Source organism: Populus euphratica, unplaced genomic scaffold, assembly GCF_000495115.2.
Source record: "Populus euphratica unplaced genomic scaffold, PopEup_1.0 scaffold1.1, whole genome shotgun sequence".
NCBI classification, from domain to species: domain Eukaryota; kingdom Viridiplantae; phylum Streptophyta; class Magnoliopsida; order Malpighiales; family Salicaceae; genus Populus; species Populus euphratica.
In genome coordinates this window covers 2738402-2852561 of record NW_011499845.1, presented here as the reverse complement: position 1 = coordinate 2852561, position 114160 = coordinate 2738402, and the positions used below count along the sequence as shown (strand labels likewise).

At 35.4% G+C, this 114160-nt stretch overlaps 12 protein-coding genes and 3 pseudogenes across 33 annotated transcripts; 8 read left to right on the top strand and 7 right to left on the bottom strand.

Annotated features, from left to right (window-relative positions):
- Window positions 1–1870: 1870 nt before the first annotated feature.
- Window positions 1871–10342, bottom strand: LOC105119703 (defective in cullin neddylation protein). Its single transcript, XM_011017906.1, has 11 exons — window positions 10185–10342; window positions 8436–8497; window positions 7797–7933; window positions 6849–6907; window positions 6705–6728; window positions 4341–4423; window positions 4161–4225; window positions 3853–3902; window positions 3217–3318; window positions 2695–2754; window positions 1871–2287 (listed from the first exon to the last, which is right to left on the bottom strand). Exons 1-11 carry the CDS (start codon window positions 10185–10187, stop codon window positions 2153–2155), a joined length of 780 nt encoding a protein of 259 aa, XP_011016208.1. The 5' UTR covers window positions 10188–10342; the 3' UTR covers window positions 1871–2152.
- A 933-nt stretch (window positions 10343–11275) lies between these two features.
- On the top strand, window positions 11276–14062 carry LOC105128034 (metal tolerance protein 9). The gene is made up of 7 exons (XM_011029535.1): window positions 11276–11303; window positions 11435–11782; window positions 11873–11985; window positions 12240–12485; window positions 12886–12966; window positions 13057–13287; window positions 13400–14062. The coding sequence occupies exons 1-7, from the start codon at window positions 11276–11278 to the stop codon at window positions 13745–13747; spliced, it is 1395 nt and encodes a 464-aa protein (XP_011027837.1). The 3' UTR covers window positions 13748–14062.
- A 10833-nt stretch (window positions 14063–24895) lies between these two features.
- LOC105118863 (uncharacterized) lies at window positions 24896–30315 on the top strand. Of its 14 annotated transcripts, none has more exons than XM_011017548.1 (6): window positions 24896–25179; window positions 25548–26501; window positions 26606–26640; window positions 27058–27192; window positions 27271–27348; window positions 27750–30315. In XM_011017548.1, the coding sequence occupies exons 4-6, from the start codon at window positions 27081–27083 to the stop codon at window positions 29840–29842; spliced, it is 2283 nt and encodes a 760-aa protein (XP_011015850.1). In that variant the 5' UTR covers window positions 24896–25179; window positions 25548–26501; window positions 26606–26640; window positions 27058–27080; the 3' UTR covers window positions 29843–30315. The 14 variants fall into 14 exon arrangements, with proteins under 14 accessions (XP_011015850.1, XP_011015592.1, XP_011015717.1 ...); XM_011017290.1 differs by having other exon boundaries at window positions 27054–27192; XM_011017415.1 differs by having other exon boundaries at window positions 26596–26640.
- Window positions 30316–32227: 1912 nt separating this feature from the next.
- Window positions 32228–42439, bottom strand: CYCB3;1 (cyclin b3;1). Of its 7 annotated transcripts, XM_011016626.1 has the most exons (25): window positions 42353–42438; window positions 41869–41982; window positions 41720–41777; window positions 41561–41618; window positions 41441–41473; window positions 41091–41139; window positions 40910–40967; window positions 40733–40826; window positions 40132–40189; window positions 38669–38726; window positions 38503–38590; window positions 38290–38322; window positions 38141–38195; window positions 37922–37970; window positions 37722–37815; window positions 37207–37261; window positions 35962–36255; window positions 35763–35885; window positions 34241–34330; window positions 34003–34107; window positions 33913–33969; window positions 33741–33800; window positions 33262–33360; window positions 32687–32865; window positions 32228–32611 (listed from the first exon to the last, which is right to left on the bottom strand). In XM_011016626.1, exons 2-25 carry the CDS (start codon window positions 41881–41883, stop codon window positions 32476–32478), a joined length of 1998 nt encoding a protein of 665 aa, XP_011014928.1. In that variant the 5' UTR covers window positions 41884–41982; window positions 42353–42438; the 3' UTR covers window positions 32228–32475. The 7 variants fall into 7 exon arrangements, with proteins under 7 accessions (XP_011014928.1, XP_011014734.1, XP_011014858.1 ...); XM_011016432.1 differs by having other exon boundaries at window positions 33913–34107; XM_011016556.1 differs by having other exon boundaries at window positions 33913–34107; window positions 38503–38587.
- A 2862-nt stretch (window positions 42440–45301) lies between these two features.
- LOC105118361 (zinc transporter 1) lies at window positions 45302–47359 on the top strand. The gene is given in 3 exon segments (XM_011016325.1): window positions 45302–46178; window positions 46275–46424; window positions 46896–47359. Coding segments are annotated over 3 exon segments (1080 nt in total). The 5' UTR covers window positions 45302–45554; the 3' UTR covers window positions 47202–47359.
- Window positions 47360–49572: 2213 nt separating this feature from the next.
- LOC105128026 (pentatricopeptide repeat-containing protein At1g79490, mitochondrial-like) lies at window positions 49573–52777 on the bottom strand (annotated as a pseudogene).
- Window positions 52778–53637: 860 nt separating this feature from the next.
- Window positions 53638–55796, top strand: LOC105118268 (extensin-like). The gene is made up of 3 exons (XM_011016219.1): window positions 53638–53824; window positions 54283–55281; window positions 55409–55796. The coding sequence occupies exons 1-3, from the start codon at window positions 53743–53745 to the stop codon at window positions 55438–55440; spliced, it is 1113 nt and encodes a 370-aa protein (XP_011014521.1). The 5' UTR covers window positions 53638–53742; the 3' UTR covers window positions 55441–55796.
- Window positions 55797–58548: 2752 nt separating this feature from the next.
- Window positions 58549–62188, top strand: LOC105118181 (inosine-5'-monophosphate dehydrogenase 2-like). Its single transcript, XM_011016107.1, has 5 exons — window positions 58549–59072; window positions 59178–59764; window positions 60053–60238; window positions 61028–61285; window positions 61784–62188. The coding sequence occupies exons 1-5, from the start codon at window positions 58667–58669 to the stop codon at window positions 61853–61855; spliced, it is 1509 nt and encodes a 502-aa protein (XP_011014409.1). The 5' UTR covers window positions 58549–58666; the 3' UTR covers window positions 61856–62188.
- A 337-nt stretch (window positions 62189–62525) lies between these two features.
- Window positions 62526–67529, bottom strand: GA2 (Terpenoid cyclases/Protein prenyltransferases superfamily protein). The gene is made up of 14 exons (XM_011015997.1): window positions 67245–67529; window positions 66718–66776; window positions 66332–66617; window positions 66041–66221; window positions 65434–65651; window positions 65228–65348; window positions 64946–65043; window positions 64644–64856; window positions 64427–64547; window positions 64242–64340; window positions 63688–63903; window positions 63460–63601; window positions 63014–63259; window positions 62526–62917 (listed from the first exon to the last, which is right to left on the bottom strand). Exons 1-14 carry the CDS (start codon window positions 67285–67287, stop codon window positions 62612–62614), a joined length of 2349 nt encoding a protein of 782 aa, XP_011014299.1. The 5' UTR covers window positions 67288–67529; the 3' UTR covers window positions 62526–62611.
- A 2764-nt stretch (window positions 67530–70293) lies between these two features.
- LOC105128018 (premnaspirodiene oxygenase-like) lies at window positions 70294–77234 on the bottom strand (annotated as a pseudogene).
- Window positions 77235–77635: 401 nt separating this feature from the next.
- Window positions 77636–81063, top strand: LOC105128009 (uncharacterized; annotated as a pseudogene).
- A 283-nt stretch (window positions 81064–81346) lies between these two features.
- Window positions 81347–85778, bottom strand: LOC105118018 (ALA-interacting subunit 3-like). Its single transcript, XM_011015894.1, has 8 exons — window positions 85350–85778; window positions 84345–84403; window positions 84180–84254; window positions 83981–84094; window positions 83561–83631; window positions 82640–82940; window positions 81927–82216; window positions 81347–81652 (listed from the first exon to the last, which is right to left on the bottom strand). Exons 1-8 carry the CDS (start codon window positions 85435–85437, stop codon window positions 81598–81600), a joined length of 1053 nt encoding a protein of 350 aa, XP_011014196.1. The 5' UTR covers window positions 85438–85778; the 3' UTR covers window positions 81347–81597.
- A 6368-nt stretch (window positions 85779–92146) lies between these two features.
- On the top strand, window positions 92147–94794 carry LOC105128001 (succinate-semialdehyde dehydrogenase, mitochondrial). The gene is made up of 6 exons (XM_011029493.1): window positions 92147–92173; window positions 93351–93416; window positions 93543–93620; window positions 94010–94076; window positions 94184–94269; window positions 94729–94794. The coding sequence occupies exons 1-6, from the start codon at window positions 92162–92164 to the stop codon at window positions 94792–94794; spliced, it is 375 nt and encodes a 124-aa protein (XP_011027795.1). The 5' UTR covers window positions 92147–92161.
- Window positions 94795–99482: 4688 nt separating this feature from the next.
- APL (Homeodomain-like superfamily protein) lies at window positions 99483–101835 on the top strand. 3 transcript variants are annotated; one of them, XM_011015791.1, is made up of 7 exons: window positions 99483–99507; window positions 99765–99937; window positions 100093–100169; window positions 100318–100375; window positions 100671–100737; window positions 100930–100972; window positions 101096–101835. In XM_011015791.1, the coding sequence occupies exons 2-7, from the start codon at window positions 99772–99774 to the stop codon at window positions 101753–101755; spliced, it is 1071 nt and encodes a 356-aa protein (XP_011014093.1). In that variant the 5' UTR covers window positions 99483–99507; window positions 99765–99771; the 3' UTR covers window positions 101756–101835. The 3 variants fall into 3 exon arrangements, with proteins under 3 accessions (XP_011014093.1, XP_011014021.1, XP_011013950.1); XM_011015719.1 differs by having other exon boundaries at window positions 99486–99502; window positions 99752–99937; XM_011015648.1 differs by having other exon boundaries at window positions 99487–99506; window positions 99752–99937.
- A 6292-nt stretch (window positions 101836–108127) lies between these two features.
- Window positions 108128–111405, bottom strand: LOC105117756 (uncharacterized). The gene is made up of 3 exons (XM_011015541.1): window positions 110848–111405; window positions 110405–110752; window positions 108128–108870 (listed from the first exon to the last, which is right to left on the bottom strand). The coding sequence occupies exons 1-3, from the start codon at window positions 111154–111156 to the stop codon at window positions 108382–108384; spliced, it is 1146 nt and encodes a 381-aa protein (XP_011013843.1). The 5' UTR covers window positions 111157–111405; the 3' UTR covers window positions 108128–108381.
- Between the last annotated feature and the right edge of the window lie 2755 nt (window positions 111406–114160).

The following is a 114160-nucleotide window of genomic DNA, read 5'->3' as shown; positions in this document are numbered from 1 at the left end:
TCTTTCCCTGGCCACATGCTTCCCTGATATAAATGATAATTTTACTGACTCTTCACCCGATCTGGCTCCTATCTAGATTTTAGCTTTTTTTTCCAAAACAAAAAACCAAAGAAAAAACGTGGCCGATCCTGGGCCTTTGGGCTTAGGTGGGCTGTAGAGAGATGCGGGCTTCAAATTACTAAGGTCATTATACCCTGAACCCAGGAATAGCTTTCTTCGTTCTTAAAACCTTCGTAACTTGCTAGTTTGAGATTTGATTAGGTGATTATCATCACACTTTTCGAGAATATATACTTAGTATTTCCAAATTTGGTTATTCATAATTTGATCCACCACTCAATTTTATCTTCGAACAGTTGAATATATACGGTATTGAGGTGAAAGAGGACATCCCCATCCAGACCATATTCGCAACTTTTACGTGGAAATCGTGGGACTCAATGCCTAACTACCAATCTGCATAAGCTTGATCAAGCAGAAAATTGCCTCCGAAAGTTCCGAAATGTTGTGACCGAAACTTTCTAGCTTTATACCATGCAAAATGCTACTGTTTTCACTGCCTCGACCATAGATTGTCATTGTACATTAGGTTGCTGTTCAAGTTCGTAGTTTCATTTGCAGCTTGGAGTCAGAGAACGTAGCAAAATGTTGACAAATTCACTTGCTAGAATATTAAAATATCACCATTTAAGACTATTTTGGGCACTAACATGATATGATTCCGATGTTGTCATGAAACCTTAACATCAATGACCAAGTACTCAATATGCTCGAAGAATCCACAATTCTAATCTCGCTGTTCTCTTCACAACAATAGAGAGGGGGGAAAAAGTTCTCTCGTATAGCATTCCTATTTTCTGCCAGGAGTTGGTAACGCTTCGACTAGCTGTAGAAACCGAGCTTCTTCGGTCTCAAGCATGTGGAAGAGCCTTTCTTCAATCCAGGCATTGAGACTTCCTGCTGCTGTTGCTTTGTCCTCTTCTCCCTCTCTTTCTCCTTGCTTCCTCTCTCTGTCTCGGCTTGTTCCTCGTATTCTCCACAACCTGTTCCACTGCTGTTTTTTCTTCTTTCTGCTTCCTCCTGGGCTCCTACATTGATCTGATTCTTTCAGAGAGAAAAACATGGGTCCCAACTCCTCATGGGGCTCTACAACAGTGGCGCACTGCATGTACTAAAAAACGCCCTTACCGAGTCCTTAACGGTAGTCAACTTTATTTTTAAAATATTTTTTATTTAAAAATATACTAAAATAAATTTATTTAGATTTTTTATTTTCAATTTTGATATATAACGGGTAATAATTAATAATCTGGCCTGGTCTTAATTTGGGCTACGAAGCCCACGGAGCCCGTGACTTCTGATGAAAATTTTTTCGGCAATTCTCCCCCCCCCCCCCTTTTTACTAGGACAAACGGGGCCTAGAGGCCCAAATTTTGGACACATTAGAATATTCAAATCCACTTGCCATCCTTAACAAAGGCAAACTTGAAAAGTGATTTCATTTGACATGAAATACCTTCACATCACATGGAAATAAATACTCTGATAAAAAATTCATCCTAACATTTTGATAATATATATATATATATATATATATATAAAAGCCTTTCCATGATCAGACCGCATTAAACCACGGGTGAAAGTGAAGACTGGAGTTAGCAGACGCTATTTCGATGCAGTGAGCGTGTTAACATTCTGACTTGTTTTTATGAAGGAGGTTCCAATTCGTATCGAGATTTTTAAAATCTAAAGGAGACCTGCAAGACCTTCAATTCTTTTGAAGCCGCTACTACTTTTGGACACAGAATTTTGCACCTTCAACGACAGGAAGACACAAACATGGAAGCGGCATTATCAAAACAAAAGATAGAGCACAGAAAAGTGAGATATTACACACCAACAAACCTTTCTTTTTTGCGAAATTTCAACAAGATATTCAGCTTTCACAAGAAATGGATCCAATACAGAAAATCCCATTAACTGAAAATCCAAGTGCGGGTTGCCAAATTCAGATATCAGATACCAGTGCATCTTTCCTTTTCCTTTCATTTTGGGTCTTGTGGAAAGAAAAAGAAAAAAGAAAAGTTTTGAGGAAAAAGACAGAATATAAACCAAAAATCCACGACCTGCATCAGAGGATTCCCATGGTCAATCATCGTTTTTGGCTCCAATCAGTTGACCGACCCTTTTGCATTATGCCATTCTCATTCAAATATTCAACAAATTCATCAATCAGATAGGGCCATGCACCTTCAGCATCATAATTTGATAATGTTGGGTCTACTGTCTGCGTTGAAAAGAAAACCATTCTACAAGATTAGTATTCACAATGACAATAGATTCAATCATACGAGACCAGGCCCCCGTGATACAGTCCTACAAATTCTGAACTAAGGCTAGTCAAATAGAGTTCTACATCTCTCAGTGTCACGAGAAATTCAATCAAGTCACAAATTTAAGCAGGTTAGGGCCGTTAATCATCATCCTCGATTCTGCAAACTTATAGGCCAAATTATTTTATACTCAATCTAGTGACTTTGTCAGTACAACATCTAATTACCTACTATAGAATAACTTCTCTTTCCCCTCTCCTTTTAGTAGCTCAATATGGCACAACATACTAGCTATGGGTGTATATGCTTATATTAGTTGAAACAAGCAAATAACTTCAGCAAGCATAATGCTTTATCTTACCCTGGCAAACTCCAGCAGTTGAGACCAAGTGTCCCTCGAGATTGCTTTATTATGCTGAGCCTGAGAGCATTGATAAAATAAAAATAAATAAATAATTCATGAAAATATAAATATCGATAAGAAATAAAACCATAGTTGATACAAACATGAATGGTCAAACCTACTAGAAAGTCATCTCTTACTAGAGAAAAAACAGATAGTACAGGAATGAAATTGGTGACAGATATCTATTAAGGACACTTGCAATTACATATGTCAGTTTGCCATTCATAAATAGGTGTTCAAGACTACTGATTAGCTTATTAAAACACTTCCTGACATAATCACTCTAGAATATAGCCGTTCAAGACTGATAGCTGGTTAGCTTATTACTATTGCATACCCACCACTCAAACCAAGTCAGCTTATCTAGATACCAGATCCACTATTCATAAGCAAAGATTCTGAATTTAGGAATAATCAACCTTGAATGCTTTCAGTAAACATTGAAATGATAGATCATCATATGTAGTTAAAAGCTACCTGTAAGAACTGGCACCAGTGATCCACCAAAGGCCACTGTTTTTCAGCAAACAGCAGTTGCCACATACCAATTGCTGTATCCAATGCCAACGATTTTTGACCCTAATATCAACAAAAAAACACCAGAGTCAGCATAAGATTGGAAAACCTAATGTATTAAAAAATCATCGGAAAGTGCACTCCAATATCAGGTCTGACAACAACCACTAGCAAGCACTAAATATTTTTTGTGCTGTTCCTGAAGCTGGACTTGTGACGCTTTAAATCATGTATGCATATGGTAACCACAGGCTTGTTCTATTCTACACATGGGAACTTACATGCATCAAGACAAATACTCACAAAACCAGGCACTGTGATGAGAAAACAGATTTCTGGAGATATGAAATGAGCATCATTGACAGTTTCATGAATAACAAGTTTTGCTAACATATCAACTCCATTAAAGTGCTTTATTCATTAAATTTGGTACCTGGCTTGGTTTATGCCACAGACAGGCAGTTGTTTAAATTGTTGGACACAAATTTTCAATATCAATGGCAAATTATCTAACATGTCAAGTATGCCAGATGCAAAAAATAATAGTTATCGTCAAGCACAAATCCAGGCACATTCTTTGTGCAAAACAGTGTTTACCTTTTCTTTTGCCCAGCCAAAAGCAAAGTTGTATATTTCACGAAACTTCTCTGGAAAATGAGAGGAAAAGGTCATTTCAGTGATAAAATCCAGATAAAAAAAATCTCTTTAAAACCACATAAAAAAACCTCTTTAAAATTATTTAAACAAATGTATCTTAGGTCTTTGTGCATGTGCGCACGGGCGCCAAGTTTGTGTGCCCAAAGGTTTGTGATCAATAATACAATCTATACAACCCACCCTGGAATGAAATTTTAAAATTATAATTTATCTGAGAAATTCTTCATAGTTTATGAAGTTGCACTTACGTTCATCCATCAGCTCAGATCGCATATATGGTATTTTTTCACGAAACTTATCCAAAGAATCAACCCTGCCAATAATATACAGCTTAAGCTAGATTCCCATAAAAACAATTACATGCTATCAACATATACTTCTTTAGAGTGAAACAAACAACAGGATACACAGAAAATTTGTACACTAACCCCAGTGATTGTAATCCACCAATGAATTCCTGCTTGGAGAATTCACACATGGTGGCAGCCTTCATGTGCCATGAAACAACTAACTGCAATAACAAGTGACATAACATATTACCAATTTACCTTACCCCGATTGACATATGTAGTTGACAATATGCCAAGTTATCAATTAGAAGAAAAAATTAGCTGGTATATCATGGGTTAATGGGTACCTGTTAATGAATACTAGGAGTATAAGTTTTATGCAGAGCTCAGCCTTAAAATGGCCCAATCCTCGCAGGGAAGTTTTCAGGTTGGCATTCCAGGCAGGAACATATGCAGTTTCTTTAATGAAATGAATGTCGCTTATATGTTTGACTTTTACCATGAGCTTCCTTTCTAGATACTTTGAAACTCTTTATTATGAGATGACATTACTGATATGCAAATGGATAAAAATTCCCACTTTTACATTCCCAACTATCCCAAAGTTTGAAAAAGGACACATCTAGTTCTTATAAGATGCATAGATTATCACTTCATATGTTAAGAATCAAAATTGAGAAATTTTCATTAAGCAGAACTTTTAAACAAGGGATGATGGATCCAAGCCTAATCCCAAATCCCATGTAGGACTTTCACTTTTTAGGAAAGCAGCCAAGTTAGCGCTACATTTAAAAATAAATATGTTGGGGTTGATTCACCCGAGCCTTACCCAGGTCGAATCCATGCATATTTAAACACAACCTATCAACAGGTGCAACCTATCAAAGAACCATCTTATCCAAAAGTTTCAACTGTTAGATGAGATCCAAAAGTATGATTTATATTATTTTTTAATATACCCCCTCAAGTAAAAGCCTTTTGAGTTTGAAACTTGCACAAACTCATATTATCTTATATTTAATTTTTATCAAATAGAATATAGGTGGCGAGATTCAAAATCGTGATCGCTTGGTCATTAAGGCTCTGATACCATATCAAAGAACCAATTCAACCCAATAACTTAAGTTGTTAGGTAAGATCCCAAGACATGATTTATACTATTTTCTTACACAACCTACTTACACTAGAAAGTCTTTTTTCATCAATACAAGTTTGAAAAGACTCCTGTAACTTTCCACCTTGAATTAGTTAGATGTTAATTAGAAAAGAATTTTTAAAGTGCCTCTCATGCCATGCATCATGTGAGAGTAAAATTCTCCTACCATACTTTGCCACATTAATGAAAACACCCCACCATTCCAAATACAAATCTACTAGACCACTTTGTATGAACTACACAATTACAATTGATTAATTATCTCTTCCTTCTATGTTTTCCTATCACTAGCTTAAATAAATTATTCCTTGCCGGTATATATGCAAACAGTAACTTCTTCAGAAAAAAACATTAAAATTGCTATACTTCAGATCCCTAGATTCCAAATTGAAAAGCAGTGGAGAGAAACTTTAACTTTTTACATCCATTGAACTAAGAGCTCAAAAACATTTCCCAGGAAAAACTGATTAAAGTTACCAAGCGCTTGAAATTCCAAAGTGCCAAATGAGAGACCAGTCAAATATTTCTTAAACTGTCACCCACTATATTAGAAGCAGGCAGGCAGCAAAACATATACTCTAGACGAGTTTCAAGAAACTACAACTAACACACTTTCTTCAAATCTTTCCAATCATCAAATGCCAGATTACTTCAGATTTAAGGGACAAGCTAAGCCAAGGACCATGAAGGAAGCTGAATAAAAAAAGAGAACTAACCTTGTCCATCTTCTGATAAGATTTTTAAAGTTGCATCAGGATAATTGATCAATTTATTTATGAGGTACATGGCCAATGGCGAAGATGTTTGAACAAGGGTTATTTATAAATGAAACAGTGTTGCAAAGTAATCAATCACATTTCTCTAGATATATTACTTGTAGGGATTGACATGAGTAAATTTTAGTTTTCTTCACTACTTATAGCGGGAACAATAAAGGAGCTGGATGAAACAAAATTGTCAAGTTCAGTTTTGAATTAGAGACATTAAAGTAGATGAATCAACATCAACAATAACCCCTAGTCTTTAAATCTAATGGTGCTGGTTCAATCACCGATACCCACTCGATATCTATAATGTATTTCTATATAAAAAAAGCAGGTCAAATGTAATAACATAAGAACATATAAATTTCTAGACTGATTAAACTATTATTTAATGTATAACATATGCAAAGCAATTGCAATTTTGCAAAATTGTCTACGTGTTCTTTCTTGTTCCATGATCAGGTTACATTTCCTGTTTAAGTAATTCAACAGAATACCAGAATACATATGTGAGTGAATAAAAATATATGCAGATGCATGACCTCAGAAACAAAGCATTGGGACAGATAAATGCATGCATACCATAACAATATCTTGAGGATCCACCTGACAAATGAGAAAGGTTCAGATGTTATTTTCAGAATCTAAGAGAAACAATTTCTAATCTTTGAACTGATTCGATGCAACATTTATAATCAAACAAATAAATAGAAGTCAAAGCAGCACCTGAAGATCATTGCAAAGAATGGTGATACCATCAACCAGTACCATATCAACATAAGGATCTGCAAAACGAATCAGAGCAAAAGTCTATGAGTAAACATAATTTCGCTAAGCTAGTAATATAAAATAGGGTAACTATGTTCTTTAAAGAGTATCTTTGTGAAAAAAGTGAGTTTTGTACTCACACAAAATTTGGTAAGTTGTTGGATGCTATATAGAACCATTAGGGCTTTTCCAATTAAAAAAAGTTGTTCCACTAACTTATGCATTATCCATACATGCACAAAAAACATGAATTATTTATAAGTTTAATATGCTTCAAATGCACCAAGACACATGCAGATAATGGTACTCCAAAAAGAATGATAATCAGAATTGCCATTGAGCAAATAACTGAGATATTCTAACAGTATATTTTTTCTTTTGTGAACACTGTACCCCAAAAAGAATTGGCAATCTGTATATACATTGTAGACATTTATGTCTGCTCTGTCAATTTGGATCCTACATGGTGTGCACAGAGTCTCAAATAAACATGGAGCAAGTTATATTTTTAGATAATTGGAACAGAGAGATTTGGTGTCTCTAGGTTTGAATACTGCATTCTGTAAAAGGAAAAATAGAAAGAAAGAAGAAGAACCAAGATTACCTGGGATAGAACTATCAATTTGGTTGCATCAAAATAGTGGCAAATGAAGCAGGGTTATAAGCAACAACCACTTCCTTAATGATTATCTTAACATCAATACCTCTTTTAATATTAAAGCACAGATGTATAATATAACAACATAGAATTAAAAGTACATCCTCAATAAGCATACAGCAATACATCTAAATGCACATTTTCAATAAGCATGTGGCAATGCATCTAAAATTTATTAATTGCAGCATACTGAAGGTTCTAATTTAAGTGCAACTAGAGAGAGAAGTAGGTAGATTAGTACTGTTCACCTTTATATCTGTTGTAAAGCTCTTCCATATGTCTAGAATCAGTATATGTTCTAGACTGAGGCTGGCTGTAGAACGCATCAAATGCTCCTTCTAGATGCCAATCACTAGCCTTCAAAGCCTGAACAGCAATCTTCTCGCTGCATTTCAAAATAACTATTTAATCACCAAACTGTAAAAGAAAAGGAACGAGGCTACCCTGTGCAGATCATGAACACACATTCAAATAATTATTCCCAAGAACAATAAGATGTCACATTTATGAAAGGTCATTGCCCATATCATGTTCTGAAATCTATTCCTTTCTCTCTTTTTTCCTTTTTACTTGAATAAGTAAAACATGTTGATTAGACAATAAGTTCAATTTTAAATTCTAAAAATTGCTTCGATAAGCAATGAGAAATAGAAATAAAAGAAACAGAAAAGCACCTGGATACAATTCTTACTTTACTCACACATGCACACAAGATCTTTCCAATGAAAGTTAATTCTTGCTACCATTATTTAATTTTAATTTTAAAAAGAGGAGTATCAACAGCAAGGGAAAGGGTCCTCCAGGAACCTCATATTTAATTTAAAGTTTAGTCTCAATAATGATCATTCCAAGTACAGTAGCAACATCAAATTTAATCTTTGGTTTACCTTGTCCCAGTTATACTCATGAACTGCTGGACTTTCTCACGGTTGCCTCTATTTAACTTGTGCTGTAGAAAAAAAATGCATACAAAAGAAGAAGAAGAAAAAACTTAAAGAAAAATAAAGTGAACACACACACATTGAAAATGATTTTTGTTTAAATTCCTACATGACCATAATTAACATAGAACTGCATGATTCAGCACATATTTATAACCCATCAAATGAAAATATGCTTAATAAACACAAAGAAAACAACTTGGAATAATAGAAATTTATAAACCATCAATCAGTAAGATTGCCATTTTTTTCACAGCGAAGACAGACTGTGCATGCACAGGCAACAAAACAAAATAAAATTTTTGCTTGAACACAGGTGAGTGCGCACATACATGATACAAGAAACATTAAAAAGAAAACTGCATTAAATTTACACAAACTAAAATTTTTGCTTGAACACAGGCTGAACGCGCACATAAATATCACATAATCCAAGAAAAATTAAAAAAAAAACTGCATTAAATTTACACAAACTAAGATTTTTTTTCCTAAAAACACTAGTGATGACTTCTTTTTTGCAACAAGAAGAATTTTCTTGAACAAGAAACTGCATTAAATTTACACAAACTAAGATCTTTTTTCCTAAAAAAACTAGTGATGACTTCTTTTTTGCAACAAGAAGAATTTTCTTGAACAAGAAACTGCATTAAATTTACACAAACTAAAATTTTTGCTTGAACACAGGCTGAGTGCGCACATACATATCACATAATCCAAGAAAAAATTAAAAAAGAAGAAGAGAAACTGCATTAAATTTACACAAACTAAGATCTTTTTTCCTAAAAAAACTAGTGATGACTTCTTTTTTGCAACAAGAAGAATTTTCTTGAACAAGAAACTGCATTAAATTTACACAAACTAAGATCTTTTTTCCTAAAAAAACTAGTGATGACTTCTTTTTTGCAACAAGAAGAATTTTCTTGAACAAGAAACTGCATTAAATTTACACAAACTAAAATTTTTGCTTGAACACAGGTTGAGTGCGCACATACATATCACATAATCCAAGAAAAACTGCATAAATTTACACAAACTAAGATTTTTGTTTTCCTAAAAAACCTAGCGATGACTTCTTTTTTGCAACAAGAAGAATTTTCTTGAACAAGAAACTGCATTAAATTTACACAAACTAAAATTTTTCCGTGAAAACAGGCTGAGTGCGCACATACATCACATAGTCCAAGAAACATTAAAAAAAAAAAAAGAAACTGCATTAAATTTACACAAACTAAAATTTTTCCGTGAAAACAGGCTGAGTGCGCACATACATCACATAGTCCAAGAAACATTAAAAAAAAAAAAAGAAACTGCATTAAATTTACACAAACTAAGATTTTTTTCCCTAAAAAAACTAGTGATGACTTCTTTTTTGCAACAAGAAGAATTTTCTTCCTTTTGCTCCTCTTTTGCAAGCAAGACCCTAAACTCACCAATTAACAAAGCCTAACTCAATGTAACTTCAAATTCTCCAAAGAATACATTTAAAGTTTACACCAGTAAATTAAAAAACCTACAATTAACAGTGATTACCACATAATTGTACAAAATAATTCAAAAGAAACAATCAATCCCTCATCGCACACATATGTTGATGAAAACTAGAATAAAGCAAGCAGAAATCAATACAATCAGTTTAGCAAACAGCATACGCATACACCTATACTATATAAGTACACGGATACAAAAGAAACTGACCATCTTCCTAGCTTTGATAAACCCTGATTCACAGTGAGAAGTGCTATTTGTGATGAGAGAGAATCTTAGGGTTTCGACTTCGATAGCTCGCTCTTGTTTTCAGTTAGCTTTTTTTTTCTCTCTTTACTAGGAGCAGTAAGTAAACAAGTGTTTGGTTGATTTCTGTCATTTTCGTTTTTTAAGCTTTACTTTGATTTTCTTTTGAGTCACCCCTCCAACTATAAAGTATTCCGGATTAAGTCCTAAATAACTTTGATTTTTTGTCTCCGAGTATAAAATTCTCAATTGAATCCCTTTATCTATATCTGTTAGTGGATTCTGTCCAAGTTTGCGTTTATGCTTCAAAAACCGAAGCTGTTTTGTAGGAAGAATCTTCGCTGAAAAATGACATTTGAAATTTTATTTGGGGTTAAATTCAAACTTGGATATAGTTTTGGGGTTAAGTTAAAGTTTACCATCTTTATATATCAATGCTTAGAGCCGGCGGATAGCTTTTTCAGAAGGAAAAAAAAAAAAAAAGAGGAGCCCATTGATGGAAATGGGAATCTATGGAATTAATTATTGTGATCGCTGATTTTATTTTAATTTTAATCTTAACATTACTGCAAATTAAGCTGTGACATGAAGGCACCACATAAGTTTGAAGACTCTGTGCTTCTCTTCATGTTTTTCTTTTGGAGCAAGCTTGTTCCAAGTTTCAAGCTCTATCTGTGCAACTCTGTAATGGTTGAATAAAAGTAGTGAAGAAATCGGAGGGAAAAGAAAAGTTTGTATTCCTGAGAGGAAAACCTGTCGAAGCAGATTTTCCCAACTACAGAATTCCTACTTTAAAAGTAAAGTGTGTAATTAGATTGTCCTCCACAGCTCAATAGCCCCAAGGACCTCTAGCTAATGGCCGTGTCGTGATCAGTCAATTACAAATGAATATTACTGCAAAATGCAAATCCCTTTTGGCTGTGGACCAGCTAGAAATGGATCTTGAAAAGCCACTTCACCAAGCAAGAACTGAAATCAATTTTATGGTGTGAAAAGGAACTTATTCGTTGCTTAAGATTCCTTTCATACTTGGAGTACAATCCTGAATTAAATACATGGAGTCAGCTCCAGCCTCCAATGAAGGCATGAGATGATGTTACTTTGAAAATGTCTCCGATTTCCAGGCCCGCCTATCTGCTCGTGTGATGAAATCAACGTTCTCCATGCTTTCTGTGTACATAATCTGGGGGCCCTCTTGTTAACTAGATAAAAAGAAGTGGCTATAGTTCTTGCTCCACTTCAAAGCACATCTTTTCATACTAAAACTTTTCCCTGTTTACAGCAAAGAGAGCTTGGTCTGATTGGAACACACAGCTCAAAAGTTATAAGCCCCGGACAAGTTCGAAGCAATTTCCTGGGCTTAAAAATGGCGAGCAGACAGAGCAGTCCTCGAACAGATTCGTTAGACTATCGAACGGAGCTTCTATCACCTGCTGCGACAGGAGAGAATGTGAGCACGATGACAAGGGAGCCGTCTTGGCAACTTGGTGTGGATAAGTTCCAGTTGCCAGAGAGGCGGATGGATAAACATTTTGGCTTTGGATATTTTCTAAAAACACTAAGTAAGCTAGAAATTGATTTTTCACATCACTAATTACAAACTTAATATAGTTGCTTAGTAAATTTAAGGTTTCTTTTTTCCTCTCCGGCAGGGAGACAAAAGAGAATTTCAGAATACTACAGAAGGCAGGAAAAGCTTGTCGAGGGATTCCATGAGGTAGACTCGTTCATTGAGTTGGGTATTTTGCCTGGAAGTTTAAGCGAGGTTAAGTTCTTTTACCTTCCTTCTCTTCCTTTCTTTTTAATTTTCAGCTCCTCAAATATGAGTGCCTTAGAGGACTGGAACCACTTATCCTGGGTCATAACTATTTTGAGACGATGATCTTATAGAGAGCATCTTGATGATAGCAGTCGGTTCTGTTACACTCATTTTAATTTGTTCCCAATTGGCTCTCGTGAAGATTTCGCTCGATCATGTGATCTTCTTTATGCTTGACATTTTTTTTTTTGTTGGTTCAGGATGAAATGAAACAGCTTGCAAGAAATGAGAGAGGGGCAATATATGCATCAAATGTAGCCAACTTGGTGCTTTTCCTGGCAAAAGTGTATGCTTCTATTGAGAGCAGATCATTGGCAGTGATAGCTTCAACTTTGGACTCCTTCTTGGATTTATTATCAGGGTTTATTTTGTGGTTTACTGCTCATACTATGAGAAAACCAAATCAATTTCAATATCCTATTGGCAAGCAAAGAATGCAACCTGTGGTAGGCCTTGTTCCCTCAGCTGATCGTGAAGTTGTATATATATATGAACTCGTTTCTCGTTGTTTTGCAGTGACTTGAAAGAGGGTGATTATATTACTAAACCAATTAATGTCCCCGGAATTTTGTTTTGTTTCACATACAACACACTTGTATTGGTGCATCGTTAACAGAGACACTCAAAACTAAGCAACGCTTCATTTGCTCACTTTTTTCTCGAGTAGCATTAAGAAGATATGAACTTTAGGTCATTGAAGATGGTGCAAGTGTGATACACGTTGGCAAAAAATCTAATGAGTTTATACTTTATATCGATCACAACTCTGTATTTGGGTTATCAATTGTTCAAGTCGTCTTATATTTTCTGTGCTTTTTCACCGATTCAGTGCTCTTTTTTTGGCAGGGAATAGTTATTTTCGCATCAGTAATGGCAACTCTTGGATTACAGATATTATTCGAGTCAGGAAGAGAACTTATTACAAGGGTATGGCAGTGCAAAACTTATTAGTATATGCTACAACTTCTATATAACCATAAATCAATTAAAGTCATCTTTTCGATTTACTCTATGCAGGCTCAGCCAGAAAGAGATCCTGACAAAGAAAAATGGATGATTGGCATTATGGTCTCTGCCACAGTGGTAAAATTTGTTCTCGCGGTATATTGCCGCAGATTCAGCAATGAGATTGTTAGGGCATATGCTCAAGATCACTTATTCGATGTCATTACAAATTCAATTGGTCTAGGGACAGCAGTGTTAGCTATCAAGTTTTACTGGTGGATTGATCCTATTGGAGCCATCGCTGTAAGTTGACAGTATTAGTTCATGAATCAGAATTATTCAGTAATCTTTGTATATTTTCCCCTTTTTTTCACATTATTATAGCAACAACTGATATGTTGAAACTATAATGCAGATAGCTTTATATACGATGGGCAATTGGGCTAAGACAGTCGTGGAGAATGTCTGGTCATTAATAGGGAGGACAGCTCCTCCAGAGTATTTAGCTAAGCTGACGTATCTAATCTGGAACCATCACAAGGATATTAAGCACATTGAAACTGTTAGAGCATACACATTTGGTTGTCAGTACTTTGTGGAGGTTCATATAGTCTTACCACAGGATATGTCTCTTGATCAAGCACATAATATTGGGGAGACACTAGAAGAGAAGCTGGAACAACTTCCTGAAGTAGAAAGGGCTTTTGTCCATGTCGATTTTGATACCACCCATCATCTGGAGCACAAGTCCAAACGTCCATGAATATTCTGAAAGAAAATCCTTTAATGGAGACTGCCTTATCATGGTTCAAGGCATGATGAGCACTTTCTAGGATCTTCTTGAAAAGATATTCAATTAATGATGGAAAAAACAAGTGAAATCTCACAGAAGAAATTACATGAAGTAAGGTGATCGTATAATAAGAGTGTACCTATAAACTTGGAGATGGAGAAACATGGTAGCTTGGATTTGATATTTATCTGTGGGGGTATAACTTAGAGGGGTGTTAGGGGTGGAAGAGAGCTCTTCTTTTGTTCATTGTAATGTTTATTTTGTAATTTTAAATTGGGATTTTGGAAACTTGTATTTCTTTATCTAAACTTGTTTTATATTCATTTATGGGTTTAATAGTGTTTAGTAATGTGCTATTCTGTGAACTCCCATTCCGTTAGAGAAAAAAAAAAGCAGAAAAAAAGACTAGAACATTGTAGTTGCTGTGAGAAACTCGGAATGCATTAGCCATGAGGTTCAAAGATATTATAGGTATTTAATCTTTTCTCCTTTGAACTAAGATGACTTGATGTGTTTTAATGTTCATAAAATAGATTGTATTATCTGGCAATGCATTTCTCAGGTTCCTTTCCATTCAAGGAGTGGCTTGTCGGGGAATCCGATCAGTGATGTTCTGATAGTTGTCCATTGGAAACTAAGCACATTAATACAATATTTAACGTAATTTGACAAATTGCCTACATACATGGAAAAAATAAATATTATTAAAGATAAATAGAGAAAAGGTTACAACACGAATACATGGAGGAAGAGGCTCACCCTTTCTCAACTCTCATTGCTCTCACACACTACTGCACGCGGCAGCAGGGCTACTACCCTTGGCAGCCACTTCGCTTTCTCTCCTCTTCTCTCTTATTCTTCCACTACACTCTCACTATCTCAACCTTTGCTCTCCAATAATACCTATATTTATAGGCATTAATGATAAGCTTCTCCAGCACATTTGTCAACATGGAGGGGACAAGGAAGCCATAAAATATGACATCAATTATGCTACAAAATGTGCTTTCAATTTATACCAAGTGGGTGATGAGTTGTTCCATTTGTACAAAGTGGAAGTAGGGTATTTGCCACAATAATAACAATATTCTAACAATCATCCCTTTTACCATTTGTATGGGCAATTGTCCTCTTACTTCTTCAGCACAAGCTTGCATCCTGCAGTTTTTTTAAGCTTACCATTTTTAAGAGTGTCCATGACCAAGTTTACAGGTATTGGCGAAACCTTTCAACCACCAGAGTCATCGAAACACCCATTTACTTACTTTAAAAGATCATTTCAACCAGATGGTTTGTCATATCTCATTTGAAGAGTGCCAACATTTATATCTAGAACAACATTCCCCTTCAAGCATATCAACCATGCTTGGTACGAAATGATTTTTCAAGCCTTACACCAAGGCTTACAACACCCCCTCAAATGAAAAGTTCTATTTTAAAGTATAATAGTCATTATCTAAGTATTTGAATGTAATCACAAGCTCAACACTCTTTCAATAGTCTACTCAACCAGAAGTTGTGTCTGCCCTCTGTTCCACCCTGGGAACCACACCTTACTTCTTCATAAGTCTCTCGTTCTTAGTCCTAAAAGTCCAGGTAGCTCTTCACTTTTAACCTTGAGGGCAACCCATCAAAAGTTAATTCATATTTGTCTCCATACTATGAGTATCACAATGTTATTATTAAGGTCACCACTTTGACAAGAGTTAACGTATTCTTGGAACCTACGCATACCCTCTGCTCATTCCTAGCAGTCGCATCTTAATGCTCCATAAGTCATCCACTTATTGTCAAATACAAATATCTTTTAGCTCATTGATCTTTAGTATGGAGGCAATATTCATCAAAATCAATTCGATATTTATCTTTATACTCATTTTAATCACTTTATTAGCTATCCATACATCTGTCTACTCTTATCTAGCTATCACATCAGCTCTAAGGTGTTCTGAACTTGGGACTCATATCATGACCCTCACACCTTCTCCTAAGGTGTCTCTGCCTAGCATAGGACAATCTGAACTTGGGCTTATTTCATGGCCCTCACACTTTTGTCGAAGGTGTCTTCGCCTTTTATAGGTGATCGCATCCTCCTTCAACTGAGATGCTTTAAAATGGCTTCATAATTCTCTACCACCATATGGACTATAGGAGAGATCACAGTCACTGATCACATAGAAGAGAAAGTTGCGATACACTCCTTATAATCCTTCATCTTAGTTTCTATGTTTGGAGCTTATACGACTTTCTGCTTGACAATTCTACTTGCACCAACTCTATTTAATGTCTTCATTTTTTATCATAAGCGGTCAGATTTTATCACAGATGTTTGCACCCTTTTAATTAGGTGTCTCTGCAATAGCTCATCTTTCCATCCTTGCATGCATTAGAAAGGTCTTCACTTGTTATGTTCATCAAAAGCGCAATAAACTTCCTGTTGTACAACTTCTATATAGTCTCTACTTTGAGCTTCATCTAGGAACACTTCTTCTCCTTACACCTGTTGTCTCATTACAGTATCTTATTAGATCTAAGTGTGCTCCTGCATAATTTCTGTATGCCTTCATGCAATTTATGTTCTCTAGATTCTCCATATTCCTTGCTTATATTTGACAATAGCTCATCTTGTCATAACATCTATTCAAGTCAAAATAAGGTGTCAATATATATCCCCTTACTATATTTCTCTTCCATTATCAGGATCTTCATCAATCCTCATTTCACGAAATTACAGTCACCAAATCTAACTTATTTTGAGAAATCACCACTCCATCTAATACTTGATCATATAAAACTCAATTGTTCCTTTGTGCCGTCATCCTGCTAATATTCAATAATTTCATTACAAATTATTACATATATAAAAATAGTACCATATAGATAATCCTTCAACTAAGTAAGTTCCTAAGAAAGATTGGAGGGTCACACTGGTTCCACTTAAAACGTAATCTCCTAGATAGAACATCTTAGGCCATATCTATCCATTATACTGCCTTTCTGTATATGCAACCATTTGCTAGCTTTGTTGTGGCTTTCCTTTATAAGTGATATGGAATATCTTAGTTTTATACTTGATTTCTCAACATCTAGCAAGACTATTAGTGCTTAAATTCATCAAAATTAGTCTTTATTAATTTTCACTCTACACATTTAATTGTCTATATGATCGAGTGTCCAGGGTGTCCCAATTTTACCTTCCCTCAAGGCAATTGAAAAAAATCTCCCCACTTAGCGGTTCAGTATATGTAATTGGACAAACATGTATGATTTCTTCTTTTTCATCTCCATCAATCACTATGATAACCTTCAGATACCTCCTGATTGGGCAATCTCTTTTATTAATTCTCCACCACCACTTTCAATTTAAATTTCAATAATCAAACCGTACCATTGCTTCTGAAATGATCAAATTAGATATAAACAAGTCTAAAATTGTCCAAATCACATTTCAGACTACTAAGATTTGATAAAAACAATTCTGGCCTGATAAGCGATCCAGATTCAATCTCAGATCTGATTTCATGTAGGATCAACCATATAGGATATTATCCTTCAGCTCGCAACTAGGCTCAACTCAGCTCTGTTTGTGATTGATGATGTGGCATGTGGGCCCTTTTGTGCTGACATGTTAGTTGATTAGTCGCTGACATGGCATACCACTGTGCATAACAACATCATCATTACCAGGTCAATCACGTAGGTTAGGTCGTCTGGTATTCGATTCAAGTCAGTCTATTTGGGCGAATAAGACGCGTGGCATACGTGTGGCATCAATGGTAAGCTTCTTCAACACTCAACTTTCTCTTCTATTCTCTTTTGTTCTTCTACTACACTCTCACTATCTCAACCTTTGCTTTCCAATAATGCCTCTTTTTATAGGCATCAATAGTAAGCTTTTCCAGCACATTTGTCAACATGGAGAGAATAAGAAAGCCATAAAATATGGCATCAATTATGCTACAAAATATGTTTCCGCTTTATAACAAGTGGGTGATAAGTTGTTCCACTTATACAAAGTGGAAGTGGGGTATTTACCATAATAATAACAATATCCTAACATGACTATGTTACCTTCTTTTCCAAGCAAACACTCTTCTTAGGGGGGAATGGCGACGAGTCCTCGAATCGATTTATCAGACTATAGAACCAAGCTTTTATTACCGCCCTCGCCTGGTGAAGATGTACCAATCACCAGCGTGCCATCATGGGGTCTCAATAAAAATTGAATATTCAAATTTCATGCTAAGATCATTTCTGTGATGTCATAACAAATTCAACTGGTTTGATAATAGTAGTTTCAGCACTCCGATACTACTGGTAAATTGATCCTACTGGAGCAATGATAGTAAGTTTCTTTTTTCCTTATGGATTCCTGCAATTCTTTATTGAAGCAAGCTGGTTCAGTTACTAGCAAGTTGTTCCTTGCTTTATCCATGTTTGTCTTATCCTTATGATCTATTGAGCCTGCTTTTGTGCGTGTAGATTTCAAGTTTTCTTATCAGCTTGAACACAAGAGCAATGTATACTAGGTGATAGGGGGTGAGTATTGGATAGAGCTCAACCTTTCCTACTGTTTTTTATTTAATGCATATAATTTTATTTACATGAATACAACCTTTTTACACATAACAAACACTATTTCTCACGCCAATGATGTTATTTATAACCAATATTTTTTATCAATAATATGCATGACAGGATCAATGAATCGCCATAGCTTGGCCAATGATAAAATCCTAATTTATCCAATAATGATATTTTTTTCTTCTCCATGAAGAAGTCCCACAGTCTAGGTGTATTAAAACTACTTCGTATCATATCGGGCTAGGCTTTCATTGTCTTAAACAATGTTTTGAGTTTTGAACTCTGATGTTGGGTTGGGCCGAAACATCGCCCGGGTCAGTTAGCTAAATTAAGAGAACACCAAATTAGGGTTTCTGCCCTATTCGAAACCTCTATTTAGTCCCAGCAATAGACATCCTTACCGACTGCGCATGAGCCGCCGCCCCTCCCTTCCTCTCCTTTCCTCCATCTCCAATTCAATCTCTAAATTCTAAACTAAATGTTTTAGTTGTTTTGATATATAGGCCTGTGATGCATCAAAATTGTCCGTACCATCTGAGATATTTCTGTCTGTGATGTTACCAAAACTTATACAGATTCTGAGGCGTTTTGATACACTTTTTTTTATTGTAATTATTCGTTTTCTTTTTTCCATTTTATGATTAACTCATTGGTTAACCAGAGGCTGTGATGATGAAAATTATATACCATCAAACTATGAGAGCTCAAAATGTGAGCTTGTTGATGCCATCTCTTATAATCTGAGCCCTCTGTTTCGATGTTAGGGTTTTCTTTGATTAATAGTTATAATATTATTGTGTTGTTTCGGATCAAAAGGCAACAAATTAGAGTCTCTGAAGTTCTTTATTTTTCAATAGCGATTTCAGTGCTGTACGTTGCCAATACCAATTCTTGGGTGCTGAGATTCTGGTATTTGCTTCCCTTCTAATGAAGCTTATGCATTCAGATATTCCTCCATTCTATTTTTAGGCGATGATAAATTTGTAACTCAGTTACATTATTATTGTTGTTTGCTCTTAGAGTTTCTTTGCATAGTGTTGGATCTGTCGCTAAGTTTCCAAGTAATGTTATGACACCCACGGGTGTTGTTCGCATTTCTCACAAGTAGTTTAATGAGAAATCTTGAGTTTGTTCCGTTCCATGATTCGTTGACCACAGTTCTTGGGTAAGTAATTTCTCATATGGATTTTCCCTCTTGATGATGATTTTGTCTTGATATTTTTGTTTTATAGTCGATTGTAAAAGCCAACATTTGATGCGGTTAATTAAATAGTGAAGCTGGGAATGTCGTTCTATAACTTGTCTTGCGTGCAAGGGCAACAATTTAGAGTCTCTGATTCGCTCTTTTTCTATAGCGTTTTAGTGCTGTACGTTGCCTATATGTAGCTGGGTGCTGAGATTCTGGCATGGATTCCTTATTTTGATAAGTCCTGTGCATTCAGATGCTCCCACATTTAATTTATGCACTTCCACAAAATTCGTTAGACTTGAACTGTTATGGTGGATGCTATGATCTTGATGTTGTAGTGTTTTAATTTTTTTTATAAGAGCTATTGGTGCAAGGTTATCAATGCAATTCGGAATATAATTTTCTTCGAGGTCCTCTCCAGACAAACCTTCTGAATTTTCATTTGTTTGATGAGAACCTGGATAGTGTCTGTGTACATAGTAGAGGATCTTATAACAAAGTTGCGTCTCAGAAAGCCAGTGCTTTTGTCTGCTATCAGCTCTTGGCTCGCTATGATGCCTACATTTTAGCAAAACAAAGTCTGTTTATTTATTGTTTTCCTTCTATAAGATATCTGCTGAAGAATTCGTACTCGAGTTTGGATTCTTATTCTTTAATGATTCTTTTATTTTTTCGAGAAATGTATTTGAAGTAATTGAAAATGTTTTGGTTATTTGCATGTGGTGAGGACTCGTATGGCTGAAGAAATGGAATGAATAATTCACGTAGACTCTGTTGCTCTACCCGTCTTGCGTCTCAGTGCTGGACGTTGCCAACACCTAACTGGGTGCTGAGATTCTGGCAGAACGTCTTATTATACTTGGGCTTCTGCTTCCAGAACTTCCACTTTTTTATTTATGCGTGTATTTCTTTTTCTTTCATTGAACTTTTATTTGTTTTGGATATTTAAACATGCGTTTATTTAAATGCAAAATGTTGGGTGGCTGAAAGCAAGTTGTAAGATTTGTACAATATGTTCATTTTCTAAGAACTTGGACGTCCACAGCTGCTGTTATTGTTCTAGCTTTTCTGATGTAGGAGTTGCGCTCTAATTTCCACCCCATTCCATTTCAGTTGTTGGTTTTTGAGAAATTTAATTTTGGTGTCTCTCTCTGTTTTTCCTTGTTTATTTGGGCCCAGACAAATCTTTTACATTGATTCTGTGGATTTGCTGTTACGCATTCATGACTAATATCTTGGATTGGCAAAAGAAGACAGAGAACGGAGAATAATGAGGGGATATTCCTTTTACAATTCCCTTCAAAGGGATCTACCATCTGTCAACTTTTGCCTTCACTCTTTGAAGCAACTAAACAGTTGAAAAAAAGACTCGACGATGATGGATGTAGTCGCCTTACCCAATAGAAATAGCTATTCCTTCTGTATAAACAATTTGATTTATTTCTAGGACGTCTTTTCTAGGGTTTTATACCCTTGTTGGAATACTCCAGTTATTCTAGTCTCGTAAGAGGTCCCCCCCAAATTGGCTTCGCTCCTCTTTCAGCTGCCTTTTTCGATCTTTTTTTCGGTTGTCTTCCATGAACACCATTGCATGGTGGGAAAGGAAATACAAATACAAACGGAAATTAATAGTATTGTTTTACCTATTTTTTTTGAAGTAGGATCTTGATTAGAATTTTCAAAAAGATTGAATTTCAACCCGTTGGTAATTTGGAATTATTTGACACAACAGGAATCAATTTGGAATCACGTTTAGTGACCCATTGAATACGTTTACGGGAATTGATAACAAGTTGATCTTTTGGGCATCGAGATTTCATGATAAAATGTTGTTTTGGGAGATTTCACTTGAGGTTTATAGGATTTGGCAACCCTAAGAGAATATGATATTGATTAGATGGAACTTAAAGGGTGTTCCCAGGGTCCCATGGGAGGCCAAGGGAGAGTTTCAGGGCACTCTAAGGTATAAATTGGATAGAAATGGGAGAGGTTATGATCATAAAGTGGATAATTTGGCCTTCAGTTTCCCACAACCGCTCAAACCTGCTGCCTGCTTCTGTGTTGGATTTGGTGGCTGCTTGCCCTGCTAGTCCTAATCCAACCTTTTTGTGGGTACCTGTCGACATCTGCTTGTCTTCATGGGTGGAATTTGATCGTGCTGTTAGAGAGACATTGGACCAAGAACAGTGCCAATCGCTTTTGCAAGATGGCATGGTCACTTATTCATAGTCAGTGAGGTACTTATAATATGATCTATATCAAGGATTTTGATTTACCAAATTTGTATTGTTAGCGCGTTATATGATGGATGATATATTGGAAGACAACAAGTAATGGGTTTTGTTGAAGGATAAGGTGTATGTACATAGGCCAGGATGCTGGAGAGTTCAATGTACTTCTGCATCAGTGGTGGTAGAGAAGCTCGGCCATGTTTGATGACTCATACGGATCAGATATGTATGTATACGAAGTGTTCAGTCATTACGCTAAAAACAGAGCTTGTTTTGCAATGGTTATATCACAAATTTGAATTTTATATTATCGTTTGACAAGTGAAAATATGGTTATTTTTTATGCTAGTCATTCTTGGTTTTGAACGTTATTTGGATCTCTCTTTGAAGATGATACAGTGATGTTATTGGCGTTACGAACTTACGATATTGTTCTTTGAGATTGATTTTGCCCTGACATCTCCAAGCCTGTCAGTTTTATAAATTAGAAGGAAATGATTTTCAAAAAGCTAGGAAATGCATGTTATCATTGAAGATCATTGGGAAGAAAAATTTGTGTATTACATTCTACCTCCAAGCAAATGGTGTTATACATGCATTTGTTTAAAGGCTCTGTACATTCAATTGTGTTATTTGCTTGAAGTGGGCTTTCTACATAGTTTACATCATTTGTGTTATTTTCTATTTGTTGAATTACAGCAGTTTGTAATGGCAAGTATACCAATCTTGTAGTATTATGACAAGGATTTCGTGCCTGCAGTCAACTGTTTCTTTTCCTCGCACATTTGTCTCGTAACAAAATGTTAGCTTATGTCCACGGTTCCTCTCTGTGTTTAGTGTGGTGTCATTTAGGCTGTGAATTGCTTTCGTTTTTCCTCGAGCATCTTTTGTTGCTCAGTCGTGCTACTGGATTTTGTTGACTTCTCAGTGCTTCAGTTACCAAAATTTGGTTTTGTACGACTAAAGCTGCCTGTCCTGTAGATGATTTACCCTTGACAGTTTCTCTTCTTTGCTCATGTGGTTGTAGTTAGCTTATAGTGAGAACTGGGTTCATTGGAGGATTGCCACAGCATACTGGAACATCCTTCATTTGATGGGAGGAACTTATCATGTTTTTCCAAGGATGTAAGCTATCTGATTGTTGTGAGAGAGGTGGAAGAGAAACAGGACCGTTCCTAGGAGGTTGCAGAACAGTGTGCAAGTAAGTTCTGTTCTGCTGCTGAACTCAATCTAGTCTAGTCCTTTTTGTCTGCGGAAACTTTGGTTCTGTGTCCATTTAGTGTAGCTTCTCATCACCTCGAGGTTTTCTGTTCTTCGCATTTCCCTCCCAGTGAAGCTACACAGGTAACGAGAGAAAGAGACCCCTGTCCCACGTCAGGATAAGCTTATAACTCTTGTTCAGACATTCTACTCACGAGTTTTCTTGCTTGCTTGGAACCCGTTTGTCTACGTGGCATTGTTCAAAATTAAAAGCATTATTTTGACTAGTATTTAATTTGAACCGCAGTTAAACATGGGGTACGCGTAAGCAGAAGACCTTTACAGGTCAGGTCATGAACATAGAATGTTCATTATTTTCAGTGACGTTACGTTATCTCACGTCATTGTACGTACAGATTACGATTACGAGAAATAAAATATGAACCGCCTGATCTTGATGTCCTTTTTGGGACCCACATCCCTACGACCCAGACCTTTTACAATGATTTTTAAGGGGTGTTTTGAAACGTGGTTAAGATTTTTTTTAATGTTTTTTATTTGAAAAAAATATTAATATAATATAATATTTTTAAATTTTTTTTTATATCAATATATTAAAATAATTTAATAATATAAAAGGTATCAATTTAAAACAAATAAAAAAATTAATTTAAAAAAAAATTAAAATACAAAAATAAACATAATTTTAAAATAATCAGGATGATGGCAACTAAATTATGGCTGACTAGTCAATTTATTTTTATATTTTATAATAAAATAACTGGTTTTTTACATGTTTTTGTTATACGGAGTTAATTTTATTTTTTTTACTCAGCCGGCTTTAACCCAAGTCAAAGCTCAACTCAGTGAGTTTAAAACAGTGCCTTTTGTCTAAATTTTAGGGTTAATAATAATAATAATAATGTGCCTTTGATTGCGGCTTTTTCCTGCATGATCCAACGAACCACCCATGACGAACCACGAAACAGATTTTTGTCATCATTACTGTTCCATGTCACTTTAGTGCTGTGCTTACAAGTGGTGGCAGTATCAATAATTAGAGGGAGAGCTTTAATTAAGGACTGGTTTTGTTCTCCGGACTATATTCCGAGATGATTTTTTATTTTTTATTATTTTCAGCGCATAAAAAGGTACAGGCATTGTTAATGGCTTTTCACCGTCAAGATAGATTGAACTTGCATGCTAAAAACATTTAGTTTATATATGTGTTGAATATTTAAATTGAGAATTACAGGGGTTAATAAATAATAATAAATATGTGGATTCCAACTAGGATTTGAGTTAGAAAATTAAAATAAATATATTATTTATAAAATTAAATATTTGTTTCAATTTCAAATTGAGTCCCTAAAATTTTAATTGATTTGAATTAATAAAATTAAATTTTATTTTATAAAATCAAGTATTAATCCAATATTCGGCACTTAATTAATTTCAAAATTGTGAGAACACTGTGTGGAGGCATCCAAAACAAATTATTAATCTTAATTTCAAGTCAACTTAATGAAATAACTAAATAATGAATAAAAAAAATAAAACATTGTAGATAATTATTGCAACTTATATTCAATTAAGTATTTTTTTCAAGTAATATTTTTATTATATTTTTTACTTTTACTGGCTCATGTATTTATGATTTCAAATATCATTTAATGATTTATTGGATATAAAAATTTTAAAATCAAACTATAATTATTAAATAAAAGCCAAAATGAATCAATAGAAAAACAACACAGGAATGAAAAAAAAATGACAAAAAGAGGTCACAAATAAAAATTAAAAAAAAAAAGTTGAAAAGGGTTCGCCTCTTATAATAAAAAACATCATGCAATGGTTTATGTGAGATATTTTGCGAAATGAAGTACTAAAAAGAAGAAACAAAAAGATAAAATTTCATGTCCCTCACTTAAAAACAGGAGAAAGAAAAAACTCTCTCTTTTCTCCTTTCTTTAAGCAGATGCCGGCAGTGGCCCGCACGAGGCTGGAGGTAGTCACTCGAATATTCATAGGAGGTCAAATTGGGCATTTCAAGATCCCGCTTACTACCGTTTACTGCGAAAGAAAAGAAAAATACGCACCACCATAAATGAAAAATAATGACAGTGTACTAGTGTTGATTAATTAATGGAGTAGCAAATGTAAGGTCCACTTAGTGAGGAGGAGGAGGAGAAGATAAGGTAATTTCTCACATGGGTTTTCTTTCCTGTTTGATATTTTGTTGGTGTTTTGATCACTTTTATCTCTTAATATGTTTTAAAAATGAATGTTTAATTTAAAATTGGTTGATTAGTAAGTTACAGTTATAATCTTACCTGTTAGTGATTTGATCCCTTGCTCTTGTTCTGTTTTTGTCCGCTTTAAGTGAAAAGTTTTTGTCTTTGTCAATTTTCTTTCGTTTTGTCTCACTGGGTTGGTACTTTCGTTTTTCTTGGTTATGTATGTGTTTAGATTTCTGAGATTTGTGTCTTAGGGTTTCATCAAGTGGGTGGTTTCATTTGATTTGATTGTTTTTTCTGTTGGGTTTTTCTTTTCTTTAATGGCATAGCTGGACTCAAGATTTCAACTTTTTATTTTTCTTGGGATATATGAAGGACTTCAACTTTGGCTTTGAATTTTCATTTATGCCTTGTTTCACACTCTACTGCTACGTAATTGGTAAAGTTGCTTAATTTTTGGACGTGGTTGTTTGTCATGGCTATGCTTTCCAAAGTTCATAGCAAAATGAAGGCTACAGAAAACCCTTTTAGGAATCTACAAATTCTGAGAGTTTACCTGCTGTACAAGTGCTGCTCTTTATGACGTTAGAGGCTTTAGAAAGATTGGTTTTTCTCGGGAGATTTAATGGATTTAGAATTTGTAGTGTTAGTACATTAGGGAATCTAGGTGGCTCCATATCTGTGTGAGTGCCTCTGGTTTTGCACATGGAAAGTACATGAATTGCCATTACAGTTTACATCTAAGGTTCAGATGTTGAGTTTTGAGAACCAAGAGGATCCACTACAGGGAGTTTGTGTTACTTTCCAAAACCATGAAGAAACTTTGTGTGTGGATTTAATGGTAGACAATTCTACATTGCAGTTCCAGATGCTTAAAGTGATTGAACTTGGTCTTGTGCGGATCATTTCCTTTTTTGCATCTATGCAAAATGTATCTTCTGCCTAGATTTCTTTGCGGGTTTGATTTAGGGGCATCATATTGTCTGGCTTAGTATGACGATTGATGTATATGTCCTCACTGCTTTCTGTTAAAGGGCAATCACCTATTGAAGGGTCCTATGTCATTGTTATTGTTACTTCTCTAGTTTCTTATCTTCCGGATGCTCTGATATCACATACTTGGCTCTTGGACATATTGCCTATGCCGTGCTATCAAACATGTTTACACTGGTGAACTGTGCAGTTGATGGCAAGGTTCATTCGACTGTCCATTGAAACACTCGACTGAACTGAGTTGTGTTTAATTCTTATCTGGAAGCGATCTGTCATCATGTAATTTGCAGGTCATTATCTATCTTGGTCACTTACTTTACTGTTATGCAGCAAGTTTGAGGGAGATTTATGCACATAATTTGCTGAAATTCTGGTTCTTTTCAGCAAATATCAGTTCTTACAAAGGTCCTGTTCTACACTTTACACATGGTAAATCTATCTAAATCCGCGCAAAACCTTTTTCTGTTTTGCTTATCCAGTAGAAAAAATTATCCCTGTTTCAGGTTATTCAAGGATAACAGAAATGTAATGAGTTACGAGTATTAACTAAGAAACGAATAGCCTTATAAGGTCATGGCCTAGTATTGCCCATGCAAGGATAGCTTTTTACAATCTAAACATGAAGAAAAATGTCTTGCTACTTCAGCAATTGTTTCTTGGTTGCTTGGGAGAGAACTTTAAAACAATTCGTCGAACTTTTTACACTAGTCAATAAATCTTAATTCCTTGGTTAAAGAAGACAGTTATTTGCATTGAGTATATTCACAAAGCATGACAATGGATTCTTTTTGTGGATTGTTACTTCTCTTGTCTTACTATTCTTTATTTTGTGATAATTTAAGGCAGCATATGAAGATCTGCCACTCAGCATGATCAAGAAACTAGCAAAGGAATTGAAGAATCTTGAATCCCCGCCTGAGGGCATTTTAGGGGTAAATGATTATGATTTTTCAGTCTCAGAAGCTGGTATTGAAGTCCCAGGCATGCAACTTTGTCCTAAATTCAATCTCTTTAAGAAGTATTGGGAGATATGTTGAAGTAATACTCTTGGTTTTGCAGCTGTAACTGCATATAAAAATAATGTTTCTCGCATGAAGCAGCTATTGTCTCATGACATTAGACACCCTCCTCCAAAAGGTTTGTATATGGGCATTTTATTACATCTTTACATTGCTATGTTCTGTAGGCTGTAGCTATTTATTTCGTTCCAAGTCTTATGTTCTCATTGATAAGGAAATTTTTGCCATCCTTCATATTTCATTTTACCATCTAGGGTCCAAGTGTTACCTCTTCTATTATCTAACTCCCTATGAATGCACTGAACATGATATGATATGAGGTAACTTCTTAATTGTGTGTGTTTATGAGCATCATCAATAAACAAATTGCAGAGTTTTTCATGGCATGTGATTTGTCTTCTCTACTCGCCATGAGAGTGCTTTGTTGTGTCTCCAAGTTTTTTATTTTTGTAAATACAATGATATGAAATATCATCACTCCAACTAAAAAATAAGATCTGCAAACTTATTATTTGACAGGAGGATCATCAGACCAAGAATCGATTGGGTCTGAGACAAAAAGATCTAGTGTATCATCTGGCAGTAGGTCTCGTATCCACAAAGAGTTTCTTTCAAGGTTTGTGGACAGTCAAACTCTGACAGCCAGACTTGAAGACTGGTTTGAATTGATATCAGAACAGTCTGGAAAAAAAAAGTCTGCATTTGATGTTCCATTTGAGTTGAGAGAACTTCAAAAGTTTGATTATGCATTGGAAGGGGTGTCATTTCAGCAGCTGGTTCGAATGCCCAATGCTGTCTATGCTTCAACGTCTGATGCTGCGGAAGCAACTGCTTATCTTGCCATTGAAGACTTTCTACATGCAAGTGTGAAGGGCTTGTGGGAGGCCTTTTGGAGTCAGGATGATCCCATTCCTTTCTCAGTTGCTTGTCTATACAAGGAAAACTTGAAATTCTACCAGGCTGAGAAAGCAATAGGTAGTGGAAAGCTCAGTGGTCTTTGTGCCTCTGGTGTATTACTTAACAACCCTAGACATCCTTATGGAAAGTGGGACCATATTCTTGAACTGGCCCTTCTAAGGCCTCATATCAGAAGTGTTGCTGCAGGAAGTGACCGGAAACTCTCTTTATCTGTTATGGGTGAGGCTCTCTTCTATGCTTTACGCATGCTGCTATCAAGAAGCTTGAGCAAATTGAATTCTTGTCAGAGTCCTAATTGTGCCTATGTTCTTCTTGTTGATTCTCAATATGGAGGGGTTGTAAAAGTTGAAGGAGATGTAGAAAAATTGGAGTTTGATGTGTATAATGTTTATGACTGTTCTGTGGATTGGATAAAAAAACATTGTAAAGTCTCAGTCTCTCCTATTGATAGGATCTGGAACAAACTTGGAAATGCCAACTGGGGAGACATTGGTGCTCTACAGGTACTTTTTGCTACTTTCCATTGTATCGTGCAGTATTCAGGGATGCCTAAGCACTCGATTGAAGATTTAGCAGCTGATCATGGTCCTCGCCTCCTAACAAGAAGAGTGGCAAGGCAGTTAGGGGATTCCAGAGTTAATGGCCATGGACTATTCCGGTTTCAGCAACAGAGTGTTTCTCCTGAAATCATTGAAGTTCCAGATGAATCCATAAAAATAAAGTCTGAAGAGTTTATAATGAAGCTGGATGTAGGATCTGTACTGTGGTTGGAGGACTCAGACCAGCAAAAAGGTTATCAGATCAATGATGTTGTGCACAATAATGAACTATGGTATTACATTGCATCGCCTGTTAAAGATCCTGGTAAATCTTTGTTTCTTTATGTTGGTTCTCATCCTTCTCAACTGGAACCGGCATGGGAAGATATGAATTTGTGGTTCCAAGTCCAAAGGCAAACTAAAATATTGACAGTTATGAGACAGAAAGGTTTATCTAGTAAATATCTACCACAGTTGAGTTCTTCTGGCAGGATTGTTCACCCTGGACGGTGTCAAAAACCCAGCTCAGGTGGGAATTGTGATCACCCATGGTGTGGTACCCCTATTCTTGTTACCAGTCCTGTTGGTGAGACAGTTGCTGATATGGTAAATGCTGGCAGATTTGCTTTGGATGAGGCTATCAGGTGTTGTCATGATTGTTTATCTGCACTTTCTACTACTTCTTCTGCCGACATTCGGCATGGAGACATTCGGCCAGAGAACATAATTTGTGTGAGGTCTGGTGTGAGGCATCCTTATTTTGTTCTTGTTGGTTGGGGTCATGCAATTCTTGAAGACAGGGATCGTCCTGCGATGAATCTCCATTTTTCATCTACCTTTGCGCTTCAGGAGAGAAAATTGTGCTCAGCTTCAGATGCAGAGAGCCTGGTATATGTGCTCTACTTTGCCTGTGGTGGTGCTTTGCCTGATTTAGATTCGGTTGAGGGGGCATTGCAATGGAGAGAGACCTCATGGTCAAGAAGATTGATTCAGCTGAAGCTTGGTGAGGTATCAACTGTGTTAAAAGCATTTGCTGATTACGTAGACAGTCTTTGTGGGACACCATATCCTATAGATTATGATATATGGCTAAGAAGGTTAAGGAGAAATATTCATGATGATGACCATGGAAAGCAAGTTGACACATCTGGTTAGGAATTTTCCACTACCTCAACTGGCAGAAATGAATCCAGAAATCATCCGGATCATTCACTGCCCGGGAGCAGATGATACAATATGAAGTTTTAAGCATCTGGGGTCGACTGTTAAACTTGGATGATCTGAAGCTTTATAAAGGAAGAAAAAGATGGTTCAAAATTCCGAGATTGGTTTAAATGTGCTCCCACATAGCCTCTCGATTTTGATAATTCTCTTGGCTGTTCCGTCTGTTCTGGAAATCATCGGGACAGGTTTGGTCTCTGCACAGACCAAGCCACATAATATAACATCACCTTTTATTTTGTTGGCGTGTAGTCCCCTTATACTACAGAGGTTTAAAACACGGTTGCCTTTTGCTTTGGTGATGCGTTTCTTATTAATACGTGTAGCACTTGTTGATGGCATTCCTTTGTAAAGATACGATTACCATGAAAGTTCTGTAATTGTTTGAATATGACATTCGTACAGGGAATGTAATTAGATTGCATGACCGTGAACTCATGTCATTCTTTTGGTTCATCATTTTTCTTCTGTTCTTAATAAGCATTTTTAACTGGGATTTTTGTTTGGTGTAAGGCTGAATGTTGAGCGATGTCGATGATGAATTAGTAAAGTACTTAGTTTGCATAATTTTTCATTTAGCAATCTTAAATGTCTGTTATTTTAATGACCTTGATTCATTGCGTCAAACCAACTCGTAAGTTTATGATAGCTAATCCCAGTAAAATCAAACCGAAGTCTATCCTAGCTCGTCACCTTGGGGCCTATCTGTTATATGAATACTCTGTTTATTCAGAATGATTGGGTTATGTTTTTTTAATTAAAATTTATTAAAAAAATAATTTGAATTTTGTTTTATCAAAACAATTTACAACCCCCAAAACAAACAAATAGTTTGAATTTTGTTTTACCAAAACAATTTACAACCCCCAAAACAAACGTGTCTTCATGTAAATTGTAGTGGAAAAGTCTACTAATTTTTTAGCATATTGAGTATTGGGTATCCCAATCTCCAACGCATCCCTTTCCCTTTGTGTATATACATTTCATGGGCATATCAACTGATCTATCATGGCCCGCCGACCCCAGCAAAACCATCCTCCTATAAAATCTTGAATCATATGTTCCTTCAACCAGTTCTCTCGAAACATGGCAAACAACTCCTGTTTGCCAAAAGACATAATCTGAGAACTTCGGTTTAGATTACCGGTGGAATCTTTACTTCGATTCAAGGCTGTATCCAAACAGTGGTTGGCTCTCATTACGACCTCCAACTCTATTACCACTCACCCCAAACATCCTCCCAATAACAAACCGTGTCTTTCTCACATACAGCCGCTGGAAGTCAAAATTTGCCATGTCTTTACTTTGTGATGGAACAATTAAACTCGAGGATCTAAACGTGCCATCGTCCGTTATCAATGCTAACACTGTTCGGGAATATCTTGTGGGTTCTACCAACGGTTTATTATGTCTCAAGAAAATACCGCCGCCTGCCCTGTCTCAGAGGTGATAGTCATATTTTGGGGTTTGGTTTCCATCATGAAATAGACGTCCACAAAGTGCTACGATTTGTGGGCTGCTGCAGAGGTTTCCACGTTGAGTACAGTTTCTTGGAGAGAAGTTAAACCGCATTCCTGTCTGTGGATACAAGGGCTCGTGCTCGGCGGCCGCGGAGGGACATATTCTATGTTTTCTCCAATATGGATGCTTCTCGCTCTACCTTTCAATGGTGGTAGCGTGCTCGCATTGCACTGTGTGGACACCGAACAATGGATCTTATTCAAAGCTTGTCACGCATGGACGCCGTCTCCGTGGATTTGAAGAGGTTCAAGGAATGTGGAACGGCAGGGAAATTATACTACAGGAAAACAATTGGATTTCTTTGTTATGATTTCTCGACCCGAAACTTGAAAATGATTCCGTAAGATCAGTCTCGTGCTTGATGAAACTGACAACTATTTGGAGAGCCTGGTTTCAATCCGCCCCACTGAATATAAACATTAGGCACTCAATTTGCTTTGTAGGAAGAACTAGTATTTTTTTTTTTTTTAAGAAATTCTTTTATACCAATCCGCCCCACTGAATTTGCTTTGTAGGAAGAACTAGTTTTTTTTTTTTTTAAGAAATTCTTTTATTGATTTTACTTGGATAAAGGGAGGCAGGCGCTCTCTCCAAATCCTGTATTGCCTTAGCAAGACGACTCAAAGCGTTATATTTCAGTTGCTATTATATCAAGACAGTTATGCATAACTATGAATTCTATTTTCATGCCTTAATTTATAATCAGTAGGGTTTGTTTTCTTATCGCATTTCGATTTGAGTCGTCCAGCTAAAGCAAGAGCTTATAATCCCTTCAAATATTAGTATATCAAAGAGATAAAGCGACAGGAACAGTACAACAAGAGGTTGTTATAATACTTCTACTACGTTTGAGAAAGTTACAGTGATCTAATTTCTAAGAAGGCAGTATCCTCTGGTATGCAAAGTCACCGGAGATTACAATCACACAAAGCACACAATCTTTCCGTTGTGGTGACGTGATAAAACCAATTTGAAGAAGGGGGGAAGTACAAGCATGTATTTCAAGGGAACCTTCTCATGTACCATAAAAATTTACTTTAACAAAATCAAAGCGGAAGTTCACTCAAGGGTTTTATTGCTGCAACACCACTGAGATCAGGCCTCATGTACTTCTCATATGTGACTCTCAATTGTGATGTTCTTGCAGCCTTTTGAAATCTCAATATCATCTCAGCACAGTCCCTATAATAATCAAGTTAGATTATCAACTGGGAGGAAAAGTACCCACTAATGGAAATTAACCTTAGCGAGTAATACCTGATTTGGGAGACTTGATAATGTGCGTGTCTGGCAAGCAGAGGAGTCCAAGCTGGAGCTATTTGCAAGGTAGCCCGTGCAACATAGATAGCTGACGCACATAGCACTGAAGGTTTGAACTTTAAAGCTTTGTATTCAACCAAGCAGAGCTCAATGAGGTAGAATGCTAAATGCTCAAGCTGGCAGTGAAAGCAAGAACGAATATTAGGTTGATAGATTTAGGATTGCCATTGACAATTGTACACGCAATAATGCAAACCTTTATCAGCTAAGAATCTAAGATCATTGATATTGACTATCCAATATCCAGCCTTATGACCAGACAATCTCTTCTCTACTGAAACACAACTAGGGTGGTTGAGTTTTGCACTCCTGTCATCTTCCTATTTGATATGTCCATGACCATCCAATATCCAGCCTTATGACCAGAGAATCTCTTCTCTACTAAAACACAACTACAGTGGTTGAGGTTCGCACTACCGTCATCTTCCTATTTGATATGTCCATAACAGATAGGATGCAACAAGATATCATAAAAAATATCCAGATTTAGAACCCTTTCGAAAGCCACATACCTTCATGTCTGATTGAGCAGCCTTGAGAAACCTTAACATGAAAACATATGGAGTCGGCTCATTTAGACGAAACTTCAACTTCTTCAGTAAAAGCTTCTCCTGAAAAGCAAAGCAAGCTGCGATTACCATTAGGACCTGGAGAAAACAACATCAAGATGGACTGCAATTTTATGCCATCATCTTTCAGGAAGAGGGCAGAAGATAAGGAGCATGATTCTGTTATAAAAATTTGAAAAGCAAACAAACAACTATGCAATAATTCAGCAAAGGGAAGAAAGTGTAGAGATCAAGTACATCTTGGAAAGATGTTTACATTCCTAACCCTGCAACTAAAGAGGGGAGAATAAAATCCTCAAAAATTCCTCAACGCCAATTTTCTTTCAAGTACATCCAAAATCTCTTTTACAAAGAACTAAGTTTCAGTGAACTAGTATTTGGTAATTTGCAATACCATACATTACAAGCGTTTGGCCTCTTACCATTAGAAGCATTTGGTCTCTTGAGTACGACTCCGCTGAGATGCTAATTAAATCTTTGATCTGTATTGCATGGTTCAGAAAAAGATGTATGAGTGCGTAGTCAAACAAAAAATCAAAACCTCAAATAAGAATTCAATTGAAATCATGTGCATTTGACATGTTATTGTTTTACCCTAGGATGCCAAAAATCTTCATATTTTGATGCCAGAAACAGTGCTGTAAGACCAACCAACTGCAGTTGGAACAGTGTTGTAAGACCAACCAACTGCAGTTCATTCTTCTTAATTTGGGCTTGAGATAGGTATCGATCTAACAATGTGACCATAAGATAAAGAGTTTCCGGCATTAATTCAAATTTAAAGTGTACCTGCAATCAGAAAGGAAAATACATTACCACAGAAAAAAATTAGGTAAGCTTAATGGGAGTAGCAAGGAAAACAGCACCAGAAGCAGGAAGGGAAAGGTGCTGAAATGTTAATTGTGAACAGATGGATGCATACTTCAACTAGCCAGTTGATAACTATGCCCCGCATTTGAGGTGTAATGTCTGTTTGAATTGCCATGTAATTTTCAAGAGATGAATTCTGCACCTGAAAAAAAATCATGAAAACAGAACAAATTAGACCTAATTGGGTTGCTGACAGATGAGGTGAACAAGGAATGAGAAGCAGATTGAAGAGGTAAAAGTCAAAACACCATTCACATGCCTGCTTTCATCAGCTCCAGGTCCCAGACCAAAACTCAGAAAGTTTATAATGATTTAATTTGAAGGAAATCTTGTTTTATTTTAAAATCACGAAAAGATATGTAATAATGAAATGAATTGACTTTAACATCATAGCAGGATAAATCACAATATCATTAAAGACCCAGTACAATTCACTTGATATATCAGATTTCACACTTAAGATGAGATCCCAGCAATACCTATATACCAAACAGAATTCATTCCTTTTTGATTCATCATCCAGATTACCTAGATATAAATATCTATAAACTAATTAGAACAGACTAATATCTCTTAGAATGTCACAGAACAGCACTAAATCTTGCAAACAGAAAACAGGCTTGTCACTTCCCACCGATCATACTTTGGTCGATTAAAAAAGTACATAGAAATTTTTCAGTAAGCAAAACACATGTGCATGGCCATGTTAACCAATCATTTTATGTTAACCACAATCACAACTTATTGAATAAATGCAACCCATTGTGGAACACCAATGCTGGAGAAGGATGGGTTCTGGCCCCATTCTCACCACCTGATACCCAAAACCCTCAAATAAGTACTTTTTGTTGCAATCATATGAGAACCAGTCTTTTATTTTATTTAGCTGAACACTGTGGACATGATTACTAAACATTTCAGGTGATTTAACTTCATTCTTATTTCCCAGCTAGTTGTATTAGACAGAGGAATAAGCAACTGAAACTGAAATGTGCATCACTGTTGACAAACAAATCTATATTGGAGAAGAAAGGTATTTGTCTCCAAGATACTCATTAATTGCTAAAGATTTTCAATCTAACTTTTCTTGTCATCATATATTATTTAGCTGAAGACTGCACAACAAGAGAGCATGGTCAATTCCTTTCTTATCTTACAGCTAATAGGCACACTCTCCAACAAGAGAGCATAGTCAATTCCTTTCTTATCTTACAGCTAATTGCTATTAGGCAGGGTAATTAACCACTAAAAAGAGTGATATATGCTATTAGCATCCATCGAATCAACCAAAAATACAGGTGTGCCAGTGAAGGAAACTTTTTCAAGATTAAAGTGTCAGGTTGGATCAAAACCACTAAAAGAATGATTCTGATTACCATTAAAAAGATCCATGACTGAGATCTGAAAATAAAATAGGAATAAAACATGCATGAATTATCTGACAGCTTAGTGTTATTAGGCAGGGTAGTAGTTAACAACAAAAAATAGTGATGTTCAGCTGAAAATATGGGCGTGCCAGTGAAGGAATTTTTTTCAAGATTAATGGCATCAAGTTGGATCAAAAGAACAATCACCTCCAAAATCCAATAGTACTTATATATCGCGTCAACATATTCAGCAACTTCCAGTTGATTGGAAGCATCATCTATACTTGGTAGCTTTTCCTGCTCAACAACTTCACCATGTTCCTGTAGTAACTGCAAAATAATGGCAATTGTTAAAAAAAAAAAAAAAGCTCAAGCACAGCATCACGACAATAAAGTAGTTCCAGACCTTTGATCTTGTCATTAATAACAATGTATAAGATCTCCTTCGACTTGATTTTCCTATGGTGATGACATCTGATTTGTGATTAGCATCTGACATCTTGTTGTTGTCAGATGAAGGTTCTCCTTGGGTAACTTCATTGGCAATCACCAAGGGCATGTTTTCTGGGAAAGATGTCACAGGTTTTTTTTTCTTTGATGATATAGGAGCAATGGACTTGGATGTGTTCAAACTAGAGATGTACTTTGATCTTGATGTCTTATGGTGACCGGAAGCATTGATTTCAGTCTTTAGTATTGGCTGGATCAATGAATGCAGAAATGGAGTTAACACCACTAAGAACAAAAGAACACATGAGATCAAGTTGTCAGATAGATTTCATTTGAGCTATAAGCATTACAACAAGACCAGGATTTTTGCTAATCTACTGTTTATAAGATGTAACCGTACATTCCAGCAAGCACATCCATTCAAATAGACAAAACAATAGAATGAGGAAAAGCTTAGGAACATAATAAGCGGTTCTGGTGGCCACTGAATTCCATTATTTATAGTTAAGCTATATTGAAGCTAGGCTGACCACAACAATTTTGGGATTAAGGCTTTATTGTTGTTGTATGTTGAAGATACAGGTAGGAGTAGAAAAGTATGTCACTGCACATGCATAGCTATAAGTGCAGATATTGTGATTGTGGGAACTGGATACGAATTTAGCCACTCGTCAGCCATACAAAACAAAAAAATGGTATACAACTCCCAACTGTGAAAACAGTTACTCAAGAAATCACAAATTTAATTTACATAGATGTGGAAGGTATGATTGTATATGATTTGGTCAAAAAGTCAAGCACAGGTTCTATCAAACTAGTACAAGTTTTGATACCAAATCACGATTCCACTTTACCTCAACATCCACTTCTTCTCAATTATTTGTAATTAGGCTTGTGCTGCTTAAAGATGTCATCTGCCATTATTTCAATTTCAAGATGATATGTGTCATGATATTCAGTAGGCATATATTTTGGTACTGTTAAAATAATTTCAAACTTCCAGGTCATGCCAGCTTTGCCACAAGAATAAAACAATTTATAAACATTCACATTGCCTTGACAATTCAAACGACAGAAATAAGCAACACCATAAATGTTTGTCTAAGCAAGCAAATAAAATATCTTAAGTCACAAAAGAATGGAGCATAGATAATCAGGAAATCATAGAAAGAAAAGTAGATATATAAAACACAACTCATACCCTGACAGATTTTCTGGATACACGAACTTCAGCATTATTTTGATCCCTAGGGGCCCTATTTACAGACAGGAAAAGATGAGCATCTGCAGCCTGGTCAGTCATCAATAGATAACAAGGAAGGAATTTCTCAGCCATGATTCAGACACGTAATAAAGTACTCTCAGTTTAAGGATTAAGTATAAATTGTAGGTAATTTATGTTCTTGCTATTCTTACGCTATGCTTTGGTTTTACATTTTACACTCATCTATTACGTAGAAAATAACATACAATTGATTGAAGAGCAAAGAACAGTACAGCCGTTTTGTTTATGCAAATAAATCTATAAAAACAAAGCTCATCTATGAGGAAAATAGCATGCAATTGATTGAAGAGCAAAGACACGTACGGCCACTTTGTTTATGCAAATAAATTTATTAAAATAAAGCAGCAATATGTACAGGGTAGTAAATTGAATTAGAACAGACAACGGTTCCCTTCCCCCTTTCTTGGGAGAAACAGATCACTGTTACTTACATTAATATGAAGCCATCACTCACTCTATTTCTCCATAGATGTCTTCTACCCATGCCCGCCTGAGGTACTACTTTCTTGCTCACTTTAACCTTAACTGAAACCAAAAGAATTAAGACACAAAATAGCCATATAAATATCATGAATCTTAGTCAATGGACAATAGAGAGCCATGTAAAAAGAGACGGATCAATGTATCTTACCAGGAAACCCACTAATATTATTAGTTTCCTCAGAGCTTCCATCATTTTCCTAAATGAGAATCAAAGTGTCAAAACAACCAAGAAAAGGAGACAACTAAATGGACCAGGAATCAGTCGAAACCAAAACATAAATATGTTTCGCATGTAATGAGATTAGCACTGGTCTATCAGGGATAGGATGCAGTTCTTTTCTAGGAAAATTTATGTAATGAGATTAACCTTTGCATTACTTGCATCTGCATGGCTCACCCTCTTTAGCGCTGGTAGAGACTTCCTTCATGTCAAAAGTAACAAAAATTATATCAACAGCGCACACGCAAGCACACAGTTATATTAATGAGTAATTTCATACAGATAGAATCAAAAACCTCATCACTGCAACAAAATTCCTTGCATTCCTCCTATGAAAAAATAAGAACACAATTTCATAACTTATTTGTGCCCTTTCTGGGTATAAGAAAATATTGCGTCACATTAGACAGTTGCATAGCAGCTGGCATTAATACTAACATATTTGTGCCCTTGCTGTTGTACCAGTACTCATGCCTAGATAAGAAATATAACAAACATAATTGAAATACCTGCTATTGTTAACGGTGGATTCATGACCATGATTCTTGGCGTTGGTCTTCTGATCTTCTAAAGAAACCCTTAGATCTTTAGCGCCTGCTATTGTACAAGACCAGTAACTATCCAATGGGAATTCCCAATTAGAGAGATTATGGATGTGAAGTTATGACAAAATACCTTTCCTAGAAGCATGAAGGTCACCAGCCTTTTGACTTGGATTATCCCTCATTTTTCCCTAATTTGAAACAAGAAAATCTTTGGTATTTGGTACTCTAGAATCGCAGGAGGAAGAATTAAAGAGAATGATAAAACAGAACATTGATCTTTACTAGTGAACAAACACTTTCATCTTGCAACTGGCACAATGTGGTCAAATTAGATACAAATTAAGGAAAGCTACAAGTAACATGAATTTAAAATTATGATCACCCAAGACAAAATATACAGTGTATAATAGTAACCAACATTGGTGAATAGTTCCTCATGAATCCTCCATTTTTAATGAAAACCTCAATTCTTTAGACAAATAAGCTTGAAGTATAAAATTAGAAAAAGCCAATTCCCAAAAGAATACCCAATTCAACTTGTGGAAATTGTCTCTCAATCATTAAGCAAATCAAGAAACAGAAGCAAGCAAACATATAAGGAGAAAAGCAGCCCAGATTGTTTTAAGGTTGGAGAATGTTATGGCATACAGTGAAAAAAATTAAAGTTAATCCAGCATATGGCAAAATATTGGCCAGGTTTATGATTTTTATTCTCAAGGAAAAAAGAAGAAGCCTTTGTTAGCTAGTGACAAGGACAACCACTGCATGAAAAGTGAAGCCAAAAGAAGAAATTTTTTTTCCAGAATTCCATAAAGGACAAAAATTCAGAAATACTGATTATCATAAACCAATGATATCTGCCAGGAAAAATAACTCATGCAAGAAACAAAGAGCCTTGCTAGCATGCAAATCCAGAAAAATGCAACATAGTGAAATGATCTATGAATTATGGCCAGGACCTGTCAGTGTTTCTTCTATAGATAGGCGAGCCAACCCTCCTTGGAGGCAGGCCTTGTTTGGAGGACCTCCAAGCGTGTTAAGAGGTTGTTGGTTCATCCATCTCCCACTGAACTTAAGAAAACTGTTCCACAAACAGCTCCTTTGGTTGTTTTCAAAACTAGTTTACACATATTATAGATGCTAAAGCAAGGTTAAGACTTGGGAGGTGAAATGTTGCTTCTACTCCTGCCTTCCAGAATTTAAAAAACAGCATGATAGTATTGGGGAGTTTATCTTTTGTTGTGCTATGGAAGCGGGTTTCATACAAATTTAGGGTTTCAACCATCCCCCTCACCCTCCCTTCCCAACAAACAAGAACTCAAAAGCATGCTTCCTCTGTTATCTGACTATTTTGAAACAAAGGCGTCATAGTCAGATACAAAATCTAGCAAAACAATATATCAGCCATTCAGCCAGATGCTGTAATTATATGCTGGTTTTGCAGAAAGAACCAGTTAGCAGAAGACATTTTATAGTTACCTGTTAGAAACCAATAATTATGGCAACAAACATCATAAACGATGCAATGGAACATGGAAGAAAAGCAAAAACGGATGGAAAACAAAAACTTGAGGTGAAATTTGGTTTTCATACCTTTGCAGATTTTCTTGATGAAAGATTTGTAGTCCTAGAGCCTGGACCCACTGAAATCCTAAAAAAGTTGATGACAGTCAGAGAATCATGTCAGTTTATAAAGAAAATCTAACTTACATGGAATTCTTAGACAAACTCTACTCCGAAGAATCAAAATAAAGTCAAGAAAGATAGTTATGGCTTCACAACCTAAATAAACTTTGATTATTTACTAAATAGAAAAAAGAAATATTCTTTTAACTTTGGTCCTTTTTTTTCACAAAAGTTAAAATAAAAAAGAATAAGATAGAGAGCAAGAGAGAGGATATATTCTCCTGAGAAATCATGGATATCTACATGTTCGAATTGTCTTTCATAAGTAAATAAACTTTGATTATTTACTCAATAGGATAAAGAAATATTCTTTTAACTTTGGTCCTTCATAAATTAAAAAATAGGTCTTCCAATTCAAACACTGAGACACTCACATTGGTTTTGAAACATCATATACCACATCCCTTGCATTACCGCTCTGCGCATTGCTTACATCAGCCAATGCTTTTCTATTGGTCCTTCATAAATTAAAAAATAGGTCTTCCAATTCAAACACTGAGACACTCACATTGGTTTTGAAACATCATATGCCACATCCCTTGCATTACCGCTCTGCACATTGCTTACATCAGCCAATGCTTTTCTACTGACATTTTGATTTACTGGAAAGGGCTACTATCAAAATTTAACAATGGCTCAGAAAAAAATCAAGAAAGAGAAAATTTATGATTGAATTCGGCCATACCAGTCAGTCCAGAATTGTCATGTTTGCAATTGTTCTTCCCCACAATTTTCGAGCTCCCCTTCATATTAAATGTTAAGGAAAACTATAAAACCATACTTCATATAGATATCTAAAACGTAGAATCCTATCTGAAAACACCATTAAAGTATAAACCATTAGGAAATAAAGGGGGGGAAATTACCTTTGAAACACTTGCATTGGCAGGAGGATATCCTTTGGTAGGTATCCTTCTGCAAAATTTGTTTTTGACAAAAAATATTAAAAATATTTAAGAAACAAATAAAGCACAAATTTTCCCTTAACCTATTTTTCCAATTAATTTATAAACACTTTATAAATACATCAGTTACCTTAACCTTCTATCTGTTGTTTTAAGACTAGTTAAAGAAAACATCCACTAAGCTGAGCCTTAATCTAATTTTTTTGAAGCCAGACAACAAAACTTAAAGACCCAGATTTCTGCTCTTTTCTTCACCTCTAATTCACAAGCAGTTGTGTATATTGATTTAACAAGTCTATAGCATCACATACCTTGCAGGAAGAAAACTATCCCTGGCAGATTTACTGGAAAGAAAAATGAAAACATCACCCAATAAGCATTACGCAATAATAAGACTTTCCATAGGGAAACCGAACATGAGTTACACTTACATGCTAGCAGCATCCTTACTCTTTTCATTTTCTGAATAAACTTTAAAAGTTCTAACACCTAAAATAAAAGTAAAAAAAGTAGGTACACAAAACAATTAAAGAATCTGAATTATAAAGTCAAGTTCAAAAAAAGAAAAAGAAAAACAATGAAACCCGGACCTGTTCTGCAGGTATGGGCATCTTCAGCAACTCGACTCACGCCCACGCTGACTTTTCCCTGACAATTTACAAGGAATACATTAAAAAAAAAACAGTGAATTCACAATAAAAAAATTAAAAAAAAAACATGTCGTGGGTTTCTTTCATACTTTAGCAGCCACCATGCTGTTACTTTCTTTCTCGGTTCCTCTGATAGAAAGACCGAGCACTTAATGACGAATGATGATAACAGATATGAAGTTCTCTCGCTGAATTTGTTTTGCCTGAAATTAAAAAAAAAAAAAGAAAAAGAATTTCAACATTGTAGAAGGCATTAAAGAGATAACCATTCTTCTAAAAAGAACCCTTGTTCTTCTTCAACAATTTAATAAAACGGCATTCTTCTGAAAAGGGAACTCTCTCTCTCTCCTTTTTATTTTCCCTCCAAACCCTAATTCTTTAGTTTCAACAAAAAAATACATGAATAAACACCCGTATTCTTTCAATAAAAAACATAATGGAACCCTAATCCTCTTTTTGTTTGAGGGGACATTGGAATTAAAATACACAAGAAAGCGGATAAAATGAAAATTGAGTAGAATTTAAAGAAAGATTAAAGAACAATCAAGAAAGTATTTAATTAACAGATTATACCTTTAATGACGCTATTTTTTTTTTTCTTTCGATACCAGTGTTTTCTATTAGAAAATGAATTTGAGGGGTTACCGTTGCAAATGTTGAATGTCGATTAACCTTTATGGTTTCAAATTTTCACGTGTTTACGTTTATGCCCCCAGTCTCCGCGTCTCCCAAATTCAACGTTTTGGGTTTTGTTTCTTGTTGGGCTACGCATTCTGGCTATGGGCTTCCCACCCTGTACTCCGGCCCCAACCCCTCGTAGTTTGTGGGCCTGTCTAATTGTCTATAATGAATGAAAATGTCAGCGTTGGGTTTGGAGGCGTGATGATAGGAGCATGGACAGCATCTAAAAGCACACATGGGACAGGATAAAATTATGTTCTCGTGTCTCCATCTCTGGCAATCAAAACAAGTCTATTTTATTTTTTATACTCACCCTAGCACGCGTGTGCGTATGTACTCACTCCACGTGCATTATGATTAATGCGTTTGGTATAACAAAACCACTTGATGACGTCCCATGAATTGAAATAAAGAATCGTATTTTCATAATTGATTAATTAATTAATTTTAAAAATTTTGTTTATTTTTTTAATTAAAATAATTGATAGGTTATACTTGATTTTTATGTTTGATAGGTAAAAATAATTTGTGGCTAATGTATATTAAAAATCTTTTTTTTGATAGAATTAAGGACTTTCTAATATTTAAATAAATATATTTTTAAAGAAGAAAAATATAATACCATTATAGAGAGAAATATTTTAAAAACATATATAAAGTAGATATTAAAATTGTGAACCTTTATTCTGAAAATTTAACATTGTATTTACCACTCATAAGTTTTTTTTTTGTAAAAATAAAAGTTTGAAGAATGATTTTATCCATAGCATTTAATAAAAGATAAATATCTCCTATATTTATATCTATATTTTATAAAAATATAGTTAATTGTTAAAGAAATTTTATATACTTAAAGGGTGTAGGAAATTATGATCCAATACATTAAATATAGTTAGACCCATGATGGCCAAGTTCTTCCAATAAGTCAACACAATGAAGAATGGTTATTTTTTGGGCATGTTAAGGAAGTATAATGTAGGGTGAGAAAAAAATAAAAAAATCCAATAAAAAGAGAAAATAAAAAAAATAAATTATAAAAAAACTAATTAAACTTATTGAAACTTTAAAAAACTGACTGGTTAAGTCAGGTTTAGTTTTGGTTTTATAAGCCTGAAATTGAAAAAATCAAATTGAACCAAAACAAAAAAAAAAGAATCAAATTGAGTCAAGTTAGAAAAGCCGAGTCAAACTTGAAAAAACATAATCGAACTGGTTTGAACAAGTTTTGTTCTAAAAATCAAACTAAATCGAACCAAAACTAGTTGGTTTGAACCAGTTTCGATTTGGTTTTATTTTTTTTTAATTTTGGTTTGATTACTTTTTTTAATAAAAACCGAACCAAATCTAAAACGATCACCCTTAGGATAATCATTTTCATGGGCTATCTCGGGGCTTGACATACTATTTAGCTCAATTGTCTTTGGACATGATTAGGTTATGATATGCTATCAAGTCTAATTTGTCGAATCTAGCTAGTGCTATATCAATATAATTTTTTATGAAACATGCTTATTTTTTAAAAAAATTATATTCATAAATTTTTTTTAATTTGATATTTTTTAATAAAAACATACCACCAAAAACTTGATTAATCATCTAGGAAGCAAAGAGTTCATGATGCATTAAGCGATGTTTTTAGCAACAAATGCACCTGGGATGAAATAATTCTTGTCCTCGATGGGGATTAAGACTTGAGAGAGAATTTTTGTGAGTTGAGGACAGGAAAGGGCATAATATTTTTTTTTTATTCCCTTCATCTTTGACGTTTAAGCAGCTTTCAAGAATAATTCTTACAAAACAATTCTGCCATTAATTCACGCGAAACTGATTACCTGTTCGATTACTTTATTGATCAATTAGACAACTAAACAAGATGGCTGCGTCCTCGGAAAGCCCGGTCAGGAGGCACTAAACAAGATGTCAAAGAAAGTGGTCTGACTTACAAAGAAATTGGGAAAGAGGACACAAGATTTCAGGGGAAGTTAGTGTCAAAGGAAGTTCTACCTTCGCAGTCTATGCAAGTTTTCTTGGTCTAGGTGAATGGATGACAACATTTTCCCCACATTTTCAGATGACTTTATCCCCTCACTATATGTCCAACATGCCTACTTTCAAACCTGAAATTGATTATGCTTCTCGTTTGGTCTCCTCTCCCGATAATGCCTCTACATGACTACTTCCACCGCCTCTCATGGTATTTGTACCACTCCATTCACAAAATAAGTAAGCAATCATTCCAGACCTGAAACCACCCTTCTTCTTTTTTCCAGTATCTATAAAACGCGTGTACGCGCGCGCGCGCACACACACACAACGCTCGCGCACAATGTATACCCAAAGGGATGCCACTATACGTACCCACACGATCACTCTATACTTTTAAATCTAATCTCAGTTCTTTTCATGATTAATGTTATAAATGCGCGAGCAAGCTACACGCTTGGTTTCGGATACCGGTTTTTTAATTGTTTAACAGTACCTAACAATTGGTGTAAACTGTATAACTGGGTTTAATTACATGCATGCTCATTTTATTAGGTGATTAGAAGAGCTATACCCATTAATTTACTTAATTAATGGAAGCTAGCACAGCCGCTATGTATCATATCTCCGTGAAATGACCCGATCACATATATGCATGCAATTGCAGCCGCACAATATGCCTGTGTCCTGCACATATAAATATACATGGACACCAAATGTCCTATATAATTTATTAAATGAGATGATGGTGTATAAATTAAATTACTAAATTTACTTGGGAAATCTATATAATTCTGGACCACTGATTTGATGAGCATCCCATGTATATATATTGAAGGCAGATCACACGCATGCTATATACTAATGGAGTTTCCCGTTAGGCCAATGGTTTGGTTTCCCCTTTCCTGCGTATTCACTTTTGTGTTACGTCTTTGACTGTATAATATTCTCTTGTTATTAGCCATCCAGTTTTTTCAACGGCCACTATATTACACTCCTTTCTGTTCTTTCCTGATATACAAGACCAAAATCACTTGATCATTTCTCTACAACCCACAAACCTAAAATCTGTTAATTCTCTTCCCTCTCCCCCAATCCTCTCCGACACGCCATGGCTCATCTTCAAGCTTGATTTTTGGACATCTTTAAGGCGTCTTCTCTCTTGATTCTTCTTTATTACCCTACTATAGTCACCTGTGAGTGTACATGTGAGGTAGAAGATTTAGAGCATAGTAAAGGTGAAGCACTGAAGTTTAAACTAGGTTCAATACTCTCAATTCTAGTTGCTGGTGCTATCGGTGTTAGCCTCCCTTTGTTAGGAAAGAAAATAAAAGCCTTTAGGCCTGAAAATGATGTTTTCTTCATGATCAAGGCATTTGCTGCTGGTGTTATCCTAGCAACCGGATTCATTCACATATTACCGGACGCATTTGAAAGCTTAACATCACCATGTCTTAACCAGGATCTATGGGGGCACTTTCCATTCACAGGTTTTGTTGCCATGATGTCTGCAATAGGGACGCTAATGGTGGATTCATTTGCGACAGGGTTTTATAAGAGGATGCATTTTAACAAGAACAAACCGGCAGATACTACGGATGAAGAGACAGCTGCAGAGCATGAAGGTCATGTACATGTTCATACACATGCTACACATGGCCATGCCCATGGTTCTGCCTCCCTAAAAGAAGATTTGGCTCTGTCTGAATTGGTTCGTCGAAGAGTTATTTCACAGGTAAGATTTTTCTCATAATCTAATTTTTTTAGGCAATTTTTGGGTGATGAACTAACACATAACCTATGTTTTATGCTTGGATGGATGCTATTCCAGGTATTGGAGTTGGGGATTGTAGTTCATTCAATAATTATTGGAATATCTCTGGGTGCTTCTGGGAGTCCGGAAACAATAAAGCCTCTCATGGCGGCCTTGTCTTTCCACCAGTTTTTTGAAGGCCTGGGACTTGGTGGCTGCATCACTCAGGTATATATCGCACACGACCTAGGATGATTTTAGTTTCATGTTTTGCAATTATTGCCTTCTGCCAGCCAGTAGAATTTTCTGCGTATTACAAGGGTTGGAGATGTCGACATAATGACAACATCTTTGTCTTTTCACTGTTCTACTACATTAATCTCCTATTTATGGTCAACAAAATTCATTTACCATGCATCTACCGTTTACCTTAATAATATTGTTCATCAATGTGATAGGTTTGCCATGCCTACGTGCAGATGCCTCACTTGATAGTCTCATCATAAAAATGATTGCATGGTAAAGTAGCTTTTGAGCATTTGATTAATATTTTAAGAAGAAAGGATTATGTAAGAAAAACAATTTTCACTTGTTAATTAAACATGAATCGATGTTATCAGCGGGCAAAGATTGTTTTTTGTTGTTGTACTGTCGTTTTTCCTCCTTTCAACTCCGATGAATTCCTGTTTGTATTAATAGGCACAATTCAAGTCTGCGTCTATGGCAATAATGGCAACGCTTTTCTCCCTGACAACCCCACTGGGAATTGCCATTGGAATTGGAATTTCAAACATTTACGATGAGAGGAGTCCAACTGCTCTGACAGTCGAGGGCATCTTCAACGCAGCCTCAGCTGGGATTTTGATATACATGGCACTCGTTGACCTATTAGCATCAGATTTCATGAGTCCAAGGATGCAAGGCAATTTCAGGATTCAACTAGGAGCGAATGTTTCCCTTCTTCTAGGGGCTGGTTGCATGACTTTCATGGTCAAATGGGCTTGAGATTTTCAGAACCATGCAAGCACGAGCCTTTTTTCCGGGGAAAATGGATTCATGGTCCTTCCAAGTTTTAAAAATATGTGCTCATCTAGTTCAACTTTGATCACACTAGACCCTAAACTTTCATTTTTGGTCAGGTATTTTCTCTCCATCCATGTTCACGGCTGATAGTTTGAGAGACTGGTTAACAGTGTTAGTTTTATGATATATATATATATAGATGTGGAAAAAATCGGTTATCCACTCCACTGGTTTCATATTTGCAGTCATTGTTCTTTCATTTGAGTAACAAGCAAAGGTACTTGGCAAAATGACGACGTGCCTTGGTAGATTAAAATTAATTATTTTTAAAACGAAAAAAACAAGGCTTTTAAATATGTAGCCGCTCAAAAAAAGTGGTTCTGTTTAGAAGATCCAATCATACAATCCCCCCATCAATTTTCATTTCATTAAGAAATTCACCGGAGAATATTTTGACTGGTAAATATATTTTTTTATTTTTTTAATATAAATATTTGAACTAGATTGTATGTAATTTGATTAATCTTGTTAATTTTAAAATTGATGATTATATAAATGTTTAATAACCTAAAAAGACTTGAACTCATCATTATTAAAAAATAAATTCAAAATTTAATCAATTAAATTAATCTAAAATGATAAATTTATTAAATAATTAATTTAAAATTTACTTGGGTTAATTTAACAATTATTTTATGATTCTATTAAACCTAGTGAGAATTCATCACGTTAACTTCAATTATTTTTTAATTTAAAATAATATTTTCTTTTTCAAAATAATATTACATTAAGATACATCTAAGTTAACATTAACCGACAAAAATAAAAAGTTAAAACAAAGTTAACTTTCATGAAAAAACACTCCATCGCGGTCTGGAGGCGGACAAACTACAAAGAGGAAGCAAACAAATTGTACGGCAGGAAATGAGGCCAAAATTTCTTTGGACCGATTGGTGATTTAATGAATGTCCAAATCCAATCGTCCCGATTCCAAGAAAATTAGATGAAAACAAAAGGCTGAAAGAACTTGAGATTTGTCCCTTACCCTCGACCTCATTTTCCATGGCAATCTCTGCTGTTTGCTGTTTATTTGGCAAATTGAACGTGATAATAAGTTCTATCTTCGATTGCCAATTGTTGTTGCAACTCCTGTTCATGCGGAAACTCGTGTATGCAGTCTAGGAATATGTCGGCTTGCAATAACTAGTGAGCTCATGCCATTTCTTCGGCAGAATCAAATTTCCCTCAACTTTTTTCTAGATTTGGAAAGTTGTCTCTGGGTTTAGGATTTATATCTAAAACACCCGCCCCAGGATACAAAACACAAGGCAAAGCCCAAGTCGACTAATGAGCCATGGGATGAACCCGAGGTCCAAAGCGCGAGTGAAAACAACATCTGTTTGGGTCGGGCATGATGTATGACTCGGTAGAGGACTCGAGCGGGATGCAATGATGTCTAAAAAACCCACATAACCCACAATCAATTGGTCTTCAAAATAAATACGAGATCTCCATTAAGCCTAATAAGTCAACACATTCGAAAAACGACCCGTCTTAGATGAAAACAAGACCTGAAGATACCAGAAGGATGGAAAGGGGATGGCTGGCCTCAAATCACTCCACCCACTCTTGGGCTCCATTACTCCTACAGCTGAAACTTGTTTTGCAGGTTATCATAATATCTCTGCACTAATCCAGTACAACTGTCCATCTTCAATGTCTCAATCCATTACAACCAACTTTAAAAAAACATAACCACAACTTCGTCACTGTCGCAATTGTGATATGATTATATAACCGACACCCGCATAGATTCTGTCACCATACAAGTTCTAGTCACTTGATATCGAGAACAAATGCAGTTCTTGCTGTCTAACTAAGTGGGAATCTCGTTGACCTCGATGGCTTTTAACGTCAGCATTGTATACTTATTTTGTTGTAAAATATGCAAATACCATATATTGGCCCCAAAAGAATAGTTATTCGTAATGTTAGAACCTTAGAAGGAGTGCCCTGCTCGTCTGATCATCTGTTAGTGGAAAGGGATGGAAAGCATTGCTCCAATAGTAACTGACAAGTACATGAAGCTTCATTATACGCAATACAAAAACTGTACAACAAAACTCCGTGTCTTTATTTCATAAATAAAGTGCTAAAGATATCCAATAATCAAATGGCCACAACAAGAAGGAGAACTAGAATTTGCTAATTCTCAATTAATTTTTTGGCTTAGGATAATATTCCAAGCTATCAGTTGCGAAGTAACTTGACAGACCTTGATAGCAAAACCGAGGATCTAAGGCCATATCTCAGTTCATAGTCACTTGCAATTCGTTTCATATATGCAAGCACATCAGCTGGAAAGGATCCCCAGTGTCATAGATAATGACACAGCATTTTCTGAAATGAGTGATTTGGGAGGGGTCGATGATCTAATTTCAGGTGCAGAAGTAGGAAAAAGTATGTTTAGCCTGTGCATGAGTATGTCTGCCCTTGAGGGAATCTCGTTCAAAAGAAATTGCTGAACAATTGGTTTCTTAAACCACACCATAACAAAGTCCCCAGGGGCCCTTAGAACTTTGAACCACCTTGCTAACTTCAAATAGGGATTCTACGGAGCTCAACATCTGTTCAACCAAAATCCTTAAGAGTTGGTCCTGTAACCAATTTGACCTGTCTTGGTATGACGCCATAGGACAGCATGCGCTTTCTGAGCCTATGGAGAGTTTGCACAACTGCTATAAGAGCAGCTCCTATGGACAGGTTCCTAGCATCAAGGGACCAGGCAATATGCTGATAAAAAATAACAGCCTTTGGAAAAAGCTTATTCTCATTCGAAACCTTCCAAAACATCGGGCTCGATTGATCTGCTCCATGAGAAAAAAAGGTAATTGAGCAGAACATTCACAGAATACTTCGCATCACCCTTCTCCAACTCATAATCCCTGAACTGAAAAAGCTCCCCCACAAAGGTAAAACTGGTTGTTTCCTCTTTTATGGGCCAGTGAAGAGCCCACACATAAAAGCATGTGACTTGTGTCTAGTAGCACTAAGGATTGCCATCGAATGCATCTCATTCTGCTCTTCTTGGCATTGGACAAGATAGGCAAGAATTGATGTGTAACTTTTGCGGCAGGGTTCACACAAGTCTCTAGGAGAGGCTTGCTTGATTAATATAAACCATTCTTGATGCAAGACTCAAATAACTGCCCGATTATAAAATTATTCGTCCTTATCCCTGATGAACTCGTGAAGCGCAGCCACCTCAAAGCAAGATCAACAGAACCTCCTTAATGTGAAAAAATAAAAACATCACTGGCACTCACATCAACAGATTATCCCATAGCCTTCATCTCAAGTGAAATTTAGGCAGCCACATCCACAAGCTTCTTATGAGCCAAGAGAGTCAAAAGGGCAGTATATGTACTCAAACATGCATTGGTCATCGAGTTGTACAGCTTCATAGCAGCATCAATTGTCCAGCGGCAGAATGCATTTCAAGAAGAGATGAACCAGCCTTTTCCATGTCTGGAAAAATGAACATTGCAATATCAAGCTTCCCTGAGTTAGCACGGGATGCAATTATTAATGTACACAACCCAAAGTTAGGCTTAAAGTCAGCTATCTTCATCTCATCCCAAAGTCTGCGAGCAGTATCTAATTTCCCAGCCTTGGTGTAGGACTCAATCAAGGAAACACGCATGATAACAAATGGTTTGAGCCCTAAGCCTTGCATTTCCATGCAAACCTTCATCGATGTCTCCAACCTCCTTGCTTTCCCCATTGAATGAACGAGCAGTTAAAAACGCTAGGGCTTGGACAAAAGTTCATTTCTTTCATCTCTAAGAAAAGCTTAAAAGCAGCATCCAGGTGACCTGATTTTTCCAAGCTTGGTATCATCAGCTCATAAGTTGAGCCATCCAATGATTACTTTGCTGCTTCCATGCTCTCATATATCTCAGATGCCTTGTATATTATATGTCTCTGTATCAATTTTATTGCCGGAATCCTGAGCCTTCTTGAAACACCAAAATGACACGTCCAACCTTTCTGCTTTAGCTAAATACATAAGCACCCTGTTAGATGCACTGAATGAAGTTGCAATCTTACTTGAATCACCAACCATCTCATAGACTGGATCCCATCAAAAACCAAAAAAACAAAGAAGTTGAGGCCGGGCTGGGCCTGAGCCTCGGACTCAGCCTGCCCAATTTATTTTGAACCAAGGGTATATTTAGTAAAACATATCATTACTCCAATCCTCTTTATTTTATTGTCTTTTGTTTTTGTATATCGCCAAACAATCTTTCTTTTTTTATATCATAAAAATTCATAGATCTTTCTGAATTTATTTATGGTCTTTTTTATGATTTAACTATATAATTGATTTATAGATTTTTACTGTGAAATGTAAATTTTTTTATATAAAAAACAACAAAAAAATATATAAATATATATTTTTTATTTTAAATTTAAGCTTATTCATTGACGTTAAAGTTAAGATTACTATTTTTTTATATTACTTAATCTTTACCAATACTAGAGTAGGAAGTATTTATATTCGAATATTTAATGATATCAGAGTCAGAAATATTACAAGTAAACTATCAGTAGTATAATCCAACAAACTCTTAGTAATTAAAAACAAAATTAGTGATGCAGCTTAATTCATATACGATATTTAAGATTTAATAATATTATTATTTTTATATAACTAATCCCGTATCATAAAATTTATATTAATTAATTAAAATTTTTAATGACTATAATATTAGGTGATAACTTTTTAAATAAAATTTTTTTATTTTAGAATAAAATATTAAAAATATTTTTTTATATAAATTAATTTTTTAAAAATTACCATGATATTGGTGTGATAAAAAAAAACATGATCGTAACATTAAATGACTCAAAAAAACACAAAAATGATCATAACAACCTCCTACTTAACGGCCTAATAAGTAATAACTGCTGCCTACTTAACTGCCAACGAATCAACAAACTCTACGAGAACCGGATTCCCACCTTTTCCACTGCCAAGCTTAAACTGCTGATTACAGCCACGTGTAACACTCCTGCTAGCTATTTCACGGACACAGTCAGTGATCTTAGCACTTTGAAAATGTAAGGGAGTTATTTTTTAAAGTATTTGTTATATTAAAATATATTAAAATAATATTGTAAATATTTTTAAAAAATTATTTTTAAAATTAATGTATTAAAAATATTTAAAATATATAAAAAAATTAATTTTTTTTAAAATACAATTCCCATCGTACTTCCAAACAGCTTATTTATCTTCAATATCCTCGGTACATTTCCCAGGCCCTAACTTCACTGTTCTATCCGGTGCGGTAATTTCTCACAGAGCTACAGTCTTTAACATGACCAGTAATAAATGATTTAGTAATTTACTTATAAAACTTAAAATTCTTTTTGGGAAGATGAATAAATGCAACATTGAAATAAAAACTTATCTTTTTAAAAAATGCAACTAAAACATATAATTACAAAAATCTTGAATTACAACATCTTAGCAATCAATTACTCTCCGTCATGGAGTTTATTTTTAAGAGAGGAGCACGCTATATGGTTGTCATTTCATGACGTGACAAAAAGGTAAACTGAGTTTGAAAATTTCATTTTAATTTCAAGTTTTTAGATCAATTAAAATATATTTTATGATTGAGAACGAGGTTTTGAAGGTTTATTGTGTAATGTTTTTCTTTTTTAAGGTTAAAAATATTAAAATTTAGGTTTTAATATTAAAAATATTACGATATAGTGTGATTTGAATTGACATATATAATTCGAATATGACATACTTTTGACATGTTTAGTGGAAATTAAGAAAACAACACAAACACAAGCCATGCACGCAATTGTCGGAGATGCACTGTTTTTTTTTTTTTTTTCATGATGAAAAAACCACCATCAGCAATAAATTTGCATGGAATTGGAGGTACTGTTTTATCAATCCTAGAGCCCAATGAGGCCACGAATGATTCGAAATCGTTCAAGGGACAAAAGGGTGCCTCTGCCTCCAACATGAGAGAGCTTTGAGTAGAAAGCAAGCAAGAAAAAAGGGCAGGCAAAAATCAACACTTTCATTTTTTTTCAATGTCAAGCAAGCATATATGCCATGATACATGGGCACCCCAAAAAAAAATGAAGAGATAGATTATCATTGTGCACATCAGGGAACAACTTCCTATAAAATATGCCTTCTATCACACCTTTTAAACTTCTTTAGCATTTCTTCACATACACCACTCTAAGCAAAGCGGGCTGTATAGCAAAGTGAAGCTGCTAAAGAATCAATCTTTATGGCCAACGCTGCCACCTGTCCCTCACGGCCTTAAATTACTTTACTTTGAGCCATTCTAGGACCGTCCAAGGGTGCCGTGACACTCCTCTGTATATATAAGCAAATGGCTGGTGTTATCTCGTATTCTTCGAAGGGCGTGGAGTCTGAGCATAATTAAGAGCTTTCATCTTGGAAGCTTTGGTTGGCTCGAAAGGAATGGAAATAAGCAAAGGTTGCAGGAGAGTTTGCATTCTACTACTCTATTTGACGATTGCAGCTACCTCATTCACTCTTTGCAGTAAGCTCGCTCCCTCACTCAAGCCCTTGCACCCATAATTAGTTACATCACTCTGGCCTGCATTAATTTGTTTCGAGTTACAGATTAGTACTCCGTTTTGTTTCAAGTTAATAGCTAATTTACCATCTTATATATCATGTAGATTGTGAAAATGGAATTGCTACTGCTGTGGGCTCTGCATGCTATCAAGTTTTGATAACTACCTAATATATAATACATATCCATGATCAAGAAGGATGGAAAGAATAGAACTATATAGCATTAAGAGTGCTGGCATTTATTTCTATCTTTTTCTGCTGAATATCCCAAGTCACTTACCATTTCATACGGTGAATAGATCGCATAGGGTCCATTGCATAGCCGAGATTCAGTAGTCACCATCTCAATGCATATGAGAAGCATGCAATTGGATATGGATACTGATAGGTGATAGCTCTATTTTTATAACCTTTGAGCAGATGCAAGAAGATCAGTGCGCTTATTTAAAGGTCCAGTGCATACAAGAAGCTCAGTAAACAGACATGCAAAGAAATTAAAAGTGACAGATCACTTTGACTTGGCTTCATTACTACTGCAACAGGAAACGATGGATTCATCGAATGCTGGTCCCTATGTGAGCTCACCATTTTCCTTGCCACCTTATGATTCATTAGGACCAATTTCATTGCCTGATAATGCCCCTCCATACTGCATTTATCCTCCAAACACCCCACAACCCCCATCCACAATTCCAACTCCAGCAGGATACGTGCCCTCTGCATCTCCACCACCCTTCTCTTATCCACCACCGGTTCTTCCCATCCTAAACCCACCTCCAAGCCCAACTGGTGGGGTACCAAGCCCGCCCGAATTCACCCCGATTCCCAATCCACCCGAAATAGTACCTAGTCCACCTGGTGTCACTCCAAGCCCGCCAGAAGTTGTGCCAGGCCCACCCGTCAACATTCCCGGAACACCAGAAGTTGCCGTCCCGAGTCCGCCGGGTACCATCCCAGGCACGCCGGAATCAGTGCCTAGCCCGACCATCTACGTTCCAAGCCCACCAGAAGCTGAACCTGGTCCCCCTTATTACGAGCCTAGTCCACCAAGCTACATCCCTAGCCCGCCCATTTTTGTTCCATCTCCAACTGGATTTGTTCCAAGCCCGCGGGTTTTTCAACCACCTGTTGTGTATCCACCTCCTACAGGGCCACCATCTCCAAGAACAAGCCCGTACACAGCCTTATGGTGTGTTGCCAAGCCTTCGGTGCCCGATCCAATCATTCAAGAAGCAATGAACTACGCTTGTGGGTCTGGGGCAGATTGTGACTCGATTCAACCGAGTGGGTCATGCTTTGAGCCCAACACATTGTTTGCACATGCTTCCTATGCCTTCAATAGTTACTGGCAGAGGACCAAAGTTGCTGGTGGCACTTGTTCCTTTGGAGGCACTGCCATGCTAGTCACCGTTGATCCTAGTAATTCCCTTAAATCACACATCAATATACTTCTTATTTGTGCTGCTTATCACGACATCGGACCTTGCATTATTATTATTATTTGTCTTTTCATTGTAATTAGTCTTCTTTTTTATATCATTCGCAGGCTATGATGGCTGTAGATTTATGTACACGTGAGGAGATGAAGGCTCTTCGATCTTCCTGGGACAACAGTGAATAGATAGCAAACCAGTCTCCGAGACAGCAGAGGCCAATCTCTCTCTCTGATGGTTCATTTCTAAATAAATTTGTAGGGTCATTTTACGATCTGTCAAGGCACGAATTTTGTAAGTAGTGCTCCTTAGGTGGGTCCCCAGGTAGATTAGGCTTGGATTTCTATTTCTATTTCTTTTTAGGTTATCATCCTCGTCATGAAATTCTTCTTTTTGTACAAGGGACCTCCCTGTATTCCTCCCGTGTGAGTTGTATTAACTCGAATAAACATATAAACAGGACGTGCAGTAATTCCAATTGCATGTTTTATTCCTGTGATCGCACATGTATGCAATATTTGTAGAGCCATATTTAAGTTCAAAAAATTAATGTATAGAAAAAATGTTCGGAATTCCTTCCTTGATGATTGACTATGATTATTAAACCGGAACAATCCCGTTGCCTCTATTCATAACCCACGGATGGATAAGTTTGTCACTGGTGTTAAAAAGTATTTTTAAAAAAATTAAAATTTTATCTTATTTTTATTGATATTTTAAATTAATTTTTTTATATTTTAATATTATTTTAATGTGTTGATAACAAAAAAAAATTTTAAAAAATAAAAAAATATTTTACTATATTTTAAAATAAAAAATACTTTAAAAACAATTATTATCATATTCTTAAATGTCCTCTTAATAATTATTTTTAATTGTGGTTGAAATAACAAGCACTTAAACTTAGCCAAGTTTTATTTTGTGCCCGTTTAAAAATTCATTGAGATAAACTTAATTAATTTAGTTGAATTTATATAAAAATTGATGAAATTAATTTTTATTTTTTATTTAAAATATTAAAATTAACCAAGCAAATTCATAATCTACCCGGAAAATAAAGTTTGTTACCTCTTGTTTTGCAAGGGTTAACAATTGGATGACCTTGGTCTGTTAACCAATAAAGAAATGTCTCCTATTCAATGTTTTTCCTTTCCAACCTTTAAAAAAAAAAAGATAGAAAAATACATATTCTTTTATTAAGAACTGAGATAAAGTTTTTAATTAAAAGAAAATAAAAATTGTGCTAGTATTGTAACTATTTTCAATATAAAAATCAAAATCACTATTTTATAACAGTGATTTTTTATAAAATATTAATTTATTTTTTTAAAACACCATACAAAATTATACTTTTCAGCTTGAAAAAATAAATATTTGTATTAAATTTCCTACAAGAAAATAATTTTATGCTGCTAGTTGAATATGAAAATGAAAAAAATGGTTTAATGTTTTACATTGTTACGGAACATTTATACATTTAAATGTATTATTTATACTTTTTTGTTTGAAAAGGAAGTGGACACTTGTATATAAAGGTAAAGAATATCTAAGGTGTGTTCTTCAAATTCATTATAAAAATTGAAAAGCTGAAAAAATAATTTTTTTAGTTTTTTCAGCGGAGAAGTGTTAATGAAGTTTCAGTTTTTTCTCCTGGCTATGGTTTTTTTTTTAAAAAAATAGAATCCCTGTTTTGAAATTAATGATTAAAGACTTGTCAAAATTAGTTTCCGGATTAATTAAACTGCGTGGACACCCATTAATTAACAATTACCCTTTGGACAAGAACAGAATGAAAACGACATTGGAGAGTGCTCCTGGTCAGAACGCACTATTGCCGTATTGTGTCGGTTGCTGACTGTCCCGCTTTACGAGACCAGCTAGGCGTGCTGTATTTTATAAACGCTTTTAAAAAAATTAATTTTTTATTGTAAATTAATATTTTTTTAATCATTTTCATATGCTAATTAGGAAAAAAAATTAAAAATTAAAAAATATTATTAATATATTTTTTAAATAAAATTACTTTAAAAAATTACCATAACTATAATTACACTCTCCAACATGCTTTTAATAGTTTATACTAATATTTTATATCACATCAGAATCATGTGTTTTGATGTTTTTAAAATGAATTTATATTTTATTATTAAAAATAATTTTTAAAAAATAAAATAAAAATATAATTTAATTATATTTTTAAATAAAAAATATTTTAAAAATTAGTTATTATTATAATACAAAACAAACTCTAAAGAGACAGAAAAACTCATGCTATATTAAAGGCCAATTAAAACTTTTTTTAAACATATAAAAAAAATCAGTCATAAAAGCATTTGAAAAAATACTAAAAAGATTTGAAACTTTAATTATTAACTAAATTGAGTCTAGTAAGCTTATCTCATCTAATACAAATAAAAAGACGCAACAATGGTAGATGGTAGATGAAGTGGTAAAAAGATCAATAACATAAAAAATATTTTAAAAAAATCCACTTAATTTAGCATGTAAAATCCACAAGTTGGTTGTGATATTGAGATGGTATTATCAAAAATAAATTAAATAAAATTATTAAATTTAATTATAAAAAATATAACATGTAATGGTGAAATTAAGAATAAAATAAAATAAATCCATGAAAAAATAAATTCATGCCCGCTTATGTTATCTTATCAATAAAGTAAAGAAAAAATAAAACCTTAAAAAAATATCAAAACCAACTTATGCTAGAGTTTAAAACCCATAATCGAATTATAAGTTCAGAAGCAGCACCATAAAAAACAAACATTTAAAACAACAAAGCAAAGCTATAAATCAATAAAATATTAGAAAATAAAATTAAAAAAATATAAAGAACGATGCATGGCCTGCCTTAAGGGAGCAGGTGTCGTCCATATGCGAGTTAATTATAGAAAAGCCTGACTCAAAATTCAAAACAATAAAAGAAATAACTACAAAAACATCAAGGGAACCAAGGGCCTTGACTTACAGTGAACAATGACAAAAATAAAAAATTCTCGGTTTTTGATTTATTTTACAGAACAAAAGTTTTATATACCGTAAAAGTTTTTTATAGAACAAAACAAAATCAAAACTTAGATAATCATAAGTGCACAAAAGTTTTTCACGTAAAAGCTAGATGGACAAATTCATAATGGACAGTAATGATGAATGGACCACCCAAATTACCATATACCGTAGGACACCCAATCACTCTCCTTCTGTCCATTTCCCTTCCCTCCATATTTCAATTCATCATTATCTATCTAATATCTACCAAACCTAACAAAACCAATCTCATCCCACGCCCCCAACCTCCAGTAAGTATTTCCCCTCCCCGCAACAACCACCGTCGCCGTCACCACTACCAGTAAATGGCGACAGAATTCGAAGACGGTTTCCCCGCCGAAAAACTCTTCAACCAAGGCTACTCCTACACATACGATGATGTCATTTTCCTCCCTCATTACATCGACTTCCCAACCGACGCCGTTAACCTCTCAACTAAACTCTCCCGCAATGTCCCCCTCTCTATCCCATGGGTTTCCTCTCCCATGGATACCGTCACTGAGTCCTACATGGCTTCAGCGATGGCGGCGCTAGGTGGAATTGGGATTATTCACTCTAATGTAACGCCGTCTGAGCAAGCTGATATGATCAGATCCGTTAAGTCACGCCGCGTGCCTATATTGTCGAGTCCAGTTTTTAAGGCGCCTGATTCACGGATTGCTGACGAGTTTGACAGCCATGATGTTCCTTTTGTTCTTGTCACTCAATCAGGTAATAAAATAAAAGGAATATAAAAAAATAAATCACTTCTTTTTCGATTATTTTTCTTCTTAAAAGAAAAGGAAGTGCTTAGGATTTCTGTTTCATATTGCTTAGGGACTCAGAAGACGAAGTTGCTGGGATATGTTGCGAAGTCTGATTGGCTGGGGTTGAAAGATAAAGAAATTAAATTGGGGGAGGTCATGCACACGGATGCGAACGTGTGCGTGCCGTGGGATTATGATTTGACGCAGATTGATGAGAAGTTAAAAGAGGAAGGGCGTGGTTTTGTGGTGGTGGAGAAGGAGGGAGGAGAAGTGGTGGATGCGGTGACGAAGGAGGAGGTTGAAAGGTTGAAGGGATATCCTAAGCTAGGGAAGGGAACGGTGGGGTCTGATGGGAGGTGGATGGTTGGGGCGGCGATTGGGACAAGGGAGTCGGACAAGGAGAGGTTGGAGCAGTTGGTTAAAGCAGGGGTTGATGTTATTGTGCTGGATAGTTCACAAGGGAATTCTGTTTATCAGGTTGAGATGATTAAGTATGTGAAACAGGCCTATCCGGAGCTGGATGTGGTTGGTGGGAATGTGGTGACGATGAGTCAAGCACAGAATTTGATCAAGGCAGGTGTAGATGGGTTGAGAGTTGGTATGGGGTCTGGGTCCATATGCACCACACAAGAGGTTTGTGCAGTTGGGCGAGGACAGGTAAAGGACTCTATCTGTTAATGGTATCATGTTTTTACTTAGTTTGGATAATGGCTAGTGGCACAGCACCAACCATTTTACTTGAAGACATTATCTTTGTTGTTTTTAGTATGCAAGGATCTAAAAATGCCAAGAGAAAAGGAGTTCCAGCACAACCATGCATACGGATTTCTGTAACAGAGCACTGAATTCCAAAGTGAATGATTTCGTGTGAATAGTTAAGATAATTCGCACATCCATCCTTTTCTCCACACTGAAAGTTGTTTTTCTTGCATTGCAACTTCCCAGGCAACTGCTGTTTACAAGGTTTCATCCATTGCCTCACAAAGTGGCATTCCTGTCATTGCAGATGGTGGCATTTCATTCTCAGGGCATATTGTCAAAGCCCTGGTGCTTGGGGCATCTACTGTAATGATGGGAAGCTTTTTAGCTGGAAGTACTGAAGCTCCTGGGGCTTATGAGTACGATGAGAAGGTACGCCATGGCTAAATGGCAATGAAAACTAGTCTTTTAGCTGGTTTCTTCTAGCATCTTTCTTGAAAGTGGGTTTTTTACAAACTTCCTTTTCACACTTTTGTTCTTTTGGAATTATTTCCTTGAATTAAGATGATTACGTATTAACAAAAAAGTAAAAGAAACCACAATTATCCCTGTGGCCCATCCAGTATTTCCTCTCCGATTTGTCGTTATCGATGTTTTTTCATTGGCGGAGGCAATAAAGCTGTGCAAGCTTTTGGACAGGGAACTCAAAAGTAACCTTGAAGTTTGAAACTTCATAAATAAAGGTTTTTCTAATTGTTAAGAAATCTTATTAGGAGACTATCTTGTCGAGATAATCTTCTGTAGCTGAGGTAATCCTCATCTTTTAACCTGTCTTTTAAAGGTAAGGTTGGTGTTGAGAATAGATAGCTAAGTGAACCTGAACATTACTATAAAATGAAAAATTGTTGTTTGTGTGCATTTGTTAACATTGGTTAGCATTGGATTATTTGGGAATGCACTTATGAATTATGAATCATAATGGACACTTGTTAAGTTAGTAAGGCAGTCTCATGAACATGTCAGCTGATGTGTGTACTTAATAATATATGAATATTCAGACACTAATGCAGCATGCTTGTGATTTACGGTTTTATATCAGTAACATGCCACATTATTTTGTGATCATTTTTATTCTTGCTTCATGACAAAATATGACTGGATACATTCATTGGCTCTAGATGCAGTTTCAATTCTGTGAATTCTAACAATTTTCCATACCAGAAAAAATGCCGGGTTAAAAAATATCGTGGCATGGGCTCCCTTGAAGCAATGACTAAAGGAAGTGATCAAAGATACCTGGGTGATACTGCTAAGCTAAAGATTGCTCAGGGAGTTGTAGGAGCAGTTGCTGATAAAGGTTCTGTTTTGAAGTTAGTACCTTACACTATGCAAGCAGTAAAGCAAGGGTTCCAGGATCTTGGTGCTTCCTCGTTGCAGTCTGCTCATGATTTGTTAAGGTCGAAGACACTTAGGCTTGAGGTACGGATGGCTTTCTCATACTTCTGGTATTGAGATAATTTGGTCGTTTTTGATGCGTGGAAATAATCCGTGACTGCGTGAAGCTAAAGTCTTTATCCATCAGAATATGTGTAAATATACGTTTTTTATAGCTTTCTGGTTGAGCATTTGAAGTTAGCCTCCTTGTGGAGGCATAAACCATCTTAAATGATTAAAATAGTTACTACCTTTGCAAATCAACCAAAACAGCTCAAGTACAGGGCAACGCATCAATAACATATTCTGAATTGTCAGGAGGGCCGGGAGGGTGTGTTTGAAGAGATTAGGGGTAAATGTTTTGATTCATTGGCGATAGGTCATGTATCATACTTGCATCCCCAATTCTCAAATACTAGAAGTTGTTCATCATGCCCTTGGTTGCCCGCTTATTACTCATGCTTGCTGAAGTCATGTGTGAACTTTGCTCTTTTATTTTTCGTCCACACGGTGTTTGACCCTTATTCCTCTGGCTTGCTATAGGTACGGACAGCAGCAGCCCAAGTTGAAGGTGGAGTTCATGGACTGACTTCACATGAGAAGAAAGCCTTTTGAATGTAACCTGTCCGGCATTTATTGCTACTGATAACGACCAGTTCTAAATTCCGAAGTGATATTTGAGTGTGAGTAGCGTTTAATTGAACCGCACGCCGCACGAATCTTGAAGGAGCTGTGCCAATTTGACATGGGCTCCTTTGTGAAAGTCATGAGCGGTTTCTGCTGGGAATACCAGAAGTGCCTTGATGATCTTTGCCCCTTGTTGCCAGGCATGAGAGCAATCACCTGCGTGTATTTTATCGGTTGTCCTATTTAAGTGTAAGAGAATTTGATGAATTAATTAACCAATTTTGCACTCTGCTCCTCAAACAAACAATTCTTTGTTTTTTTTTTTAATGTATGGTGAGTGGACAAGAATTGTTTGTATACTTCTGATTTAGCAATCCACGTGGCATGGTAGGCTGATAGTTGAATGATCAAGGAAAAATTGAAAGGCGTGCTTTAAATCAACTAGGTGTTTTCTAAAGTCTGGAGGCTCCGCATCTTTTTTTTCTCTAGCAAGAAGAGCTTGGTTCAGCCCCTGATGGTGCGTTCTTGCATGTTTAGCTAGATTCTAGCGGCAGCAGCTCTTTGTTGTCTCCCATCATGGTTCCCAGATACATGCCACGGAGTGATATCAAGGAAGCCTGGCCACAATGACAAGCAGTGCCAGAGAAAAACATGAGCATTCATAAACAACAATGACAGATACCTCGCTGCTGGTTTGAGAAATTCAGAAAAGTAGGCAGGATTCACATGTTTCATAGCATTTGCTTATAATTCATCTAGAGAGATGGGTTCATTTAGTATTGCCTTGGCAACACTTATCATCTCGTTTGAAGTGAATCCATCATCCTTCATGTAGAACGTGTGCAATATCTTTATCAAGTTCCAAAACAAATCCTTGCAGGGTCGAGGAATTATACTATCCTTTTCCTGCAAAACTAATTGAAGCAAGTGTCTTCTCTGGCTGTCGATCAATCCTTTAAAATGTTCAATGGCCTCTTCTTCAGTTAAAGCGCCACCGCTGTGAATCATGTACAATGAGACAGCATTCAATTTCCCTTCTTCAGTTTCTCTCTGCAAAAAGCAAAACATGGTTAACAACCAAACAAGTAATATCAGACATGAGGCCGATAACATCTCATTTTATATCCCTTGAAAAGAATCGTCCACCTTAAAGCTTCTCCAGTCATTGAGCAGACGCCCGCAAGTGCTCATAACCTTAAATAGATTAAGCAATTCAGGATGTCCAGCAACCTCATCTGAAAGCTTAGGCCACACAAAATACAGAGCTGGAAGGACAATAGGCCCTAAAGCAAACGATACATATGCAGTTGTCATGTATTCATCAAGGGTTGGCACTGATTTGTTACTTGACCATTGTGCTTCTGTCAACATGGATTTGAGCAAATCCAACCACTGTAAAGCAAAACTGAAGCGTCAAAAATTGTCTCTTTCCAATTTTGCTAATATGGTGGTAACAATATTATAATAATTAAGTAGGAATTCGTCTTACAATCTTGATAACATATGCAAAACTGAACCGTCAAAAATTCTCTTTCCAATTATGCTAATATGGTGGTAACAATATTATATAATTAAGTTGGAATTCGTCTTACAATCTTGATAACATGGCTTTTCACATCGCGTCCTTGCCATCCGAAAGATTTGTCTCCTGTCTCACTTATAGTGCTGTGAATTGCCGAATATATGATCTCAACTTCCTCAGAACAAAAATCAGCACTGCCATTGACATCCCATCTGCATTCCATTAGAAATAAATCATGACTTGAACACAGGAGAATCATCTAGAAAGTGAAGAAATTGAAAGGGGAAACGAAACATGCCTCTCAATCAATTGAATAAGGTTTACTAGTTCTTCCTCAGAACCACCAACATCAAAGAAGTCATCAACAACAGTAGAAAGCACACTATTTTTTGCCCATGACATGCGTGCATCAGATAGTTCTGGAGCGAAGAGAGTTGCTGCAGCAGAGAAGTAACAGTAGGCCTCCTTCTGCCTAGCAAACTTTAGCTTGTCCAGTCTCCTCTCTACAACCCACCTGTTTACATGACAGGTATCTTGCTATAAACAAGTAATATTTGAAGTGCCAAACAATTAACTAAATGCACTGAGATAGCTAATAATTTAGTCCGTGTCAAGGACATTTGGATCTTTGATTGAAAAATTTAAGAACTCCAATGAGATTGAGATCAGGGTAAAGTCGCGACATCAGTGGTGAGTAGCTCCAGCAAAAGCTGCGATTCCATCTTGAAAAGTAAAAGAGACAAAAGGGGGTGAATGCAGCAAAGCTAGCTTTGCGCTCAATATATCCTGCTCTCGATGTATATTCAATGAAGGCCACCAAGTCATGGTTCAAAGCTTGTGTAGAAAACGCACCTCCCGATATGTTTGAGTTCTTCACGCTGTATTGATTGGCAGATATTGAAGTCTTCTACAGCCAATTTGAGAAAATCCTGGTTACCAATAGTCGAACAACTATGACATGAAGAGTAAAAGTACAAGTAAGAACACCATATTTGACCGGTCAAATTAAAAAATTTCTTCAACCAATCAAGATGTACCGATACGAAGTTTTCAAAATCCTCGTATCATCTGTAGCGTAATGTTTAATTCTTCTTCTGATAGCTATGCGTTGCAAATCTGCATGGTCAGGAAAATTGAGAGCATCATGCACCTGAAGTGGAGGAAAATATAGGAAGTTAGGAGTTTCAATGGAACTGAAAAAGGCTGTTCTCAGGGATTTGACAATAAGGGGAAAAACAAAACTACCTCTCCGTTAATATTTTTTACGAAGCCGATCTCCACAAAGTGAAGGGTTGGATAATCCCTGTTTCAGGAAATCGCTTGTCCAAGAATTTTGATTTTCCAGAAGTGATTCATCTGGATAACTTAGCTGCAGAGCTCTGTACAACTCTAAGGCAGCTCCCGAATCCTTCAAATATCCTCCCAGTGAATTAGAGAAATGATCTTCTGAAAATTGGTTTAATGTATCTACACCAAATGTTAACCCTTTTAAAGATATACTGATTAAAACATCCTCAAAAGATCCAAGCATGAAATCTCCTATCTAAAGAACATACCTAGGGAGACATCATATCCGTTCACACGTAATATCCTAAATGCCAAAGCACAAGTGGCATTATCAAAAAATATCTCTTCCTCCCCCCGCAACCAAAATCTGTTTGTTTGCTAATGTCAAGGTTAAAAGTTACAACAATAGAATCTGATCATGGTCTAACAAGTTAACCAGAACTTCAGTGAAATTTTTTGTTAAAACATAAAGATGAATTCAGTTATCTAGAAATTTGCTTGCATCAACAACACAGTGGTATTGCATTTGCAAACTGAAAATGGTACATTACCGGTATGTTTCGTCCAATACAATTTTTATTTCCTTCATAAAATGCCGATCGATTCCCAACCTTTCAAGAGCATCAACCATAGAAAGACGAGCATATATATCCAATGGATAAATGGTTGGAACTGAAGAAATCAATAGAAAGTCAATAACTAGATACCAGAGAGATGTAACGCTATAGATAGCACATTTAGAGTTACGAGGCTGGACCTGCATTCCCAAACTTCTGTAAGAGTGAACGAATATAACGGAGACACTCAGCATCTTGAATATGAATAAAAGCAGCTGCTGTTGTGGATGGTGAATTGAACAGTGATCCATTCTTTCTTTGATATTTCATGGCCATTTCCCAATCCTGTAATTTTCCAATTCCTTCCGAAACATATGCCAAGTACGCTCTTCTGCCCTCCAAGTTCTTGCCACCGCCACTACATATACAGACTCCAAATGAAAACCAGGCCATTCCAATATGATGTATTACACTTTAGAAATGACAACGTATTTCTAACATTGGGGATCAGTCCACGGGCTCCACGCATTTTTTGAAAAATATTTAAAGTGCACTTGTATAATTTGAAGAACTGAAACCTTGTTCTAGACCTTGCTCCTAGAGAGCAGTAAACAGCTCCATTAAGCAGAGCTGAGCCAACTAATCCCAGTTTCAAGGCAGGGGTTGGCTGAGCTTGAACAGTCTGATCCTTCCCAACTTGGCAAAGCCAATTTGTTCATTTTTGAAGTTTGGTATCATTGTTATGAAAAGATGTTTTATGAACATAGACGCGGACCAAAATGGCAAATGCGTAAGATAGAATTTCACCTTGTAAGCTCCAACGCCCTCCTGTGGAGCATGAAATTTATATCTGTCGGCTTAAAAGGGAGGTTCAAATCCAAATCTTTGGCATATTCAATCATGCCAGGAAATATTATATCAAATCCAATTGGTTTATGTTGCTCGTTATCCGTAACTGAAGCGGAATTCAACTCAATAAATCGAAGGCCTGCAACAAGGGAGAGAATATTTATCGAGCTCAAGTATCCTGTTGCTTAATCATGCAATTTGGTCACCTAAGAATAATTGGTAAACACTTGATATAACTTAAAAGAGTACCTTTATTTATCTGTTCTTCACCGATACCCCATCGCTTCAATGCAAGGATGCACGCTAATGTAGATGAAAGAGCATCCTTAACTAGCAATGGATGGCGATGAGGAAGACTCCAGGAGCCATCACCAAGTTGATTATCCAAAATCCATTTTGTGCACTCTGGAAAACGAGGAGTTTCCGGACAATATGGAGATGGGACCATTGCCACCCAAGCAGTGTCATATGAGGACACTGACAATTCAATCTTATCAAACATCTTCTTGATCCTTTCCTTGGCTCCATGAAAGTTCTGCATGATTAAAAATGGAAAATCAACGAGCACAATGTTCAATCCTTTAATTTCTCATAGAATAGATGGAACAATTCAAATGAATTGCAGTATCAGGTACCAGACTGGTTGTCTTGAATTCTCCTGTGACTAATTTTGATGCAGGGTCTGTGAAGGTTGCTTCGCAAAAGGAACATTGGCCAGAGGGAAAGAAAGCCAAGTCAGGTTATTCATCATGAATTATAGATAAATTACAGATTTGAAAAAGCATCCTGGGGAAAGAAACCACGAGTGCCAAATGAATGGTCGAGAAATAAAATCAAACAATCAACTGTTAGAATAATCAAATACCAATTATTAAGAACATAAAACAAAGTATGCTCTCTGTAATAGCACTTCCACTTCTTTCTTCCAAGTTCTAACCGACAATAACTCGATAACCAGAGATGACTGAAGTTATTTCATGCCCCGGTAAGCATGCGTGCAATGTATAAAATCATAAAGATTTCAAATAAGACATAGTGAAACGAAATTCTACAACATAAGAAGCACAGCAACAAAATGAACAAAAATAACAAAAAGGAAACTTGAATGCATAGTTGCACTGTCCAGATAGCCAAAACCCCATAAAAGTTCAAGAGAGAGAACCTGACATAGAAGAAGGGCAGAACCGGGGACGACTGCTAGACATGACAGGTAGTTACCAAGAACTATTGCAACAGAGGCTCCTTTTACCGTTGCTAACAGTATTCAAGAATATACTCTAAGTACAGACATAAGATAAGAGGCAAAGAGAGATTTAAATAGAGAGAGAACACGTCAGACACGAGTTCAGAGAACTGAAAAGGGGTAGCAGGTAGCAGAAATGGAATCAAAGGGCAAGTAGATACGCTTCCATGTCAGGCACTGAAAAACAAAAGAATCTAGTTAAGTAATAAAAACATTATATTAAATAAAAAAACATTGTTTGGAAAAGGACTGAACCACTTTTTTTTACGTAAAAAAGTAATATAAAATACTTTTAAATATTATTATATAACTCACAACAACCATTTAAACTTGAAAAATATGAACTTGATTTATTATTTAATTTAAATTTTAAATCAAATCTTGATGGGTTACATGACACAACCTTATTTATTATATAGATACAAAAAAAAAAACAAAAAAAAAAAACATGTCATATGTCCCATTGTCAACATGCAAAACTTGCAATCCAAGATTGTTAACTTTGTTGGGTTAAATTTTTTTAATATATAATTAAAAATATAAAAAATAATTTAGAATTAAATGATAAAATTAGTTAAAAATTTAATATTAAAAAATGAAATAAAAAAATAAAGATAAAACAAAACTGAAAAAAAAAAACAAAGGGCAAGAAAGTCATGGACATATTATCAAATTCAGCATAACAATTTAAACTTATAAAATCAACTTGACTCTTTATTGGACTAGAAATTTAAATTGAATCACGTGAGAGCTTAACAAAATATTATGTTTATTTTTTAATTTTTTTATATTTTAGTTGTAGTTTTGCATGGTTTACGATTTAATCACTCAATTTTATTATTATTTTTAATCTTTTTAAATTATTCATGGTTTTACTCGTTGAAACTTGTATTGGTATGTTCTTTGTTTTAGCTTTCTTGATGCTTTGTTAAATATTTCAACGTTAAATTAATGTCTATTTTTACAAAATAGGGTTATAAAATTTTATTAAAAAATAAATTAATAGATGGTTTACCGGAACTTTTATAAAAGGAAAAAACAAAACTGTCCATCAAAAAGCAGGTAAAAGCCACATCATATTTTTATTGTAAATTTTTTTTTTTTATGTTATAATTCTTAAAAGTTGAGAGGTAAAAGAGCAAATCACAACAGTCTAATCCAACTTACTATATATTATTTATTTTAAGTTTTATTATTTTTATAATTTTAGTTTTAGTTATATAATTTATATCTGATCTTAATATTGCAAAATACATATAATAAGTTAATAATAAATATTTTTAATAAAACAAACTACTATTATTTTATCCGTTGATATATGATATTACAAGTCCGATGTGAAAAAATACTCTTAAATTGCTGAATTTTATTTACCAATAATTTTAATTCTAATATTTATAAATTTTATTTTTAAGAGAAAGATTGAATGAAAATGATTTTCACATTTAAAGAAGAAAAAAAGGTGACCTGGGGTTCAATTTTTTTTTATTTGAGTTTTTATACCGACAAAAAAAGTGTTTTGTTATTGAATATGATATTTTAGAGGTTCACATGATTATTTTTTTTATGTTACTGGGTGAAAAAAAGAGAGTAGAAAACTGGGTTCTTGAAACCCAAAAACTCGGACCCACTTTTTTATTTTTATATCACCAAAGTCCCCTTCAATGACTGAAAAAAGTTGTAGTTGAATGACGCATCATTCACCTAGTTGGCTGACACATCGTGCATTCAATTTATTTATTTTTTTAAATCAGAGTGAACGATGTGTCATCCTCTAGCGCCTGACCCTTTTTATGGAGGGGCCCTCCATTATTTGTTTTTCCTCTTCTTCATTTTACGACAACATTCTCTATGAATAATAATTATACAACACGTCATTGTTTTCTAATAATATTAGTGTTTTTTTTATGATAATATTAATAATTATTTTTTAAATAATTATATGTTAACCTAACATGCATAATTTTCTAAATTTTTTACCTATGAATAAAATAACTATCTGTTTTTTTTTATTGAAAATTATTTATATATTATTTATTTAATTCATTATTCTTATATTAATTTTAAATATATTCATGTCCAAATTATCAATTCATTATTTTTTATTTTTTATTAAAACTTTCTTTTAAGCTTGTGATAAGTTTTTATTTATAAAATAATATTTCAGATAAAAAGATATGTTCTTGTCAAAAAAAAGAAGAAAAAGGAATGCATTAATAAAAGAAGGGGGCTTTGATCAAAGATATACATTTATTTTCTCCTTATTTCAATTTTTTTAAATTTTAGATATTTATTTAATTATTTTCACTTTTTATGCAACAAATTACATTGACATTTTTTGTTAAGAAAATACAGTAACAAGAAAATAAAATTATTTTTTTCTACGAGGTATAAATTATTGCTTCTCATGTGAAAATCTATTTTTACCACTACATAATTAAATAAAAAATTGAAGAGCAACTAAATACATAAGATAGAGTATATGTACGTGCATCTATCATTTAATCTTTACATGTAATATCAGCTTCTCATCTTAGTTTTCAATTAAATTTATCAACTATTTTTTATGATTTATTAATTTATATATTTTTCAATTGATTTAATTAAATTCAAGCATCATCTATTTAATTTTCAATTAAAATATATCATGATGTAAAAAAAAAAAAAAAAACGCGTCCATGATGTTTGCGCATTTTTTCTATTCAAGATTTTATTATATATGTGTTGTCAACATTCAACTCAATATTGTGAAAATATTCAAAAAATAAAAAATCTTGGGGGAACCAGTTTTACCCTCGATTCCTTATATGAGCAGTATAAAGATGGTGTGCATCGTGTTTTTAGCTGGAGTTCTTGGAACACAAGGACCATGCGACTAGCCTATACATTCATTTTCCACGAGAATTCCTCTTTTATCCATCAACCTTTTCTTCTTCAGACAATTTACCAAGTTAAAACCAGCGTAGGCCTAAAAAGCTACAAATTCATTCATGGAAGTGGCTGAACTCCCTAAATACATGGTGCAGAGACTTCTCCATTTATTTATACAGTAAACATTGGCATCAACCTGGAATATACATTGAACACGCATGGAAACTCTCTCTCCTTGATCACATTGAATAGACCGAGGATCATACGAAATGGGAATCAATTGCAGATCTTCTCATTGCAAGGCCAGAGACTTCAGTCATGTCTAGATTTTCTGGTTTTAGTCCATAGGGAAGTTTCCAGTTAAAATGATAAAGCAAATGTGCAAGTGGATTCTCCACGTTAGCTATACCAAATGATATGCCGGGACACATTCTTCTTCCAGCACCAAATGGGATGTACTCATAATTAGTCCCCTTGTAATCAATTAAACTATCATGGAATATCTCTGGATGGAATTTTTTCTGGTTCATTCCATTAAGCAAGATCTCTGCCAATTGCCCATGCATTAATAACAACTTTGATCTTGGCAGGTATTTGTAAAGCCATTTAATTAGGTGGCATAATTGATGGGATTTGAGTGGGAGATGAGTTATAATTGGTGGAGTATGAGTGGAGGATGAGTTGTTAGGCATATATTCCTCCTAAATTTATGACCATTATCCCCTTTCTCTAGCCTATAAATAGACAATGCATTCAAGCCTATATGCACACCAAAATAGAGAGAAGAAGAAGAGAGTGAAGAGAGAGTAATCCCACAAAATTGTGAGGTATTTGTGATAGAGTAAGTGAGGTGTTTTCTCCTAATAATAGAGAAATTCTTAGTTGTTCTCCTATTATTTGAGAGAGGTTGTAATTCTCATATTACTTAGTAAAATCCTTCTATACTTGTTTGTGGACGTAGCCCAATTGGGTGAACCACGTAAATTCTTGTGTGTTCCATTTCTCATTTTATCTTGTCTCTTATCTTTTATCTTGTCGGGTTTGCATGCCAGCATCTTAACAGTGGTATCAGAGCCTTTTGGTTGGTGTTGTTAATACACAAAGTTATTCGTGCTTACGGGCACTATTCACCTATACGACACTATTCATCTGTACGGTACTGTTCACGAAGGTTACTGTTGGCGTATATAGAAAGTCAGTGCGGTGATTAAATACAGTCTAGGAAGTTCTGTCTAAGGAGATTGAGTTTTAAGCGGGACCGTTTGTGACCCCTCCAATCTTTCTTGGGAACTTACTTAGTGAAGTATTATTCACACGATACTATTTCTATATACGTTACATACCTGTGAAACAGTGATAGCTGAATAGATCTCGGTGAATACAATGGCAGCAAAGTACGAGATTGAGAGATTTAATGGGAGCAATTTCTCACTGTGGAAAATGAGAATCAAGGCAATCTTAAGGAAAGACAATTGCTTGGCAGCAATTGGGGATCGACCCGCGGAGATCATTGATGATGCAAAATGGAATGAGATGGATGGCAATGCTATTGCTAACATACATTTAGCATTAGCCGATAAAGTATTATCAAGTGTGGCGGAGAAGAAAACAGCTAAGGAGATATGAGAGACTCTATCAAAGTTATACGAGTCCAAGTCTTTGCATAATAAGATTTTCTTAAAGCGGAGACTTTATACCCTTCGAATGGCAGAAACCACGTCGGTGACTGACCACATCAACACAATAAGAACTCTATTTTCACAACTCACTACGTTGGGTCATCAAATAGAGGAAAATGAACGTGCAGAGCTTCTACTTCAAAGTCTTCCTGATTCGTATGATCAGCTTATTATCAACTTGACCAATAATATCCTCTCAAACTATTTAGTCTTCGATGATATTGCAGCCGCTATCTTGGAAGAAGAAAATAGGCGCAAAAACAAAGGAGACAGAAACAGTTCAAACCAAGCAGAGGCATTGTTGGTGTCAAGAGGAAGATCAACGGAGCGTGGCTCCAGTGGGAGTCAAAGGCAGGGGAGGTCCAAATCAAGAAGTAAGAAGACTGTGAAATGCTACAACTGTGGCAAAAAGGGGCACTTCAAAAAGGATTGTTGGTTTAAAAAGGGTATAGAGAATACTGCAGAGTCATCAAAATCTCAAGGGTGTGTTGCGAGCACCTCAGAAGATGGAGATGTTTTATATAGTGAAGCAGCGACAATCTCTGCAGATACAGAAGAGCTCACTGAGGTCTGGCTAATGGATTCAGGAGCAACATGGCATATAACTCCTCATCGAGATTGGTTCCATACATATAAACCTATCTTTGGAGGCAAAGTGTTTATGGGTGATAATCATGCTTTAGAGATTGTTGATATTGACACCATCAAATTAAAGATGTATGATGGCTTAATTTGTACTATTTTAGAAGTGCGACATGTGAAAGACTTAAAGAAGAATCTTTTGTCCATAGGACAATTTGATAGTCTTGGCTGTAAGATCCGAACAGACAATGGAATCATGAAAATCATCAAAGGAGCGTTGATGGTTTTAAAGGCAAGAAAGACAGTTGCAAATATATTTGCATTAATGGGAGAAACACATCATGAGGCAGAAGCGTCAATCGCATCAGCCAGTCCTGCAGAAGAGAAGACGATGATGTGGCATCAAAAACTAGATCACATGTCGGAGAAAGGTTTAAAGGTTCTCTCTGATCAGAAGTTACTCCCTGGGCTTACAAAGGTTACTTTACCTTTTTGTGAGCACTGTGTTACAAGTAAACAACACAGGTTGAAGTTTGGCACATCAACAACTAAGAGCAAATGCATCTTAGACCTGATTCACTCTGATGTTTGGCAAGCACCAGTTATATCCTTGGGAGGAGCAAGATACTTTGTATCATTCATAGATGATTTCTCTAGGAGATGTTAGGTGTATCCAATTAGAAGGAAGGCAGATGTGCTTACAGTCTTTAAAACTTTCAAAGTGCGGGTGGAACTTGAATCTGAAAAGAAGATTAAGTGTTTGAGGACTGACAATGGAGGAGAATATACCAGTGATGAATTTGATAACTTCTGTCAACATGAAGGTATCAAAAGGCAGTTCACAACAACATACACTCCACAATAAAATGGAGTGGCAAAACGAATGAACAGAACTCTGTTAGAAAGAACAAGAGCAATGTTGAAGGCTGCAGGTCTAGGAAAGTCATTCTGGGCAGAAGCATTCAATACCGCCTGTTATGTGATAAATCGATCTCCATCAACCTCAATTGAGCTGAAGACACCGATGGAGATGTGGACTGGAAAACCAGCTGATTATTCTCGATTGCATATATTTGGAAGTCCTGTGTACGTGATGTACAATACACAAGAAGTTAGCAAGCTGGATTCAAAATCCAGAAAATGTGTATTCTTGGGATATGCTGATGGAGTGAAGGGGTATCGCTTGTGGGATCCCACTACCCACAAGGTAGTTATCAGCAGAGATGTCATATTTGTAGAAGATCAAATGCAAAAGGAAGAACATAATAGCATTCTAAAGGAGACCACAACAGTCCATGTGGAAAATACTCAGAATCATGCTTCTTCTGAAGCTGTACTAGAGCATGAAGAGCAAGAACAAATAGAGTCTGAAACTCCTGAAGTTCGGCGGTCGACTCGTGAAAGAAGACCACCGGCTTGGCACTCAGAATATGTTACTGAAAGTAACATTGCATACTGTCTTTTAACAAAGGATGGAGAGCCATCAACTTTCCATGAGGCTATCAAAAGCACAAATGTGTCTATGTTGATGACAACAATGCAAGAGGAGATTGAAGCTCTGCACAAGAATAATACTTGGAATCTTGTTCCACTACCACAAGGAAGAAAGGCCATTGGCAATAAATGGGTTTACAAGATAAAACGTGATGACAATGATCAAGTGGAGCGGTATCGTGCGAGATTGGTGGTGAAAGGATATGCTCAGAAAGAAGGAATAGACTTCAATGAGATATTTTCTCCGGTGGTATGACTTACGACAATCAGAGTAGTCTTAGCAATGTGTGCTATATTTGATCTTCACTTGGAGCAGTTAGACGTGAAAACTGCATTTCTTCATGGAGAACTTGAAGAAGAAATTTATATGCTTCAACCAGAGGGTTTTGCTGAAACAGGCAAGGAGAACTTGGTTTGTAGGTTGAACAAATCTCTATACGGTCTCAAACAGGCGCCGAGGTGTTGATATAAGAGATTTGATTCCTTCATAATTAGCCTTGGGTACAACAGACTCAGTTCAGACCATTGTACGTATTACAAGAGGTTTGAAGAAGATTTCATCATTTTGTTGTTGTACGTGGATGACATGTTGGTGATACGCCCCAACAAAGATCGAGTCCAAGAATTGAAGGCACAATTGGCTAGGGAGTTTGATATGAAGGACCTGGGACCAGCAAACAAGATTCTAGGGATGCAAATTTACCGAGACAGAAGTAAGAGGAAGATTTGGCTTTCTCAGAAGAATTATTTAAAGAAGATCTTGCGACGCTTCAACATGCAAGATTGTAAGCCAATTTCCACCCCACTTCCTATTAACTTCAAATTATCCTCAAGTATGTCTCCTAGCAATGAAGCAGAGAGGATGAAGATGTCTCGAGTACCGTATGCATCAGCAGTGAGAAGTTTAATGTTTGTCATGATATGTACAAGACCAGACATTGCACAAGCAGTGGGAGCAGTTAGTCGATACATGGCAAATCCTGGTAGAGAGCATTGGAATACTATTAAGAGGATCTTGAGATATATCAAGGGTACCTCAGATGCTGCATTATGTTATGGAGGATTAGAATTTACTATCAGAGGTTATGTTGATTCAGATTTTGCTGGTGACCTTGAGAAAAGAAAGTCCACTACACAAGCTTGTAAAGAAGCAATATGGATGAAGAAACTTATGGAGGAGCTCGGGCACAAAAAGAGAATATTTTTTTATATTGTGATAGTCAAAGTGCCTTGCATATTGCAAGGAATCCAGCATTTCATTCAAGAACAAAACACATCGATGTTCAGTATCACTTTGTTTGTGAAGTGGTGGAAGATGGAAGTGTGAATTTTCAGAAGATTCACACAAAGGAAAACCCAGCAGATGCTTTGACGAAACCGGTCAACACTGATAAGTATATATGGTGCAGATCCTCTTACGGCCTAGCAGAAACGTAAGCAGCATGAAGATGGCAAGTATAGAAATGATAGAAGAATCACAAAAGATCAAGTGTGAAGACTTGATTAACTCATCAAAGTCTTCAAGTGGGAGAATGTAAAGTCATTTAATTAGATGGCATAATTGATGGGATTTGAGTGGGAGATGAGTTGTAATTGGTGGAGTATGAGTGGAGGATGAGTTGTTAGGCATATATTCCTCCTAAATTTATGACCATTATACCCTCACTCTTGCCTATAAATAGGCAATGCATTCAAGCCTATATGCACACCAAAATAGAGAGAAGAAGAAGAGAGTGAAGAGAGAGTAATCCCACAAAATTGTGAGGTATTTGTGATAGAGTAAGTGAGGTGTTTTCTCCTAATAATAGAGAGATTCTTAGTTGTTCTTCTATTATTCGAAAGATGTTGTAATTCTCATATTACTTAGTAAAATCCTTCTATACTTGTCTGTGGACGTAGCCCAATTGGGTGAACCACGTAAATTCTTGTGTGTTTCATTTCTCATTTTATCTTGTCTCTTATCTTTTATCTTGTCGGGTTTGCATACCAGTATCTTAACAGTATTTTGAATCCATTAATCTCACAATCCTCTCTGCTTTCTCTTGGAAGTAGTAAAGAGATGCTTTCTCTTGGAAGTAGTAAAGAGAGAGGAGGTTGCAGTCTCAAAGTTTCTTTGACTACCAGTTCAAGGTACTTTAATTTCTCAAGGTCTGCTTCATCGACATTCCGTGCTGTACAAAAGACTTGCCTCACTTCTGCTTGTGCCTTCTTCATCACTCTCGGATTCCTTAGTAGTTCTGCGATTGCCCAATCTAAAACTGTAGATTACGTTTCTGTCCCACCAAGGAACATGTCCTGCAACAGGAGTGTTAATTCATTAAACAGGTCCAAAAAACTTCTTTATTTTCATGCCAAATACATGAATATGAGCAGCTAAAAAAAGAGAAAAAAGAACAAAAAGAAAATATCCAGGCAGCTCTAATTGAGCTTGAGAAACATCAATTATTTTATCTCGGTGGATGACATCGTGCTTAATGAAGAAAGCATAACTAACCAAGCTAAGCTTTTGATCATCCCTGAGAGGAAGACTGGTACAAAATGTAGAAATCTATGCACGTATTAACACATGAAATCACACAAATTAGCATATATAGTATAGGTACTAACCAGGTTAACGGATTTTATGTTGTCTGTAGTCAAGGGAAATTCAAGTTTTCCATGACCCAGAAGATTCAAAAGAACATGAACAAGGTCATCAGCTTCAATCTCATTGCTGGGTGCCTCTCTAGCTCTATCTTCATTAATTATGCTTTCAAGTATCTGGTCTGCTTTCTGATGCAGAATCTTAAGATTTTGCCTCGTACCACTGATCAAATGAAGCAATTTAATGGAAATTCAAGTTTTCCATGACCCAGAAGATTCAAAAGAACATGAACAAGCAATTTAACCACTGATATTAAGCAATATCAGAAATAATGAAACTCTTCGTTACCTCCATGATTTCCTCCATGGCAGATTTAAATGCTTCGTGGTCTTTGGATTTCTTCCCAAAGGATGCCATTGAAGTGCTGTCCAATGATATAGCATACAACAATTTAGTCAAGTTGATTGGCAATCCTGCATTATAATTAATGGAACTGATGAGATTGGATACCTCTTCTTCCCTGATTGCTTGGAATGACTGAACGCGTTTTGCTCTTAGCAGCTCCAGTATGCATATTTTACGCACTTGTCTCCAATAGTCTCCAAAAGGCGGAAAAGCAACATTCGTAGAATTGTAGGATATGATATCTGAAACAAGGAAATAAGGCCTTTGAGCAAAAGTAACATCATGGGTCTTCATCACTTCTTTCGCAGCTTCTTCATCACTTCTTTTGCAGCTTCTTCATCACTTCATTTTAGGTTTGTGTTTGTCTTTGTGCTTTTCTGGGTGCTGTCCATTCTTTTCATTTTTGTTATTGTGATACTGGGATGCATTGTTTTTTTTTTTTCGTTTATGAGAAAAATTAGTGTAAATCTGGAATCTCTGAACTATTTCATGCCAATCGGACTTCTATGAATTTGCTTTTTTGAATTTATCTGGTTAACAAGAAGTTCTTCACTATTTGAACTGACTAAAAAGAGTAATTGTGTTCAATCACTTGTTTTTTTCTTCTTCTTTTTTTTTTTTTATGTATAGAAACTGCAGAGGTTTATGAATTTGCAATGGCAGCTAACGAAAAGGACTAATGGAGCTATGAAGACATGCAAACAGTGGTGTCATCATTTGTACAATTGAACTTTATACTGCTTTATTTGCTTGATTTTAGATTTCTCTTGGTAAATCAACATTTTGCACTTGCAATTGAGGTCATAGCAAAATTGCGTTGTCTATATTCTTTACAACATGAAGAAGCTGTTATAAGGTTTTTCATAGTTAGCAACTTATCATTGGTTGGTTCCGTTACGATTTATAGACCCCTTTGTAATAGGTCTGTTTTCGGCAGGAATTGCAAAGGTTGTATTAAAAAAAGGGAAAGACGAAACTTTTCAAGTATGGAAGTCCAATGTGTACAGTGAAGAAGTCAATCGAATAAATGGTAGACCACCACCCAAGACAGGAGACTTTGTGCTGGTTGCTGATGGAACAGAGAAACCTATAGGGTGGGGTTGTATAATTCAGTTTCCATGCTCTGTGTCAGGCTCATGCAGCTAGAAGATGAAGCCACGAGGTATCTGTATAAAGACAGCTTTCTGGTTTGATTTTATCTCCTTCATCTATTAAGTTCTTAAATCATGTGCAGATATCCTTCTTGTGCATTGGACATGAAGAAAATGCTTAAAACAAGAATTAATGCAGCTAGAAAGTTATGGAGGAGGCTGGTTCTACCCTCATCCGAGTCATCCCATACAAATGCATATTTGTCAATGGTAAAGGAGACAGGTAATGATCTTGCGCTCTCCATAGTCCACTACAGGAGATGGAGGGATTCTTTATGTGTTCGCGTCAAGTGACTCTTATTAACATATATGTATGGGCAGTTTGGCAGACATTGGGCTAATCATGATCTTATTCTCCCGGTGGATGTATAATTAGGTTTTTGGTTCTGGTCTTTGGGGAGCAAGATAACCAGAGTTCATTTAGTTGAAATGTCACAGATACTCGGACTGGGAAGCAAATTTAGATTAGTGAATGCTGGATCAATTCCTTGAATATATGGTGCTGGTGTTGAATGCAGAATGTTAAGACCTTGTCCTTGATGTATGGTGCTGATGTTGTTCAGATTTTAACTGTCCTGTCCCAATAGACTTCATAGTGTACTAAGAATGGAATATATGGAGGGGAAAAAAAGTAAGAAGCTGAAGAAAAAGGAAAAAAAGAATATAGTTAGCTCAAATTAGTTGGAACCATGGTTTGATTGTGTAATTATTCTTTGAGACATGCCTTGATTTTCAGTCTCTTCTACTCTGCACTCTCCAGTACGCTTGATTTTCAGATTATGATTATTGCTGTACTCACCAGTATGCTTATTTGTAAATTACACATAGGTGCATCACTGCACTGTCCGGAATAATTGTTGATGTCTTGGGAGATTAAGCTGCGATATCATCTCTGCTGCTTGGGTTGAGAATGGCAAACAAGAAGTAAAGGCTTGCATCAATAGAACTGATGGAATTAACCATATATCAACTGGAGAACATCTGTTGAAATTTTAAAAGAGGAAGGAATGAATGTGTCAGGTATGAAAGAAAAACATCCATCTACTTGTCCTGAAAGAATAAAGGTAGAATGTGCCTAAAAAATCACTAATTACACATTCATATTTTTATTAGTTTTCTTATGCAAGATCTTTTACTTGTTTTGATTCTTTAAACAGTAAAGAATGAGGTTTAAGATAACTTTCCATGGAGAGGAATTTCTCTACATCATACCTTTCACTCATTTCCCACGGAAAAACCTCTTTTTTTTTCTTATTTATGAAATTATCAGTCCCTTTTCACTTCCAGAATTCTTCTAGTTCTTGGCATCTATTTCTCCACTGAGTATAAAAGAAGTGTACCATTAGAGATACCTTACCGTTGGATTTTTAAGGTTGTTGCCTGTACGAACTTCTTACTTAATGGTCTTGCTTATTTCTGCTCGTACATGATGTTTTTTTGTATTTTTGGTAATTTGTGATTAGCACCTGCAAATTCACAGTGGTGCTTCGTAAGATTGAAAGTAATAATTCCCACCACTGATTGCCACTTAATTACTCCAAATTTTGGTTTTCATTTGTCATTTATGCAACTGGGTTTATGCAGTCATGTAGCAGCAGCATACTCTGGATTTATGCAACTGGGGAAAGTAAATGATAATTTTATGCCTGACTAACAAATGCCTTTGGTTCTACCTCTGTCTGAGCCCATGCTTGAATAATCTATAATCAATTGCCACATCTCAAGTGCTTGCCAATTCCTTGCTGAACTCATTCTCTGAAGTGTTGCTATCTATGAAGCGGCCACCACCTATTTTGCCTTTGCCTTATTATTTTAGCCATATTTCTGGAATTACCTGCTTGAGGTTCTGAACGAATCCATTTACTGCAAAATTGATGCCATTCTAAATGTTCGTCTGCCAAGTTACGTAATTTCATTGGTGTGCAAGCAGACTGAATTTTATGCTGACCAACGTGAAAGCCGCCAGTTCATATCTACAATTTCAAATGGCCTGAAAGTTCGAGATATTTGCTCCCACAGTGGTGGTTTTGCTCTAAACGCGGTGCATGGAGGTGCAATAGATGTCACGTATATTATTTTATGTCAACATTTTTCATTTGGCCTGATTCATGATTATGTCTGTTAATCTATGATCCTCGAACTAACACAGCTCTCTTATCTTCTCATTGACACTTGAAGGTTCTGGATTTCAATGTAAGTAGGTTGTCCAAACTCCTCTCATGTTCAAGGTTAATTTAGTGTTCTGACAGGAGTTGATACATCTTTGCTTGTTAGAGAAAATATTATTCTTAACAACGTGAATCATTTCTGTGAAAAGATGCCACTGAATTTATGAAGGGTGCTTTTTCTAGAAATGAATCCTGGGAAATAGTTATTTTCGACCCTCCTAAATTAGCTCCTAAAAAGATTACTGCTGGGCACTTCTCATAATAAGCGTCAAAGTTTAAGAAATTTCTCCATTATCCCGTCATATTAATGCATTTTCTTAAGGAAAATCCAGTTTGGAAAAAAAAAAATTGCCCAGGAAAATGTTCAAAGCTTGAGACGACACAAGTGAATAATAGATCCTAAGGTCGTGTCCTATTTTCTATATTTTGGAAATTTTCATCCAAGGCAATTTATGTCTACATCTGAAGGGAAAACCTTTTTAGCTTATCTGCTGATGCCCTTCCCCTCCATAATGCTGGAGCTTTTCCTCCTCAGGTTCTTCAAAGTGCATCAGGCATGTACACAAATTTTGAACTCTTTAACATCGAGACTAACAAAGAGAGGGGGCTTTCTTATGACTTGATCTTGTTCAGGAGCTGTGACCCAAAGTGGGATGTTCTTGCTTGTTCCCTAGATTTTTTTTTCTGTGGTGGTGTGTGAAACAAAAAATAAAGATTTTGGTGGGTTGGCGAGACTGCAGAGGACATTACAGACATTTTAACTGTGTAGCAAAATATAGACGCGGGCTTAAATCAGAGAAATGGAAATTTTGATCACATGACACTTCGGCTATGAAAATCGGGCCCTAGCCGCCTCCATTTGTGGTTAAAAACTTGCTGCATGTCTAAAATTCGATGACTCCATTCTTTTGTATCGCTCGTCAATTTTTCTTATTTTTTGTTTTGTGAATTCAGGGTGCTGCATCCATGGCAGGAAGGAAAATCTCAGTTCCGCGAGAGGCTTGAACAGCTTCTGACCAACCTATTTATCCTACCCAGAAGGGCATCTTTCCAACATTTTACTTGAGTTAAAAAAAAGGTGTAGACAAACAAGAAAAATGCAAATTCTATAATTGAAGTGCGTCAGCAGCCACAAGTTTTGGGAAACAAATAACTTGTATTCAATACTATTGCTGTAATTATACATAAAGAAAAAGGATGTATAGCCTGGAAATCAAAATTTCAAACAAACAGAATACTTCTCAAGCCGAAGTTATGCTTTAAACATTTAATAGACATTAAAGTTACAAATAAGATGGGATGTGCCAGAGGGATGCCATCAAATGAAATCCAGCATTTTTACTGCGATCCAGGACCTCTGTTCCATGATAAAAACGTAGGATCACCAAGCCGCCTGGGATGACACAGTATGAGATACAGTTAGAAAATATCAACAAACATAAAGTAAAAAGTATCTCACAAACAATCAAAAATTCATATAGCATTAATTTTTTTCCTGCCCACCACGGGGCCATGCTTCTCATTTCAGAGCCACACCATATATGATAGCTGCAGACACTTGGAAATCCTCGCCTTAAAATAATAGCTTATGAAGGACACATCTAACAGCCTCACTCTTTCAAAAACGTTAAATTCAAGAATTTAAGTTTTTTCTGTGATCAACTTACCTAGGCTTGACGAAATACACAACTGTGAAACCTATTGCCAAAGCTAAGCATATCATCCCAACAGTGAGATAAGCAATGCCAAGAAAGTCATTTCGTCCACCAATCCAGCTTGTGGTTGAAAGCACGAGTTTCTTCTTGCCATTAAAACTGTATGTGTTATAGTTGTTCATCAGTGTCACATTTATGACTTCATTTGCCTCAAGATCAACCTCTATCTTCCCGTACAACTTTCTAAATGTTGGCAGAGCTGCAGTTCGCATCCAAACCATGAGGTCCTCCTGCTCATTCAACTGTTACACAAAATCATATACAAGCGGGTCAGTCACATGCCACTTACTAGAAGAAACTTGCAGGAAAAGAAAGAGAAATTTTTTTTCATGGTTCTCTGGGACATTCACACTTTTTTAGCAGTAGAAGAAGGCGAATAGTACACAACTACATTCTATGATTTTGAACTTTTGCACCAAGTCTATCATGTCTCTAAGGTATAAACCTAATGCTTTAACACCCTGGGTTTAAAAAAAATTAACTCATTCATGAATGAATATCACAGCAATGTAGCGTTGAAATCAATTAATGTCCATGTGTTATTAACATTATTAAAAGTATTCAAAGGTATTTTCCTGGATGAGTTGAAAGAGGTCATTTAGTTTGTGATTAGATGAGTTGCTTGTAGATTTATTTGACCAAATGAGTAATAGTCCAGGACTTACTGGTACTGTTTCTTTGAGAATTGCACCACCTTGAAGACCTCCACCCTGAAAATTTTTAGGAAAGACATCTTTACCAAACCTTTTCTCCTTATCACTCTTCCAAGCAATTCCCTTCTTATTCACTGTCAATGACTGGTTCTGGCTGGAGAAGCTATAAGTATCATTAAACATACTCCAAGCTATTAGACCACAGGGTACAATCGCACCCCCACCAACTGCGAAATCTTCTGGCTTGCAACTACTTGTATCGTTCTCTTTGCCCAAACTTTTCAACTGCTCATCACTTCGGCTCTTCACATACCTGATTTATTAGAGCAGTCATAACAATTATATGCGTTGCAACTTTCAATGAGTAAGCCTCCATTTTATGATAATGATAATCATAATAGTTCACAGCATGTTCAACAGTTTTGATATTCTGCTTATCTAATTTTAGTAATTATCTTATCAAATGATGGGTTGGTTTTCATTATTAAACACATGAAAGAACGTAATTGGCTAACGTAATTGGCTAACGTAATTGGCTACCATTAACAAATAGTCAAATCCACACTATTCTGAGATCAGATACATGATATCATTTACTGAAATGGCCACACACAATATTGAATGCAACAGCATCCTAGGTCCTAGGTTATCATGTTTCTATTTCTTGAAAATCACAAACATCACGCTCTTGAGTTGTAAAACGTGACAGGAAAATCTAATGGGTACACTTCCCGAAACACATGCTGTAATCTGTTCTCTTGACCAGCACCAATGTTCTACCTAATTTATGCACCTGGATATTCCTGAGTATCAATGCTCCCAAAATGATCATGTGAACAATTTACCTCTAACCATCATGTAAGATTATAGACATAATTACTTCAACCCATCAGAAATTATAAGTTGATAGATTGCAAGATATTGGTGACATACCTACGATGATTCTGGTAGAAGTTGTCAAGCTGATAGTAAACATAAACAGGTTTCTTCATTCGCTTAGGGATCTGATAAGAAAAACAACAATAGAAAAAGAAAGATCGTCATTCATTTGCTGATAACCTCTCTGGTCATGATGAGTAATTTCTATACTTGGCACTGAAGACATGTTGCAAGACAGAAGGATATTGACATGGTAGTATAAAGTCACCTACTAATACACTGCCAATACAAATCTGGCAAAAAGGCAGTGCCATTAGTAGACAGAAAACAATAGCATGAAGGTAAATTGTATGACAGGAAATAATATGGGCGTAAGTCTTTCCTTGTTAGCTTATAAATCCACTAACACTGCTCATAACAGATATAGAAAATGAGAACAACATAACAGCCAATAATTCCACAGACAGAACTTACCGTCATTGATATTGTGCATGTTTTATCGGCAGAGCTTTGAATATATTGGACCTTACTGGTTCTATTTGCAGGAGGAATACAGTCTGTTTCATACCGTTTAACAACTTCAACAACCTGATAAAAGGAGATTGACCCATAAACAACCATAAGTGATAGCATAACTGGAATTGCAAAGATTTTAGGTGACACTCAAGCTTACATCTCGGGAACCAAGCAAGCAAGCAATGCCAATAGGAATGAAGACAATGGCAATAATCATGAATGCAGACACCACCTGGAGAAAGAGATATATTTGAGGTTAATGACTTTGAGCACCCATTTGCCTCCCAGATAAGACCAGATAAAAGGAATGAGAAAAACTTACCCATCGTGGTGTGAGAATTGGCTTGCAAGCAGGAAGTTCTTGTTGTGTAAACTTTGAATCTGAAAGAAAACAGAATATCTTTAATTCATTAAAAATCACAGGTAAATCAACGTGTGCTTATGCCGTGAAAGAGAATTTGTGAGCTGTTGCCCTTAGAAAACATCAGACAAAGAAGAAGCTCACAGCTTTTGCTCTCTCTCTAACACCAATACTACAATAAGAAAAAAAAAATGCATTTTATAAAATGGAAAAAAAGCTACATCCCTGAGATTTTGAAATATTTATTCCCTCATTTGATTTAAAGACCTAGCTTGCTTTGCAGGATAGCAATAAAGCAGTCAGGCAACTATCCTGAACACTGGAAACATTCTGTTTGACGATCTTAATGTGGATTACATGAGCATACGCGCGTCAACTCAGATATATGCACTATTAATAGTTAATACATCTGAAATTACTAGATTTCCAATTCATTTTGTGGACAAGGCCTGATTATCTCATCGCATGTTATAGCATCTTTATCTTGTGCTTTATCAAACCCAATTTAGGTTATTTTATTTCTAATAACGTTTAATAGGCATGTTCCTATTACAAAAGGAGAATTTCCAAGCATATCTTCTTGAGGAATTAAAAAGGTAATGCTCATTCCAAAAAAAAGAAAGACCTAATATCAGTAATGCTTAGTATGAAACAATATGATAAAAACAAAAGAGCTCACACATCTAATCTCACGTAACAAAACGAACAGCAAATCAAATAGAAAAAACCCATCGAAGAATATACATAGACCTCCACTTGGATAATTGGGTACCAATAAAATTCACTAATGATCCCAAAATAATAATATAAAAAAAACTTGCTTCTCTGAAACAAACCACCAAGAAAAATAAGTCAAAGTTCGCAAATTTGTAAGAAAAAAACTAATCACGTAATCACAGGTGGCGGTCATGAATTTATCCAAAAATAGCAAAACAACTAAAACAGGAGTAAGAAGAAAAAAATCACATTTGGGTCGCTTTGAATTCCTTCTTGGAGCACCAGAATCGCCCGATCCACTGCCTCCATTGCTGGACGAAGCCGTGTGACTGCTCATGGCTGTGTAAAATGACGAAACACTTGTAGTTTTTCTCTCTCTTTATCTCTCAAATAGACCACAAGAACAACCAGAGAGAAGAACTCGAGAAAGAAAGAGGTGGCGGAGAATATTATGTGATCAAAGAAAGAGAGGGACTTTTTAAAGACTGAGAAAACATAGACAGGGAAAACAAAAATAAATAAATTTTCTAGATAGAGAAAGTCAGCAGTACATGCTTGAATTGAATCTGCAAGTTTTTGATTGACTTCAGTAAATGAAGAGGATGTTTCCTAGTTTCTCTCTCTAGACTTGATCACCAACTCGGAAATTTTTCTCTCTTTCTGGAAGGTGAGAATTCCTTAGAGGAGGAAGCAAATAAAAAGAATGATGAACTTTATTTTAGCCCTTTAAGATTCAGAAATATTGCATGTTGATCTCCATTTATTTAACTTTTTCATTAGCTTTATAGGATTTCAAAAAGAATTCTAATATTTTGCCTATAGATATTCAGTAAGGGATTTTTTTATAAAGAAAAAAATAAATATTTTTCTTTAAGAATCTCAGGGATTGAGAATTTATTGTTTAATAGGACTAGAAATACTCTTTTTTTTGTTCTGAATATGAATTTAGGAATTGGGTGAGGAATATATCCATTGATCATATTAATTCGAAAATAATTTTATCATACACGCACTTCCACAACAGGCTTTATACATACATACATACATATATATATTGATATATTTGTTTTATAATAATTAATATCTTATTCAAGTTACAAATAAAATTAATATATGTGTAAATTAACTCATTATTTTGTAAACTATCACATTGTCGTTTATAATTACAATATTAGATTCTTGTGCTCGTCAATAGAGAGTTTCTAGACCTATCTCAGATTCCCATCGAAATACTTCTCCTCGCCCTGGAATGGTAGCAGATGTGAAAGGTGGATATTAACTTTAAATAGTTATTTAATAATGGGTCACATTGAATTTTTTGAATAATTAAGTGCCTGAAGGAGAAATGATTGACATGCAAGGACCAAGATATAATTTTACTTGAAAGGAACCGCTGTCTGATAATTATTTCTGGTAATCATAACTTATAGACTTAGTTATCAGATTGAAAGGTCAAATCCTATCCGGATAGTACACAATGTGGAAAACACGGTGCCTTGTCTGAACCGGCGTGTTGAGAATATGGGATTATTATTATTATTATTATATTGCCACAATTATTTAATTATTTTTCTAGAATGCAATTATTTAATTATTAGAATAGAATGACTAGATATTATTAGCATAGTTTAATAATACTTTTCACCTTCTATTTTTCTGTATTTTCTTTAAATACAGTGAGGATTAAGGCCATCTAATATTTTTTTATCGTAATGATTTTTCTGTCGTTTTCTGGGGGCCTCCAAGGCTGAAATTGAAGGTTTCCAGGATTATGGAGAGGAAACGAATTTGCACGACGGAGTCCACTTATGGTTTGAATAATCGTCTAGAACGGTGGGTAATAAATTATACCCTTTCTCATTAATTATTAACACGAACTAGTTGGGAAGGGGATGACAGATGTAACCCCTGAGTTTTATTTTTTATTTATATAAAATTTTATTTATCAATATTCAATTTATTTATTTTTATTTTATAATTCAGGTTTAGAAAGTTAATTAAAGTAATTTTATATTTTTTTTGATTAAATTTATCTTTCAAAATTTAATTAATTTGAAATTATGTTTTATATTATTTTGATTAAATTTGAGTTAATTTTGATTTTTTTTTATCCCTCAACATTAAATTCAGTTATATTAGTCTCATGATCAACATTTCCGATTTGATAGGTTGATTTAAGTTTTTTTTCTAATAGAATTTTTTTCTCAGTTTTACCATTTAATATTTAGTTGATTTGGAATTAGATTTCATTTTTTTTTATTTACTTTTGAAGGAGTTTAATCGATCTCATTACCTAAGTTATGTGTTTGGCAAGTTAACCTGGTATTTTTCTATTATTTATTTTATTATTTTTTTTTATAATTTATTTATTCAATATTAAGTTGATTAAGAATTAAATTTTATAATTTATTTTAATTTGTTTTCTATAAAGCTACACAAATCTTATGATTCAGGTTGCGGCCTTATAGGTTAACTCAAATTAATCTATATTGATTTAATATGTTTTCATTTTAGTTTTTTATATATATATATATATTAGAAAAAATATATCATGTTAAAGTTTCTTTTAGTTAAATTATATTTTTAATAGTTATCTAAATTATTTTTAAATTTTTTAAATTAATTAAATTATATTAAATTAATCTGATTTAACTTTTTATTAAAAAATTCATTAATAACATTTAAATATTTCTTTACATTAAAAAAGTAATCTACCGTATAGCATAGCACGGCCAATGATGCGGTTTCACGCTCTTCAAATTGAATGATTAGCTGAAGGTTTTCCAAAAACCTGTTTTCTTTGTAGCAATGAGAAAATAAAATCACTGATATTTAGACAAAATTAAATAAACTAGCATTCTCCCCTGAGATTTGAATAGCAAATATTTGAAGGCCGTCGGCCAGCAGAATCTTTCAACGACCTCGTCATTTATTCATGAACTAAATGACCCAAGTATTATCATGTAACGGGATTGAATCCATGTAATGCGATTGGGTTGTTCCCATGAACCATATTTACGTGATCATGATTATAACCTCTTTTTTTGTTTAATTCTTTTTAAACGAAGTGTAAAATCTCACTTGAAATTTATAGTTTTTCTTGGCTTGCAAAGCAACTCCATCGATAAAAGCCTCTGCACCATGCATGCGCAATCAAGTCATTGAAATCTACTTCCAATCGGGAATATTACGGGAAGAAAAGAACAGAAAGAGGTTTGGCGCTGGCCGCCCTTCGCAGATTTTTTTAATAGAGGGAAGAGGGACGGAGCTAGCAGGCATCAATATTGAATCACATTTAAATCACGACCATAGTCACCCTTGGACGCTAATTAACATCGGAGGCCATCGACGCCCCACCTGAAAGGAAGGGTGTGCTTTTTAAATGTTTTGAATTCAGATTACTGTGCAGCGGCGCAAGGGAGAACGGACCTCCATGATTCTATACGTGTTATTTAATTCTGATTCAATTGAAATAAAATAATTCAGTCAAAATAGACGTGCCTTTATTAAGTTCAGCGTGTTTCAAACCCTGTAAGAAAGAGTCAAGCCGTGCCAGAAATATCTAGATGGTCCTCCTGGTACTATGTTCAATGCTTGTCGTTCCCAACGTATTTATTAACTCGATATTTCTTCATGTTTTACTCGAGGAAAGAATTGCCTTCGTTCACAACTAGCAGACATCGGCGAATTCTTGTCAACGCCAGCGTACCACTGGCGGCTTGCATCGTGGAATTCTGTTTCATTCTACTTGTTCAAATTAGTGTCAACGCCACGCCACGGCCCCGGTGGATGTGTTGAAATTACGAGTAATATATAAACACACACACACTTGTAAATTGGAATCCATGCATGTCGAGTCACCCAGTGAAATTAATAGACCAATTATCTATACCACTAGCAAGAATTTTACTGGAGAAGTTTCTGTGCTAGTAAAAAAAAGAGTTGTATAAGCAAAGTATTGCATTTAATCTCTAAAAGATGTTCGAAAAATCAAAACACAAATTTAATAAAACTTATATTTATCAAAATAAAAGGGAAAACAAGATCAAGAAACCATAAAACAGTAACATATACACTTCCAATATGAAACCAAACTTCTGTATCTTTTTATATATATACGCTCCTTACCACGGGCTAGAACCAGCCATGGCCTTTCTAGAAATCAACGCTCAAACACCTAGAAACAAACCACCACACAATAACCCTGAAATCATCAACAACAACATCCAGTTCTAGCTGAACCCCGAGCAAGAAAGCAACAACAACCCACAAAGAGAAAAATCAGCTGCTGCTTGGACACGACGAAGAAAGATATGCCAAAGATCTCTGTGTGGAAACCACGAACCTTCATAACATGGCAGAGGAGATGCACGGCCTGTTGATTGCATTATGTTCACGCGGACGGAAAATGGAAAGATCAAATGGGTGGATGCGCTATGGAGCACCGAGGTACATGATAAAGGGATAAGTTTTTTCATTCCCTGGAAATTAGGATCAACACCACTGAGCTCGGAGAAAATGATTAAAATGGCTTAAAATCAAGAGGGTTGAAGAATGACCACCGTTGCAAGAAAATCCTGTGTGTATAATATATAATCGTGGCTGGCTGTTGATCATTTGCACCACCGTGCAGGAGTTGTTGAATTCGCGAACAATTTCTTGCACCTGTTATTATTATTATTTTCATTTATCAAATCCATCTATTGAATTTGATATCTTCAGTGATATGTTTTTCGTACATATCATTCTTGATTCTTTTTATCCATCGCGTGTTTCTTATGTCCCAATCTTCTGAGTTTAATTTTCTCAAGTGGAAAGATTTTGTGCAGGGGAATTGTTGATATACAAGTATTTATTTTATTTTTATTTTTATTTTTATTTTTTAGGGAGTGTTGAAAGATATGTATTATTTCTAATTATTGATAGATTGAAGTATATGGCATCAATTAAATAACATGGAGCCAAGATTTCACATCACTAGAAAGTAATAATAATAGAAATGTTCATCACTATTTCTGGATAAAAATCGTGACAAATTTTTTATATGAAAAAGACAATAAAATTTAAATAATAATAAAAATGTCGGTATTAATAACATGTTGAATTATTGATAAATTTTTCAACAATAATTTTAAATTGAATTAAAAACCGACTGTTCATCTCCTTCTTCCTCGCCATCGTACAAAACACAACAACAACCCTAATTATGTAGGTAGCCAAACCCCATCTGAGAGAATCAACAACGCACACGGAGCAGTCCCCAGACCTTAGCTCTCATAAGACAAAAACATCGCCATCGCCATCGCCATCGCGGAGGACCAAATCGTCAAAAGAAAATGCTTCGCCTCCAGATCTGAACTCTATTACTTTCGATCTAAAGACTTTGTCGTCCCTTGCTTACTCGGCCTCCGTCTTGAAATCCTCTCAAGCGCAAGCTCAGCATCTAGACCCCGCCGGAGAACTCACTCTCCGAGTTTTTTCTTCTTCTTTGTTGTTTTTGCTCGCCGAGAAAATCTTAGCAGCTGAAGCTGAATTGATTTTTGTTTTCTAATTTCCTGTTTAAATGATGAGGAAATTTCAATTCGATTTTGAATTTTATAAACCCTAGTTTTCTTAATCCGCCAAATTGAATTTTAGCTTTCTATTTCTAGATTGTGATCTTAAGGTTTTTGTGATTATAGACCTGACTAGTCAATTGTTTGATTTCACTTGGTTTCAAATTTTGGGTTGATGAGAAACGGCTTCGATTCACTTTCAATTTTGGGTTGATAAGATGAAGGTTCCAACAATTGAATTTCTTCGGTAAGTCTATAGAAATACCGACAGAATCGCCTACATATCGGAAGTTTTCACCGGCGATTTTCAATTCATAATAAAAAATAACAACATATCGAAGTTCCAATCAAAAACACTAGTTTATTTACAGGTTGTATACTCTAGTTTTGGAGTACCACACAGGCCTTGATTGTTTATTCATCTCCAGTAAGGATGCATAGTCTCTTGTATCAAAACATTACAGACGGCCGTGCCTTTCAGGTTTTTTGTAGTGCTGGTTGGTAGACCATGTTCTATCCACATTGCTCAATGTTCATTATTTTGATTCCCTTCCGCCCTGTATCTACTTTGTTTTTTGGCTGGCTCGCTCCTTTTTTCCACCTTCTTCGTCGTAGTTGAGCCGACGAGCACGACATTGACTTGGAAGCGTATTTCTAAAACTTGGATCGACTTGGTTAAATCTAGTAAACACCATGTTAATTTTTTAGTGTTTTTTTTTTAAATTATATTATTTTAATTTGTTCTAAGTTTTATTTTTATTTTTGGAGGGTTAACCCTTTAAAACGATGTTGAACGCTTGGTTCCGACTGTAAATATAAGATTGGAGAAGTTGTAACATGTTTGGTCCAGAGTTTTCATCAAGGCAAGATTATCATCGTACTACCATGGAAGGAACAAGCTAGTCCAATGTCTTGGATAACCATTTTTACTCAATTTTCTATATTATCCATTATTTACTCATCACTCTTTTTTTTTTAATTTGTTTTACTACAGTTTGATTATATTTTATCAAAACAAATATTTTCTCACTGGTTTAGTTGCTATTTTTTTCTTTAGAGATTTAATTTGAATATAACATAAAATAAAAAAATTAAACCAGAACTAAAATGAAGTTATTGATAAATTTTAAAAATCAAAATAAAATTCTATAAAAATTCATTTATTAATCTTGTAATGTTAGGTGTTTACTAAACACATTGTCGATTCTGTATTAAATTTCAAATTAAAAACTTGTCGAATTTGGACTAAATTCTAAATTCAAACCTTGAAATTCATCTAGAAAATCCCAAAATGGCGCCATCTTCTCTGAGGACATCACCTTCCGGGACATCGGCGCGGTGGGTTTTCATTGTCGATTCAGCCAGAATTCGGATTAACAATTCCTTCCTTTTACACTTCACAACTGAAGGAATTTTAGTCCAAGGAGGTCATGGGACCTTCATATCTAGTTGCTTCCTAGGACAACATTCCACTGGTATGGAAATGTTAAAGTAATTGTACTACCCATGAGTTTCAAGGTTTGAATTTAGGATTTAGCTCCAATTCTATAAGATTTAGATTTAGGATTTAGAGTTTAGAATTTAGAATTTGAAATTTGCATTCGAGGTTTAATAACTAGGGTATGGAAACGTTAAAGTAATGATCATTTATTTCAAGGTTTGAATTTAGGATTTAGATTCCAATTCTATAAGGTTTAGCTTTAGAATTTAGAGTTTAGGGTTTTGATTTGGGGTTTAATAACTACGGTTTGCGGTTTGGGGTATGGATTTAGGTCCCCACTGTGGCTTTTGTCATCTGAAAATTGCACGCTGTTAGACTTCGATGATAGAGTTGGTACTTTATGGTTGATTCATTGAGAAAGACTTGTCCTCTGTGATGCAATCAAGTTTTTGGAGGAAGTTTTGGTTGGAAACTTGGATGCTTGTAATGTAGGATTTTTGTCTCAGCATCCAAAAACTTGAAACTCAGAATATTCTATTTACTGGTTCTGTATTTTGGGGTTTTCTGATAATTTAGGATATACTCCGGTATAGGCTGGCTCTAGAGATGTTGGAAAATTTTCAGTGCAAGAAGAAGCTGCATCAAGTTAAATTTTGGAAAATTTGACTAAAGAGTGCTTAAAAAGTAGGGATGACTCTGGATGAGAGAGCTGACATAAAAAAATCCAAGCATCATCGCGTGGGTATTAGATGTTCTTCACAAGATTCCAGCGATGCAAATTACTGAAAACAAATGCTCTTGCTGGCTGTTAAATTTATTGACATTGTGTTGCATGCAGACCTTCTACTGAAGAACTAAAAATGGCAAATGTAGAGCGAAATGCTCATTTGTATTTTACATCTCGCATACCTGTCTGATGACCGCTAACCTGTGCTAATAATCAGTTGAACATCCTTACCGAGCATTGAAACAGAAAATGTTCATAGCCGGAAAACTTTTTAGATCCATTACATCTCCATGGTTAACCATGTCCTTGCATCACAGGGAAACAGCAGGATCTGGTCTTTTGTCCTGATCATACTGTATTCTGCTCTGAACGCATAATGATAAGAGTGGATGTGGCCTTTTCCAGGTCCGCATTTTTAGATGCATGTCAGATATAATTGATGTGTTATATTAGCTAATCTGAGTTTAAATTTGTTGGAATTCTGTTTCTTCATTTGTTTTTAATGGCCTTAATTTTTAATATTTCAGGGTGTTCTGAATGTGGTCATGAGGAAAACTCCTGATATTGGCGATGCATCATGTGCAAGTCCTGCGGTTTTCTGCCCTTCGTTAATTGTCTTCTCCATTTTCTTTATGATAGCACGGCATTGTCCTGGTCAGAGTAATTGGATATCCAAACGACATAACATTGATATTTCTTGCTTTATACATCCGGTTCAGGTAAGAAAAATCACTTTCGCAGGATCAACAGCTGTGGGAAAGAAGTTGATGGCTGGTGCTGCTGAAACTGTTAAAAGGGTATGCATATGATGCTAATATCGATGTGATGAGGTTTCAGAAATCGTCTTGGCTAATTGTCTTTTTCCTTGATATTTCTAGGTGATCCTGGAACTTGATGGGAATGCACCCCCCTGCATAGTATTTGATGATGCAAACCTAGAAGTGGCAGTTAAAGGATCAGTCAAGTTAGAGTGGTTCCTTGTTTGGAAGTGTAACCTTTTGTGTGAGTTACAATGGTGAGGCCATTTGATTTACTGGGTTTAGGGCAGCCTTTTGGTGCAGAGGCTTTGATTCAGGATTTTGAGAACGTGTTCTTTCCTCGTGATATAGCTCTTTGTTTTGCTTGCATTATTGGAAGGTAATGTCATCGTGATGCTAATCTTAAAAATCCATTTCATATTTTGCAGCTTGCATCAAGGTTCCGTAATAGTGGACAGACATGTGTTTGTGCAAACAGAATAATCGGGCAAGAGGGTATCAAACCACAGAACTAAAGTCATTGCTTTCAACCCTCTGATTCCAATTTTTATGCGTAATATGCAGCAATTTTTCTTTGTGATATACTGTGCCTTTTCGTGCAGGTATCTTTGACAAATTTGCAGATGCTTTTTCAAAGGCTGTTCAGAGCATGCAAGTTGGAGATGGATTTAGTGAAGGTGTGGCGCAGGTAGGGGTTGTAGCTTGTTTTTCACTTGTAAAATCTCAATTTGTGTGAAGCTAGTCTGGCATTCCACGTTTCCTAGATTTAGCAGTTTCTAGAGATGATGGCATTTCAGTGGTTGGTGACACATGTTAAACTGCTTTATGATCTTTATTACTCACTCTGCCCCGTAGAGTTTGTCCATCTTTCCGTTTAGGGCTGTCCCAAAATTATTAATGACTATAGTAATTATCGCATAATTACTGTTCATCATGCTATAATATCGTTACTAACCAAAAATTCCATGCCTGCACTTGGTAAAAAATAATTGTGGTTTATATATTTTGTAGTTACAAGCTTTGATCAACCACTTCGTTTATCAAACCTCTCACCACTATCCCTACAACAATTACTTGGACACTCATGTTTTGTTTTTAGGCTTACAAGCTCATCCTTAATCCTTGACATGTAAAATTTAATTTGCAGATTGGAGGTGAATGTGCTTTGACAAGCCGAACTGGACTGGGGACCAATCCAGGTCGGGGGAGATGACTGAATTGAAAGCTCCTTAGGACATTCAGAACTGCATTGTTTATCAGCTTCATTGTACACATACAAATCTACATTTCTGTCTCCTATTACCCTGGTTTTCAATTCCCAGAAAACCAGTTCTTGGTTTACGTTGCACCGCTTTTACTGCCATAACGAGGCATTCTTTCATGCTGTGCAGATCAAATATGTCTGCTTAGGCTATATGAACAGAAAATGAGGTCCAAGACTTGTATTAGTCACCAATTGTCTGTTGTAGCTGGAATCCGGTTGGTTGCCCCCTTTAAATTTAAATCCAGTCAGGATGCTTCCAGTTCGGTTTATTCAGGCAAATAACGCGGCACATAATTTTAAGGTAGCTCAGTCGGAGAGTGTGCAGTCTCAACTATTGGATCGTGAGTGTAGAAGATGACCAGCAAACAGAGCATCACAACATGTGAACGTAATTAAATGCAAATTTGAACCATTATCCCAGATAAGTTCCTATTTTACAGAAATAATGGTGTTTGTTTTCTTCTGGGTAATGCTTATCCTCTCTGTCCCTTTTCTTCTCCTCAAATGTGGACATGCTGTTATTTCCAATAGTCTTAATTAAAGAGAAGAAAGTTTCCCTAAACGAAGGGGGAAAAAAAATGAAGGAAAACATCTGAAAAGGAAGTGGGTTAGAGTCTTCTCTTGGGGCCAAAAAAAATAATTTACTTCGAAGATACCTGGTCAGGTTTGAACTAAAAGAGCACCGACTGTGTCTTCACAATTTTATGAAATTTTCAATTTTTTAAAATATGTTTTTGATTGAATATATTTCAAAAGAATATATATTTTTATTTTATTATTTTTTTTACATCAGTATATTAAAATAATATGAAAATATAAAAAAATATTAATTTAAAATAAATAAAAACTTATCAAAATTTTTTAAAAACAAAAATAAACACTCCCTTAATCTTCTTCAGTGTCGTTGTACAGGTTCTAAGCACATTTCAAGATAACTTGTCCAGTTAATCCACTTTTCGTTTGCAGTATGCTACCGAGCAGGCGCATGATCGTTCATGAAAACTCCCTGTTCTTGATGAAGTAGAGAGAATCAACCGCAATTATAGAGCTTCTTGATTTGGTTGCAAGGAGTTACAAACGTGAATTGAGTACGTGTTTAGTTCATAGAACATTTTTCGTTTTAAAAATATACAATCAAGTAACGTAGATATATTAGTTTTACAAATGATTTGTGGAATATTTTTAATTATTCTAGTAATAGAATATTAGAACGCTGAGGGAAACATCCCATCCCATCCCATGAAATGATCTCTCGGGATGGAAAAGACTGTATGCTAATTATACAATAAGATGGGTCCCTCAAATTCACCTTCGAAGGAATATGTTCAATATTCCAGAGAATATATTCATTTTAAAGATGCTTGAAATTCAAGCTAGCATGCCCTTAAAACTACTTTGCTTGCTTATATTATAAAGGTATAGCTAACAGTGGAGCAATGTGTTGGTCCATAACGTTAGGAATCTCCAAATCTAAATGAAATGTCATCTTAATTTCACGTAAGGATTGAATTAAAGGTGCCAAAATAAATAATAATAAAAACAGTAATTCCTCCTCAGAATTAATTATTTTAGTTTGACCAAATCCTGTAGATGTGACTAGTTACATATGGCTTCCAAAAAGAAAAAAAAAAAAAAAAACAACACATGAGATCCTTTACTCTTCTCTTCATGTATATATATGTACTTGAAAAAAAAAAAAAAAAAACTCTTCGTAGATGCATACGATTACGAGTTTGAGGGTGAGAGCTTTTTGGTGGAGGGGAATCTTCCTTTGATTGTCAGAGACGGAAGCATCTGTTCCCTTTTATTAGATTTCGGAAAATGGAATTCATTTTTTTATGATTTTCAAAAATAAAATCTATAGATTATAAAACAAATAAATATAAAAATAACATTTCATGAATTGATGAGAATTAAAATATTTTATCCGATTCATGATGAAATTAGGTAGATAAAAACCAGATCCCATTACAAGTACTTAATTAGGTAAAACTGTCGTCCTATGTATAACCCCCCTTGAACCGTCCCGGAGCACTGCTTCACCGTGAGCGCGCCGCGGGACCCGGCGTCAGCTTTGACATCATAGTTCCTTTGCCTGTGCATCTCCTATGCAACATGCTATTTTAAAAAGTTAAATTGATATTTTAAATAATATAAATATAGTTTATTTTACTGTATTTATTTTAATTTAAAAAATCGTCATTTATATTAGAATAGAAAAAATGTTTTTTTTTTATGGCTACATTTTATTGATTTATTTTTTTAGTAACTTCACTTTGTTAGTTTTACTTTTTTTAAGAGATATATTGGAATAGTATACGTGGAAAAGAAAAAACATTTTAATATTTTGTTTTGTTCCTTTAGAGTACAAATAAACATAAAAAAATTAAAATATTATTTTTTAATATCTAGCTTTTCATTTAGAATAGCCGTTGGAGATGCTCTCATGTTTTGGATGGAAGCAGAAATGCATGGAAGGACAATCTTCAACTCCACAAAAGTGATAAGAAGTTGAGCCCAGTAACAAAGCTTTAGAGGAGGAGAGGTCCCCAAATCCTGTCATCAAAAAGCTCCATACTCAAAACCCTGCTAGCTTTATGCATTGATGTTCACTTCCTCACATAGTACCACCCATAGAAGAGCACCGGAAAGTTGGCTCCACCTTATCTGGTGCTTAACTACATTTATCCCCTAATCTCAGTGCTTATATATGCTGCATTGTCAGAGCTCGTTTGATATCGGAACTAATGAAACTCCGCCACAGAAAGCAAATCTATTGCCATTGCATGCAAAAACCGTCCCCGCTGATCATATAAAGGTATAAAAAGGATTTGGCATGCTAATCTGTTGATCTAATTAAGAGCTTAAAAGGTTAATGAAACTAACGACGTGGCTTAATTAACTACTTTCAGAAAGAAACAAGAGATTAACGAGGCATTCTTCAGTTGGCGTATATTTTGGCCGATGGGGTCTACGTACGTTGTTTCGTGCTGTGGAGGTAGGTTCTAATCCTTATCAAGTTATTCACTGTACTCATAACTAGAAAAGTGATAGGAACTGATCAGATGCAGTCTTGCAGATAGAGGCACGAGCACACGTGTGAAGAAATTCATCACCATGAACGATGCTCATAGATCAAAGTTATTCCAACAATCAAGTACCACGAAGGGCTGGCTGGATGATTGAGGAGTGTGTTCTCTTTTTTAATTATTAGAAATCCAAGTTCTAGATTAAGCTGAGAATTGTTTTTTTATGAATTCTTTAATCACCAATATCAAAGTAGAAAAAGGATAAATTGAGTATCTACACGTAAGAATATTATTGATATCTGATTTTTTTGGTGTTGATACTAAAATAAATTTTAAAAAATAAAATAAAAATATTATTTTAATATACTTTCAAATAAAAACTTAATATTTTTAAAAAATAACTGCTTACATCACCAATCGGCTCTTAAAAAAGATCTAAACGCAGTACAATGTCAAGATGGTACTTACAAACATACTAAACACTTGTTTTAATAGGTCAGATACGCTCTTGCAAGGAAAGTCTCACGAATAAATTCAGAATCTAGGAGGAAAGTAGTATTCCATATATTAGGGTTTTAAAATATCCTCTGCGGAAATTTTCAAGTCAAACCTCTAAGCCAGTGCACAGATACAATTACATCACTCTTTCTGAGTGACAAATGCACATGGATGAGGTCTCCTGGACGTATGTTTCTAGACAAAGACTAGACCGGATATTGTTCGTAAACTGGAGTTCTAGAATCTTGATAAAGCTAATTTATTAAATTTTCAATAAACTATATTGGGTCTACGTACAGTTTAGTTCTGACTTAATTAGAGATCAAGTGTAGTCCTTTAAATTAATATACATGAATACGAAAAACACACAGCTAGCTATATATAGACAGAGAGAGGGAGAGCGCAGAAAACCTTTTTCCTAATCAAATTAAGAATAATTAGATAACTATAATTATGACAAGAAAGGGAAGACATTTCCAATGAATGCCTCGGACCGAGATTGAGACTGTCTTAATCATATAAAGATCATTAAAACCTTTTTGCTGTCAATGACACAAATTAAAGCATGTCTTTGTGTTCTAAACCATCTTGGCAATTATAATCTTCTCGGTTCAGAATAAGCTAAAAAGTGGATCGTCCTACGAAACAGGAGAAATGATGACAAGTGACCACCCCTGCACAAAGTAATGTCTAGCTAGTAAGATCTGGGTTTATATATGCAGAGCATGGCTCTAACTCCCCACCACCAGAAAAAAAAAAGAAAAAAAAAGAGGTAAAGAACAGCACGTATTGCGGTCATCATGATTGCGCAATAGGGCCTCAATTCTTTATTAAAAAAAAAAAAAAAGAGGCCTCCATTCTCATACCTTAATCCAAAAAAAGCTTCACATGGTAGAAGAATAACACTACAGAAAGATGTACTCTTCTTTTGGTGATAACGAAAGGTTTTCTACTCGCTCCTATCTGACAACACAGGTACGTACATCCACCGCAAAACATAAAGATTCTCGCCCTCTATATATCTCTATGAATTTAATTTCTATTCGGAGAGGACACGACCAAAGTAATTTGGCAAATGTATTTCAATTTAGTGTAGATTGCTACAGTCGAGAGAGAGAGAGAGAGAGAGAGAGAATCTTTTGACAAAGGTTGCAGGGCTGCACATTGGGTGGGTACTTTATTTTATAATTATTTTTTTCTGGGTATATATTATTATACATTTTCTTTGATGCAAAGTTAGCTAGTCTCCTTTGCTTTCTACTAGTATTTGTGTTAGAGGGAAACAAATCCCAACCTCTCTTCTTCTTAAAAAACGCACCCTATTCTTCCATATTTGCATCGCATTTGTTCTTGAATCTCTTTGTATTCCCAGCGTCTCTGAGAGAGAGAGAGGGAGAGAATGTTCCATACCAAGAAACCCTCAACTATGAATTCCCATGATAGACCCATGTGTGTTCAAGACTCTGGTCTTGTCCTCACCACAGACCCTAAGCCCCGTCTCCGCTGGACTGTTGAGCTACATGAACGCTTTGTGGATGCTGTTTCTCAGCTTGGAGGCCCTGACAGTACTTGATCTATCTTTTACTCTCAAGCAGTCGATCATTAGTTATTCCTGTTTGATTATTTGTGTTGATCATTTTCTAGCTTCAATCTCTCTAATACGTGTTCTATTGCCTTCTCTCACGCCCCTTTTGTTCATTCTTCATCAAAAAATTTGCAGAGGCCACTCCAAAAACCATCATGAGAGTCATGGGTGTGAAGGGTCTTACCCTTTACCACCTCAAAAGTCATCTTCAGGTTTGAATAGGACATTCTTTCATGCCTCTTTAGCTTTTCTATTGACACCTTTGCGCCATTTTCGATGTAGCGTTGGCTAGATTTCATTCTTTCTTTTCCTTTTATCTTTAATTTTCCCTCCTTTAATGTTTCTTTTCTTCTAATTTAGAAATTCAGACTTGGAAAGCAACCACACAAAGAATTCAATGATCATTCAATCAAGGATGGTAAGAAAGCTAGCTATGCCATCCGTCTAACTATCTATCTAGGGTTTTTGTTTTTGTTTTTGTTTTTGTTTTTGTTTTTATTCTCTCGGTTGTTAAAGGTGGCAAGGGAAGATAGACTCGGATCCGAGTCCTTCCTTTTGCTTTACGCAGAGTGAGTAAAATTAATCTAAATGACGCCAATCTGTTCCATTTCTTCCCTTTTTTTCACAATATTTGAGTGCTATACAAGCATAATATAATGGGATCAAAATGATCAGATTGATTTTGTTCATAATTCTCCATGGCATGCATGCAGCTTCGGCGTTAGATCTTCAACGAAGCGCAGCATCTTCATCCGGCATGATTAGCCGCAGTATGAATGAGTAAGTATTACATGCAAAAAAACCAAACAATTACGAATTTCAGCGAGCTGAGGCCTAGCAATTGTCCCCTTTTTTCTAAGGATATATAACAACAATATAAACAAAGTCGCTTAAGTTTCTTTTTTTCATTTTTGTGGAATATGTGTGTGAAACTGTATATAACAGTAACTCACACATGATTTATGCGATTAGGATGCAAATGGAGGTGCAGAGAAGACTGCACGAACAATTAGAGGTAAGCACAGATCAATTGTTCCTCAACTTCACCTCCACCCAACCGTACTTCTTTTTTTTTATTCATTTCATTAATGAAGACTGTCTATATGGACTTAATTTTATGCACATAAATTAACGCCAGGTTCAAAGACACCTTCAGTTAAGGACTGAAGCTCAAGGAAAATATATCCAAAGTTTGTTGGAGAAAGCTTGCCAAACCCTAGCAGGTGATCAAGACTTGGCTTCTGGAAGCTACAAGGGAATTGGGAATCAAGGAGTTCCTGATATGGGTGCAATGAAAGACTTTGGTCCGCTGAATTTTCCACCATTTCAAGACCTTAACATTTATGGGAGTGGCCAGCTTGACCTTCTACACAATATGGATAGGCCATCACTTGATGGTTTCATGTCCAACAATCATGACGACATTTGTTTGGGAAAGAAGAGGACTAATCCTTATGCTGGTAGTGGCAAGAGCCCTTTGATTTGGTCGGACGATCTGCGTTTGCAAGATTTGGGATCGGGACTGTCATGTCTTGGATCTCAAGATGATCCTTTGAAAGGTGACCAGATCCAGATTGAACCACCATTAATGGATAGTGGCACTGATCTGGATTCGTTATCTGGTTTATATGAAACAAAGCCAGTACATCAGGGTGATGCACTGGATGAAAAGAAATTGGAAGCATCAGCAAAGATTGAAAGGCCATCACCAAGAAGAGCACCACTTGCAGCAGACAGGATGAGCCCTATGATTAACACCGGTGGCATGCCACAAGGCAGAAACTCACCATTTGGTTGAAGCTGACTTATGAATTATGTAGATGTAAGTGACATGATATTAATTATTAAGCTCTTATAAGTATGATATGTAGGGTTTTTGGACTGGAAATTAAGTAGCTCTTATAAGTATGAGATGTAGGGTTTTTGGACTGGAAATTAAGTTACTAGCAATTTATTAAATTAGGGTTTCTACTCTGAGCTAACAAAATGCCATGTGTGGAAAACAATCCAGTCAAATTGTGATGAATTGACAAAGTACATTAAAATTGTACTTCTTTTGTCACTTGTTTTCAATTCTTAATTTTATCCCTCACGCGTCTTATATTTCATGATGGTTTGGAATGTTTCGTAGCATATTGACACTTGATTTATTCAATATATTTCTTGAAACATCATATTTTTATTATCATTTTGTTCAATATATTTCTACCCAACTCCTATTATTATTATCATTATTGTTTTTTTGGTAATTAATTAAATCGCTTATCCCATGCGTTTGGTGTCAATGCAACTAGGAGTTTTCCACCTATCTTCTTGATCTTCTTCTTCATTTTCATTTTCTCCTTCCTCCTCTTATCTACCTTTTCGTAATCGGTAATTAAATATACCAGAACCCTTCTAGTTTGTGCAGAAAACGATGGAAAATGCAAGAGCTACGGATTCTTGCTATCACCTTGCTCCTTTTCTTTTCCTTGCATTAAATCAAATTCATCTGTGCTTAGCTAATTGCGTCCCATTAAGTTCATGATGTTATTATTTGTCATGGGAACGACCGAGATAAGCCGATATTTATAACTTGCATTAATTAGAATAAAGTCTATGTTCCAATCCTGAAAAGGGTATGATGAAAATTTAAGGATGAAGGAAAAGTTGTGTCATTGTGTAATCGAGGACTCGTTAATTGGATATTCTAGTAAATAAAAATTATACAATAAAAAATGCCACCGGCTATGTTAATATTCCTCAAGGAAGAAAAGGATCTAATGACTTTAATGTCGAAATGGGAAAGCCCGGGCCGGCTCAAATATAGGCATGGATTGTCGATCGACAATTTGGATGAAGAAAACAACGGAAAAACAAATGTTATAGAGAAATATAAAATTATTCATTAAGTTTAAATTTCATCTTCTTTATTTTCTTAATGGAAATAATAAAATTCAACACAATATATATAGCTATACATCTGTATGCACTGTTTTGAATTAAACAAGATTTTACCTGTTAAGAGAAATGTAAAATTATTCAATGGACTTCACTCACAACTTAAAATCAGAGATAAAAACGTTCTTGAACGAAAACAGAAACTAAGCAGCGCCTTTCTTAACCAGCAGCTATCATCTTGAATAATAAGAAAGGGCAAACCATAGTTTGTGGCGAAGAAAAAAGAAAAGGCACTCTTTTTATATGTTAAAATAATTAAGATTAAATATAAAAAAGAGATTAAAATTTTGAATAATTTGTATATTATAAATGTTTAACCTTAATTTAAATATAAATAAAATATATATATAGATTAAACTGAAAATATTATTTTATCTTTAATAAATAAAATTATATAAATATTATTTAATATTATGAACTAGTGAATTTAGCATCACATTAATTATGACCTCTATATGTATATAACGATATGAAAAAGAAGAGAAAATTAAGCAAATACATCATGGACGAAAACAGAAACTAAGCAGCGCCTTTCTTAACCAGCAGCTGCAAGGCCCGGCGAATATCATCCTGAATAATAAGAAAGGGCAAACCATAGTTAAATAAAAACGGCAAAACAAAAGAAGAATTTCCTAAATTTTGAATAAAAAGCATATGTCATATTAATTTATGTAAAACTAAAACCATTTGTGTGTGTAGCATGGATCGAGGAGTGAAATTCATAACATTTTCTTTTCTTTTTCATATCCTTTTATGTATATAAAAGGATAAGTGTTTATTTGAGATTTCGTTGTGGTGGGGGCTTTTATTCGAAGCTTGTACTTGTACAATGTCATGTTATGAGTTCCATGTGGATCAATGGACGTCATGCCTGTAACTTTTTTTTGTTTTTTGATAAGCAAAAGGTTACGAAGGACAAAGAAATAGAGTTTTGTCTGCAGGTGTATATAGGGGAGCAACAAACCACAGAAGACAACCCAGACCTATCGAAAAAACATTAATTAATATACAAAGAGAAATCCAATTCAAGATCAAACTATAACGAGCAGAGGTCTATGTGCACTAGCATTGCAGCTTGAATTTGCAGCAAACACCTATCGCCATCATCAGAAATCTCAAGTAAATTCCATTTGAAATTAAATCCACTAGCCTGTGAGCTTTTCATCAACCTGTCACCCTCAAGCAACAATAAATCCAATCAATCTGTCACCCTCAAGCAACAATAAATCCAACCACTAACATATTCCATCCCCATGCTATTACTAGTACAGATTTCTTTTCCTAACCGCTGCTTTCTAAATTAGTTGCTCTTAGTGACGTAGTCCTATCATTGCAGACAAAGCCATATTGGGGAAGTGAACATAAGAAGAACAAAGAACCTCTATGTGCTTCGGGAATCGCACATACAACAGTAAGATAAGAGAAAAAACGGTTTCTAAAAACCCATTTCTTTTTATCTTGAATGAGGAATAATTTTCCTTTAAGAGAACTCGACAGGGAGTATCTATCTTTCATGCATGCCCCTTTTCTTCTTTACTAATATGTGTTTGAGGGTATCAAAATTAAGGAAGAGGACAAATTACTGTAGGGCACGCCTCCCATTATATTTGTATGCATTGTATCAGCATGACTTGATGAAACAAATAACGTAAATCTTAACTAAGATTTTGCCTCACCTGATATCATAGTTTTCTTAGAACCATCGCATGGTTTATATCTAAAATAAAAGCAATTTTTAGCTGGTTTTTTGGTCTCTGTTTTTTATTGATAAAATATTCTTTATCATCGCTGAACCAGAAACTCGAATTTTCATCCCATTTCGATAGTATCTGCCTATATTCTTACACACCCGTATATATGTAGGCAGACTATCAGTAACCTATATATAGTAACCAAATAAATAGAATATTGGTGATGTAGCTAAGATGAGAAAAATGCAGAGGTTTCTTTCTCTTTGTTGATGGGGGGAAAAGATGGCGGTACCACTACCTTTATTGGTCGCAGAGAAAAAAATTTGGCCTCTGCAAGTTGTCAAGAAAGCTCACTCTCTCCACACAGACACAAAGAGAAAGAAGAAAAGCTAATAAAGCCTAAAGGAGAGGAGGAATGCAACAGACTTTCATGAGTGCACATATCGAGGAAGCTTCTACCTTTATGCGCACAAAGTTAAGGGTCTTCCTTGCCTCAAAATCTACAGCATGAGTACGTTTTATAACAAATTATGAAGGCACCAAAAAAATATAATATAACATAGATTTACATTAATTTACATGCCTAATGTGAGTATTATGCTCTGTGGTATATATGATTATAACAATGAAGGCACCAAAAAAATATAATATAACAGGGTGATTGAGGCGCGATGTTCAAAGTAAATTAAATCATTGATTTGCATCCTAATCGAGGCACCTTGGATTCTGTTTAACTTCCCCTTTGATACGTTCGGGTTCTCGCTTTGAATGTTTGCTAACAAAGTGATGCCTAGAAGCTTTTTCTGTCCCCCGTCTCTCATGCTTTTGGGCACAGGATATCGAGCTAGCTGTGGATAAAAATATGGCTGGATAGGTGGAGTTTATGCTAAGGATTTTGACTGGCAACGTTTACTGTGATGATCGAATAATCCACCCTGTGTAAATTTTTGAGAGCTAAGTTTCAGTAACCATTCCCGAAATAATGCAAACCACACTCGTTACCTACTTTACAAAAAATTCCCTCATTAACTTCTCCTAGTACAATCAAATTACCATGATCGGTGTCATTTAAGTACTCTGTTACTATTTTTTATTTTTTACAAAAATGACCATATATATCAGGATATCATTTGAACTATGTACAGCGATCGTCTCTAATCGTTTACACTCTTCGTCTGATATTTATTAATTTTTATCACTTTCTAAAGGTTAATATAATTTTGCTCAACTTTTTTATTAATTCTATTGAAAATTTTAAATAGTTTTTAGATATACTGAAGTTTATATTTTAAAACTATTTTAAAAAATAATATAAAAAGAAAAAATTAATAAGAGATATATTATATTAAACTTCAAAAAGTCAAGAGGCCAGAAAAACTGGGATGGTGGTGATATTTCAAAATACAAAATATATAAATAAAAAGTTATTTAGTATATAGGATAATAATTAATCAATAATTGAAGGGATTAAAAAATCCTCAAATGATAAAGTCGATATTTTTATAAGAAAAATATTAAATGACTTAAAAAGATATTAAATTTCAGGAATGAAAATATTTATTCTTGAGTTTTAAGTTTATTAATACTCTGAAAGTTTAAGTATTTTTATTTTAAAAGATAAGAAGTTATAAATTTTTTACATAGATAATTCAAGAGGTATCTATATCTTTCAAACCTTGTCGTTTTTTTTAAAAGAAAAACCTCTACTTTCAATAATATTAATGAGAAACAAATATCTCTTATAAATTATTAATGAGATGGTAAGTATAGTAGGTCTCTTAAAAGATCTTATATATATTTATAAATATAAAAAAATTATTATCTTAACATGAATAATTATTTTAGATGCAAAGGTATGACGATTTATTATATCCTTAATACTTATATTATAAAGGATTGTTTAGGATTAGGCATGAAGCCTTGAAATTTGGTAATGTGTAACTTTTTTAGGCTGACATGTTTGGCTGAATAACAAACACAAGTATTTTGAGTTTAGTATTTTGAGTTTGGCATAGTTAATGAACTTATGTTGTATTCGATATCATTAACTTCTAACCTTAAATATCTAGAATTTGACATACTTACTTGGCTCACATTACCTTGGACTTGACTGAATGTCAAGTTCAAATATCTACTTAGCTAATTATTAGGTTTAAGTATCCTGAGTTTAATATATTTGTTAAATTTATTTAATTTAAAAAGCTTTTTATTTATAAAAATCTTAACTTTTATCTCAGTAGAAGGAAAGAGTAGTTTTCTTTAAAAACGAAAGGAACTAGAATTTGAATGTCAATGGACAGTGATAATGGGCCAATATATATTGCCATAGAGAACTTAAAAACGAGGATGGTCTGTCTGATTTGAAAAATAAAATGAACAGTCATCAGTATAACTGTAAGTTTAAATATAAGATAATCAAGAATGACAATTAATTTTTTTTAGATAACTGTTCCAAAGAAATTGATAATGAAAAGTTATATATATATATATATATATATATATATATATATCAAATCGAATATTTAATTGGTGTGGGAACATGGGTTTTCAAAGACTTTTGAAGATATCAAGACAAATCCTTATCATTAGCAAAGAACATTAATTAGGAATAATCATGTATCGAAATAATCCTTGAGACACTCTTCGGCACGTAACCCTTGAGATTTTCAAGAATATATCTATCAAAGTCAACCATGGACTTTTTTCCTCATGAGGTAACTCCAGACTCGTCGAGCCTTGGGGAGCCATATGCACCTGAATGTGTGCATACACATACACTCATACGCTTGCTTAATACAAACATGGATTTATGATTAATAATAAAAAGTCATTATTTGCCTTGAAAAAAAAGAGGGCGTTATGGACGTAACAGGAGTTCAATGTTCTCGGCCCAAAATCTGAGGCGTTCTAAGCTCATCGATTCATCATGGGCCTTACTACACTTTATAATGGGCTTCAAGGTGCTGTTTTTACGGTGAACGAGCTAAAGCCCACATCTTTTGAACTCCTGAGGCCATCCAGGGTAGAAGCTTTGCTGTAACTTACAACTACCATGATTTTATGAAGGTGGTGAAACGAATGTTGAGCTTATATGGGATTTCCTTCCATATCTCACATCGCCATGATCATGTCCTGTTTCTGATAGAAATATCTTTGCGCTGCTTCTTCTAGCAGCTTCGATCTGTAGGCTTGCAACGCCCATATCCTTAGTCCCAAGCTTCTCTCGTCCTATAGTCATGGAGGTGCTGTGAATTTACGAAACTCTCCATGTTGAGCTTCTCTGAGTCCTCAATTAAGCTCCCCCCAGTCCAATCTTTATCCCCTTCAAAGCAAAACCCAGTTTTTTTCCCTTGAGGGAGAGTTTTTGTACATAAATTTGTTTTTCAAGGTGTTTTTTAAATTATTTTTTATCTAAAAATATATCAAATTCATGTAGATGATTTTAAGGTGTTAATGTAATAAATAAATTGATAAATTATTATCAAATACATCCTAAATTGATAGTTTAAAACAAGATAGATCATATACTCGCAAGTGTGTAACATCATGAGTTGTAACTCAGCATGGATAATGGAAATTTATAAAGCATGAATACAATCTTTCGCCTAGCTATTTCTAGATTAATTAACACCTAAGAATATTTAATAACTTTTCAATATATTATTCCATCCCAAGCTAGAACTGGTCATTTTTTTCTTCATGACTTGGAAAGCAGCTACAGACTACACTTGAAGATTAAATACACCACAAAGTACCCACCAAAACTATCAAAAACATAGTTGACGTCAGTTAATCACGGGGATGCGTCAAAGATATCAGCAGGGGGGATGAAATAGTCCATGGAGAGCCCTGGCACGTTGAACACAACATCATCAATCCTCCACACTTCTTCCATTCTAGTCCTACTATGCTGAACAGACAACTCCTCGAATCGAAAAACTGTAGCGATTGACCTTCCTTGGTGAGCAATCAGCACGCCATCCACATCTCTGTAGTCCCCGATACTGCTTCCTATGGTAGTCTCCCAGTAGATAGTTTCGTTTTCTGGGGTTTGTACTCTGGTTAGATGGGAGTCCTCCAGGTATATTAAGAGACCACTTTTTTGGCAAAAATAGCCGTATAGTACATGCCTGAGCACTTCAGCTGGTCCTTCACTTCTTTCAATCACAGCTTCTCTGTCAGCAGCTACTTTTAGAACGAAGCAATCATCCTCGCCAATTCGTTTCTCACCTAGGCACTGTGCTTTAGCAAATAAGTTGGCTGTGTTCTTTGGATCTAAGCCCTGGAATATCAATCACCACAAGACTAATAAATAAGTACATGTAGAAGAGGTCCAAGTTATACGCAATGTAGTGTTTGAATAGCACATAATTAGATGCAAGGCAGGTGCCAGTGGGCTTGAATAGCACATAATTATATCAAATAAGTACATGTAGAAGAGGTCCATGCGTCCCTCTTCTAAAAGATCTCGGCTTTAAGCCTTTTTTTTATATAATAATGAAAAAAAAGAGAGACAAGGTGCACGAAATCGAATGAAAGAATGAGAAATTAAATCATAAACTTCAAAGAATTCAATGAGATATCGGTGATTACTTTGAGTCCTTTTCTTCTTGTTTGAGAATGGAAGGCAGCAAATTTAAGTCTAGAATAACTAGTTAATAAAGAACGATGACGGGGGAGGTCCAAATATCTTTGGTCCTTCCATACATGCTCTCCCTATGCTCTTACATCCTGGCCTTGCTATTCCACTAACACATGAAAAATATGAAGCGTATATAGTAATATGCTTTTCATTCAAGGTGGACAAAGTTTCAACAATTGGGGCCAGTGATTCCTCTCATGTACTCACAGCAAGCGAGGAAACAAATACAAAATGGGGATGGCCACACTCCCTAATTAAGAGCGTATGAAGCAGTTATATTCCTCATGGCTAATTCCGAGTCTTGTTTTCTTTCGTTCTTTATTTTTCTTTGTGGGTAGGAAACATGGCTTCGGCACAAAAAGAAACCGCAAAGAAATGCTTCTCATACGGGCAAGAGCATTAATTAGCCCTAGATCTATATCTACCAAAGGAAGTAGCCCCTCAGGAGATATTAGGATTTTTAAGTCCATCAACATAGTTTCTAATTGTTAGAAGTCCTGAAGCTCGCCATAATTTCGAGAGAAAAAACGGAGCATGGGAAACGACTGCCATGGGAACAAGTAGTAAACGAACAAAGAAGAGGGAAAAAGCCAAGAAAAGCAAGGAGCTGTATTGCAATAAATCTGGTGCTCTTCGCTAAAGCGCTAAAAAGGAAAAGTTAAAGAGCAAAGGGATGATTATAAGCTGCAATCCCAAGAAACAGTATCTGAACATGATCAAAGATGACGTCAAAAAGAAAATCACGTGCCATTCGTAACTCAGTGAATAACGTGAGTTTCAAAAAAAGCAGCTTGCCTGGTAAAGCAGGAGACAGTCTCTGTATCATGCCGGAATACATACACGCTACCATTTCTCGGGATTGTGATTTTGGTCTTCTATCTCCATCATTTTATGTTTGTTTTGTATGTAGTTTTGCATAAACATAAAGATTTCATTATCTTCAACCAAAAGAAAAAAAATATCGTTTCAAAGCATGGATTAGCTAATAGAAGTTCTGGGTTTTAAACCCTGTTGCTTTGTTTTTGTTCTTTCTCATACTCCTGCCAATTTTAGACTACCAAATTCTAGACTAATTCTTTTCTATATTTAGAATTACGGTGGTCTCAATGTTTAACGGGTCAATTCCAATCCAAATATTGAATTTGATGCACTGCATCTAGACTGTAGCTAGTACCTGGATTATGCGACGTAGAGGGCGTTGGGGTCCTTTGGCAGCATGAGTACCAAGCCAAGGAGTATGCCGCCACACGGTCTTCCCATCGCTGCCTGCTATGACTTTATTTTCTCCAACCACCAATTCAAGAGACCACATCCCTGGCAGCATTTGCCAAAGAACAAAGCACCCACTTTCACCACTTCTAGTCCCCAAACTCTTCACATTCTTTCCTGATGAGATTTCAGTCTCACAACGGACCATCTTCACACTTCCTGCTGAGTACATGTTTTTCATGCATTTTTGTTGCTTTAAACACCCTGTTGATGCCAAGTATTGCTGTATGATATAATGCGCGGCAGAGTTTTCCTGTGACAAAATAAAAGCTACGTTAATTAGCAAATGGAGTTGCAGGAAAGAAAAATATATGAAAAATTTAGATAAGTAGAGGTGCAAGAACTTACAATGGGTGTGTTTTTAATGTGAATGCGATGGATGGGGTCGTTAACTAGAGGGATTGGGGCTAGAGGGCAACCCAATACTCCAAGTAGAAGCCTCAAATCTTGTCTTTTGGCTGGAATGCTCCCATACAAGGAGACTGTAAAATTGTTTCCTGCAGAAAGACCCCTTTGCAATCGAAACCATTCACGAATTATTTCCCATGAACTTTCCTTTTTGTTACCTTCTTCTTGCATATCGGGGTCCGGACCTTCTAGCAGTGGAGTTAAGGTTTGCGTGCACCATCTTTGCTTCCATCTAGCCCTCGAGCCCATGAATGTATGGAAATTAGTGCTAATTAGCAAGTGAATATTGTTGAAGATGATGAGTGTTGGGGTTGGGAATCAGTATAAGTGAGCAGAAGTTATGTGTATAAAAACAAACACCATTGCAAGGAGTTATAGCTAGGGATCAGAAGGAAGAGACAAAAGGAACAGCTTATCTGTCCAGCAGCAGATTATGGTTTTATTATAATACAGGCTTGTGTGTTGGGATGTCTTTCGCTTTATTCTTCTCTTCTCTTTTAGAGTCCTCTTGTCGTTTTATTACTCTTAAGTATCCTCTCGAGCGACTCCATGCGAGGGGTCCCAGGAGGATTAGGCTATCTCTTCCTTTTTCTTGAAAAAATATTTAGGTCCTCTTTGTGGACCCTAGGACATACCCTACAATTTGGGCTCCTGATCACCCCGGTCTAAAGGGGTAATCTTCCTAGGAAAATGGTATCACACCACCATATCAGGCTCATTACACAAGGCAGGACTGAAGTCTTGGCGATTGGTCCACGCAACATCAAAAACTTTCATTATTCCATTTCATCCATTTATTTATCTGGGTGGATGCAGAAATTACCTCGGACTTCGATAATCTTTTTAATAAAATAAAATTAAGAATCCCATTTTTTTTAGAAGAGGGATATCTGTCTGATCCAAAATATTCAGAGTCTCGTAATGAATAAAAAACAGAATAAATAATATTTTTATTTATTGTAATAAAAATAGTCCTGGTCACTTCATGGCAAGCCTGCCGACAGGTTCACTGATAAAGGGCATCACTTCCGCGGTTCGGTGATGGTATTTTTTAAAAAAGAAATTAATTTTTAATTTTTTAAAATAATTTTAAAAAAATAAAAAAAAATATTATTGTAATATATTTATAAATAAAAAACTATTTTAAAAAATAATCATTATATATAATTAAAATCACCCAAAATCAAAAACATTTAAGTAATTTATTGAATAAATCTTTTTATACAGAATATAATTTGAAATTAGTCATATTTTAAATTTATTTTATAATAATTATGAGTTTGAATTCTTTTAAAGTAGCTGAAAATTTATATAATTATTAATTTTAAAATTTATAAGATTTATTAAAATAATAATAAACTAATATAAATATTCATGTCAACATTGTAACTTAACTTATTAATTTTTAAATTTATTATTTAAAAATTATCAGACCAAACTTATATTATTAAGATGCTATTAAGCTTGTTTGAAAACCATGGTTAAAAAAAAAAAGAAGATTATTGGAGTAATTCGTAGAACAAATCTTCTCTGGTCAATAATATCTGTAGAACATACATGGAGCCGTCACTGACAACTAGCTAGCATCTTCTTTAATCGTGACCCTTAAAACATGCATGTCCCAGTGTGGTCCCCACGAGCACCAGATGCTGTCACCATGTGATGATTCTCCAAGTTCTAGATAGACCTGGTCAAGAAGACATTAACATAACAGAATTCCTTTCTTCCCTTCCTCTTTTTGACAATTAACGTCAGACGATGTCCCTAACCACCACCAGCCAATTTCTTAAACCTTAAATCTCGGTGACCCAGGTTTTGTCAGTGAATAAAATAAATCAACTGTGTCTAGTTGCACACTTGCTCTTATGTTAGATGTTGATAGTAGAGTTTTTTTTGTTCCTGAGTTTTTTTTTTTTTAAGTTTCTACTTTACGGTGACCCACACGGAGGGGGGCCGGCCGTTAGGCCTCGACACGGGATTCGCTAGAGGAATATGGTGTAGAGTCGGCATCAATGGTGGAGCGGCGGATGGAGGGGGATGGGTGATCTTCCAAGCCAAGAGCTCTCTGCTTTGGTGGGAAGGTTGAAACGTGACTTTCATTTGTTGGGAAGTACAAGTGGATATGCACATGCTTCCATAACTTTAATCGCTAGTCTATCACATCTTTCAATTGTATTTCAAATTTGACCCGACTTTTATTATCAAATTATTTAAAAATAAAAATGATATTATATTTTTTTAAATTTAATTTTTTTATTTAAAACTAATTTCTTATATTTTTTATTGTTTTGATGCATTAATATTATTTTAAGTTTCTACTTTACGGTGACCCACACGGAGGGGGGCCGGCCGTTAGGCCTCGACACGGGATTCGCTAGAGGAATATGGTGTAGAGTCGGCATCAATGGTGGAGCGGCGGATGGAGGGGGATGGGTGATCTTCCAAGCCAAGAGCTCTCTGCTTTGGTGGGAAGGTTGAAACGTGACTTTCATTTGTTGGGAAGTACAAGTGGATATGCACATGCTTCCATAACTTTAATCGCTAGTCTATCACATCTTTCAATTGTATTTCAAATTTGACCCGACTTTTATTATCAAATTATTTAAAAATAAAAATGATATTATATTTTTTTAAAATTTAATTTTTTTATTTAAAACTAATTTCTTATATTTTTTATTGTTTTGATGCATTAATATTAAAAATAATTTTTTAAAATAAATAAATATTATTTTAATATATTTTTATATAAAAAACACCTTAAATCATATCACATGTCATACTTTCAAACATATGCTGAGTGAAATATATCTATCCAGCTCTCAAACGTACTTTTTTTTTTTTTTAGATTAATGTGGGGGGCCGGCCGTTAGGCCTCGACACGGGATTCGCTAGAGGAATATGGTGTAGAGTCGGCATCAATGGTGGAGCGGCGGATGGAGGGGGATGGGTGATCTTCCAAGCCAAGAGCTCTCTGCTTTGGTGGGAAGGTTGAAACGTGACTTTCATTTGTTGGGAAGTACAAGTGGATATGCACATGCTTCCATAACTTTAATCGCTAGTCTATCACATCTTTCAATTGTATTTCAAATTTGACCCGACTTTTATTATCAAATTATTTAAAAATAAAAATGATATTATATTTTTTTAAAATTTAATTTTTTTATTTAAAACTAATTTCTTATATTTTTTATTGTTTTGATGCATTAATATTAAAAATAATTTTTTAAAATAAATAAATATTATTTTAATATAT

Bases quoted from the DNA above. Each gene is read 5' to 3' on its own strand.
- LOC105118018 (XM_011015894.1), bottom strand. From the start codon at position 85,437: ATGAGCAGTCACACGGCTTCGTCCAGCAATGGAGGCAGTGGATCGGGC. The intron at 83,632-83,980 runs GTAAGTTCTGTC...TTTTCTTATCAG, and splicing joins CATGCACAATATCAATGACG to ATCCCTAAGCGAATGAAGAA. The intron at 82,217-82,639 runs GTAAGTCCTGGA...TTTGTGTAACAG, and splicing joins TTCTCAAAGAAACAGTACCA to TTGAATGAGCAGGAGGACCT.
- LOC105128001 (XM_011029493.1), top strand. The intron at 93,621-94,009 runs GTATGCATATGA...CATATTTTGCAG, and splicing joins CTGCTGAAACTGTTAAAAGG to CTTGCATCAAGGTTCCGTAA. The intron at 94,077-94,183 runs GTATCAAACCAC...CTTTTCGTGCAG, and splicing joins CAGAATAATCGGGCAAGAGG to GTATCTTTGACAAATTTGCA.
- APL (XM_011015791.1), top strand. From the start codon at position 99,772: ATGTTCCATACCAAGAAACCCTCAACTATGAATTCCCATGATAGACCC. The intron at 100,170-100,317 runs GTTTGAATAGGA...CTTCTAATTTAG, and splicing joins ACCTCAAAAGTCATCTTCAG to AAATTCAGACTTGGAAAGCA. The intron at 100,376-100,670 runs GTAAGAAAGCTA...GCATGCATGCAG, and splicing joins TGATCATTCAATCAAGGATG to CTTCGGCGTTAGATCTTCAA.
- LOC105118268 (XM_011016219.1), top strand. From the start codon at position 53,743: ATGGAAATAAGCAAAGGTTGCAGGAGAGTTTGCATTCTACTACTCTAT. The intron at 53,825-54,282 runs GTAAGCTCGCTC...ACCTTTGAGCAG, and splicing joins TACCTCATTCACTCTTTGCA to ATGCAAGAAGATCAGTGCGC. The intron at 55,282-55,408 runs GTAATTCCCTTA...TATCATTCGCAG, and splicing joins GCTAGTCACCGTTGATCCTA to GCTATGATGGCTGTAGATTT.
- LOC105118863 (XM_011017015.1), top strand. The intron at 27,193-27,270 runs GCATGCAACTTT...TTGGTTTTGCAG, and splicing joins AGCTGGTATTGAAGTCCCAG to CTGTAACTGCATATAAAAAT. The intron at 27,349-27,749 runs GTTTGTATATGG...ATTATTTGACAG, and splicing joins TAGACACCCTCCTCCAAAAG to GAGGATCATCAGACCAAGAA.
- LOC105119703 (XM_011017906.1), bottom strand. The intron at 6,908-7,796 runs GTGAACAGTACT...TTCGTTTTGCAG, and splicing joins GCTTTACAACAGATATAAAG to ATCCTTATGTTGATATGGTA. The intron at 4,424-6,704 runs GTATGCATGCAT...TTGTTATTGCAG, and splicing joins ATCCTCAAGATATTGTTATG to TTAGTTGTTTCATGGCACAT.
- GA2 (XM_011015997.1), bottom strand. From the start codon at position 67,287: ATGTCTAGCAGTCGTCCCCGGTTCTGCCCTTCTTCTATGTCAG. The intron at 65,349-65,433 runs GTCCAGCCTCGT...TGATTTCTTCAG, and splicing joins ACAGAAGTTTGGGAATGCAG to TTCCAACCATTTATCCATTG. The intron at 65,044-65,227 runs GTAATGTACCAT...GCAAACAAACAG, and splicing joins GTATTGGACGAAACATACCG to ATTTTGGTTGCGGGGGGAGG.
- LOC105118181 (XM_011016107.1), top strand. From the start codon at position 58,667: ATGGCGACAGAATTCGAAGACGGTTTCCCCGCCGAAAAACTCTTCAAC. The intron at 59,073-59,177 runs GTAATAAAATAA...CATATTGCTTAG, and splicing joins TGTTCTTGTCACTCAATCAG to GGACTCAGAAGACGAAGTTG. The intron at 61,286-61,783 runs GTACGGATGGCT...GGCTTGCTATAG, and splicing joins CGAAGACACTTAGGCTTGAG to GTACGGACAGCAGCAGCCCA.
- LOC105117756 (XM_011015541.1), bottom strand. From the start codon at position 111,156: ATGGGCTCGAGGGCTAGATGGAAGCAAAGATGGTGCACGCAAACCTTA. The intron at 110,753-110,847 runs GTAAGTTCTTGC...ATTTTGTCACAG, and splicing joins ACATTAAAAACACACCCATT to GAAAACTCTGCCGCGCATTA. The intron at 108,871-110,404 runs GTACTAGCTACA...TTGATATTCCAG, and splicing joins CTCTACGTCGCATAATCCAG to GGCTTAGATCCAAAGAACAC.
- LOC105128034 (XM_011029535.1), top strand. From the start codon at position 11,276: ATGGAGTCAGCTCCAGCCTCCAATGAAG. The intron at 11,783-11,872 runs GTAAGCTAGAAA...CCTCTCCGGCAG, and splicing joins ATATTTTCTAAAAACACTAA to GGAGACAAAAGAGAATTTCA. The intron at 12,967-13,056 runs GTATGGCAGTGC...TACTCTATGCAG, and splicing joins GAAGAGAACTTATTACAAGG to GCTCAGCCAGAAAGAGATCC.